Source organism: Barbus barbus (genome assembly GCF_936440315.1).
Source record: "Barbus barbus genome assembly, chromosome: 35".
In the NCBI taxonomy this organism is placed as follows: Eukaryota; Metazoa; Chordata; class Actinopteri; order Cypriniformes; family Cyprinidae; genus Barbus; species Barbus barbus.
In genome coordinates, this window is record NC_136763.1 from 13,076,334 (window position 1) to 13,220,512 (window position 144,179).

At 37.7% G+C, this 144,179-nt stretch overlaps 3 protein-coding genes across 8 annotated transcripts; all 3 read right to left on the reverse strand.

Moving 5' to 3' along the window:
• Positions 1 to 1,179: 1,179 nt before the first annotated feature.
• On the reverse strand, positions 1,180 to 3,945 carry LOC306854784 (acidic mammalian chitinase-like; the record flags this gene model as incomplete). The annotated part of the gene is made up of 10 exons (XM_079393015.1): positions 1,180 to 1,388; positions 1,481 to 1,607; positions 1,690 to 1,806; positions 2,288 to 2,470; positions 2,559 to 2,682; positions 2,768 to 2,892; positions 2,991 to 3,156; positions 3,366 to 3,422; positions 3,594 to 3,798; positions 3,942 to 3,945. The coding sequence occupies 10 exons, from the start codon at positions 3,943 to 3,945 to the stop codon at positions 1,180 to 1,182; spliced, it is 1,317 nt and encodes a 438-aa protein (XP_079249141.1).
• An 849-nt stretch (positions 3,946 to 4,794) lies between these two features.
• On the reverse strand, positions 4,795 to 35,800 carry LOC306854725 (contactin-2-like). Its single transcript, XM_079392964.1, has 23 exons — positions 35,589 to 35,800; positions 23,279 to 23,384; positions 20,928 to 21,069; positions 20,090 to 20,265; positions 19,885 to 19,980; positions 19,574 to 19,786; positions 19,367 to 19,469; positions 19,046 to 19,227; positions 18,370 to 18,506; positions 17,957 to 18,086; positions 17,595 to 17,745; positions 17,339 to 17,466; positions 16,759 to 16,934; positions 15,290 to 15,410; positions 14,740 to 14,898; positions 11,769 to 11,918; positions 11,486 to 11,556; positions 11,080 to 11,314; positions 10,185 to 10,300; positions 9,498 to 9,684; positions 8,287 to 8,399; positions 7,539 to 7,707; positions 4,795 to 7,429 (listed from the first exon to the last, which is right to left on the reverse strand). The coding sequence occupies exons 2-23, from the start codon at positions 23,334 to 23,336 to the stop codon at positions 7,335 to 7,337; spliced, it is 3,108 nt and encodes a 1,035-aa protein (XP_079249090.1). The 5' UTR covers positions 23,337 to 23,384; positions 35,589 to 35,800; the 3' UTR covers positions 4,795 to 7,334.
• Positions 35,801 to 52,377: 16,577 nt separating this feature from the next.
• LOC306854964 (neurofascin-like) lies at positions 52,378 to 120,943 on the reverse strand. Of its 6 annotated transcripts, XM_079393308.1 has the most exons (32): positions 120,673 to 120,943; positions 107,213 to 107,271; positions 102,443 to 102,616; positions 99,656 to 99,673; positions 97,717 to 97,822; positions 96,519 to 96,709; positions 95,883 to 96,005; positions 94,114 to 94,284; positions 93,732 to 93,779; positions 91,752 to 91,863; positions 90,722 to 90,906; positions 90,497 to 90,628; positions 90,248 to 90,391; positions 90,055 to 90,166; positions 89,347 to 89,513; positions 89,076 to 89,223; positions 88,522 to 88,652; positions 88,153 to 88,194; positions 87,913 to 88,014; positions 87,337 to 87,534; positions 87,173 to 87,243; positions 86,862 to 87,084; positions 86,647 to 86,762; positions 86,349 to 86,559; positions 86,102 to 86,221; positions 84,970 to 85,173; positions 76,455 to 76,691; positions 70,842 to 70,961; positions 65,878 to 66,027; positions 63,847 to 63,975; positions 63,656 to 63,725; positions 52,378 to 55,986 (listed from the first exon to the last, which is right to left on the reverse strand). In XM_079393308.1, exons 3-32 carry the CDS (start codon positions 102,534 to 102,536, stop codon positions 55,758 to 55,760), a joined length of 4,104 nt encoding a protein of 1,367 aa, XP_079249434.1. In that variant the 5' UTR covers positions 102,537 to 102,616; positions 107,213 to 107,271; positions 120,673 to 120,943; the 3' UTR covers positions 52,378 to 55,757. The 6 variants fall into 6 exon arrangements, with proteins under 6 accessions (XP_079249434.1, XP_079249432.1, XP_079249429.1 ...); XM_079393306.1 differs by lacking the exons at positions 65,878 to 66,027; positions 70,842 to 70,961; positions 76,455 to 76,691 and having other exon boundaries at positions 85,000 to 85,173; positions 90,248 to 90,334; XM_079393303.1 differs by lacking the exons at positions 65,878 to 66,027; positions 70,842 to 70,961; positions 76,455 to 76,691 and having other exon boundaries at positions 85,000 to 85,173.
• Positions 120,944 to 144,179: the final 23,236 nt, after the last annotated feature.

Genomic DNA, 144,179 nt, shown 5'->3' on the forward strand with positions numbered 1-144,179 from the left:
CAACAAGGAGTGAGACAGGTGAGTGGTGATCCTGGAGGTCTTCGTAATCTGGAGAAGTGTTAACTTGAGTATCTTCTTTTGACAGTAAACTTGGAACATGAACTGGACACACACCTCACCAAGATGGCAGACTGGGACAGAACACAGGAGCAGACTGACTGGGGATCGCCGGAGAACACACTCGGGAGGAGACACTGCAGGTAAGTAGACAAGGAGGTAAGTAGTAGGCATAGAGCTGTGATAGCTATGCCAGTCCTCTTCGCATGAACGAGACCGGACACTGGAGTGCTGTGAGGTGTATGTATTTATGGCATGGCTAATGAGTGGTTTAATGATGTGCAGGTGCGTGTGATCAGTACTCAGGTGAGGGAGTGGGCTGTGATTGGCTGGTGACAGAGTCTGGCAGATCTGTGACACTAATTTCTGTCACTAAGACCCATATACCTGAATAAAAGCCCAACACGCGAAACATGTAATCAACAGCTTCTATGGCAGAGAAAAAAGAAAAAAAAAGAAAGGTGAGAGCTGCCAGCAGCTGAATTTAAGATTGTCTTGACAAAATCGGACCAACAAGATCTTAAAGATCCAAAAGATCTTTGCTGCCGTGGCCAAGATTACAATTATTATTATTTTTAATTTTTTTTAGAATGACAGCTTTTGACAATTTTAGTACACATACACTTAAATGGTTCTGCGGACAGTGCCGTCTTTTATTTAGCAAAACCATTAATAATATAATAAAATAGCTAACAACTATTAGTCTAATAGACTGAGATGTGATGAACTATGAACTGTAAACAGCGATAAGGTAGAGCTAAGAGTGGTCTGGACCAACCTTACGAAAATATGACTTAAAGAAGGTATACTTAACTAAGAACGTTTCAGGAAACACGTATTATCGATAAGGTACAGCTCAAGGTATATCTTAAGAACGACGCAGCGTTAAGACGGTGTCGGGAAGCACAGCCCTGCACATTATGATTTTTGATTAACAAAATGTGAGGAAAAATATGACAAGACAACTCCATATTGTTATGCATAAAATAAAAATGACTGTGACTTCTTTATTATTTTTCTTTCAAATTATAAGATTGTGTAGTCGGAAGCAGAGATAATAAATCACAACAGCAGGAGACTGGACAGCTGTATTGAACAGGGGGAGTGGATTTGAACTTGCACTCAAGGCCAATCACAACATTTGCAAGCATCAATATAGACCAGACCAGGCTGGCATTTATGCAGGTATGTGTTTCCACGGAAGCACTGGAAGTAAGTGGTTTCATCGGCAGAGTTGGGGTACAGCCCATCTGGTTTGCCAACACAGAAAGAGGTGATGGGGTCAGCGGTCGTGGTTGGACGTGGTGTAGTGGTGGGCTTGGGTGGGAAACCTATGAATAGAGATTCAGCATCACAATCCATATAACAGAAGACAGAATACATTTTATGGTATTTTTCTGCATTAGAATTGCAAAGTGTTTACCTAGTGCATTGCGCAAATGGTTGACAAGAGGATAAGATCCACTGTAACAAAAACGGCCAGCAAAATCGTCGAAATCTAAGGTCCACACTGATGCTCCTCCCAAGTTTAAGGAGTTAAGCCACTGCACCTGTTAAAGCAAATATAAGGAAAGGTTTGTCGGAAGCTCATCAAACATCTTGTTGCGTTCTGGAAACCAGCAGTTGATTTACCTTAGCAGCAAAACTTTCACGGTTGTCAAATCCGACCCAAGCCCTTCCTTGAACTGCATAGGGCACCATCTGCTCATTGATCCATTCAATAGTGACACTTGATTCCATGGGGCAAATCTGAGAACCAAAAACAATAATCAGATTTCACCACCCAAAGTTTACATAGATTATTCCTGAATGAATCGGTTGTGCGAATGATCCAGTGACTCACTTGTTTTGTGCCAGAATGAATCAGTGTTTTTTAAACTAATCATTTGAATGAATGTTTCAATGATTCACTCATAAAGATGGTTACTTGTCGCCACCTAGTGGCTGAGTCATTAAAGAGTCACTAACTGTTGTATAATAAACATTGAACCTTGTTAGTAGTCATTTACTTAACGCAGTTTGAATTCAGTTTGAAACCCCTTGCATTTTGAAATGTACTATTACATGTAGTAAATTATAATTTATACATAAACGTAAAATATTATATATCAAATATTACACACTTTAGTATAAATTCCATGCCTTGAGGTCTAATGTGTGACCTAGTTTTTAAAGCAAAAACCAGTTGAGAACACTTGTTTTAGAACATATGTAAAAATAGTGTTAAAACCTCATAATAGGACCAGAAGCCTGCTTCGCGTGTGTAGGGGCCGGCGTCAGCAGGGCCATTGGCTGGGGCCCCGAGACCTGTTTGTGAAGTGGAGAGCAAGAATGTGCGTCCGTATGTGGGGAAGCCAAGAAGCAGCTTGTCAGCGTGGGCTCCATTGCCCAACCAGATATCCACAGATGAGTTCTGGAGAAGAGAGCCAAGGACGTGCTAAGAGATCTTACAAATGACACTCTGAATTGATGCATTTTCAATTTAAAGGTTTGGATCTTACGATATTGTGGTGAAAGATGTTTCCAGTGTCAAAGGAGCTGCGGAAAAGGGGGCTGTTGTGCCCTGTCACGGGGTCCCAGTGTCCATGGTAGTCAAAAGACAAAAGGTTCAAGAAATCCAACAGACTATATTGACAGAAAGAAGGAGAAAGTGAAAAACTTTCATAGGCACACATGTAACTGCAGCTTGATTAAAACACAGCAAACTTACCCTGAAATTTCAGCAACCTCATAAGCACGCTCAATAGTGGACTTGATGCTGGAAACTTTGCAGGAGACAATCAGAGGAGTTTTCTTTGTGTCTATGGCCTCCTGTTCAACAGCTTCTCTCAGTTCCTAAGAGAGAATTTTCATACCATAGAAACATAATCAGACCCAAAGTCATGTTTTAATGGAAATAAACATGCTTGATTTTAACCCTCTAGTCTGCTCACCTTCAGGAATGTAGTAAACCTCTTCTTGTCCTCTGGTGGGCTTCCATTGTGACCTGGGTACAGCCAGTCAATGTCCATACCATCAAATTCATGGAGACGCAGGTACTGCAATGCAGAACGGATGAAAGTCTTGCGGTTTTCTGGAGTTGACACCACATTGATGTATCTGCAAAGTTGCAAATTAAGACAAACAGTACATAAGATAGATGATTCAGTAAATCATGTTTAATGTGTTTGCAGCTAGGGTCTAATTTAACAGAGTTTATTAAAAAAATGTATTAGTATTAAAAATTATTTTGTGTGTGTTTTTCATATTATAGTGTAAAGTCATATATCATATATTTATGACTTTTACAGATACTGTGTTTCACTTACGGACTGACGCCATTGAGCATTCCTCCAACAGACAGCAAGGTCTTCAATGCAGGATTTCTATTAAAATAAATGAATAAATAAAATAAATGAAGTAATAAGAAAAAAATCAATGAGTCAAAATCAATGGAAAAAAAGTGCATTACCAAAAAGGTCTGACTTAAATTGTGTAATTAATCATGTTTATCACACTGTGATGATTGTATTGCTATAGATATAGCTTTTGCTTACACTTTTTTCAGGTCATTCAGAGACTTGTACAGCACATGATCATTCGATTCAACAGTAGTGATTTGATTATCATAGCTGATGGTTGCCAGAGCATAAACCACATGTGTGCAGAGGAACGGATCAATGTCTTCTGGCAGGAACTTGCCATTGCCAGGTCTGTACTGGGACCAGTTGGTCATGTAGCACACCAGCTTTGTAGAAGCCACTATATCAAGAAAAGAATATATATTGCACTTATTCTTTACTCATTATCTAGGAACATTTATTATGAATGTTGATGCATATATTATATAGACTATATATTTGACATATTATTTAGGGTAATGCAAAGTTATTGAAGGTACTTACCCATCTGCACTGTAAGCAAGATGCCCAGTGCTACGGAAAAGACAACATGGTTATGCATAAATATCAAAATATCATTTATAGTAGATAAATATATTTAAAAATTAAATGTATATGAAAAATACCTGCTAAAAGTGTTAATTTATTCATTTTGGTTTTGGTCTAAACCAGTATTCTTCAGAAACAGAGCTGGAAAACAAAGCAAATAATGCATTAGCAATTTCACCAGCACGTCTTTGCAAGTTTTGCCATAGTCAAATCCTTTCTATAATAGAAATGGATGAAAAATGAAAAGTAATGTGTGCATAGAAACATTAGTAACAAAGAAATGAATGAAACGGAAGCTGAGAAGCTGCTCTCTTTACCTGTCAGCAGCACTCAGAATGACCAGTTTGGTGAAAACATGTTCATGATCATGTACACTTATACATTATTAATAGTTCCAAAGTACAGGCAATACGTGCTAACTTCACAAGAATTGGGCAATAAAATTAATAAGGAGTTATATAACTAGCAAGTTACGGTAAAGTGGGATTATCTTTTAGATTCTTGTGACACGATCTAACCTCAACTTTAACAAGAAAATTCTCAAATGTGAGCAGTTTTGTTTCTTCTATTAAAAAACACATTTTATTTTTAATATTAGGCATGTAAGCATGATAGTGTATGCACAGACCTGTATCAATCTGTGCTTGCCAATATAAATACATGGAAGCTTTTGTTAACATCTCATGGCATTGCGCCACCTTATATATTCCATATGCATAAATACATGGTGCATCAAAGCCAGTTGTGCACATCTGTACGAATGTGTGCATTATGCTAATCGCTAAAAACTGAACATAGTATCTTCAAATACAGTCAAAATGTTTTTTATTGAAGACCATTTACAAGTGCTGCATTATTCACATTCAGTCCACAGTGGACAGGCTCAACCTTGACAACAACTGGGGTACATAGCAGTTCGAAGAGACAACTTGACATCACAACCTGAGTGACCTTCAGAGTAAAACTACTAGCGTGCCATTCGACTCCTGCAAGCGTAAATACAGCCACTTTGGAAAGTTGTTAGCTATGAATGTTTAATTGTGACTGACGAAGCCCTGATTGAACACAAGAGGGCAAACTACACAATGTGAAACACAGCAGAATGATTTCCGAATTAAATGATAACAGAAAAGAAAGCTGTGAAAATATACATAGTGCACTCATAATGCACTTAAAATCACTTGAAAGAGAAGTACAAAACAAGGACAAGAGGACACTATAGTTTTGGTTTTGTAGTCCTATAACATGACTTGAGTGCTTCTACATTTGAAAAGTGTAACATTTACTCAACTGCTACCAGGGTGTGGGCCTAGAGCTACTGATGATGCTGTTATGTGTTTTTGGCTAAAACTGTTTTAGATGATCATGATTTGTAATTTACAGTTAATGGGCAAAATATGAAATTGCTTCATATAAATGATCAACAAGGTGTTAGAGAAGATGTAAAAAGCTAAATGAAGGAGCTGAAACAATCAAGCACCCCGCGAAAGAAGAAATGACTACATTTACAGTAAGAACTTGATGAACACTGTGTTACATAAAAAATACATACATTAAATAGAAACATTAAATAGAAAAAATGAATAATTCTAAGGAAATCATCCCATTGAACAGGCACTAATTAAAATGAATACAGGGATAAGGAAAGAAATATATACAACATTCAAACAGTTTCATTGTACTTTTTGATCTGAAAGTACAAGCTTCAGACTGAAATTTGATGCATTGTGCACATCAAAATGATTTCATTACAGTTTCAGTTTGTACTTCAGTAGTTGATGCCATAGTTTTGAAAGACCTATCTAAAAAGTACAGCAGAGAAACTCTGAAATCTTTAGTTTTGTCCTCATTAATAAATAAAAAGATAAAATAAAAAGGAAAACAACAGTTTTTTTAAAAATCTATATAGGTTTTTAAACAACAAATGGCAGGTTTAGGTTGAGCTGGATTTTGGACCGGACAAGTGTCCTGGGACCTGTTAGGGGACTCCAAACTGGCAGAGTGACCAAAGAGCCCCAGAATCGTCACTAAGACCATCTCAATTAGTGTTGGCAAGTCTGTGGTTTCCTGCAGAATTAGGGTACTTTAATATTCAATTGCCGTGGGTTGTTTTTCATGTCCACAGGTTAAGGCGACCCAATAATGTGATGTTTAGCCCCTGCAATGTGCATTTTACCAGGGAAACCTCACCAAAACACATGTATTTTACACCCCGGAGGGGGGACCCCCTTCAAAACGCTATTGGGCTAGTTTTGAGTAGCAATTGGGCGGGTTTGTTATGAAAACCTGGCAACCCTGCTCACAATCTAATGTTAGCCAACCAAAACACATGTCTCCTAATTCTTTTAGCCAAATGGACGTTGTCACTTAAAGTATGGTAAGGTGTCCACCATTAGAGACAGTCTCCAAAGATTGAGCCATACAGTACCAGGACCTTGGAAGAAAGCAATACCATATAATAAATCGTATTATAGGATAATGTAACAATATTATAGGATAATAATTAACTTGCTTGTCCATGAATGTTATCTTCAGCATTGTTCAATGTTCAGTGTCTCGCTCTTGCAGTGTCCCAAGAAAGAAATGAACAACCCATGGACATAAATTTTATGTAATCCTTGAGGAAAAAGGCAAAGTAATAACAATGAGATAACAGAGTGATAACTTTGGCAAGCCAAGCCCACTTTAACAACCACGCGAGAATCAGGTTCTGTTGTACCATTGCTTTCGTGAGACCTTTCATCTTTAAAAACTAGAAATTGAGGGAGGCAGAATGCTACAATCATTCAACACAGATACAAAACCGTTAATAAAAATCCTGATCCACTCCTGCTTCTAATTACATTGACACACAAAAAAATAAAGATCAAATAAAAAAGGTAAACATTCATTTGGATCATTTTGCAGTCCACATGCTGCCATGATGTAGCAACAAAGTATTAAAAAAAGTTTTGTTTCATCCGTTATGGAAATGTCACCAATACATCCATGTGTATTTACACCTATGACGAAATCAACGAGTCAGAGCTGTTGTTGAATTTTAGAAACTACAACCAAATGCTGACATGATCACCGCTCAAGATTCCGAGCGTCTAAGGCAAGCATCTAAAATTATAACAATCAAAAAAGTCTCCCACAACGACTCTCTCTCTGTCCAGTCATCCTTGTAAAAAAGCCTTTTTATACAAAAGAACCTTCCACTCCTCACACTTCTAAAACTTTACACCCCACGCAACCATTCCAACATCCCTCTTCAACAAACCCCCAACCCACAGCCCTGCCCCTTCTGAGGAAAACCTGCTCAATTCTCTTTGATATTAATAAGAAATGCCTCATCACTGGCTAGCATCACAGTCCAGACGAGCCAATGAGAACGAGTGCAGTGAACAGCAGAACAGATGTGCAGAGGGACCCAGAACTGTTCTGGACCATCATTCCAGTGCCTGTGGATCAAACACACAGACTTTCAGAGACATCATTTAGAACTTAAACACTAGTTTTTCAGTGAGTTTACTAAAACCAGTACTCCTAGTTATTTTTAGTCTCACATACCTGAATCTTGAGACACTATTGCCTCATGGGCTGCTCCGTCTCCTCCATCTCCCCAAGAGCGGATTTCCAGAACCAAATAACCATTGTCCTTGGGTAACGGCAGAGTGATGGAGTTCTTGCTTTTCTCCAGTATCTTCAAGGACGACTGCCCTTCATGCTTGTACAGGACCTGAACAAATAATAGAGAATCAGTTTTGTGAATTCTCAAGATGTGTAGCATTTCAAGTCAATTTTATTTGTATAGCACCTTTCACAATACAAAGTTTCAAAGCAGCTTCAAAGAAAATCACAATGTTGATGTTTATACTATCTTAATATCTTCATGGCTTATATTCGCATTAAGTGGTTTTTGCGCTGTACAAAAATATACTTGACATTTTTTGACAATACAAGCAATCAAGCAGTTGAGATTTGTTATACAGTACACACCATCTTGTCAAAAGATGACCTTAATCCTATAGCAGATCAGGTATGACATACACAACTGGTTAACGTGTTTATTCACTGCTAACGGGCTCAATAGGGTCATTATAAGGGACGACACATGTTCTCTTCTCATGTGACATTAGGCCGCCCATTTATTAAATTCTTACCTCAGAGCTATGAAATGATACGACAGGAGCCTTTGACTGAAATGACTGAATCTGAACAAATATTCTGATGACATACAGATGGAGACAGATGACCCAACACAAACACGCATCCTAAGAGATAGCTGTAGTGTTGGGTGGCAGCTTGTGTCACTCACTTTGTAACCCAGAACGGCAGATTCATTGTCCATGGATTTAACATGATCCCACCTCACAGTAACCCAAGAACCAACAGCCTTCCATGAGACGTTACCTGGAGGACGGTTGGGGGCTAGAATTGAAGTTACAAGCAAAAGTAAGTCCACAAAGCTTTCACACCATTCTCAGTGACAAAGACAGGAATTGCAAATGTCAAGTTTGTATGAAGTGTATGAAGGACTGTTCGGGACATTTGAACTGTTACGGATGTAACATTGTTACATAAGATTGTTCTATCTTTAGTGGCAAAATTAAACTCATTACATTTCTATTATTGTAACAGTAATCTTCATAAGTAGGCTAACCTATTTCTACAGATCAAGCAACAGTTTATTTTCTCCATGAAGGAGAATGAAAATAAATATAGGTGGTTTTAAGTCAACAGCAAAGATGGTTGACCGATACTTTTTTGACAATCTTTACCAAAAGCAACTTACAGAAAGAAAGGTTCTGTAAGGAAAGCTCAAAATATCACGACAACGTGATGTGATGCAAGATCTTTTATTTTTCTCAACTCTAGCACCCTTAGGGTACCAGCTTACGCAAGCTGGACATGAATCAGCCTTTGTTGTTTCTTGGAACAATATTCTTATCAACCAAACACTGCCCTCTGATTTAAAGAGTACCCAGCTGACATTTCAACATTTTTTAACAGGTGTATCAATGTCATGGATCAAGGTTAAATCACTGTTGGATTTTGTTTTAATTTTGCAAATTGAATCAATGTAGATATTCATTGTACAGCATCCATTTATATGTTTTTTGTTAAACTTTTTACACTAAACATTCTTTCAACATGAATTCAACTGAAATTCTTTCAATCACCTTTTAACATTAAAGGAGACCTATTGTGCCTCTTATTACATTATGTAAAATAAGTCTCAGATGTCCCCAGAATGTGTCTGTAAAGTTTCAGCTCAAAATACCACACAGACCATTTATAATTATCATTTTGAAAATGCCAATTTTGAGTGGAAGCAGAAACACGCTGATTTTCATGATATGTCACCTTTAAAGTTTGGTCATGTGCCAGCTTGGTAGTTTGGAGTAGGAGTTTGGGTTAAGATTTGTAGAAAAAATATTTTAGAATCTCAGGAAGCTTGTTCCACTCATGTAAAGCACATTTTAGCTATGTTACCAGTGCTCCCTGAGCCCAAAAATGAGGTCTTACGAGGTTTCTTGGTGACGACAGTGGTTCTTGGGGAGGGTGGGCCAGTGCCTGCACTGTTGTAGGCCAATACAGTGACGTGATAGAGAGTGATAGGCCTCAGACCCGTGACTCGTGCCGTGTTCTCCAGCCCTGCTGTTCTCACTCGGTCCGCAGCTGCCTCACGTTCATGTTGTCGCCAATAACGAATCTGTAACCAGAGCAAGCGGACTGTCTCAAACCTGTGACAAGCTTGATCATACTGAAAACAACCTGAATGTGAAGTCCGTATTGAGAAATTAAAATTAAAGTGGGTAAAAAAATAATGAAGTCTTATTTTGCTTCTGAAAGACAATTATATTACCATATTTAATTAAATACAATCTGCAAAAAATACCCTTTGATACCAGTGGATTTCAAAGCATTGTTTTATCCAAAGGGAGGCACCTTATCTAAAAAATGTGTTTCATGTTCCTTGATCTGATCTAGATATGCTGTTCATAAAAAGGAGCTAATGAGATAACAGCACCTCTATTAGTCGATCACTCAATGGGGCAAAGCTCATATCCTGATGTGCCACCTCAATGGCCAACAATGACCCACAATGGTCAACAAAACAACCATCAACTCTGTCATGTCATTTATGTTTAACAATCCACATAGAAATTTAAAAAGAGATGCTACAGATATTAAAAGAAGAATGGGCCTGACCTCATAACCCCGAAGAACTCCATTAATGTTCAGATGTTGAATGGGGTCCCAGGACACCTGAATCTCAAAAGCTGTCAGAGCCGTGGCATTAATCCTTCTTGGGGATTCGGTAGGTTCTAAGGAAGGCCGGAAAACATCATGTTATACATGTATCAGTTATCATGCATTTGTTTATCATTTAATCTTTTTATTTCATTTTAAAAGGCTGGCAACATTAATGTCAAATAAAAAGTCATAAGTTTTTGTTTTATCTCTGACTCATCGAATTCTGTAAACACAATCTTCACGTGCACATTGCTGCGATTACACATGAGTTGCAAGTTTGATGTTAGTTATAATACAGTTTACACTCTCTTCATTCATTAACAGCCTCTTTTTAAAGCCAGCATTATACTCTGACACGTGCAACACAATTATCTGTCCTGAAATGTGCCGCACAGTTAAGCTGAGATGTGATTAAAGACCTTGTTAAAATAAACTTGGGGTCCTCGTAAAGGATATACAGAGCATTTTAGTTTATTTTCTCATTTTACAGTTATTATTGCTTCTTGTTCTGTTACTTCTACAGCTACTAACTGATCTCTAAATAGGGATCTTTGATATGTAAATGTGAGGGGTTTTGTCTCTTAATATAAACGGGATGAGATATTATTGCAGCTTTGTTTCAATATGATTTTTGGGAGGAAATTTTGACTTTTGAAAATTAGAATATGCTTTCATAGAACAACAAACTCACATAGTATAATAAGCTCTCTTGTCTCAAATGATAGAGGAAAATCAGTTTCTTTTCAATGAGGACTGTCTGCTGTTTTGGAGTTTCTCCACTGTCTCCATTGGTTAAGCAAAGTCTAATCAGAATATAATGAAAATGATTATCCTTCCTAATGTTTCTCACCCTCTTCTGCAGAATGTACCACAGCAATCTGGCTGAAGGGACCTTCTCCTTTCTTGTTGTAGGCCTTGATTCTGACCTCAAAAGGGCAGTAGGCTGACAGACTCTCATTACTGTAGACATATCGTGATGACTCCACGTGTGGCACCCTCACCACCATCCATGTTGGCATGCCTTGCTTTCTGAATGCCAGGATATAACCAAAGCCATCTCCATTCTGATACTCCCTGGCCATGGGCTGCAATTCATACCGGTAAATGTTTTTTTTTGCCTCGTTATGGAACAGAAGGTAAGGGTTGAGTAATAAAGACACATTGATTGACCATCTGTTGTTAACTCTACATACTGATTAAAAAGAATAAGGCAAATCTAATACGAAATTAGAGCAATAGAGGTCCATGGCACTTACAGTCCATGTAATTATAAGTTCATTACGGTTTCCTCCACCTCCACCAAGTCCACTGGGAGCCACAGTGGGTGCTGCAAGATAAATAACAAAATAATAACCAAAAATTACAAAACAATATCCCACTTATATAGTGGAAAAAATACCCTATCTACCAAACATTTCAATGTGGAACCAAACTTATATTGTATGTCAATTGTTTTTAATATGTATTATAATTATATTTATAATAATATTTCACATTTTAATTTTTGTTTAACACTGACAAATTTATAATTGTTCTGACCTGCTTGTTTGGTTCGGACAGGCTGGGAGGGCATGCTTGGTTCTCCACTACCCAAAATGTTGCTGGCAATGACCTGGAATTCATAATCCATCCAGGGTCGAAGATCTATCACACGTGCTGACTCAGCATTTCCTTCTATGTTTGCAGGGTCTGGTGGAACGATAAGCAAACAATCATAACATAAGAAAACAATCATAACATAATGCATGATGCTCTAATACAAATAGATTTCTCAAGCTACAACAAAACAATTTTCAATACTATTTAGGGCAGATAGGGTGTATAGTATGCACATTGGGACGCAGGGATTGTGTGATTATGAGGCACCGGGCTAGACAAAAGTGAAGCGAACGCGGGGAGAGAGAGAGAGAGAGAGAGAGAGAGAGAGAGAGAGAGAGAGAGAGAGAGAGTGCGCGAGAGATATGTATACTCATATGTGATAAGGGTACAGCGAACCAGTGTTGCGGTTTTCCCGCACAATTAGGCTATTTTGAAAATAGAGTTGCAGGAAAAATTACAGAGCTGTGGGTTGCGTTTTTTTTTGTCTACTTTTATAATGTACCGCGGCCGCCCAAATCGCAAAAGGAAGTTATTACAAACACTCAATGGTGGTTTAAAATGAGTTCTGAGTAAAAGTGTACTATTAATCTCATAAATTGGCGCATGACGCTAATGTTAGCTCTAATGCACCTGCAGAACATGCAGGTTCAATTCTTCTTCATAATACATTTTGTCATAATACTTCATGTAAGGTCGCAAGAAAATGTTTTGTTGTATTTATTTAGAAATACTTTTGATAATAGTTGGGTAAATGTATACTGGGATTGAAGCGATGTGGCTTGGTAAAGGTTTTATTGCCAGCATAAAGGCTGATAATGGCTGAAAAAAAAAAGAATAATAAGGATTATGTCTCATACTTTGCGGAGGTGTGAAAGGTTCTGTTTCCTTAAACTAGTTTGTCATGCTTTTCTTTATTTTAACACATTTACAGGTAAATCCTAGTATTTTAAATTTGCGATTAATCGTGATTAATCACAGTCCATGACTGTGATTAACACAATTCAATTTTTTAAATGATTGACAGCACCAATATATACAGTGGGTACGGAAAGTATTCAGACCCCCTTAAATTTTTCACTCTTTGTTATATTGCAGCCATTTGCTAAAATCATTTAAGTTCATTTTTTTCCCTCATTAATGTACACACAGCACCCCATATTAAAATATTTTATTCACAATAGAACATAGATAACATAAATGTTTAAACTGAGAAATTTGACACTTTTATCCACTAAATGAGCTCATTTCAAATTTGATGCCTGCTACAGGTCTCAAAACAGTTGGCAGGGGGGCAACAAAGGGCTAAAAAAGCAAGAACTTTTGAAAAGATTCAGCTGGGAGAACATCTAGCAACTAATTAAGTTAATTGACATCAGAACTGTAACATGATTAGCTATAAAAAGGGATGTCATAGACAGGCAGAGTCTCTCAGAAGTAAAGATGGGCAGACGCTCTCCAATCTGTGAAAGAGTGCGTAAAAAGATTGTGGAATACTTTAAAAACAATGTTCCTCAACATCAAATTGCAAAGGCTTTGCAAATCTCCTCATCTACAGTGTATAACATCATCAAAAGATTCATAGAAACTGGAGAAATCTGTGCGTAAGGGACAAGGCCGAATACCTTTGTTGGATGCCCGTGGTCTTCGGGCCCTCAGACGACACTGCATCACTCATCGGCATGATTCTGTCATTGACATTACTAAATAGCCAAGTAAAGCTCTATCATGCAAAAAGGAAGCCATATGTGAACATGTTCCAGAAGCGCCGTTGTGTCCTGTGGGCCAAGGCTCTTTTAAAATGGGCTGTTTCAAAGTGGAAAAGTGTTCTATGGTCAGACGAGTCCAAATTTGACATTCTTGTTGGAAATCACGGACGGGGTGTCCTCCAGGCTAAAGAGGAGGGAGACCATCCAGCGTGTTATCAGCGTTCAGTTCAAAAGCCAGCATCTCTGATGGTATGGGGGTGCATAAGTTAATACGGTATGGACAGCTTGCATGTTTTGGAAGGCACTATAAATGCTGAATGGTATATAAAGGTTTTAGAGCAACATATGCTCCCCTCCAGATGACTTCTATTTCAGGGAAAGCCTTGTGCATTTCAGCCGGACAATGCAAAACCACATACTGCTGCTTTTTTTCAACAGCATGGCTTCGTAGTAGAAGAGTCCAGGTGCTGAACTGGCCTGCCTGCAGTCCAGATCTTTCACCTATAGAGAACATTTGGCGGATCATTAAACGAAAAATACGTCAAAGATAACCACGAACTCTTCAGCAGCTGGAAACCTACATCAGGCAAGAATGGGACCAAATTTCAACACCAAAACTCCAGAAACTCATAACTTCGATGCCCAGACGTCTTCAAATTGTTTTGAAAAGAAGAGGAGATGCTACACCATGGTAAACATGCCCCCATCCCAACTATTTTGAGACCTGTAGCAGGCATCAAATTTGAAATGAGCTCATTTTGTGCAGACAATTGTACAATTTCTCAGTTTAAACATTTGTTAAGTTATCTATGTTCTATTGAGAATATTGGCTCATGTTATTTGAAATTATTTTAGTTTTCATTTTATTCAAATTTTAAAAAGTCCCAACATTTCGGGAATTTGGGTTGTACATATTAGACATTAAAAATAATATTTATTATAATATATAGTAAATAATCAAAAATATTCCAGTATATAAAAAGCTCATGCTGGTAGCGCAAGACTGCAAAGTTGATTGACAATGTGGGAAGGCTGATTTAAATGTTTCATTCACAATGCTTTGTGCAAATGGGGGACTGGTTCAGGGTTATGAACAGAAAAGTTCAAAAACATTAGAGAAACTATAATAATAATAATAAAAAAACACTTTCATTATAAGCATAATTAATTCTATCATTATGCAGTAGAATGACCCATAACCTCACCCGTTCTCATCCTCTTCCAGTCTTGAGTCTGTGAGGATCGGCCCAGGATGACATACTTGCCAATGGGACTGTGGTTGTCATATCCACGGCTCCATCTCATCTCAACAGATGTGTCATTGACACTAGTCACCACTAAACCTCCAGGAGGTCCTGGTGGGCCTGTAAAGAAAGAAACATTTAGCTTTACCAGAGAATGCTAACATTTTTATTTCTTAAATTCACATTTTTTGCATATATTTATATTAAATTTGTTATTTATCTTGCATATTTATATTTATATTCATGCACACACAGCAAAAAACAAAACAAACAAAAAAACATGTCATTAAAGCAGTTTAGTTGTGGCTGCTTTCTTTACAAAATCTGCACCAAACAGGCATATGGGAACCAAACCCCAAGGATGCAGATCTGCTAAATTTATGTTTCATGACTCTACATTTCATTCATTCTCACAGGGCTGAGAGCTGAGAGTTGTCTGGGCAAAAACGATCAAGCTGAGGTAAAACACAATAAGGTCTCTATCACTGCTCGGCCAACCGGAAGCCCTTACCCCTCACAACTAGCTTGGCCGAGGCCACTGCGCTGTCCACCACCGTCTGGGCTGTGCAGGTGTATGTGCCAGCATGACTGAGCTGTCCGTTCACTATCAACAGGTCACCAATCGTCTCTTTCTACATAAAATGACAGTGAAAAGAAAAGTAAACTGTGTTAGAAAGAAGTATTAGCCCACTTCAACTTCATTAGAGCATTATCATGCTTTTTATTACATGCTTAATCTAGAGAGGTTTTGAATTTGGGATTTTAAAATGGACTATATAATATGGCTAAAAGGCATTTACTTTGAAGTGAATCCTATTAAAGCTAATCTCAGCATGTGTGAGAAGTCTGCTGCTATTGGAATACAAATCCAAATGGTTTTACTAATCTTGCTAATTTTAAATATCAAGAACATAACTAGATTTTCACATTTTATTAAAGAAAGAGTAAGTGGTGGTATTTGCTAGGGTGTTGTGGGTTGTTGTCAGGGATCCTCTATGCTCTAAGTTGTTTTTTAAGCATGTTACTATGCTGATGCAATGGCATAGCAAAGTGTTGAATCTCTATGACCTTCCCTAGATATAGCTTTGGTCCTTGCAATGCAGGTTTATGGGATTTTTTGCCATTTTATCATCTGCCAGGCAAAACTCACGAGTCTAATTGCTTAGAAATGCCATGGCACATCTCTTAACAAGCTGTATAAATGAATATTGAATAAATCAGTACCTTGCGGTACAAAATCAAACTAACTTACACTACAGTCAAAAAGTTTTTACAAAAAAGTATATAAAACAAATGCTGTTCATTTAAACGTTCTATTCATCAACAATCAAATTCATCCAAAAAAAAAAACCCCAAATCCAATTGGAAATGTTTTTTGAGCACTAAATCAGAATATTAGAATGATTTCTGAAAGATCGTGTTAAGGTAATGACTTCTGAAAATTCAGTTTTTTTTCCATGACAATAATAAAAATACATTTTAAAATATATTACAATAAAAAACAATTATTCTAAATTGTAATAATACTTCACAATATTATTGTCAGGATTGTGGACTGTTTTGTGTGTGTTTTGCTCCCCATGTGTTCTGTGACCCAGTTTCTCCCTCATGTTGATTGCTTAATTTGATCCCAGGTGTGTCCTTAGTTCCCTCGTTATCCTGTCTTTAAAAGCCCCAGTCCTTTCAGTCAGTGTTTTGTCGGTCCTTGAATGTCTTCCCTGCCTGTACTCCTAGTAACCTTGTTGGAAATTAAAGACGTTAATTGTGAACTCTCCGTGTTTCCTCATCTCCTCATTCCATGCTCCGTGTTCCCAGAGCAGCGTGACAATTACCGTTTTTACTGTATTTTTGATCAAATTAAAACAGCCTTGGTGACTTTTTTAAACAACATTTTTTTAAAAAACCTTAATTAAGAGTTAGTTAAGAGTTAATGTACTGACGTTTACAGTTTATAAACACCCTTTCACGTCAAGTGCTCACCCCCTCCATACGCCGATAGTGTCCATTTGGTTCCTCTAGGTCCAGCAGAACTCCATTGAGGGACCAGGTGAAGGTGAGATCCATAGTAGGGTCATGTGACGTACGGCACTGCAGAGTGGCATTTTCACCCTGATTGATGTCAGCATTAGAGGGTGCTAATGTGATTTTTGTGGCATCTGTTTGAGAGAACAGGGTGAAAAACATAACTTTATACACTGACAGCATCTGCGCCCACATTAGTATTTTAGTTTACATGCAGATCAATAAGCTAAAAATACACTCAGACTTGAAATCGAGACATAACAGAAGATATGTGCACAATGAACATGCAAAATGGGAGCTGATAAAGGTGTTTACATCCGAAGCAAACTTGGCTAAAAAGTCTATAGGTGTGTTGAGAAAAGTCCAGATTTTGCTTAGCCGTTAGTGACATTTACCGATAAAGAAACAGTGTTTATCGGTTTTAAGTGATCTTAAAAAAAACTATCCATGTAAACACTCACAGCTGCAACAATATGTAGTGCCAAACAGATAACCTGAGACCTTTAAACTAGATAAACAAAAAAATTTATTTTGTTACCTCTGACAGACAGGTGTCCTGTGCTGTTAGCTTTGCCAAGGTAGTTTTCTGCAAAGCAGGTGTACTTTCCCTCATCGGCACGACTGATATTGTAGATCCACAGAACCCCATCTGGAGTGACTGTTATCCTGGAGAAAATTCATCTTTTCGAGATCATTGTACTCAAAGCATCTACAAACAGCTCACAAGGCCATTTTTTCTGTCAATAATCACATATATTTAGTTAAAGCCTTTGAAAACTTCATTATTGGATTACCTGGTACTATTGGTCAGTAGCTCTGTGCCACGGCTCCAGAAGAGAGTGGGTTTAGGAGCCGCCCGAGGTTTACACTCCAATTTCACCTGTCCGCCACGGGCAGCAGGAACAAGCTTGCGCACTGGATTTAACCTGAAGTCTGGAGCCTGGACTGAAATAGGGTGACAGGGCAGGGAGGAAGGGAGATGGGGAACCACACAGAGAGGATTTAAACACAGATCGTACTATAATCGGGGTTCAGGCATGACTGGGTGGGCAGAAGGGGATTTGAAGTGCATTAAGGTAGATAACAAGAGAAACATGTCAATTTTTATTCAGTTGTATTCTGATTTGCTTTCATGTTGATATTCACTTGTGCTCACCTTGAACTCTGAGCTCAGCGTTTGAGTAAACGGTGCCATGTTTGTTTTCGGCCACACACTGATACATCCCAGAATCCTCCAAGGCGAGGTTACTGATCCTCAGTCGCCCGTTATTCACTTCCACTCGGTCCTGCACACAGGTAAGTGTAAGAGACATGATACACATGCCCATTAACGCCAGCAGAGGGCCACACAACATTTCTCTTGTTAATCTACCTCCAGCTGAAAAATTAATGAGCAGGTTATTCACTGTCACATCTCACAGCCTCTAAGACATGAAGAGTTTTCTAAAAATGAGTTAGCATATATCAGTCTGAGTCTTGACAGCTAGAGGTCCTGTTCATTTCTGATAACACACACATTGTCAGATGACAATCCAGCTCCACTTGTGTGTGTGCGCGCATATAGCTGACCTGTGTGGTGAGGGGCTGTCCGTTACGGAGCCAGCGAATGGTGGGTCTTGGTTTGCCTGCAGCAGCACAGCTCCACTGCAGCTCCGAGCTGATTTCCACCTCAGAGTCACTCATGACCTGAAGCCACTCAGGCTGGGCTGGGAAGCGAGAACACAAACAAACCCACAGATTTTTACTTCTCTCTAATAAGTGGATTGATGTGTCTTAATTTAATTGTTTATACACCATTATTACTTCAGTATTATTTATATACTACTATAGTATTTATTAATATAACGACTCATCTTTTATTTTAATAAATTCAGTTTTGAATAAATTTTTTTTATTGATTTTCTTGTATTTTTGTCATTTTTATTAGTGTGTGTGTGTATATACACACATTCACACACAGTATATAACTTTAATTCATTTTTATTTCCGTTTTGTTTCACTATTTAAACTTATTTTAGTTAACATTTCTTTTTCATTAGAATTTTTAGATTTTTTGTCTATTTGTAATATTTATATTTATCTAAATTTTTAAATCTAATTTATATTTTATATTTTCTTTTCTTTTAATTATTCTAATTAATAATTTTAGTTAACAATAACAAGTAATATGTTACATTAAACTTCTACCAAAGGTAACAAGAGGAAAATCTTGTAGAAAATATTCTAGTGCTGAGGTTATGCCTACCTTGCACAGAGACACGTCCCTGATGTGTCTCACGGCCCTCTGAGTTGTAAACCACACACTCATACATGCCCTCATCATCAAAATTCAGTTCAGGAATAATCAGTGTGGGTCCCTCTGCACTTGCTCCGACCTTAGGTGGTAAAATCCCATCCACCTTCCTCCAGCGGATTTTAGGAATGGGACTTAGAGAGGAAAATAAAGAGCGAGCAAAAGGACGTTAGAGAAACATTTTCAATTTTTATAACTGACTGAGGTTTGGATTACGTTGAACTGATGTCGCAGTGATCTCTGAAGGGAAGTGAGGAGCTAAGGGGGACTTACTTGCCATAGGCAAAGAATTCCAGCTGTGCAGTTTGTCCCGATAATGCATACGTCTCAGCAGGAAAACGCACTCGGACATTTGGAGCGGCTTTCCTTGGGTTTGCTGTGTAAAAACAAAATATAAGATGTATTTTTTTGTATAAAATGTTATTTTGATAGCAGCATGTTCTTGAGCTTGTTTCTTGTTTTTGAGGGAAACTAACTAACCATCAGGGTAAACAGTGAGCTGGACAGCTTTACTGAAGATGCTCTTGGTGCTGACGTCCATGTTGATGGTGGTGAAGCAGAAATAGTTGCCCGTGTCATTGGCTCTTGCGTTAGCAAGGTATAAGTTACCCGTCACCTGAGAAACAAACCATCTGCCCCCCTCTGGCTGAATGAAGTTGGGAAACTCGTTGATGAACCAGCGGTAGGACAAAGCTTGGTGGTACAAAATGGATAGAAGATTAACCTTTGAGGAAATAAATAAACTGAATACAGAGTGAAATATTTTACTAGCTGATAGTGTGCAATCATACCTGGGTAATGAGCTGGTGGCTGACAGGCAAGAAAGGTTCCTGCACCTTCATGGACCGTCTGAGGGCTTCTACTCTCAGGGGGGAAATCATGGAGGTCTAGAATACACACAACATTAATCAGCTGCGGTAGAGTGCAACTGCTGCTTTTTTTCAGAAAGGCCTAATTTTCACACTTGGACAACAAAATCGTTTGGTTTGTACTCACAGCCAAATTTGAGGTTAGCCACTCGGCTAACAATAGTGCCACAGCGGTTGATGGCAAGACACTGGTACGACCCACCATCTCGCCCATTCTGAGGGTTATTGATCACAAGGTTTCCAGCGACCTGTGTGTAGTGCGAATCCTCGGCAAATGCTATTTCAGTGCCATTCACACGCCACCTGTGAGAAATCACATACAGGGTCTAACTTAAACAGATTCTAACTTCAAAAAATGCATAGTCAATGATTTATTAAATTCAGGCAAACATGTAGTATACTTTTTGTGGGGACAGCATGAATAATGTATTTAAAATATATATTTTTGCCTGGTTTTCCTGTAAAAATATTTTTAAACTCCTTTAAATAAGGAGATGTTTAATGCTTAAGAAGCAAAATTGCTTCATGTTTTCAGAGAATATATTTTGATGTTTATCTTTCAGACCACAGTGACAAATAGAGTTTTTCTAAGCATAAATACAACAACATTTAGTGAAGTTAATGTTTTTAACTAGAAACAAAAATCCAATAAACTTATTATTATTATTATCTTTATCAATCAAAAGTTTGGTTCAGGTCAGTAATATATATATATATATATATATATATATATATATATATATAATGACTACTTTTACTCAGCAAGGCTGCATCAAACTGATCAAAATTACAATAAAGACATTTACAATATTACAAAAGATTTTATTTCAAATATATAATATATTTGAAATTATTTATTTTGGTAAAAATATTTTTACAATGTTTGTTTTTAAAGTTAGGTCACAGTAAATAAAGGTTCTGTTTTGTTCGATAAGGTGTAAGTGCCAAAAACTTGATCTGAGTACCGGTAAATAGCAGCAGGGCTGGCGCGAGCTTGGCAGCTCAGGGTCACCTTGCCTTCTGGCATCCCCTCCGGGTAAATCAGACTAGACGGCTGCTCTTCAAACACAGGCCCACTGTCGTGGCCTGACACACACACATCCCCACCTACAAAAATACGCCCACCATTACTGCCTGTTTCAGCTATTTCAACAAAACTGTCACAAAATGCTTTTGAGTCAAAAACAGCATTCATGGCCTTTTAAACACATGTTGACCCCGTGGATTTGAACCAACAGCCTTCTGGTTACCAGATGATTAGCTAGGCAACAGCACACTAAATGAAATTCAAGGGTAAAGTACTCTGTGAGAGTAATCTAGCTCAAGTAGTCTTGTCATGCTCAGGTCTGTTGTACTGCCTCCATTGACAGCTAGTGTGCTGTGCCAAACAGACAGATACAGGGGGTCGAGCGTGCCTAACAACTCCAGCGTGTTTGCACTCATAGTGGGAGTGTACTCCACCCGGGGAAAGTCAGCAGGGGATACAAGCTGTCAGATATAATTGCACGCACTCAGATATTTTGACAGAACAGAGGGGAACAGGGGAGTTTGAATACAGTTAAGTCTCCAGGTAGCCGTGAACGCATATGATGCATTATGAATTGGGTCAAGAATGAGTTTGGATTATATAGGACTGTGTGTGTATTTGTTTCAGTGGTTGCAACTCGGATTTTGCTTTTATATTTTCAAATAAATTGGTGCTTCTTATAGACTTAAGACTGTGTATTTTAATGCAATTTGTGATGGATTAGAGAACTATAAAAAACAATAAGTATGAATAAAAATATCTAAACATTCCTAAAACAAGATACATTCATTTTCAAGTAAATTGCATACATTAATATTGTTTTCAGAGAATATACTGTACTGAATTAAGATGAATTTTTCTTCCCAACTGATATTTAGTGATTAAATAAGTAAATATAATTTTTTTTAAGAAAAATTAACTGAATTCAAGATATATGCATATTATCATCTTGTTTTCCAGTGAAAAATATAATTTGTAAACATTCTTAAACAAAGACAAAAATTCTGATGAATAATTAATTTTTTCAGTCACTATATCTGTACTGACTTTTTGTTTGATTTATGAATTAGTAATTTAGAATTCATTGGAGTTCTGTATATGTATGCATGTATGTGTGCAAATCAGTGTGTGTATGCAGTTCTGGTGAGACCCACAGGAATCTAGGCCAATAAGAGAGAGGCAGTGGAGGAGAGATGAGTTGAGAAGGGGAGCCGGCTCCCCGGGAGGTTTTCTGCTCTGAGATTAGTGAAATTCAGTGGTGTGATGGCTACTTCCAGTAATGGGGATAAACAGCTCAAAACTGCCACTTAAGATCTTTTCCACTGAAGTCTCTCAACAGCTCTTCACGGTCTCTATGTGTAGTTACTTCTGTGTACTATACTAGAAACAGTAATTGTTTTGTTAGCCAATTCAATCTGAATGTCTGTGATGATACATCAGAACCTAGACATTTTCCTCAGTACAGTGAATATGACAATTAGGTATATTCTCCAACCATTTGTTCCTTTCCATGTCCATGCCTGTCTGTTTACACATTACAGATTTACAGTCTGATTTAAAAGTAGGTAGAAAGTTGAAGAAGTGAGCAGATTTGCTGAAGAACAAATACCTGTAGTTGGTATTTCTGCATCGTCAATGTTTTTTGTGCAGGCAGTTGCATTCCAACACTGCTGAAGTGTTATTTAAATTTTAGATTTTTCAGTCTATTTTTTTTTTTTAATCAACAATTTTAAATAAATTTTCCTCTAAATAGCATGTAAAAATAAAACATATTTTGCTTGGCCTCTTATGTTGGTCAGATGGTGGCTCCTGACCAGAATTTGCTGCAAAGTGGAACAGATTTTATGCCTGTGAGACTAGTACAACTTTGACTAGAGTGCATTTGCCAAGTTAATAACATTATGAACAAAAGCACATTTTTATCAATGTTTAATGGGGCCTGGATTACTTCAGCCGTCAAAAACACCTCTCAAGTAAATCAAATCCCTTCTGCCCACTGAGCTAAGATAACACAATGAATAATTAATCTGAATTTGTGGCCCCCCACTGATGCACAAGCCTAAAACCACACGGCCCAGACACCATCAAAGTGACAACGTACATTTCAATGATGTTTCAACAAGGAAATGCTGGAGCAGAGGGAATATAGAAAAAACAAAAAACAAAGGATGAGTGGTAACGAAGTTTCACTAATGGGGGAAGGGCTGAGCGAGACCTCCTAAGTATATTTGCAAATGGGATCTTGAATGAGATGAGATGATGGGAGACATCAGATCAGATCATACTTACCCAATGCGTAGCTCAGAGCCAGAGAGCTGAGAGACAGCAGACACAACAGAATCCTCATCCTCCTACTGCAACCACACCCAAACAAGAGACAGAAGCCTTGCAGCTCCTGGGGAAAAACAAAAACCCAGATGACTCACAACAAATAGACAGATTCTGAGATGAGTCTCAACCTTATTTTTAAGTTAAGGTAACACGTCACTCAAAAATGAAAGTTTGTGGACCAATTCTCACTATTAACTATGACTTCTATTAATAGTTAGCAAGGTAAGGTACTTTAGGTATGGGGTAGGGTTGAAGGATCTAAAATATGGTCATGCAATATTATTAAGTATTAATAAACAGCCAATATGCTAGTAATATGCATGCTTTTAAATAGTTATGACTTTCTGTCTTCTGTAAAATACAAAAAGAATACATTTTGAAGAATGCTGGTGACCAAGGATTTTTGGTGCCCATTGTCTTCCACTGTATTGAAAACAAGAAAACACTCAGAAATATCCCAAAATATATTCTTTTATGTTCCACAGAAGAAAGAAGCTCATTCAATTTTAAAAAGACATGAGGGAGAGTGTAGGTACACCTATGGCTATAATTTGTTTTTCTGTGTCCATTTTACAACTGAGGAGAATCATAACAGCCCTGTCCAACCAATGTGAGGATGCATGGCTGTGTGTTTTCAATTGGCAACAAATTCTGATTTATTCTGACACTGTATTCCGGTGACAGCCTGAAAATCTACTCTACACCGGCATATTCACCACTCCCTCGCCCTGATGTGTCACCTGCTGATGCACGGCTCAGATTCGGGCCTAATAAAACAGGGATACGTGACTCAAATTGTCTAGCGGCTAAATTGACAAGAGTGCGCCAGGGAGCAGCTGTTTTGCACCATTCAGCATCCAGCCCTCACATCTGCTTTGAGTGTGCGGGATTGTTTCCTTCACTGTGCAGCATACCACCCCCAGCCCAGTAATTGGCAATTGCACATCTTTTTCCTGGCCCAAGTAATGGCAATCGCAGCAAGGGCCGCTGCTCTGCGGTTCCCTGCAGGTACGTCTGCAGGCATCAAGCGTCAGCACAGATGTGCTGTTTGTGATGAGAATGGCCCCCTAGAAGCATCCCAGCAGTCGTTGTAGAGGTTTAAAAAAAGAGCGAAAGGGGCATCATCAGAGAAATGTCTTAATTACACCAAACAAGACTCTGATTGCCACCTGACTGCACTCAAATGCTTGTTTCATCAGCACTGCTTCGGTGGTAAGCTTTGATTTACCATTTAAGGACTCAAACACATTTCTTTACATTCCATTCTCTATCAACAGGAATAGTCTGAGACAATAATTCCCCACTATCCCATGTCACATAATTCAAACTTGTTAAATATATTAATTTCACCAATATTATTTGATATGAATAGGATTATTAATACGATTATAAATATAATTATAATTATAATATATTAAAAAATATATATTATATAAATAGGCCTACTGATTTTAACTATATTATTGTAGAATATCAGAGACTGAATCAGACAAATTTAAGAAACCTAAGGAGCTGGAATTCAGAGAGGCCCCAAAGAAACAGGACAATGTCATAAATTAGAGTCTGGCACCACTAGTCTGAACTTAAGCAAGCAAACTAACCAACTTTTTCACAGAAACAGCTTTCTCTTTTGCCACCGCGTTTTGACGCTGCTCTTTGAGCGTGCTCTGGCCCATGTGCCAGCTGCTACCACAATGAGAAGAAAACCAACCTATAGTCTCTTTACATCCTTTTATTCTTTTACTTTAATTTCTTTTCTTTTCCGTTGTGAGTTTCGTGTACTCTGTTAAGTTTTGCCGTCACGTCTCCAAGTTCAACTGGAGTATGTGACCGCCTCAAAACTCCATTGGCTTCCCAAGACATCACTTCACAACTACTGAACTCTCAACCAATCAGACACTTCGGGGAACCCCCGTCTGCAATGACTACTAACAAAGCAAGCAAGTAGCACCTCCAGGTTCTAACTGAATCAGGTGCAGTTAATATAAATTTTAGCCTCATTGAGAAACTCAAAGCGAGGGTTAAATACGTGATTGATGGTTGTTAAGGTCTATGCATTTGAACATATTGCTATAAACTTGGGATATCACATTTCCATTCTCTTAAACTCATCCTTTCCTTACTTTCGCTCTTTCTGCAACGTGTGAATGTGTGAATGCTTGTGTTCATGTGTTAGATTAGTTTATGTCTTAGGATTTTGCCGTTGCTAGGAAACGCTTATTTTGTTTACTAGGATGAGAGTTGCTGAAATCGCGTTTGGTCTCGTACTGTATCGTGTATCTTGTCAGTGTGTGCACTTGCTTGGCCATTTGTAGTTGATAAACAGGAAAGTGGGTTCAAGCGCCAGCAGAAGGCAGTGTAATGGAAGTGGTCTTTAAGAGAAGCAGTCTATCAGCGGAAGTTTAAAATCAGCTCGTAAGTGTATTTACTTGACTCAGTGTTTAGCGCATTTGCCGTTGCTAGGAAACGCTTATTTTGTTTACTAGGATGAGAGTTGCTGAAATCGCGTTTGGTCTCGTACTGTATCGTGTATCTTGTCAGTGTGTGCACTTGCTTGGCCATTTGTAGTTGATAAACAGGAAAGTGGGTCCAGCTGAATTGAAATGATCATTTGTTAGATTGGTATAATGAAGGTTATTATACCGCGGCAGCGGTCGCGGCAGTCGTCGTGTGAAGCCCTCTTAGTGTGAAGACCAAAGAGTGTAAAGACCATCGACTCTACCGTGCGACTCCACCGGGCAGGGACACCGGCAAGGGATAGTAGTAGCTTTTTATTTAATTTTTTCATTGATATGTTTATTATTGAAATGTTGTTGTTATATGCATGTGTTAATTTTATTTAATTTCTTTATTTTCTTAAATATGTGGGTAGATAGTATTTATAGAGTTGTAACTTTTTAGTTTTAGTTACTTTTTCTTATTTGTAAGTCGCTTTGGACAAAAGCGTCTGCTAAATGACAAAAGTAAGTAAAGTAATAAAGTAATTTTGGAAGTTTCTTGTAGGACTCAAGGACTACCTAGGGCAATGACGCATTTACTGCCACCCTGACATCTTCTAATGAGACTAAGCCCCAAAATGGATCTTTCCCAGCAGGTGGCCTGTTGAAGTCAGGTGTCTGTGTAGAGACTCAACAAAAAAACATATCTAAGGAATTTTTATCAGTCTACTTCATATACATAACTTCAGGTTCTGTTGGACACCCACTGCATCCTCAAAAAATGCTTTGGTCTACAAACAGCCAAACTCCTATACATTACAGCTGATACAGCAAGAAACATCTTGCCGGTCTGAACATTCCTAAAGTAAATCAAATTGGTATTCACTGAACCAATCCAAGCCTGATCTAAAATGTATGGCTTAGTGTCCCCAAGTCATGGCCTTGTCACAGAATAAATATTCAGTGTTTACAATCTGAGTTTGCCGATGAAGTTAGCACTTGATAACCAGAGCTAAAACAGCAGCAGTGGGGAGGAATTATAATGATGATCCATGCAGAAAAGGCAAAAAACAGATCTCAAAGACACTTTAAAAACTACAAATAAGTTTCTGGTTTACTACTTCACATTTGTAGATGTCAGAATTGTCTTAGAAGTGACTCCACAGCAAATCTAAAAGGTCTGTGGATTCAACACCAAGTGCATCCTTTCATGATTGTTCATGCCATGATTAGCTGTTTGTTATTGTTTGATGTTCGACATGTTTTCTCAGAGCAGTGAGTCATCTCCCCAGTGTCTGAAGAGTGACACAAATCTGGAACTTACTGTTTTCAGACCGAAAGTCTTGGGTACATTAAACCAAATCATTATAATGATTATGCCATTAAGCCTGGAATCTATGAACCGTGACAATAAAGCAGAGCAGAGAGCATGATTAAACTGTAAACGCCAATGTGTAATTAACAGATACTACTGAAAGCTTTCCCGAGCTTAAAGTGGCATTATCTTTCTATCCAGCCATGTACTGAAATGAAACACAAGGGCAGCAGGTTGTTTATTGGGTCATGTTGAACCTCCTCAATGGGATACATGAAAGCTAATTTTGTCTTTACTATCTTTAAACATTCAAATGTATAATTCACAAATTGTTAACCATAACAAGCACTTAAGCACTTTCAGGTTTTAATTGTTGTTTTTTTCACAGCGGTTCCCAACGGTGATAACTTTGCGACTCAGGGGTCTACAAATCCACACAAGGGCTCATTGACTCTGCTGACGTACTGCCTCTTAGGCTGTGCCATGCATTATTGAAGTATTGCCTTTCTCGATATTTCACCTAGCTGTCACTCACTGAAGCAGCAATAATAAAATGAAATGTTGAATGAGGTTTGAGGGCTGCTATCCAAAAAGAAAAAAGCATGGGGCTTTATTATAAACTAAAGCCAAGCAATGAATGATGTTAATTAATAAGTGAAAGATTTGACTAATAGGAGTGTGGTACCTTTTCTTCAGGAAACTATATCAGCAATTTAATTTTGCTTGTAAAAAACATTGTGTGGTTGTCCATGGCCTATTTATCGAGCGGTCAAATACATGCTAGTATAATATACCTTAGGACAACTGTCACAGTAGCTCTAATTGGTGCCACTGCAACAAACAGGAAAGCACAGGCGCTGGGAAAAGTGCTGAGGCTGGGTACAGCATGGTCTTAGCAGCGTGGCAGCCGGTGGTGATAAAAATCGTCAGCTTAAAATGCTGTCTTTGCCTTGGCTTGTGTGGATATCTGAAACCAGATCTCTATTCAAATTGGAATGGCTCAGATTTCACAGATCCAAAGACCTGTGCTAAAATAGCTTAGTTTAAACAATTATATTTTCATTTGGGTCAAGCAATGCTTGAGTCCTCCAAATTGGGTTTAAGCTATGGTGGCTCTCAATTTGAATACATTGTGAAAAGTCATTCTAATGTTTACTGCAAATTTGCAATGCTAAAAGACAGGACACAAAAAAGATATTCATTCTAAAAGATATAGCTTTAAATATAAATATATAGAAATATAAATAATATTTCTGTCAATTAATACTATATACTTTGAGAACCATTGCATTTTGAAGACATATGCATATAATAATAAGAACAAAATATCTGAAAGTAGCTTTATTTAGTGTCATAACCAAAGTGGTCAGAATTTGATATCTTTTTAATTAAGTCAAGAATTCAAGTAAATGTGGCCAAAATGATGAATCACCCATAAACATTAAATATGCAGGATGCACACATTCAGCACATAAAACTAAAGCACCAGCTTGTGCACCACCTGTTTCAATTGTCCTTATATGCATCCACACATTAAACGACACCTCATTGCCTCCCCGTGCCCTGCAGATGGTACGTAAAGTGGTGCCAGTCTGGGCCCTGAAGGGCACAGCCATGTATCAAACTCACAAGAGAAAGTGTGTGAGGGCTAGAGACCTGAGAAGACAAACAGCCTCATGTGGACCCTCTAGCCCTCCTGTAACTGAAATATCAACATGATAGTCTGTGAGTGTTGACAACCCACCAAGATGAAGTGTCCTGTAATAGCTTGGCTCACTTCACAGAGGACGATGATATGCTTGTCCTTTTTGAAGAGGAAACAGACTGAAATTTAGTGACCTTCAAATGGATGACAAAAGGAGCATTCTTTGAACATTTTAATACAGGGAATACAATTTGAAACACTTATATATCAATCACGATTTTGATATGCACAGTATATTGGTACCATATTAATTATCAGCTGACATTACACATTAATTACAGACATTACATTTAATTGTGAACACTTATGTTTGCCTTCCCTTTGCCTTATCTAACACTCAATTAAAATTAATCTAAATGTAACCTTGAGTAAATACTAAAATAGTTTTAATACTGTACATTATAATTTTGTGATGCCTTAATTCATTGTAGCATTTAAAATGGCTGATTTGAGATTTTGTTAGTTTATTTAGATAGAATATAATATTTTGTCGGTTATCACAGGTAAATAAATTATCAGCTTATTTAATCATATGGAAATTATTATACTTCCAATGTTTGGGTTTGGTAAGATGTTTTTAAAAATTATTAGTTTGAAAAATAATAATAATAATAATAAAACTTCAATGTTTTAATGTTTCCTATTTTATATTTCCTAAACATTTATATTTTGATATATTTTAAAATGCAATTTATTTAGTTTATTTTTAGTAATTTATATACAAAGCTGAATTTTTAGGATCAATTAACTCCTACAAGAGTCACATGATCCTATAACAAACATTTCTTATTATCAGTGTTGATAAAAGTTGCCTAATGTTTTTGTGAAAACCTTGATACATTTTTCTTTGATGAATAGAAAGTTCAAAACAATTATTTTAACAGATCTTTTTTTTACATTATAAATGCCTTCACTGTCACTTTAAATCAGTTTTGTCCTCCCTGTGCTCTTGCTGGAGTATTAATTTATTTTTCAAAAAAATGGCATACAGTGGTGTGAAAAAAAGTGTTGGCCCCCTTCCTGATTTTTTATTTTATTGCATGTTTTTCACACTTTAATGTTTCAGATCATCAAACAAATTTAAATATTAATCAAAGATTACACAAGTAAACACAACATGCAGTTTTTAAATGAAGGGTTTTTTTTATGAAGGGAAAACAAAATCCAAACCCACATGGCCCTGTGTGAAAAAGTGTTTGCCCCCTAAACCTAATAACTGGTTGGGCCACCCTTTGCAGCAACAATCAATCTGGAAAAAGAAAAGTTATAAAGCCATTTCTAAAGCTTTGGGACTCCAGCAAACCACAGTGAGAGCCATTATCCACAAATGGCGAAAACATGGAACAGTGGTGAATCTTCCCAGGAGTGGCCGGCCGACCAAAATTACCCCAAGAGCGCAGCGACGACTCATCCAAGAGGTCACAAAAGACCCCACAACATCTAAAGAACTGCAGGCCTCACTTGCCTCAGTTAAGGTCAGTGTTCATGACTCCACCATAAGAAAGAGACTGGGCAAAAATGGCTTGCATGGCAGAGTTCCAAGACGAAAACCGCTGCTAAGCAAAAAGAACATAAAGGCTCATCTCAGTTTTGCCAGAAAACATCTTGATGATCCCCAAGACTTTTGGGAAAATACTCTGTGGACTGACAAGACAGAAATTGAACTTTTTGGAAGGTGTGTGTCCCATTACATCTGGCGTAAAAGTAACACAGCATTTCAGAAAAAGAACATCATACCAACAGTAAAATATGGTGGTGGTAGTGTGATGGTCTGGGGCTGTATTGCTGCTTCAGGACCTGGAAGACTTGCTGTGATAAATGGAACCATGAATTCAGCTGTCTACCAAAAAATCCTGAGGGACAATGTCCGACCATCTGTTTGTGACCTCAAGCTGAAGCGAACTTGGGTTCTGCAGCAGGACAATGATCCAAAACACACCAGCAAATCCACCTCTGAATGGCTGAAGGAAAACAAAATGAAGACTTTGGAGTGGCCTAGTCAAAGTCCTGACCTGAATCCTATTGAGATGCTGTGGCATGACCTTAAAAAGGCGGTTCATGCTCGAAAACCTCCAATGTGGCTGAATTACAACAATTCTGCCAAGATGAGTGGACCAAAATTCCTCCACAGTGCTGTAACAGACTCATTGCAAGTTATGGCAAACGCTTGATTGCAGTTGTTGCTGCTAAGGGTGGCCCAACCAGTTATTAGATTTAGGGGGCAAGCACTTTTTCACACAGGGCCATGTGGGTTTGGATTTTGTTTTTCCTTCATAATAAAAAACTTCATTCAAAAACTGCATGTTGTGTTTACTTGTGTTATATTTGATTAATATTTAAATTAGTTTGATGATCTGAAATATTAAAGTGTGACAAACATGCAAAAAAAGAAAAAAAATCAGGAAGGGGGCCAACACTTTTTCACACCACTGTGTATTCTTATGCATTTTCAATAAATTCACAGCCCATAATTTTAACCATAATATCATTTTAATAATATAGCTGACAGTTCTACAATCCTTTTGACCAAAACTGATCACATAGTGAAGAGACTGCATATAGAACTCTCTCTGTTACACATTTGCTGTGATAAGGCCCATTAAAACATAACAGGGGGCCGTGGATGGCCGTACCGAGGGAGAGACTGCAATTACAATGCCCAGTGACTTCAATTGGAGCATGACATGTTCTCACTGACAGATACAGCATCTGCAGCAGCAATGCCTAAAGAGAACAATGACCGCTCTATAGAGTCCCAGAAGTGCTCATTGCAGGACACAAAACAGAAGCTCATCTGTATTTGAGCACTTCAAAGTAGAGATCAGAGAACTGAGAAAGTCCCCACTCTTCCTCATTTGCCACCCCCTCCCTCAAACACAGGCCCATCCATTCTCTCTAATGGCCATATCTCAACAAGACCCCCATAACCCAACAGATGTGGAGGTCCTTGACCTTTATCACTTTCTGACAAAGACATCTGACCTTGTGGTCTCCTACCTTCCCAGTGAACTAACCCTCTCTGTTTAATAAGACATTTTTATTAGCACTCCCAGTGAATGGTTCAACTGCTAAAGGCACACTGACCTGGATGTGTGCAGATCAGGGTTAAGTAAGTACATGCTCTAATGGATGAACGAGTCTTTCAAATATATGTGACGCTTCAGTTCAGATACACTTGGATTCAGTTAAAACGCCCCTTCTGTAAGCACATCATCCTGACTGCCTGAGTTCATGGCTTCAATGCTCTCTACAAGATCATTTTTCAGCAACTGGACAGGAATGTACTTTCAGCTCCCATACTAATCTAATTTCATCTCACATTTACATAGATTCACACAGCGCTGTGAATGCATCTCATTCTCACTTTGTCCATGATCTATGAGAGGATTACTGGGTCATTTTAGCTTTCAAGAAGAGTCTTTCAGCTACCATCTATACTGAAATGTGAATATGGAAAGAAGCATTAAATAATGATATTGTAAAATGATATTTAAAGCAAAAGTGTGTAATTAATTAAATGTTAAAATGAAGGAGTGTTCTTAAAGCCTGTTTGAAAACAGTTTGTTACCTTACTGAGTAATTTTCTTCTAATTTTGCCATCTTAAAATTACTTTCACTGGTGTAACTAATATATTTATATATTAATTCTGTCATTCAAATCGTATACTCACTTCACAATATGAACAAATTAATCATGTGGACTAGTTACAAGTTTATCCACTGCCCAGATGCAGAAATAGGTTTATTGATCGGAGCTGAATCACGGGTCCTAACCTTGACATTCCAATAACAAAGCAGTGAAACCATAACGTTTTGAGGCACAGAATCTACCTCATTTACTTCAAGCTCTTGGGATTAAACAGCATGCTGTATAGCAACAGATATGATGGAGACCACTGTTTAAAGCCTACAAGCAGAGCCTGACTATTAAAGTGTAAACAGTAAGTGGTGGATTTATGGACCAATTACTTAGCTAAAGGACTGTGTCCAAATGCCCAAACCAGTTGGAAAGTGTTCTGCATTTATATAATAGCTAAGATTTTTATATTCATTTAAAATTTGAAGTATTTTTTTTTACCATGTCCTGCCTTAAAAATGGATGACTGATGAATTTGTATAGAAAATAATAATAATAAATACACAAAAAATGCCATATGGTTTAATTTTTTTATTAAATTGATCTTTCAATTAAAAGCCAAATGCTTGGGGGCAATAAGATTCTTCTTCTTTAAAAAAAAAAAAAAAAAAAAAAAACTTTATTATTTAGCAATGATCCACTGAATTGATCAAAAGTGACAGCAAAAACATAATTAAAACAGATTTTTATTTCAAATAAATGCTGGAGAATCCTGAAAAAAGGGTGTCATTTCCACAAATAATATTAAGGACTATTAAGCAGCACAACTGTTTTCAACAATGATAATAATAAAAAAAAATTCTTTAGCATCAAATCAGCATATTACAATGATTTCTGAAGGACCACGTCACACTAAAGACTGGAATAATGGATGCTAAAAATTCGGTTTTGTCATCACAAGAATAAATTACATTTTAAATTGTTTTCAAATATATTCAAATAGGAATTATATTAAATTGCATTAAAAAAAAAAAAGACAACAGGATAGTGAATATATTGCTTATCATGGTTACCTGTTTGGTAACTACATGTTTGGCATAAGTAAAGCACATGATAATCTGGGAAGTTGGGCTATTTTTGTTTCAATATGGAATGAATATATGCCCCACATGGACAACACCCATCAAAAAAGATCTGAACCGCTAGTCCTACCCAATCGCTCACCCTCATCTGCTTCTGAAAGCACGGGGATCTCGTGAATGTTTTACTAGGCTGGTGGATATAGCACATGCCCTCATTCTAGTAGATTGTGAAGCTATATTTGCATAAATTATTTTATAAAAAATTCTAGGTCATAAGTCTGCCAAAATCAGAGTTTGCCAGAATCAGCAGCATCATGTCCAAGAGCTGCGTGCGTACTACTGTTTTTTTCTTTTTCAGTCTCTCACTGTTTCACATTTTTGGTTCTAGCCGCACACCTGAGCACACTGATGGGGCTGCTGCAGGCCAGCATTAGCAGTCTGTGGTGTACTTTTCCACAGTGCTTCAATGAGCTTTAATTTGCTGCCGCTGCTTGGTCTATCACTATCAGGTTTAACCCTTGGCCATGGCTGTCCCCAGCCTCCAAAATGCCTCTGAAATGCTCTCTCTCACTACAGCTGTCACCAATAAACCTGAGTCACTGACCATTAATATACTACCTTTATTACTTTGCACAAATTACCTATCCAATTTTCAAAATGTGATTGGGCTAAATTCAATAATAATTTTTGATGTTTAAAAAGTGGTTAGGTTCAGTTTCTGGATCATTAGATCTAACTTCTAACGATACTTCTGATAATTCAGATTCAAAAGCAATAAGATTAAAGATCTCTATGCGCCTACAAAGAACGCAAGGAAAACTGACAGGAGACTGATCAGAATATTGAAAGGGAAACACTGAAATGCATGGTGTAAAACATTCAGTAACATTATTAATGGAGAAATGCCTAAAATGTCAGTTCTCAGTAACAAGACAGCTTTTCTTAAATCATACAGATTAATCTGATAATAACAGAATAAAACCCGTCAAATAAGGCGAGAATTTCATGCCACAGGGCTGTCACAGAACAAGGTGGTTGTATTGGGGCATACTGACCTTGGTGAGCTTTTTGTGTATGATCAGAATTTATGAACTGGTGCAGTTTGTTCAGACTCGGGTCTGCATTCTTTATAACATGTTGCTGAAGATGACTTAACTGAAAATGTTATGCTTTAATTTAATATTGTAACTTACTGAATAATATTTCAAGGTTAGTACATGTAGGCTACGTCTCTATTGAGAATATTTTTATTTAAACACTTATTGTTTATTTAAAGGGTTATTTTTAAAGTAAATAGACAGTTTCTTTTAAACTTTAGGTTACAACATTGTTAAGCAAGAAAAACAATTTATATTGAGTAAGTTGGCACTTTGGAACCTGCCATTAAACAGGATTTTTTTATCCAAATTAAACAATTAACAATTCATAAAATTAATATAAAAATGTTTTAGCCAACAAATATCGTAATAAATAAATGGCATACTTTATGGCATAAATTAAACTACGTGTGACATCTTGCATGAGGTCTTTGAAACCAACAAACAAATCAACTACTAGAGAAAATACACATTTGTCTAACTAAACCTTTGACTCTAAACTTCCTAGTGTGACAACTTGCCCCGGTCTCCTTTAGGTTATACTCTTTAATGCGATATAAAACGTTACAATGTTATGAACTGTTAACAGCCCCGGGTCTCTCCTATAACAGCACTTCTGGAATATAACAGACTTCTCAAAGAGTAATTTATGTTTGTCTTTGGCCTGTAGTTTGTACAGGTGTTTGAGGTAAGACTCGTGCTTATCTATCAGCCGCTATGATTTCAATGAGGGTCGTCACTCCCGTAAACAAAACGCCGTTACACCAGTCCGGGGTTATTTCATAATAGATGTGTTTATTTCATGTAGGCCTCATGATAACTACAGTGTGCCACAGTTAACCGAAATATTCCCAAATTATTATTCCGCTAGATTGTATTGCGCAATCCAGATTATTATGGGACGCTTCAGTTTTCAAAGCAGAATATAAAACAGCGGGTGTCGTCCTAAATACTGCTCCAAAACAGCCAAATAGCGAATTAAAGGCAATATGAATGGAACTGTTAAGTGAATCGTTACGTTTTGGATGATAAAGGTTTGAAAGCGCTTTCTTACCTTTGTAGAAAGCTTTGAATGAGGACGTGCTCGCGTCTCTCCAGTGACGCTGCTGGTGCCGCGCGCTGCGTCAATAAGCACCACTGGCCTTTTCTAATGTTACGAGATTTTTTCTCTCTCTTTAGGCAGCTGCAGCCCCCGTCGCAATAAGGATGTTGTCGTGTGCACGACACGATCTCTCTTCCTCTCTTCCTCTCGCTTCCTTTCATAATAGCCAAAATCATTTCCCTCCTCCCACTCCCTCTCTCTCTATCTTCCTCCCCTCCCTCTCACTCTACATTTGAGCCCACCATTAATGCAACACAAGTAAATGAACCTCTTTTTTTCTTTGATACACAGTGAATGTACACAAAACAGAAGGTTTCCTCAAAGGAGGTAAAATGTGTGCCCTTCCCCCACAAAAATACACTAACACACCCCTTCACACCTCTAATGAAACCCCAATGGCACATTATGCACACCCTCACATCTCAAGGAAACCACATCATCTGTGTTCAGATTGTTATTCCCGCCACCACCACTGATTCATAAAGACTAGGAAAATGTCTGAATAATATTACACAACGCTGCTGCATACAAATATGTTTCTCTCTGACAGTATGTATAGTAAACCTAAGAAAAGGCAGGCCTATTCATTTCAGTCCAAAGGACTGAAATTAATTTTGTTTCTTCCTGTAGGATTTTTAGAAAACAATGTAAGCATTAAAGTCCTAAATCTACCTGTCAGTGTGGGTGTAGGCTACGTAGGTCGAACAAAGAGATAGAATAAGAATTTATATGAATACAGTCACATAAGTGAAATTTTCCCAAAGTTTTGCAGACAAAAGAGGTTCATTATCCATTCTCTGTTGGTTAACATGACAAATTCAAATGACTAACTGAACCTGTTGCGAAATCTGTGGGGAAATCTTTCGCCCTATCAAATGGCAAATTGCGCAGATTCCATCAATTTACAAAAAAAACCCTCAAAAAACATAGGCTAAAATAGTTGGTCAAAACTGTTCAAATCAAGAACTAACGGGCACATGCTTCTTAGAAGTTTCCTCTGAAAAATGTCTCTCCTAAAGTCAGAAACAATCTCAACAGTAGCTTTGCAATAAAAATCAAGATATCTCCAAATTAAGAACAAATGATCTATTAATATTATAGCTCTAAAATTAAACCTCATTTGTGTCTATTTTTATTCATCTAGGAATTAAAGGAGCAACATTTGAAATTAATTTGATACTTTGATGAAACACAACTCAATTAAGCATCATAAGCAATAAAAGAGCAAGCAATAAAATTTACCTTTGGGTTTTTCTTAACCTTTTTATCGGTAATACTTGTAGTCAAGGGAGATCTATATAGGAAAAGATACATAATAGGTTGGAAAAGTTAGCAACATTTTTTAAAGAACTTTGTTTTGGCTATAAATCTGCTCAAAACCTAAAACTGAAAAGCCAAACTTCGACCATCACTCATTTTATTAAATGCCGAAGAATGTTTTCTTTAGAATAGAGAAATGAAACACAGCATAAAGATATGCCATACAATTTCTTATTTTTTAACAATTGGTTTTGAAAAATGATAATATGATTAAGAAAACTAGTTTCAGGCAAAAGTTGCTCAAGGGACTAATCCAGTAATAAACTCATCTTGAAATTGAAGTTCGTATGCCCATGTGAAGGAGAGGGAAAACACAAAATACAATGAGAGATGCTTGGCATGATGAAGACAAAGAGATTTGTTAATTGATTGTGCTGTCTCAGCATGAAGTCATGAAAGGAGAGATTAAATAGCTGTCAGGCCATGGCAAATGATGCTGGAACAGTATGGTTTTAATGAATTTATTCTACTAGATTCCAGGAAGTTCCAGACTCCTCATTCTCCCCTGGCTCTCTTGTGCACAGATAAGAGGATGTGATCATTTTTCAGTGCTCTTGTCCCCAGAGACTGACACTGCCCGTCTAAGCCGGACCTCACCAGGCCAATACTAAGAGCCTGGACCCTGATTGACTGTGTGCGCCAGTCCCTGCTGTCGTATTAATTTTCATTTTGACTGCAGGAGCCTCTACAAATCTCATCAATGCTGTCACAGACTATGGCAGCGCGCATGTGATTCAGGCACTCAGCCCATGTGTGTGTCCGCCTGCCTGATGTGATACGTATTCTGATTCTCTTTGTTCAGGCCATGTAATGAATAGCTATTGATGTCAGAGGAAAACCTGTCACTCAGTGTATGTTCACATGCTGGTGAAAGAACAAGGCAGAGACCTTTATGACCCTTTGCCAAAATAAAACTTGTGTAAAACACAAAGACTAAATATTGTCTCAAATATGCATACTAAAAAAATTAATATTTATAAAAATGTATACTTTTGATCAACATGGTTAAAACTGCATTTTATTATTAAATCATGAAAATTATATAGATTTTTTATTGATATCACATGATTGGCCAAATTGAATTCATATGTTTTTATTTATTTATTTTTTGGCTACTTTTGGTGCGCCCGTTTCCGCCACTGAATAAAAAGATTAAAATAAATATAAAAGATAGCACCTTTTTATCTCACAATTCTGACTTTTTTCACACAATTCTGACTTTACATCTCACAATTCAGAATTGCCTGATAAAACCTCGCAATTCTGAATTTTTTCTCAGAATTGTGATATAACTGGGCAATTCTGACCTTTTTTTTCCCTCAGAATTGTGTGATATAAACTCACAATTGTGAGATATAAATGCGCAATTCTGTCAACATATCAGTCTTTTTTTCTCCTCAGAACTGGACTTTAGAAATAGCAATTGCGAGTTTAAATCTCACAATTCTGAGAAAAAAGTCAGAATTGTGAAAAGTCGCAATTACCATTTAATTTTTTTTTTCAGTGGCAGAAACAAGCTTCCATTCATAACAGATTGAATGAATTCTGGTTGAAATAAATACCTGCAATTGCACTGAAAATTTCTGCTTTTCCATGATGCTTCATCCACGCCAAGAGTTGTATCCGTCTGCATCATAAACAAAAACTGACTTACAAAGCATGTCAACTACGTGAATTTAATATTATGCTGATAGTGTTTCTGTCTGGTCATTCCAGGCTTACTGTATCAGCTGGCTCCAAACCCTTGGTAGGCGATCTGAGCTCCATCTGTTGCTTTCAGAAGGATCAATAGTTGTGATTTCTAATGATGTCTAAAAGCTCTGGGTAACTTGAGCATTCTGCCCAAGGCCCCACTGCTTGCCTTCACCTGCCACTGAAGAACAACCCTTGTGCCCATGCAGAGGTCACCCAATATAGACTGATTAAATGCTCAGCTCAGGATTGTGTATTGCTAATATGGGAGATTAGAGAGTCATTCCTCATAGTAAATTTTCACATCCACATCATGTATTGTATGTCTTTATAAGTTATTAAATGTATTTTTAAAATATTTTTTCAGTATCACAATATGGTTGTCAGTTTTTAAATATTTTATTTTTATATAATTTCCCCAAGTATTACAAATTGACAATTTAAAATATATACAAAATTAAAATATATCTAAAATAAAATTTAAGATATTAAATAATCTTCAAATTACATGTTCAATTTGTACATGTTGCAGAGTTCTGCATAGCATTGTCTGAGAGCCTGAATGTTTGAATGGCTCAGATCTATAGCAATGAAAAACCATAATTCAACACACAGAATAGAAATTTCCAGATCTGCCTTTTCCTTTGTCAGTTCAAATTCATGAAAACAATAGGTATTGAAACAATGAAAAGATCACATCACACTGCCTATACTAAGCATGTATTGCCACAAATACACATATATACATGTATGAATGAATGAATAAATGCAGGATTGCAAAAACACTTTGATAACAAAGTTTTCCATCCTCCGTTATTCCTATGACCAATCAATGAAGCCCTTTTCATTTTGTTTCCCTTTCCTCATCTCCAGGCAAAAGGGACAATTAGCATTTAGATAGGAAGTACTCTCATACAACCCAGAGACTGGATGGCCTTTTCTCGAAAACTCTTCATACCCTGGGGACACAGAATCAGTGGCAAAGGCCCAAAGCAGCACTGCCACTCTTAACTGAAGGATGGCACCTGGACACGATCCCCTAGGGGCTCTCTGTCATATCTCATAAATGGGCTTCATGGCCCCCAGCTGTATACTGTATGTACATATGTGTGTGTGTGTGTGTGTGTGTGTGTGTGTGTGTGCATGTTTATGTGGTTTATGAGGACACTGCCTATGTCCCCGTAATTCAAAAGGCTTAAAAAACATACTAAATGGTGTTTTTTTGAAAATCTAAAACTGCACAAAGTCTCCTGTGAGGGCTAAGTTTAGGTGTAGGGCAATAGCACACACAGTTTGTTCAGTATAAAAACCATTACGCCTATGGAGAGTCCCCATAAACCACAAAAACCAACATATGTGTGTGTGTGTGTGACTTGAGCAGAGACAGACTGAGTTGATCAGAGGTCCTGCTGGGCTCTGCCTGTCAGCCTACAACAGTATGTAAACACATTGCCAGAGCAACTGGACATGTACACCAAAAAAATATGGTTCATTAGTCGTACTTAAAGTATCACTGGAGAGAGGCAAATTTGTTGTATTTATTTATTATTTTTTTATTTAGATAAAATATATTTATATATTTATTTATAATATATTATGTTATATATAACAAATTTGTATAAATAAATGTGTGTGTGTGTGTATACAGTATATATGTACACTCTTAAAAATAAAGGTGCTTCAAAAGGTTCTTCAAGCAATGCCATAGAAGAACCATTTAGCCAAAGGTTCTTTAAAGAACCATCTCTTCCTTCTTTCACCACAAAGAACCCTTTGTGAAACAGAAAGGTTCTTCAGATGTTAAAGGTTCTTTATGGAACCATTTAGACAAAAAAGGTTCCTCTATGGCATCGTGAAGCACCTTTATTTTTAAGAGTGTATGTATACACTCACCAGCCACTTTATTAGGTACACCAGTTCAATTGCTTGGTAACACAAATTGCTAATCAGCCAATCACATGGCAGCAACTCAATGCATTTAGGCATCTAGATGTGGTGAAGACGACTTGCTGAAGTTCAAACCGAGCATCAGAATGGGGAAGAAAGAGGATTTAAGTGACTTTGAACGTGGAATGGTTGTTGGTGCCAGACGGGCTGGTCTGAGTATTTCAAAAACTGCTGATCTACTGGGATTTTCACACACAACCATCTCTAGGGTTTACAGAGAATGGTCCGAAAAAGAGAAAATATCCAGTGAGCGGCAGTTGTGTGGACGAAAATGCCTTGTTGATGTCAGAGGTCAGAGGAGAATGGGCAGACTGGTTAGAGATGATAGCAAGGCAACAGTAACTCAAATAACCACTCGTTACAACCAAGGTATGCAGAATACCATCTCTGAACGCACAACACGTCGAACCCTGAAGCAGGTGGGCTACAGCAGCAGAAGACCCCACCGGGTGTCGCTCCTGTCAGCTGTTTTTTTTTTTTTTAAATTACGATGACTGATGGCTTCAACAGAATCATACACCATTGATTAATAATAACTTCGGAGCCCATGGCAGGTCTGTCTTTAAAGGTTTATAGCATAGTAAATTTCTGTGTTGAAATACAGCACGCAAAAGTGGCACAACTGTTTACTGTATTCAAAACATTAAGTTTAACTGTGTTGTTGAGATATTTCGGCTTCAGAATAAGGCATAAATATGTCTGACATGAATCCACCAGTGATCCCCAGTTGGGTTTTGTACCTCTTGCTCTTGAATTGTACACCGGGCTCTATTTCTTCAACACATCATTCTCACAGTCACAGCACACATCCGAGGGGAGTGGGCAAGCTTGCCAACGAAGAGCTGTTTATCCCTGCCACTCAGGGACAACAGGAAAACAAAAAACATAAAGCTCAGAGCAGTTTCAGCATCTTTATCTTTAGAAAGTGTCAGGCCAGGCTGCCTGCTATACAGCAGCAATTCCCTGGACTGGGAATTGAGGATGTGCGGCGGCAGTCGTAATGCCATCTGCCTGCGGGGCATATTGTGACGGCTCGCCGGGGTGCTGCCAGTGTGGAGCACGTGATGTGACGCGGACTCAGCACACACCTGCGTTACAACAGCTGGGACATACAGCAAAATTAAGACAAGACAAAAATGAAGTAGTTTGGGTTTTTGGCCTCCACTTCAGAGTACGTTAGCACAACAGACGCACATGCGCTAGTGCTTATTGCTCTAGAGCAGAGCTCTCCAACCCTGCTCCTGGAGAGCTACCATCCTGAAGATTTCAGCTCCAACCCCAATCAAACACACCTGAACCAGCTAATCAAAGTGTTCAGGGCTACTTGATAATTACAGACAGGTGTATTGCAGCAGGGTTGGAACTGAAGTCTGCAGGACAGTAGCTCTCCAGGAGCAGGGTGGGAGATCCCTGCTCTTGAGAGTGTCTTGCAAGGAGACAAGCTGTAGGATTTTGCGTTTAGGGCAATTAAAGGGATAGTTCCACCAAAAATTAAAATTTGCTGGTAATTTATTCACCCTCAGAACATCGAAGTTGTAGGTGACTTTTTTCCTCAGTAGAACAGTAAAGAAGGTTTAATATGTCCCAGTAAAAAAAGATTTGTGGGTGAACTATCCCTTTAAGGTGAATATTCCTTGAGTGGAATTAATTTTTTTTGGGGAAAATTTTTAAAAATCATAATAGTTGAATTTAAATCAAATAAACTATTTTAAGAAACCAAAGTTAGATCAAAAAATTATTTAACTTGCTCATTCATTTTATTGACATGGCTGTGAATTTTCAACTAATACTAAGATCTAACATAAGATCTAAAATGATTTAACATATACATTATATATTAACACACATATATATATATATATATATATATATATATATATATATATATATATATATGCGCATGTATATATCAATATACATTTATACACACACACAAACAAAATGAACAATTTTATATATAAATGAACATTTTCAACTCTGCTTCAACACATTAAACTCCAACACTTCATTTTAACACTGGCTCCAGGAAGCACAATGGCCTGTAATCAAAATCTTTTGTAGAGAAATGTGTATTCATACTGAGCTCTAGATGGATTACAAAATTAGCCATGCAAATAGAATTAATCTTTGTCATTTGAAGCAGCATGTGCAGATGGTTGCATGTGTAATTGGAGTCTGATTAATTCTTCAGTCCTGTTGTGTGTATTGAAAATGTAATAAAATTCTGACATGAAAAGGACTACAGTTCAGTGACGGCCACAAGAGGAGCGGACCCACAATAGTTGAGCCACCCGGACCCTAAACAGACCACACCCGTCGGCTCTTATCACAGTGGATGAATACCATGGGACATGACCCATTAAACCCCATTATCTAGATAGAGAGAATATGAGAGAGCAGGACCATTGATCCGTCAAAGGAGGGGGAGGAAAGATGGCCATCGTCTCTTGTCTGCTAGCTGATCTTCCTGGGGAGGCTGACATTTTTGGAGGTCCTCAGAAGTCTGGAGGTGACACCGCTTTGTAATAAGGCAGTGCTTTGTGTCCATCTGACGTCAGGCTTGGCCAAAACCTTGGCGCATCGGCCATTTCCCAAATGAACATCGACCTTAACTGGGCCAGATGCCCTTTTTCTGATCTCAACCACTAAAGAGATGACTTTTAATTGTAGAATGAGATGAAGTTCCTTTCAGCATGATACCATGCGAGAAGCTCTCCGGATGAAAGTGATGCGCAAGCTCTATGAACTGTGTATCCGGAGGAGAGACGTGGCTCAGATGGCGAGATAAAAGAATCCCTCTGTGTGACGATTAGTGAGATTGACAGAACTGCAGAATGCACTTGCTTGCCATGCACATTACTTTAAATCACTTGTCTTGACAGCTATATGTTAGGAAGCATAAAACTGAAGAACTGAAATTTTTGTACTTTAATATTGTACTTTGGTATGATAATAAAGGTAAGATTCTTTGAGAGAAATTAATACTAAATTGATCAAAAGTGTCAGTAAAGACAGTTATAATGTTACAAAAGATTTCTATTTCAAATAAATGCTGTTCTTTTCAACTTTGTGTTTATCAAAGAATCCTGACAAAAATCACCAAAATATTCCACCAAAATTGATCATAATGATAAATATTACTTGAGCACCAAAATCTTTCAAAACCATTAGAATGATTTCTGATGGACATTGAAGACTGGAGTATCAGCAAAATTCATATATATATATATATATATATATATATATATACACACATATACATATACATACATACATACATATACATATATATATAAATATATAAAACGTGCCTTACTATCTTGAGATACTTCCTGTTAAAGCAGTGCTTTATTGTTTCAGACCCACTGTGCATCAGTGCTCTCTTAAAATTGTTCAAGTGACAGATTACCCAATTTGTATCGCCTACATTTTGTTACTGTCGATAAAAATAATTTACTGATAATAATTAAAAGAATTTAATGAACCCAATTATCTGCTGACTTAGAAAACAGCAGATGACAGCAGAAGTAACGAAATGCGTATTTGAAAGATTAATATCTCTGACTTTGAGGACCTTAAATGAATTATTCATAGCATATGTATTTATTTTAGACCCCCTTCCCTTCAGTGGGGTGATTATACCCTTGATTTCTTCATGCTCAGTGGCGATGGCACCCATACTGTCAAAAATGGAAAGAGTGAAGAACGGGGGAGGGAGGTGTGTCTCGGTGACATGTGAGCTAATTGACTTCCAGTGGCATCCACCCATTGTGCCAGCTGGGGCTGTTCAGTCTGATCTGCTTTCATTTGGCCTCAGGGAGCAGAACCCCCCTCTCCCTCCCATCCTCCTTTGGATGGACTGACAGAAGGATGGAAAACATCTTTCCGTTGCACCTTTCCACCACACATAGCATTAGCTTTATATTGGTCTGCTGCTCCGGTCAGATGCCATAAGTGACATTAATTATTGAGAGCTTGATGAGTGATGGAAGCTGCAGCTTTTAAGCACAGAGTGCTGTCTGACGTTCAGACCAGGCCTGTTTGAAAAATGAATGGTAATAAGATGATGGTAACACTCACGGCTGATTTTTGTTTTTCCTCCTTGATTAATGATCAGTGGGTGACAAATGTCACATGTCCCTGATAAATGTTGAAAGGTAGAAAGATGCATTTGTCACACCACTGGCATCTCTGGCAGCTTATTAATTTCTTTATTTATTCTTCTTTGTTTGTATACATGAAGGTGGAAAGTATGATTCAGTGGTGTACTGGATAGAAGTAGAAGGTAGAAAATTATTAGAAATGCAATCTTTGTTCACGTTGTATTTTTGTAAATATTGAAAAACACCATCAAATTGAAAGAATTTCCTTTACACATTTAATACACTTGAATGCACATAATAGTTTTCAGTCATGTCTTTCAAGATGTGAATCTTTGTTTGTTTGAATCATGCATTTTAATGATTATGATAAATATGCATTAGAGCTACTATATTTTACCTGAACTATCGTGCTTTTTCAAAGAAGGGTAAGTATATAAATTATATCTATATATCTATATATATATCTATATATATATCTATATACATATACACACAGTGCCTTGCGAAAGTATTCATGTTTTATGTTGCTGCCTTATGTTAAACTGCTTTAAATTATTTTTCCCCATATCAATCTACACTCCATACACAATGGTAAAGGAAAAAGAAACAGGAAAAAGAAAAAGGTTTTTAACATCTTTGCAAATTTATTAAAAATAAAAAAACTTAAATAATTCCATTGCATAAGTACTCATACCCTTCTCTGGGACCGTTGGAATTTAGCTCAGGAGCATTCATATTGCTTGTAGGTGTTATTAGACTTTGAGTGAAGGTAACTTGTGGCAAATTCAATTGAATGGTATGATTTGGAAAGGGACACACATCTTAATAAAATGTCCAACAGCTGATAATGCCTATCAGAGCAAAAATCAAGCCCTGTGGTCAAAAGAACAGTCTGTAGAGCTCAGAAACAGGTTTGCGTCAAGCCACACATCTGGGGAAGAATTCAGAAAAACATTCTGCTTCATGGAAGGTTCAAAGAAACATGTAGTCTCTGTTAGCCTTAATGTAAGAAGTTTGAAACAACCAGGATTCTTCTCAGAGCTGGCCTCCTGGCCAAACTGAGCAACTGATGGAGAAGGGCTTTGGTTAGAGTGGTGACGAAGAACATGATGGTCACTCTAGTTGAGCTCCATAATCGTATATGCAGATAGGAGAAATCTACAGAAGAGCAACACTCCACCGATCTGGGCTTTATGGCAAGACTCAATCCTCTCTCCAGTGTAGACACATGAAAACACACTTAGAATTTGCAAAAAAAAAAAGCACCTAAAGAACCCTCAGACTGTGAGAAATAATATTATCTGGTCTGAAGAACCTCAATTCCAAGCATCATGTTTGAAGGAAAGCAGGTACTGTTCATCACATGCAGAGTACCATCCCAAAAGTAAAGTGTGCTGGCAGCAGCCTCATGCTATGGGGCTGTTTTTCAGTGGCATGGACTGAGGGACTCGTCAGAGTAGAAGAAAAGCTCAATGCACCAAAATATAGAGATAGCCTTAATGAAAACCCAGTCCAGAGCATTCAGAACCTCAGACAGGCAGAATGTTTACCTTCCAACAGGACAATGACCCTAAACACAAAGAAAGAGTGGCTTATAGACAACTCTGTGAATGTCCTTTAGTGGCCCAGCCACAGCCTGAGCTTGAACCCAATCAAATATTTCTGGAGAAACCTGAAAATGTGAAAAACCTGAAAATTTCTGGAAAAGAGCTTGAGAGGTGAAGAGGTGAGGAGAAGAATAGCAGATAATTGGCAAATGCTGATGAGCAAAGCTTGTCGCATCAAACAAAAAAGACTTGAGGCTGTAAAGGTGCTTCAGCTAAATATTTAGTTAAGGGTATGAATACTTATGGAATGTACTTATTTCAGTTTTTTTTATTTGTAATTAATTTAAAAAATTGTGACAATTCTGTTTTTGCTTTGTCAATATGGTGTATGGAGTGTAGACTGATGTAAAAAAAAAACAACCTAATTTAAAGCAGTTAACATAAGGCAGCAACATAAAACTTGAAAAGAAAATGAATGGGTATGAATACTTTCGCAAGGCACTCTATATAGTAGGCTATACTTGTTTTTTTTTTTTTTTTATTCAGACACCAGATAATTTGTATATATATATATATATATATATATATATATATATATATATATATATATATATATATTTATAAATGGGTGCAGTATACTATAGCAAATAAAATGACATATTATACTTAAAAATACCCTACAGTGGACTACCAGTAAATTTCCTAAAAATTTGGGACCAAAAATTATTCAGACACTTTGACCTGACCATGTTTTGCTTAAGTGTTTTTTCTTTAATTGCTAATTGCTAAGATAATGTGAGAACTTTTGAAGGTGTCTGAATAAATTTTGGGTTGACCGTATGTTTAATAATATAATATAATATATTTAAGTCTGTGAAAACTGCATTTTACTGTATTTTTAGATCTGAAAAAAAAAAAAAAAAAGACTGATGTCATTGACCCATATATATATTGGATATTTCTAAAGTGACACTGTGTTTGATGTATGCCATACAAACACAAACTCACACATAAAAGCAGGCTTTTCATTTAGTGCACAGAGAATGACTGATTGCATATGGTGCACTCAGAGAGATTGAGTCTGGAACAGATGTCACCTGACAGACAACTGTATGTCCATCAGCCAGGATCAATACTGGGCATGTATTTGAGAGGGACAGAAGGAAACGCTTGGAGAACAAGGCATGATCTAGTATAGACAACACGAACTAGACACAGCAACTTCCACCGACAGGCCTATTTGTTTTTGTGCAATACTGAAAAAAACTATTAGTTCCACAGAGTGGCTCATTTCTGTGATCTTATTAGAAGAGATGGCACTATTTTTCCATATGCATTTAAGTCAGTCACTTGGACAGTTAAGCTGAACTGCAGTGATGTCATCAGAGTGGGAGGGGTGTTGAATGATGACCAGCACTCAGGATGTGTTGTTTGGAGTGTACAGTGTGTGTCGTCAGCTGTTTCAGATTCTGAAAACATGGCAAGCAGCTTGTGAATGTTGTAATGATGGGATTAATCTGTAGGCTACTGAAGGATTGATGAAATTTCAAATAAAACAAAAAAAAAATCAAAAGGCAAAATTGTGTAAATAAATGGTTCATTATTTTGATACAACATATGGGTGAATTCTGAAAATATGACTACTTTGTGACAGTAAAAAGTAGCCCCAAGTCACCCTATTCATTTAAAAATAAATGAATTTTCAAAGCTGAATTTTCAGCTGCTGTTACTCCAATCTTCAGTGTCACGTGATCCTTCAGAAATAATTCTATATGCTGATTTGGTGATCAAGAAATATTATTATTATTATTATTATTAATGTAAAAACAGTTGTTCTGCTTAACATTTTTATGAAAACCGTGATAATATTTTTTCCATATCTTTTTATGAAAAGAAAGTTTAAAAGACCAGCATTTATTTGAAATACTAATATTTTGTAACATTATAAATGTCTTTACTGTCCCTTTTAATAAATTCAATGCATCCTTACTAAATAAAAGTATTAATGTCTTATAATAAACAAATAAATAAACCTTCTGACCCCAAATGTTTGAAGAGTCGTGAACATATATATATACATATATATATATATATATATATGCTTTCCGGTAGCTCAAATAGTAGAGCATGGTGCTAGCAATGCCAAAGTCATGGGTTCGATTCCCAGGGAAAGTAAGAGCTGATAAAATGTAAAAACTGTAACTTCAATGCAATGTAAGTCGCATCTGCTAAATGCATAAATGTAAGTATATTTTTTATTGCTTAAATATTTACATTTTTCAAATGCAAATTATGAAGATAAAACAAGCAGTACCACTCTTTTTGCCTGCATCTGACATCAAAACTCAACTTTTATTAAAACCCCAGAATGATAAGCTAAAAGCACAATTGCCAAATCATGATGTGCGACTTTGATGAAGGACGTCACGCGGCTCAGCTGTCAAGTAAAATTGACACTGACTCTTGGCCAGAGAGCAAAGAGCTGGGTAAAAAATGGCAGTCTCAGATAAGAACGGACCATCTTTCTGTCTTTACCTTTGAAGTCGCAAGTGGCTGTGAAACATGGCTAGACACTGACTAACATCAGCCCACACTCCTCAGCACAACTCAAAGCGGTTACAAACACATAGCAGTTCCAGCCAAACCTACAGAACAATGATGTTCATTCTTTGATAACATAATTACAAGTAGATTTAACAACTGTCATCTATAAAGTGGTTGATTTTGCAGAACAGTTATTGGTGATTTTATTGCCCATATAAAGAAGCAAAGAGCTAATGTTTGCAGTTTACAAAGCGGACAGTTAGCCTGATGTTATGTGAAATATGGTTCTCTAACAGAATAATCAATAAACACAAATGGATTCACTAAAGCATCATGAACACGGATGAGCTCAAAGCTAAGTGTCAGGTCTGTTTCATACCGCACATGTAAGCAGATTTTAAGATGCGCATATTTTTATTTTGATGCCATGTTAACAGTATTCACGCTGCTGGAGGAAATGTACAGAAGTCAACACAGAATATAAATGAATATGTATATTCCTTATATATGTATATGCCATTATTTTTATTTCAGTATTTAAATATTTCATTGTTTGTCATTATCACTTTGTGTTAACGAGCTTCTTGTGCTTGTCTGTGGTAAACTTTCTAAAATACTGCACACTATGCAACGACAAGACTTTGCAAAATTGATCAATCAGGTTTTTGGCCATGCTGTCTGATGTCTAGCCCCTTGATGGAGGGAAACCTACTGGAAGAAGATCAGACTGAATGATTCAGCCAGGCTGGAAGATCAGTACAGGTTAAAATGTGACGACTGGTATGAGTTTGTATTACAGGAGCATGTGCCTGCGTTTATCCTAATTATCTCAGAGACGATCGCTATCTCTCTCAGAGCTCTAGGACTAAAGATTTTTAGCATCTTTAGTTCATCATTTTAGGTTTTCTGAAATTATGAAATGGGCTACATTGTACATTGCTTAAAATGTTGTCAGTTTAAAGAAATAAGTTCACCCTAAAATGAAAATTTGCTGAACATTTTCTTACCTTCAGAACATCCAAGATGTAGATGAGTGTTTCTTCATCAGAACAGATTTAAAGATATTAAGCATCACTTGCTCACCAATGGATCCTCTGTAATGAATGGGTGCCGTCAGAATGAGAGTCCAAACAGCTGAGAAAAACACAATAATCTACAAGTAATCCATACACTGTAAAAAATGACCATGAATTTAATGGTAAAAGACTGTAAAAATGCTACAGTAAAAACCTGTTAAATGATTAACGGTAAGTTCCCCTACTATTTACGGTGAAAAACTGTACTGGATATTTTATAGTAGTATACCATTTTTGGAAGTGGAAAAAGAATGTATAATTTACAGTGAATAACCGTAAATTGATATTCCCAGAATTCCCTGCGTTACATTTCAAATTTGATGTTTCTTTGTTGAAATAACTATGTTTCTATGTTTTATCTCATCAGTTTTGTAGGGTGGTATGTCACATCAAATGTTGTTAAATTAATGTTTATTGCATTATTTAAGTTCCATGTGTTACCATGATGGTGTTTAGTGTTTGTGTGAATGACACCGTGCACCTTGAATGAATGAATGAATGAATGAATGAATGATGCATTTATATAGCGCTTTTGTTGTGTATTGCTGTACACCCAAAGCGCTTTACAATCATGTGGGGGGGGGTCTCTCCTCAACCACCACCAGTGTGCAGCATCCACTTGAATGATGCGACGGCAGCCACAGGACAACGGCACCAGTGCGCTCACCACACACCAGCTACAAGTGGAGAGGAGAGAGAGTCATAGAGCCAATCAAGTGTATGGGGATTATTAGGAGGCCATGATAGACAAGGGCCAGTAGAGGGAATTTGGCCAGGACACCGGGGTTACACCCCTACTCTTTACGAGAAGTGCCATGGGATTTTTAATGACCACAGAGAGTCAGGACCTCGGTTTAACGTCTCATCCGAAAGACGGTGCTTTTTGACAGTATAGTGTCCCCGTCACTATACCGGGGCATTAGGACCCACACAGACCGCAGGGTGAGCACCCTCTGCTGGCCTCACTAACACCTCTATATATGGCCTCACCTTCTATATGTTAATATTTAAAAGCTGCGCGTGATGGGATTTGGTTCATCATTTGACTCTCTCATCACCACCTGCTTTTGGTGGTTATCAGTGTATTACAAAGGTACAAAATAGATTTCAGTACCTCAATAGGTTGGTACATTACCATTATATCAGTTAATGAAATTGTGGTATTTAAATGTAAATTTAAGTTAAAACCTTAAAACCTAAAATGTTGCTACCATATTTTTTACGGTAAAATTCTGGCAACCACAGCTTCCGTTTTTTTTACTGTAAATTTTAAGGATTTTTATTTAAGTGTACGACTCCAGTCCATCAATAATGTCTGAAAGAAAAAGCTTGATGTTTGTAAACAAATCCATCATATAATGTGTTTTAACTATTGCTTCCAGCAAAAATACCTCTATTGCTCTATTCACAACCTCACTTTCTGACGGCACCCACTCACTGCAAAGGATCCAATGGTGAGCATGTGATGTACTGCTAAATTTCTCCAAATCTGTTCTGATGAAGAAACAAATTTATCTACATCTTGGATGACAGCTAATTATTTAAGTTGACTATTTCGTAAGCTGCATAAACTTTGAACTCTGTTTTCATTAGCAAACAACCCATATAATTAAAACCAATGTCAGGTTAATGATGCACCACGCTTTCACATGAATCATTCGACCACATTTTGTCAATGTACCTGCATTTAGAGAGTAATTTAACCCCATTTATTTAAAGAAGTAATTACAGAATCCTATCTGCTACTGAAAGGGGCTTGAAGCTCTGGCCATGGATATTTTAGTTAATGGTGTCCGTGAGAGATATATGTGACAGGTGTTTAAAAGGTCTGGCTTTTCTCTCAGATGGCGGAAGGCAGAGGGCATTAATATTTACCAGTCTCAGGGGGGTTAAGGCAAAATGTATTCATCTCTCCTAAATAAAATATGTCTATGGTACACTCTTTCAGGGTCCACAACAGATTTATCATCACAGGCTTATTTATTTCACCACTCTTTTTTTTTGTGCCTCTTGCCATCTGAGTAAAAGAAAGAAGTCGGCTACATTAAGCTGTGCAAGTCATTATAGTCATCCGGATATGGGCAAAATCAATGGGGAGAGCTGTGGCTCACTCAAATGTAGTGTGGATGATGAGTTGGCCTGTGCAGCTAAAGAGAATGATGAAAAGAGATCTGCATCATGTGGGTTTTAAACTAAGGTTAACCCACCTTGAATGACACAAATTAGAATGTATACATATTGAAACAAATTATACATAAAAATTATAATAAATTACATATTTAATAGCATTAACATTAAATATTAAAGTATTATTTTATATAATTATAAAAGTTTCTTTCATACAATATAAAATAAATTAATATAAAACAATAGCCTCTTGTATATAAAAATGAATGAATCTGCCCGTTTTCTCTGTGTACACACACACGCACGCTTATGACCCAACCAAACCATTAAGTGTTTAAAAAGTGAAACTGTTATGTAATCAGAGGCAAGGACAGATCAGAAGGTTGAGAAAAGGACACAGCTTTACTATAAAGAAAGGCGTCTCGAGCAGATTAAGTTGCAGCATCTCGTCATACACGCATACATGTTGAACAATAATGATTGACCATTTCCTTGGCCAGATTTACAGAAAAAAAACAAAAAAAAAAACAGTTTACCTGCATGATCAACGATTTAAAAAGCTGCTCCGATGCACAAATGGCTAAAAATACAATAAGGATGATAATAATAATCAACATGTATGGTTTTGAAAAAAAACAAACGTGTCATGAGAATAGCTGTGGCAATTATTGTACTCTGTTTTATGGTAACTAATTTATGCCAACTAATTTATATTACCAGTTAATAAGTACACAGATGATCCGACATTGGGAGAAAGACAGAATAAGCAATATACCAACAAATATATAGTTGTATATATTTTTGAACATCGCCAGTCCACAACAACTCATGGACAGGGGAACAATCTGTGAGGACATTAAAAGTGGCTGCAGAAGTTCAAGGCAAGTTTGGACAAAATAGTTTTAAGCTGACTCTGAATTGCCTTGATGTTAAACCGTGTGACTCACAAAGCTACAACAACGTCATGTGTGATCTAAAGAGTTGTCTGTGCATGTAAGTCACTACAAAAGCTGGTAGACTAGGCCTACTGTGCAGAAAATAGAAGAGCGAAAGGCAAATGAGGACAGTATTGCTTTGAGGTACTGGAGAGGAAGCAGATCTGATGGATCCAAGGAATTTCATTAACACGTATTTCTTTACTGTGAAGGCATCGTATATGACAACGCATCCCTATCAGGGAGTTATGACCTGATATTCAGCCCTTTTAAAGAGCATGATCAACTGGGCTGTGTCACAGGTGAAAGGCATTATGGAGCCAGTGTTGAAGTAATACATGAACAGACAAACCATTTTCTCTTGCATAACACAATTCAAATGTTTACAAAAAAGTTATCATCCTCAGTGCAGAATGCTACAATGGTACAGCTCTACAGCATTTGCTATTTACATCATCGGTAATGGTGAAATTGGGACGTGAGTGAAGGAATGTGTCACGATTAGAATGACAGGACACAAAAACAAGTCTCATTCAAATTACCCAAGATCACTGGCTGAACCCGAATCCAAACCTGTGCATGGAGTCTTTCATTTTGGGATGCACCAAAATAATTTTTATTTTTTCCTTATTGTAACACAGTAAACCTAATCAAAAACAAAATAATATATATATATACACATCATGATCGAGGCCTTATTTGAGAAAAATAAATACACAATATTTCCATTTAATGTTATGTAGAAATCACATTAAATAAATTCTAAAATATTAACACAATAGCAGTATAAGACATTAATACTAAAAAGAGCAGCACAATTAACAAATAAGACATACTCCTTTTAACAGTGACATCACTTTTCACTATTTTACATCGCCACAAACATGGTCCTTGATTTCTGAAGTATGTTTTCATCTACATTACACAGAGAAGATTTTAACGTCACAGCTCAGATTCCAAATAGCTGTTGTGTAATCGTTAATAAATTATTAATATATTAGTCCCTATTATTTTTATAAATAAAATCAAGATAAATATGTAGAGGGGTCCAAAAGTTTGAGATCACTAGTAAAAATGTATAAATGTGGTTTGTCGCCGTTTTGCTTTAATGACAGCAGAAATTGAAGCTGCATAAACTCAACAAGTTTGTGTAAAACCAGGATGATTTTAAAGCATACAAAGACAGATGTTCTTAGAATGTGGAAGGAAAACATCTGACCATCAGACAGACTCAGTGTTTCAAATGATTCAGCTCCTTATTTAATTAAATCCTAAAGTTGGCATGAAACAGAATCTGCAATTGTGTTTTTCCCAATGTGTTCAGCTTCTGAGGACAGTATTGCTTTGAGGTACTGAGAACAAAAGAAAAGTGATTTTGTCTATTGAGAGCTGATTACAAAATGGCACATGATTTAATAATAATAAAAGTAATGAGCATGAATAAATCATTTGTATATATATCCATAACATTGTCAATTTTGATATCTTTTAAATATCTAAATTTTTAGTTTTCAATTTTTCAAAGTCATAAAATGTTGTTTATTTCCAGGTGCAAATTTAACCATAGTAGTGCAGAAGATGAAGTAATTGTAGTAGTATGACAGCGGCACTACAGTTACACTGGGATGTCCTCAGCTGCTCTCCCTACAAAGAGAATCAACACCGGATCAACCCCAAACAATATGTACACTTCTCTTTAACGACTCGGTATGTCTATGTTGAGTTATTCATGTCTAGAAATCCTCATATGACAACCCACTTATGTATTGATGCACCCCAAACTTTTTTAGACTCCTTGAAGAAACTTATTCTGACACTGAAATCTTCACCAAGCTGATAAAAAAAAAAAGAAAGAAAGAAAATCAAACATGAACATTTCATCATCATCATTCTCTTTTGAGGACTATTTAAATCAAGTCTTATATTAAAAAAAAGGAATATATCATTGTGTATTTAACTCTTCATATTTCAACCTCTCCATTGTCCTTTGCGCTAAAATACTACCATGCTTCAAAATATTGTCTGTTTTTTTCTTCATTTACAAGTGATGCCATCTAACCCCGGCTGATAAATATTGGTGGCGTTTTATAGTTGCAGCCAGTAAAAATATATTAACAGAGCAATGGCAAATGAAAGAATGATATCAGTCCTGTCACGTACTGTATACGGTCAGGACTGGATGGTACTTTTTTTGTTGCGAAAGTTAACATAAAAAAGAAAACATGAAATTTTAACGTCCAATTTTAACCCAAAAGCACGATAATAATAATACATAGTGCATAGTTTTATAAAGCACATCAAACCGTGCCAGCACTGTCTAGAGAATTCATGTTTTTGGATGCATCTATTTGCGGTGGAGGAAAGATAAGATCATTCACTGCGGAAATATCAATATGATAAACGTATTTGCCGACGTTCTGCAGTTGATTCGACCCACAGTTGATATGTCACAGGTCTGGTGCTTGTCTCTCTGTTTCTTTGATGCTAGCTACAGTTAGGAGGAGGAGGAAGGGGCAGATTAAAGATTTACAAAATAAAAAAAGAAGAGCATACGCCACATGAAAAGCTCGAAAGTCTGCCCCGTCACCCTAAAGGCACACCAAAGTCTGTGTGGGGCATGGGGATACCTTAAAGAAAGGTTTCTGAACACCGTTTTTGGCTCACCTGCCTTTCCCCATCCCTTGTTTAGAAGGATCATGCACTCCAGTGCATTGTATGTGAATACTTGTAATTCTTTCTGTGTGTGTGTGTGTGTGTATATATATAATTTTTTTTACGCGTGTAGTGACACCCTCCGGCCGGCTGGGGGTGCCGTGCTCAGGTCAGGGTGTTATGCCAGAGAGTAGATGGCATTAACGGGTGACGTGGCTTCTGAGCTCTCATTTCCTTCTGTCTCCTCTTTGTCCTTCTTAACTGTATACTGGCCTATGAAAGAGCCGTCCTCGTTGAACTGTCCGTCTCCTCCTTCACCATAATCCACCAGACTGTCGTCGCTCTCTTTTACGTTCCCGTCCAGGGATGTTTGGCTGCCTTGCAATGGCTTGTTGTCTTCGTCACTGCTGTTGGAAGAAAGAGAAAAATAGTTAGAACATGCTTCGACCGGATAGCATGGACCTGTTACAGTAGCACCCTTAATTTGGGGGTTGTTGTGACAACAACATCAGGCTCCAGAAGCATGTTAGACAACCATTCAAAACTAGGCATGTATTCTGAATACATAGTCAAGTCACCTTTATTCATATAGCACTTTTAACAATACAGATTGTGTCAAAGCACTTAACAGTATCAAATTGGAGGATAGCGTGTCAGTAATGTATAAAAATAAGATTAAACACTCAATTTTCATTATTGAGTTCAGAGATGTTATTGTCTAGATCAGTTCAGTTTAAATAGTATCTGCGAAAATTGACGATGATCACTAGAAATTAAGTGTCCCAAAAGCAACTTACAAATTACTTCATTAATGAAGATTTTTTTAAATTCACATGATCCTTCAGAAATCATTCTAATATGCTGATTTGCCACTAAAGAAAATCATAATTTCTTTATATTATCAAGTTTGAAAACAGTTTTTTTGTTCTTTATGGAAATTTTTTTTAAGGACATTTTGATTGCATAGAAAGTTTAAAAGATAATTTTTTTACAGGAATCTATTCTAACATTATAAATACTTAATACTTAGAAGTATTAATTTTTATTTATTTATTTATTTTACTGACACCAAACATTTAAACAGTAGTGTATCTACTCATCTCTCTGTCAATGTATTTTATTATCATAGACATAGACATATTTATATAATTCATCCATTCAGCCTTGCCAAGGTGACTTTTTTCGTGACTCCAAAGTTATCAGTCACATGGCATTTACTGCTTAGATGATTGGTTTAAAAAATGTTTGCGGAACTGATTACAATAAAAATAGAGATTAATGGGAAAGTTAACAAATAATTTTACAGTAATTAAATTAACTGTAATTCTTAACCCTTGGAAAATAACAAGCTAGGATAAGGGGGGCTGTGAATCAAGAATTTTTTAAAATTCCCTCAAGGTATTCAATGCTTTTGGCCATCTGAATAATGATGAACCCTGGCAAAGAATATTAAAACACCAAAAATATGTGGCATCTGAATTTAATGAGATTTTCAAAATTTTTGACAGTTTTTCTTTTTATTCCATGTAAAAACTATCATAAAGCTGAGAAAAACATTTAAAATCTTAGTTTTGAGAAACGCCAAGAAGAAAAGAAAACTCCCAAGGTGAAAGAACAACAAATTTATTACTAAAGACAAAGACAAACTCTTCGCTCTCTGTGTTCTATAAATGATGTCATGGCTATAAATGATTCATTGCACTATATTATCACAGATAGATCTTTCATCCCCTGTCCTGTCCATGCCCATACATGCGAGTCGCATTAAAACGGACCTCTGCTGGGGGGGTAAGAGTGTCATGCATGAGGAACTGGAACCTACATTACATCAACCGAGAAGTGCTAAGAGAACAGAAAACTATAAAGCAACACCTATCGGATCATAAATATTGTTGACTTAGCACAGAGGTCCATTTTAAATTTCATGTAATATCCATGGACCTTGTTGTAAATTGTATTATGGATGGGCTGTTAAATTGAAATGTTGTAAATAAACTACTTTGTCCCCTCACAAAACAAGGTTTACAACCAGGCTCCATGATATTATCCATTGCTACAGGTCATAAAAATGCTTTTACCAACTGCATATATCCTCTCTATAAACAAGGAGCCATTCTGCATCAAATGTGTACATTAAATATAAATAGTAGGTTATTACCAGATGACACGGTTCTGTGCATGCACCATGACACCTGGAAAATCATGGCCGTTTAGTTATTTATGTTTAGATTCAATAAGGGACATCAAGGAAATGCTTTTTCCCCACCAAACACACTCTCTGCACCAGCAAGAGCTCAGGGAATAAAGAGAATGGGTTTTTGATTTAATCGATCAGTCCTCACACTCACAGTATCACCTGCATTTCACCTCAAATAATGAAAAAAATTATTTTCAATGAGGGAAAGCAATCTGTATTTCGTATTGTACATCATTTTTGACAGGATATATGAAAACTGTGATGACATGATACAAAATTTAGCATGAATTACGGCTTGTTGTATACACCTATTTGCAACCTGTTCTTATGATGAAAACGTACAATTATAAGTGCTCGCTGTTTAACCCAGTTTAGTGTTAATTTCTGTTGGAAACTGGAGTGAATGTCCAGCGCTCTCTCCACCCTCAATACCACGACTGAGGTGCCCTTGAGCAAGGCACCGAACCCCCAACTGCTCCCCGGGCGCCGCAGCATAAATGGCTGCCCACTGCTCCGGGTGTGTGTTCACGGTGTGTGTGTGTTCACTGCTGTGTGTGTGCACGTTGGATGGGTTAAATGCAGAGCACAAATTCCAAGTATGGGTCACCATACTTGGCCGTATGTCACTTCACTTCACTTTAAAACTGCAGTGATATGTACTTATTGGTACGTACAGTCATGGCCAAAAATATCGGCACCCTTGCAATTCTGTCAGAAAATGCAACCATTCTCTCAGAAAATTGTTGCAGTCGCAAATGTTTTGGTACTCATGTACCATGTTTATTTTTTTTGCATTGGAACAACAAAAAAACAGAAGAAAAGTCAAACTTTTTTATGCCTTTGTGTCAGTAGTGGTATCCTCCTGGGTCTCCTAACATAGTGTTCCTTTTCATTCAGATGGTGACGGATAGATGCGATGCGAGCTGACACTGTTGTACCCAGTGTCTGCAGATCAGCTTGAATTTGTTTGGAAGTTAATCGAGGTTCTTTATCCATCATTCAAACAATCCGTTGTAATTTTTCATTAATTTTGCTCTTCCGCCCATGTCCAGGGAGGTTAGCTACAGTGCCATGGGCTGTAAACTTCTTGAATGAATGAATGAATGAATGAATGATGCATTTATATAGCGCATTTATTGTGTATTGCCGTACACCCAAAGCGCTTTACAATCATGTGGGGGTCTCTCCTCAACCACCACCAGTGTGCAGCATCCACTTGGATGATCTTGATGATATTGCGAACAGTGGACACAAGTGCATTAAGATCTCTGGAGATGGACTTGTAGCCTTGAGATTGTCCATGATTTTCCACAATTTTCTCTCTCAAATCCAAAGACAACTTTCTTTTCTCCATGCTCAGTGTGACACACAACACAAAGGTTGTGTCAACTTTTCTCCATTTTAACTGGTTGCAAGTGTGATTGCCACAGGTGTGTCTAATTACAAATTATAGGAGCATCACATGCTTGAAAAGCAATTATTTCTTACAATTTTGACAAGGTACCAATAATTTTGTCCAGTCCATTTTTGAGTTCTGTGTGAAATTGGTTCAAGTCTGACTTTTCTTCTCTGTTTTTTTGTGTTGTTGCAGTGCAAACAAAACCAATAAGCACGCGAATACCAAAACATTTGCAATTGGAACAATTTTCTGAGAGAAGTGTTGCATTTTCTGACAGAATTGCAAGGGTGCCGATATTTTTGGCCATGACTATTTCATGCCTTGTGAAAAACATTCCCACAGGTACGTTTTCATCATGAGATTAGGTAGCCTAATTTTTAAAGAATATTTTAAAAGCAAGTGAATGAATGAATGAATGAATGAATAGGGCTGTCAAATAAAAATGTAAAATTAAATTAAATGACATGCCGATCAGTGAATCCTCTGCAGTGAATGGGTGCCATCAGAATGCGAGCCAAAACAACTGATAAACATCACAATAATCCACAAGTAATTCATACGATTAATGCGATGATATGCGGGAGAGTACATTTTCAGCAAACATTTATTTTTGGGTAAACTAATTTCTTTAAATTGACAGCCCTATAAATAAAGTTATTAAATTCACAGATTTGGTAAATAGCTATATTGTAACATCAAATTTGAAACATGAATTATGAGTCATGTTAGAATGTCAGGAAAAAATGTGTGATGCAATAATATGTTAGTTACAAATGTTATGTATCCTTATGTTATGTAATGCTTTCAGTCATTTATCAATCCTAAAGGAGAAGGACATGTATGAATCGATTAAAGTCAAAAATGCAAGGCAAAAAATGCTTTAGTTTTTGATTAATAGTCCAAAGGCAGGTGAAATTAATGCCGCTCTTTTCATACCTTTCCCTTTCAAGAGACCTTCATTGGACCAACAGGAATGGAAAACACCCAAGAATAAAAAATTATTAGGGGAGAAAGAGTGAGAAAAAATGGATAAAACAAAACATTTGTGTCATCAAAGAGGCACTTAAAAGAAAAATAAGAGGAAAAGGAAAATGATGCAGTGAACATCATAATTATAAAGAGCCCTCAGCAAATAATCTGTCGTTAGGTTGTTGTTTATTTTCTAGATGTGGCATTCTATTGAATACAGATCACTGACAAAATCCAAGGGCTCTGATTTCCAGCACACTCTCCTCCCAGATTGTAGGAAATGCATTATAAATTATGAAAGCCAAAGGCTATCATAGACTCAATGAATTGAAAAACCATACATTTTCCTAGCAAACTCCTTGCATGCAAATATACATTCAACTGAGTTTCCTCTGAACAAAGCAGAATCATTTTCACGTTTTATGCTATCATTGAATGTAGTGTACTGTACTTTCCATTGAACAACATTTAAAGGGTGTTGAACGTGGGAGGAAGATCCTTGGTTCCTTTTTTTATAAATAAACCTTAACATTACAGTACCAGCTTTTAAAATATTAACCTTACAAAGAAAACTAATGAATCATGAGAGTAAAAATATTTTAAGAGGGAATAAAATGCTTCAGTACTTGACATTTTATTTCAGGTTAAAGCTTTTAATACCTATTCCAATTCACTCTCGGAGATGAACAGCTTTTTATGAACCATGCGATAAGTGTTTTAAGTGGTGCTGTAAGTGTTTACAGTATCGTGTCCTAAATTGGCAAGTTTCAAGTGACAAGCAGTTTGCTCTTCTTAAAAAGCACATCTATGTTTTATGTTACATTATGTTTAGGGTGACCATATGTTCTCTTTTTATCCCGGACATGTTTTAGCTGGGATTTCTAAATTGCATAAAATGTCTGGGTTTTGTCTGTGTTTTCTTATTGTTATCATACTTGAAGTTAATGACTGAAAAGTAATTTGACCAATAACGTACATAATCAACCGATGGTGGCGTGCGAGACGGTGGGATCTACACAGAACAATCAAACCAATACAAATATACGTACATTTAATGTATGAGAACTGTAAAGAGCACATCAATAGGAAAACAAACCATAAACCTGGACATTATAGGTAATTTAGAGATCCCAGCCAGGACATAGTTGGGGAAAAAACAGGACATATGGTCATGTTTTACGTAAAACCCTGAAAACATCCTGTCACTATCCACACCTGAGCTGCTAGTAGCTAGCTTTTCACCCTAGCTGCTATATTGCATCGTGTTTGATTAGGACACGGTGTGTTTACTTTCATAAAATTGCTGGATTGCATCTAAAATAAAGGGACCAAGAAGTTTAACACCTTTGAAGAGCTCAAACACTGATTAGACAGCAGCTTTAGTCCCCGTCCTGTCATCCACATATAGGCTAACCAATGACATGCTCAGGCTGAGATGATGTGCTGAAACCAAATACCTGTTCTCGTTCCTTAACAACCCAGCCGCCAATTTGAAAGAGGAGGGGGAAGAAAGGGGTTCATGAAGATGGAGTTGACCGCAACATTCACATGTTAGATGGAGAGAGACATTAGGAAGTAGAAAGGGAGGGCTTAAGCATAACTTGCATCTTAGTATTCCTAAGCTAATCAGTTACTGAAGATCGGTGATGTCGATCTCCTTAAAGTGAATTAGCTATGACAAAAGGTGAACCATTTAATATTATATAACTGTTAATAATGTGGCACATGAGTGGTTTTATTAAAAATGCTGTAGTCCAAATGGCTAGAGCATGTTTTTCAATTAGTGGTTAAGAGGATTACACCAAATCAAACTACAAATGCATGTTACATTTCTACTGAAATGTCAAATATAGCTTAGGTGCAGTGTTGGAGAAGCTATTAGTGTATCTGATACCGCTCCCTGTAGCCTATATAGTGCACTTTTGTAATTGCAAGTGAACAACTTCAGTCATTTATACCTACAATGCACTATTTGAGCTCAAATACACTGGCTAGAGCACTATTTCACAAAATCCACCATGGATTCACTCAATTTTGTCACTCCTTGCTAATATAGTGCATTCAATTGCCATACACTATATAGGAGTTAGTGAATGAGAGCAATTTTGGACCGCTTGTGTTTAGCTTGCTATGCTAATCAAGCTACATTTCTGAAAAGTTAACAAATGTTAAAATTTACAAGCTAACTAAAATATTATTAAATTATTTATATTATCATCCAACTGAAAAATGTTAAGTTTGAAGAGTTGCTATAGTTTATTCTCAACATTGCATAAGTAACATGACAATTACTAGCTTATCAAGCTAGAGATACTGGTTCAGATGTATAATGTCTGCCCTCGCTGACACTTTCCTTTACTCTTTGTACCCAGGTTGTAATATCCACACCATATTGAATGATGTGGGCTTATACAACAAAACCTTAAAAATAGGTGAATTAAAAATGTTTGTTTGTTAAGGTTCACACCGCCCTAACAAATGCCAACAGGTTAACACACTGTCCCCGAACAAAAGCCATCAAGGGCCAGTGCTAGTTAACGAAAACTGAAATGATTCAAAATAGTTTTCTTTAATTGCAAAACAGCTGAAATATAATAAATAAATGATAGAATAAAAACGTCAAAAATACGCCCACTTCACTTCCTGCCCGCTCTCCAGTGTTGTATCATAATAAAGAAATCATTAAACCAGAAATGTTGCAATGGTAACTAACTGAAATAAGTTTAAGTACTAATATTATTGAACCTTAAATAAAATCATATGAAATAACTGATCAATTAAAATGAAAACTTAAAGTATAAACATTTCAGTTCATATTATTATTCAAAATATTAATAAAGACTATAATAGTGTATTAATAATACTAAAGTAAGATTGTCAAGCACTGGAAGTTGGTGTTTGTTGGGGCAGTGTGAACTCCTCTTCAGAGTTACACACTAATTTCTTCCTGCCACTATAGGACTTCAGGGTGTGAAGTTATGAGATCTGTCTGGTTTAGAGAGCAGAGGTAGAACTGTTCAGGGAGGACTCATTTACAGAAGCTGATGTTGGTGAGGATGGTGATCAGGATGCCCAATGGAGAGTTTTTAACTCCATGGCAACCACAGTTTCCTGAGAAATTGGTGCATTGTTTTCCAGCTGAACTGAGATCTATAAACCGCAGCAGGCTTATTTTGTGTTTAAGTAATATAAAAGCCTCATCAACAAATGTTTTTGGGGGCGTTTATATAATTTGTTAATTAAAATGGTTTGGTTTACATGGTTAGTTGTTATTTTTGATTAAAATGAGAAAGACTTTCCCCTCTGCAGGGTGAGACCTAAGTTCAGGACCTGTAAAGGTTAAACAAAGTTATTCATCAACAAGTTCAATATCATAAATAGCAGAAAGTGCATATAAACAGTTCTAAAGTAAGGGTATTGAAAGCCTTTTCCCTTTATATGAACCCAAACAGCTGTTTCTGGAAAAAACAGCTTACTTTTATGGTAGAAGTGATCAAAAGTGCAAACTTACTGATAGTCAAATGAACCATCTTGATCTTTATGGTCAACAGCATCTAAGGTGAGGTCTTTCTTGTCTCTCACTAGTAAAAAGAAAAAGAAAAAAAAAAGCCATACGTAAAACAGTTGATAAAAAAAGGATCATTTACATATCATAAATAAATAACCCTGGGTTAATGTGGCTGTGCATTTGCTGCATTTTACCTGGATATTTTCCTCCACGACTCCTCTTGATGAAACAAACAATGAGCAGGATGAGAACCAATAGAGCGACGGCACACATCAGCCCAATGAACCAGCCCTGAGTAGCAATGTCTTCCTGCTCCTTGTAGGCTGTTAACAACCAAACACACACACAGAGAGGGGGGAGGAGAAAAAGAGAGGTAAAAAATAAAATGTTTAAGTTTTGTAACGATATACCCATAAGCAAGAATGGCAGAAATCAACTCCCACAGATCATTTTACACATTAAGAAGCTTGTTCTCTTCCTGCTTGATTTATCAAGTCTGGAGAACAGCTGAACACAGTAACACCAAAATGGAGATCCTAATAAATCTCACTGACTTTCAGCAACATGGTAGGAGTCATTTGACAGCCATCCTTTATCAAAAACACATTAGTGGTGAGAACTGCGGATCTGGATTTGAATTACCCATCCTGATAATAACATCAGAGAACAGGGCGCTCTCTCCATGAAGAGTTATCTGATGAAAACGGAACCTGAGTAAAGCTCGGTTTAACCTAGTAATCAAATACTCCCGTTTTTAAAAAAAAACAACAACAAAACACACTCTTTTTAATAGATGCATCTTGCGAAACATTTTAGTCTCTCCTAATATTATAAAGTGATTAGAAAAAAGACAAGAATTTTTTTTTCCAGTTCTCTATTGAAAGGTATTTGGATATATACTACATTACAAAAGTTTGGGCTCAGTATTTTTAAATAATTATTTAAAAAATATATTTAAACATGTTTTAATATATTGTAAAATGTAATTTATTTCCGTGATGGCAACGCTAAATTTTTAGAAGCCATTACTACAGTCTTCAGTGTCACAAGATCTTTCAGACATCAGGATCATATGCTTATTTGGTGCTCAAGAAATTCTATAATTATCATCAGCTAACTGTTGTAAACGGTTGTGCTGCTTAATTTTGTGGAAACCATGATAGATATTTTTCATGATTTTTTTGATAAATAGAAATGCATTTAAAAGTAGAAGTCTTTTGAAAATTAAATTAAATTTACATTTAGAATTTAAGTTATAAATATATATTTAAATGTCTTTACTGCCACAATTGAACAATTTATTGCATCCTTGGTAAATAAAACTAACCATTTCTTGGTAACAGTTTAATTTAAGGGCCAATTCTCACTATTAACTATAGCTGCTTATTAGCATGCATATTACTAGCATACTGGCTGTTTATTAGTATTCATAAAGAACATATGTTTTATTCTGCATCACTGCATGGCCGTATTTTTGATCCCTTAATCATACCCCATACCTAAACTTATCATCTACATCTAACTATTAATAAGCAGCAAATTAGTTGTTTATTGAGGGAAAACTCTTAATTAATAATGAATATGTGTTCCCTATTCTAAAGTGATACCAATTTCTTTAAACTTTTTCTACTGAACCCAAACTTTTGAACATTGCATCTTATGTGCTTGTCGAACACTTAATTTCAAAACCACAGGCATTAGAGTCTACTCTGATATAATATAATATAATATATAAGGCCTAATAATAGTGGCATTTTCATGTGGAAAATCACAGAGGGATCTATCAGCGAGAGGAACAAACAATAAAGCCGATGATTTGGATTATGTTATGAGCTCGATCTTCTATACCGAAAAACAGAGCAAACATCCCACCTAAAATGGCATTTACACGGCTCAGGGATCCTTATCATCATGGGGATCAATATCTTATTGAGCGTGCTCTTACACAAAATGCTGTGAGATTTCATCTTGCTTGCACCACCTGAGGCACATACATCCTGCTGGAAAAAGAAGTTTGCTAATGCATCTGAAGCTTTGAACAAATGATCTTCAATGACAAATTCAAAAACACAAAATACTTTTTGTTCCCTACTATGAACCCATGCCCTTGGCATTGCTAGCACCATTCTTTACCAGTTACAGTACCAGTGACCGTTACCCATCAGTAAATATGACAAAATACAGTTTGCCCTTTCTTTCTCCCTTGTGTCTTAGCCAACCCTCACCTCTGCCTGTCTCGAACGTGACATAGTCGCTGCTGATGGAGTTGTGCTCATGGGAATACACCCGCAACCGATACTTGGCCCCGGCCACCAGCCCAGCCAGCTTAATGGGAGGCTGGTGGTTTACTTGTATGCTTTTCATCGACCCATTACCTTCAGGAGGAGACACAAGAGAGGTGCCCATCAAACCGAGCCCAAACTAAACTGACCAAAATGAAGATAGCAGGTCATGTTGGTCAATTGAGGAAACGTGCTGCATCCTAATCCACTCTATAGTCAAGATTCTTCTCTGTTCGGTGTGATATTTCTTAAGTGAGATTGTATATAAAAAGCAGACTGGGAGCAAAAATACTGGAATATCTTCACTCAGCACACATCAAAGTCTGGCGTTGGTGTATTAGGGGCATCATTTGCTTCAGTGACGCCTCTTAAAAGCTTTGATGTGAAGTTGCCGCTTAATATCTCACACTGGATTTGCTATAATGAACTCTGGTCTAGAGTGGAGGGAGGTGCACCTTGTCTCAATTATCCATAGACCGCATCTCAGCTCTGAGGAAGCCGAGAAGTGGAGAGACAAATTCCAATGGCATTGTCAAAAGGTGGGCATGATGACTCCGTGAGGTTCTATGATGTTCATAAGAAACCTAAATGAATTCATCATGCACTGTGTAACTCATGGGTTGACATGAGTTTGATGCAGATCCCTGCATATCAAAATGTGATCATATACAACATCCTTTGAAGCAAGCAGCCATTGGATTATATAACATGCATATCAAAATTCAATTACAGCACCTTAAAGTGCTACAAGATCTACAAGCTGAAGCTACGAGCAGGAAAGTACTTATCCCTTTTATTCATTCCCATTTATTAATGCTTTCAAAAAGCTTTAATTCCAGTGCTTACAAGGCACAGATATTCCACAAACATTCTGGCTAGGGTATGTTCCGAGTATTACACTTCTGGAACTGATAAATGTTTTTTCATATAAACAATTTACACAATTATGACAGGTCTTCTTGCATCTGTTTAACGCTCTATAGTCGTCTTTACAACAGCAAAACAGCGCTGATAGAGCATTTAAATACTCTAAATAAAGGCCTAAACAATTCTGACTGATAACAATAAGACAAGTATTATTTTTGTTATGGCCAATAAGCAATAAGTGACCGTTATTGTAAAAAGATACTATTTTGTCTAAAAATAAACTAAAACATTTTAGGCATTACAACTTATATAGCACTGATATTTTCCTTCAGGATTTATTTAAGTCTTTTAAGGAATTGGTCACCATATGGGAATAGTTGTCATCATTTACTCACCCTCCTGTTGTTCTAAACCTGTACAGGTACATCTAAAAAAATTAGAATATCTTGAAAAACTGATTTTTTTTTTTGTACCTTATTTAAAAAAGTTAAACTTTCATATACATTTTAGATTCATTACATGTAAAGACATTTCAAAAGTTTTTGTGTTTTAACTTTGATGATTAGAGCATACAGCTCATGAAAGTCAAAATCTAGTATCTCAAAATATTAGAATATTTCCTAAGATCAATCAAAAAAAGGATTTGCAAAGCAGAAAAGTTCAAGTTCCTTAAAGTATGTTAATTTCTGCACTCAATACTTGGTCGGGGCTCCTTTAGCACAAATTCCAGCATCAGTGAGGTGTGGCATGGAAGCGATCAGCCTGTGGCACTGCTGAGGCACTATTGAGCCTTCAGCTCGTCTGGATTGTTTGATCGACTGTCTCATCTTTCTCTTGAAAATATACAATAGATTCCATATGGGGTTCAGGTCAGGCATGTTGGCTGGCCAATCAAGCACAGTAATATCATGGTCAGCAAACCACTTGGAAGTGGTTTTGGCACGGTGGGCAGGTGCTAAAGTCATGCTGGAAAATGAAATCAGCATCTCCATAAAGCTTGTCAGCAGATGTAAGCATAAAGTGCTCCAAAGTCTCCTGGTAGACGGCTGCATTGACTTTGGACTTGATAATCGTCACTGACTGTGGAAACTTCAAACTGGACTTCAAGCTGCTTGGGTTCTGTGCCTCTCCAGTCTTCCTCCAGACATTGATTTCCAAATGAAATGCAAAATTTAAATTTATCTGAAAAGAGGACTTTGGACCACTGAGAAACAGTCCAGTTCTTTTTCTCCACAGCCCAGGTAAGATGCTTCTGACATTGTTTCTGGTTCAGAAGTGGCTTGGTAGCCCTTTTCCTGAAGACGTCTGAGCGTGGTGACTCTTGATGCACTGACTCCAGCTTCAGTACACTCCTTGTGAAACTCTCCCAAGTGTTTGAATCAGCTTTGCTTGACAATATTCTCAAGCTTGTGGTCATCCCTGTTGCTTGTGCACCTTTTCCTACCCAATTTCTTCCTTCCAGTCAACTTTGCATTTAATATGCTTTGATAAAGCACTCTGTGTACAGCCACTCCTTTCAGTAATGACTTTCTGTGACTTACCCTCTTTGTGGAGGGTGTCAATGATTGTCTTCTGGACCATTGCCAAGTCAGCAGTCTTCCCCATTATTGTGGTTTCAAAGAACAAGAGATACCCTGAATTTATACTGTAGAGATGGTCGTTTAATGAAACTCAAATATAAATATTCTAATATATGGAATTTGAGCTGTAAGCTCTAATCATCAAAATTCAAATAAAAAACTTTTGAAATGTTTTACTTTACATGTAATGAATGTAAAATATATATATGAAAGTTTCACTTTTTGAAATAAGTTACAAAAAAATGATGTTTTTCACAATAATCTAATTTTTTGAGATGTACCTGTATATACGTAGTCAACTGTTTGATTACCAGCATTCTTCAAAGTATCTTCCTTTTTGTTCAACATAAGAAAGAAACTCAAAGGTTCGGAACGACATGAAGGTGAGTAAATGATGATGATTTTAATTTTTTGGTGAACTACTGCTTTAATACTTTACTAAAGCCAAGTTATTCCCTACCTCTGCATCGGAAGCAATGTGCATTTAAATTATGTTTACTCCCATATTACATGCACAAAATGGGCTGATAACTTTTTAAATGTCACAATGTCCTGCTAAGATCAACAAAACATCTCATTCTACATATAATAAGACATTGTCACACACCATGCCTCACACGATGCATGCAGCTGCCACAATCTTGACAGGACATGGTGACAGGACGAGGAAGAGGGAGTGTATAATATATATATATATATATATATATATATATATATATATATATATATATATATATATATATATATATATATATATATATATATATATATATAATTAAATAGTGAGTCTACATGGGAAGTACTTTTGGAGAATGTGTACATATTCCTGATGTAATTTGATCCTATAATAATGCAGTACTACTTAATGAAAACCATTGATGCACCTCTTGGATGAAACCCAGATCCCTACAGCTACAGTACATTTTTCACCGGCTTGGTGGGATATTGCGTCAGGATGTACTGTACAACATGTTTCAAGGTTAAATGTGTTACACTGACTCTCCCCTTTGGTAAGTCCTTTCGTAGGAAACATTCACCTCATCATTATCTTTCTCTGAAATGTTTCCACCAAAGGAAAAAAACAAAGCCCAAGAGGCATCAATCAAATGTGGCAGGCTTGCTGGCATAATCTTATCAAGGAATGGGACAATGGTGGCCAATATGAACAATAAGCCAAGCAGCTGTGGGCAGCCAGAAAACGAGTGCAGCTGGGAAGCCAATGGCTGAGGTAAGGGTGGAGTTAGCAAATCACATCTGATGAGCTGGACAGATAGCTCAAGGGCAAAGGAGCAAGCGAGAGAGCAAAAAAGTGAATGAGAGAGAGAGACTTTGGTAGAGAAGTATACACTAGTTAAACACTAGTTACGTATTGCATGTATCTTTTCCATGCTGTGACCATCTTAAACATGCACAGGTACACCAGAACACTGACAGAGGATGAAGAATGGTTTTTGATTTACATTCATCTGTGTAATCAAAAAGAATTAAGGGCACTGGAAAAATAAATAAATAAAATCAGTATTTTGTCTTGGTTTCCAGTTTAAAAAAAAAAGTACAAAAAAAACTAACAAGATAAATTCTCCAAGAAATCAATGTTATATTATATTATATGAGCTTAATAATATAATGTGCCTTTTAGTTTTAAGCATAAATCTAACAATATTTAGTAAGGTTCAAGCTTAAAACAAGAAAAAATATTTCCATTATTGAATTAATATCTAACATAATATTTAAAAAGCTAAACAAATTATATATATATTTTTGCAGCATGTTTTCTGAGGACAACTCTTATACATAAATACACACCTAAAAATGTTTATATATTTTTTAATGGTAAAAAAAAAAAAAAAAGGACAGAACTGTCAAAAAACCGAAGTGAATGCAGTACTTTAAATAATAAGTGTGGACTGCTGGGTGCCTCAAAGTCACTGCTTTACGGACCAAAATCCTCTGTGGCTCAATTAGACCAGGTCTCTGTCATTTCTTTTTTTCAGTCTCAAGGCGTCTCTCCCCCTCATAGATTTAGTCAAATCTCTCCCTGTTCTTAGCCACCAGTGAGAACTAGAGCTTTCTAAAGGGGACATGCATGACTGCTGATGACACAAAGCACAACGCAGTATTGCAGTTAGATATGATATTATTGAGTAACATGCTGGAGCAATGCTTCAGTTTGGTGTTAAAACACAAGTTAACAAGCTAAACAAATACTGTGGACAAAAAACATTACAGAGAATCACAACAGGGAGATATCATAAATGCTAGACAATTCAAACAACATTTACAATACCTCCCTTTCAAATAAACCTGAGCTCCCTGTAATGTTTATGACGATGTTCTTCAAATTTGCCATATAAGTGAGGCCCAATTAAACATTACGAGAGGAAGATTTGGGTCTCCAGCAGGCCCAGTAAAATCTAGCGTTCCCTTTATAAGCTCTCAATAGGTGCATCTGGCTCTTACTGTCCAGTGTGAACTCTAGCACAAACTCGCTGCTGTCAACGGAGAAGTTGTGCTTCCAGCTGACGTTAGCATAGTCATTGTTAGCATCCACGGTCAGATTCCAGATCTTTACATTCGGGGCTATGCAGAACAGGTGGGAGAGGAGTACACTTCAATATTTTCTGATACAAACACTGGTACATATGGTGAAACTTAAAGACCCCATGAAACCTAAATTTGACTTTTGTATCTTTTAGATAATATAGATTACCTAGCTTTGAGGTCATCTATATGCTAGTATAGTTGACAAAATAATATATGATCCGCTGGGAAAAATGCTTCGGGGCACATCTAAATTTGTCGATAAAATGCTCTCTAGAATGAAAATATTCCCTTAAATGGTCACATAAACTTAACTTTCTGTCCATTATCAATAATATAGTGATGCATAAAGCACCACTTCAATATAGCTCAATATACCTCAAGCAAAATCGAAGAGTGAACTGGTGTGACATCTATTCAAACTAAATCTGGTCAAAATTAAGTTTGTTTGAAATTTGTTTCGGTAGTTCAAAACTCAAAAAGTTCACCAAAGTGAACTTTCTGGAAAAGTTTGCGCTAACTGGTAAACACTTTTATAAATAAAGTTATATTATTGAGATTATAGCACGCAGCATATATTTGAATATTCATCTAAACACCACTCTAGAAAGAGTATATTGGGGCCTCTATACCAACTGCTAGCAATAGTAAGTAGTACATCATAGTTACATGGTTCACAGCAGATATTAGTTTCAGATTATTAGCTATTAAAAACATTACAGTGCTACAGTGCCATGAAAAGGTTTTTGCCCCATTCCTGTTTTTTTTGTTTTTGGCATACAGTGGAAAAAAATAAAAAAAATAATTTGATCCCCTGCTGACTTTGATCATTTCTTTGTCAGTGGGAAACATACAGTCTATAATTTTAATGGTAGGTTTATTTGAACAGTGAGAGACAGAAAAACAAAAAAATCCAGAAAAACGCATTTTAATGAGTCCAATAAGTATTAGATCCCCTATCAATCAGCAAGATTTCTGGCTCCTAGGTGTCTTTTATACAGGTAAGGAGCTGAGATTAGGAGCACTCTCTTAAAGGGAGTGCTCCTAATCTCATCTTGTTACCTGTATAAAAGACACCTGTTCACAGAAGCAATCAATCCGATTCCAAACTCTCCACCATGGCCAAGACCAAAGAGCTTTCCAAGAATGTCAGGGATAAGATTGGGATAAGAAGACCTACACAAGACTGGAATGGGCTACAAGACCATCGCCAAGCAGCTTGGTGAGAAGGTGACGACAGTTGGAGTGATTTTCGCAAATCGAAGAAATGCAAAATAACTGTCAATGATCTCAAGGCAGCTGGGACCATAGTCACCAAGAAAACAATTGGTAACACACTACGCAGTGAAGGACTGAAATCCTGTAGCGCCCGCATGGTCCCCCTGCTCAAGAAAGCACATGTACAGGCCCAAAAATCAGCAGGAATCAAATAACTTTTTCCCCCACTGTATTTGTCACACTTAAAAGATTCTGATCCTCAAACTAATTTTAATATTACTCAAAGATAATACAAGTAAATACAAAATGCAGTTTTTAAATTTTGATTTTATTTATTAAGGGAAAAAAAGCTGTCCAAACCTACCTGGGCCTACATGAAAAATTAATTGCACCCTCCTGTTAAATCATGAAAGAACTGTGATTAACCACATTATTTTAGAAATCTGAGTTAAATTTAACTAGCCACACCCAGGTCCGATTACTGCCAGACCTGTTGAATCAAGAAATCACTTAAATGGAAACTGTCTGACAAAGTGAAGCATGCTTAAAGAGCAACACATCATGCCACAATCTAAAGTTATTCAAGAACAGATGAGAAGCAAAATAGCTGACATGTATCAGTCTGGAAAGGGTTATAAAGCCATTTCTAAGCCTTTGGGACTCCAGCGGACCAAGGTCAGAGCCATTATCCAAAAATGGAGAAAACTTGGAACGGTGGTGAACCTTCCCAGGAGTGGCTGGCCTACCAAAATTACTCCAAGAGCGCAATGATGACTCATCCAGGAGGTCATAAAAGAACCCAGAACAACATCTAAAGAATGGAAGGCCTCACTTGCCTCAATTAAGGTCAGTGTTTATGATTCAACAATAAGAGAGAGACTGGGTAAAAATGGCATCCATGGGAGAGTTCCAAGGCAAAAGCCATCGCGGACCAACACAAAGGCTTGTCTCAAATTTGCCAAAAAAACATCTTGATTATCCCCAAGACTTTTGGGCAAATATTCTGTGGACTGATGTGACAAAAGTTGATCTTTTTGGAAGGTGTGTGTCCCGTTTAATCTGGCGTAAAACCAACACAGCATTTCATAAAGACCATCATATCAACAGCCAAACATGGTGGTGGTAGTGTGATAGTCTGGGGCTGCTTTGCAGCTTCAGCACCTGGACGACTTGCCATAATTGATGGAACCATGAATTATGCACTCTATCAGAAAATCTTGAAGGAGAATGTCCGTCCATCAGTTTGTGACCTCAAGCTCAAGCGCACTTGGGTTATGCAGCAGGACAATGATCCCAAACACACCAGCAAGTCCACCTCTGAATGGCTCAAGAAAAACAAAATCAAGGTTTTGGAGTGGCCAAATCAAAGTCCGATTGAGATGCTGTGGCATGACCTTAAACATTCCATTCATGCTCAAAATGTCACGTATCCTGTGGGTGTGCCCTGGTTGGCCACCAGATGTCACTGTCTTGTCTGAGCACATGGGGTTGTGTTGTGATTGTTCCATGTGTTCCCCGGTTGATTGTTTGACCCCGCCCTCCTTGTTATTCCCTAATTGTCTCAGTGTGTACACCTGGTTCCTCCTTGTTTGTCTCCTTTAAATGATCCTGGTGTTTGCAGTCCTGTTCGGCCACGTTGTCTAATGTGATGTGCAGTAAGTCCTGTGTGTTTCTAGATCCTGATCGTTGTATTGCTTAGTCTGCCTGTTTTTCCCCTCGGGGGAATTTATGTTGTGTTTTTGTTTCTTTTATAATTAAACCACCATTTCCCTGCACTTGAGTTCTCGCTTCATTTCACTGCACGTATCATGACAGAACGTGGCCGACACTGAGAACTCAGCGGGGAATGGATCCACACCATCCTCCAGCCGCTAACGTGAGGAACCCTCGCTACTCACGGATCCTCCAGGTCAGGACGCTGCGATCCCTCCGTCAGAGGGGCACTGACGTGAGGAGATTTGCCCTGACGTTCTGTGAGGCAGCAGAGGGTTTGGGCTACAACGATGCGGCTCTCAAGGACTTTTTTAACCTGGCCCTGGAGGAGCCACTCGATGAGGAGTGGATGAGGGGGCTGGGCCACTTGACTTTTGGGGAGTTTGTGGAGTTTTTGGCGCATCTCCAAGCGGCGGTGCCCACTCACAGCGCTCCCGAGGCGGCGGTGCCCGCTCACAGCGCTCCCGAGGCGGCGGTGCCCGCTCACAGCGCTCCCGAGGCGGCCGTGCCCGCTCACAGCGCTCCCGAGGCGGCCGTGCCCGCTCACAGCGCTCCCGAGGCGGCCGTGCCCGCTCACAGCGCTCCCGAGGCGGCCGTGCCCGCTCACAGCGCTCCCGAGGCGGCGGTGCCCGCTCACAGCGCTCCCGAGGCGGCGGTGCCCGCTCTCAATCCCCTAGTGGTGGCCGAAGATGCCGCAGCGGCGCCCCGCTCCCGGAGACGGAGGAAGAGGCGGAGGAAGGCCTTCTCCGTCCCACAAGGCCAGGAGGCTACCCAGGAGCTCACTGCTGGCCAGGAGGTCGTGCCAGAGCCACCCAAGCTCCTCGCCCTGCCGGCGCCACCCAAGCTCCTCGCCCTGCCGGCGCCACCCAAGCTCCTCGCCCTGCCGGCGCCACCCAGACTCCTCGGCCTGCCGGCGCCACCCAAGCGCCTTGCCCTGCCGGCGCCACCCAGACTCCTTGCCCTGCCGGCGCCACCCGAGCGCCTTGCCCTGCCGGCGCCACACGAGCTCCTCGCCTTGCCGGCTCTACCCGAACTTCTCGCCCTGCAGGCTCCACTCGAGCTCCCTACCCTGCCAGAGGCCGTTCCTGAGCTCACTGTCTGCCCTGTCACGGCCACAGAGGCCGTTTCTGAACTGACTGTCTGCCCTGTCACGGCCACAGAGGCCGTTCGTAAACTCACTGCCTGGCTTGTCCCTCCGGCCCCACCCTGGCCGTGCGCTGGGGTTCCTGTTGGGCCGGAAACCCCCTGGTCCGTCCCTCCGGATCTGTTCTGGTCTCCTGCTCTGCCTTGGTCTGCGGGCCCCCTGCCTCTGCACGGGCCTGGCCCACCATCCCTCCCCCTGATCCGTCTCTTGCCCACCTCCCTTCTTGACATTTTGTATTTTCATTTTTCATGTTTTTGTGTCGTCTTAGTGTTGCAGATGGAGCATCTGGGAGCTGCTCCTTTGTTGGGGGGTAGTGTCACGTATCCTGTGGGTGTGCCCTGGTTGGCCACCAGATGTCACTGTCTTGTCTGAGCACATGGGGTTGTGTTGTGATTGTTCCATGTGTTCCCCGGTTGATTGTTTGACCCCGCCCTCCTTGTTATTCCCTAATTGTCTCAGTGTGTACACCTGGTTCCTCCTTGTTTGTCTCCTTTAAATGATCCTGGTGTTTGCAGTCCTGTTCGGCCACGTTGTCTAATGTGATGTGCAGTAAGTCCTGTGTGTTTCTAGATCCTGATCGTTGTATTGCTTAGTCTGCCTGTTTTTCCCCTCGGGGGAATTTATGTTGTGTTTTTGTTTCTTTTATAATTAAACCACCATTTCCCTGCACTTGAGTTCTCGCTTCATTTCACTGCACGTATCATGACACAAAAACCCTCCAACGTGGCTGAATTAAAACAATTCTGCAAAGAAGAGTGGGCCAAAATTCCTCTACAGCGATGCGAAAGACTCGCAAAAATCGCAAAAGCTTGATTGCAGTTGTTGCTGCAAAGGGTAGCACAACCAGTTATTAGATTTAGGGAGCAATTACTTTTTAACGTAGTGCCAGGCAGGTTTGGACACCTTTTTTCCCTTAATAAATGAAGTCATTTCAAAACTGCATTTTGTATTTACTCGGGTTATCTTTGTGTAATATTAAAATTTGTTTGATGATTTGAATCTTTTAAGTGTGACAAATATGCAAAAAAAAAAAAAGGAAGGGGGCAAAAACCTTTTCACAGCACTGTATGTCCCACCTATAAATACTGTCACTTTAAATACGTCAACAAGAAAGAAAACTTTCATGGGGCCTTTAAAACTAGAAAATGTTAGCAATATTACTGATTTCGTTTCTAACTTGTTCTTCTAAATATCTCATAGTTTACAGAGCATGCATTTAATTTTCTAATGCAACAAGACTATTTGTAAAGCAAATGTCAATACTCATTCTGCATAATCTGAGTGTTGTGTGTCCATGAGGGAACAGGGAGAACATCAGTCATGCCCTGTCCTAAATGGTCCACTAACCGAGTCAGTCATACATAATAAATGTCATCTAAACAAGAGGACACACTGATTTGATTGAATTAATCTATACTGTGGGCGTTTCCAATGCACACTGCATCACTATCAGATACCCAGCATTTTCCAATCCACTGTTTTAGGAGACATGGGCCGAACAGGAAGAACCGTGGTGGAAGCTGTGGTAGTAGTTGTAGTAGTAGTAGTAGTAGTAGTAGTGGTAGTAGGTTTGGGCGGAGCAGCAGTTGTAGGGGTTGGTGTGGGTGGTTCTGGGGTAAGTATTGTTGGGATTGGGTCAGTGGACAGGGGAGGTGGAGGAGTTTCGAACATCAAGGCATCCGTAAAGTTAACGGCTGAGAGGAAGAACACAGAGAAGTTTAGGTGGAGGTTCCAGGGTTAAGCACAAGAGAGACAAAGAGAAGCGAGAAAACAGAAAAAGAATGGGTTAATTAAATGGAATTCCCACAGTTCCCTTTTTCCAAAACGTATTCAGTGAAAGAGCGGCTATGTTCCAAATGGAATACTACTGTAATCTACACACTGCGAATTAACAATATGAAAACAACTTTTCTTTGCTTTTGTAGTCTTGTATTTGTGTGTGTTTGTATATATGTACAGTATGCATGTATATATATATACACATATATACACACACACGTGTGTGTGTGTGTATATATATATAAAAATACACACTACCAGTCAAAGATTCAAAGAGTAAGATTTATTTTTAAAGCTTTTATGCATTAAGCATGGATGCATTAAATTCAATTAAATTGACAGTAACAACATCTATATGTTAAGATTTATAATAGTAAGTACCAAATCAGCATATTAGTATGATTTTGGCAATAATTCTATATTTTAATTCGATATAATTTTAAATATTTTAATAAAAAAAGAAAACAGATATTTTAAATTGTAATAACATTTCACTATTTTACTGTTTTTACTGTACTTGGCTAAAATAATCGTAGCCTTTGCAAGCATAAGAGACTTTTCAAAAAATGTAAAAAACAAAAATCATACCAAGACCTTTCACTGGTAGTGTATATAGAATATGCATTTATAAGAATTCAATTTCCTGGGTCATGAGTCATGACAGACATCTAAATACCATGGTTGTATGTCATGCCTTGAACATTATTTGCATTTTTAGGATACAAATATTTTGTAATGCTTGCATTGTTTGTTTAGCTTGTATTACTTCACAAATATCTTTTGAAATATTCATCATCACAACTTTGTGATATTTATAAACATGAATGTTGGCACGTCATCCCATTGAAAAGGTTGCATAGAGGTTCTCTAAAAATTGATTGTTGTGCACCACCAAGGGGAAAAACAGGGTCACTACAAACCACTGTGCTAAAGCTGTGCAAAATGCTACAATATTCTCAGATCTTGCTGACATTTTGAAACAACTAGTAAATCATATCTAATGGGATTTAACAAACAAAATTTGCAGAGCTGTCAATACAAAAAGATAAAATGTGTGGAAATCCATTAGAACACACAGTGGATAGAATCATTATCCAAGATAGAGATTCATAATGAAATATATAATTGTACATCTTTGCTTGCTTTTTACCTTGGAAACAACACTGCTTTGAGTACCATTAACTGACTCCATAACAAAAACTATATAAGCAGTTTCCAAACTCAACTTGAGAGGCAAAACTAAAAAGTGAGAGCAATCCATAAATATGCTGGCAAAGGGAAGTCAGACAGAGTGTGTCAGAGACCCGGAGCGCTTGGTGACTCGCTTTGCCAGACCAAGACATGCTAATGGATGCGAGTCTTTTTCAACACAGCCAATCAGCCATAATTTAGTGCACTCTTACCTTTATGTCTCCATCTGACATAAAATGTAAAAAAAAAAAAAAAAGGCTTTGACAAAAGAGAAATGAAGGTAGCACAAGCAGAAGCAGAGGCGTGCATTGCCAAAGCAACAGTTTGTGAATAATGGCCAGTTGATTCACTCTTTTTTTAATAATTAAGCAGCACAATACTTACTATTTGCAGCTTTGCCTTATCTAATACTAACTTTCATGCTTGGCATTTGACCTGCATATGTACAAGCTACACAAAGTTTGAAGGAGTTACTGGAGACACATTAGAAAACAGCTCATAATTACTTTACTAATACACTACCTTACTATTATGTCATTTTTGTCATGGATGGATTAACAGCCAAACATCACTCCATTAGTACTGTTCCATAAGCAGCTCATCCATACATTAGCATAAAAAATGAATTTCCCCTCAACACAGGCTGTTTTTTGTTGTAAGCTTTGCACAGCATAATTTTCATGATTGAAAACAAAAAACTTCTGCCACTTTTGTAAAGCTTACTCTTGCATGTTAACAGCATTAATTAACTATGAAAATACTGATAGATTTAACATTCTGGGGGTATTAATCATAATTTTGCATCATTTGCATCCACTTTGAAAGAGGTGACGGAAAAGTAGTAATTTACACAAATAACGCTCCGGTTACTCGCGTGACCTCGGTTCCCTGAGATAAGGGAACGAGCGTTGTGTCGTAATTTTTTATTGTCGACTGCTAATGGGGAAACTCCTGTTTACTCTGTTACTGAAGCCTGAATTGTTAACGTTTGTGTAGCTGCACAAACCAATGGCACTCGAGCCTGCCAGAAGGGGCGGAGCAGACTGCTACAGGAGTCGACCCAGCGTGCCATTTCATCAGAATCAACGACTGAAGCGACAGCCATCGATTCGCGTGCAGTTATAGCAAGGCCAGTTACGCAACGCTCGTTCCCTTATCTCGTTCCCTTGGGGAAGTCGTGGCCTAATGGTTAGAGAGTCGGACTCGTAATCGAAAGGTTGCGGGTTCGAGTCCCCGGCCGGCAGGGATTGTAGGTGGGGGGAGTGAATGTACAGCGCTCTCTCCACCCTCAATACCACGACTGAGGTGCCCTTGAGCAAGGCACCGAACCCCCAATTGCTCCCCGGGCGCCGCAGCATGGCTGCCCACTGCTCCGGGTGTGTGTTCACGGTGTGTGTGTGTGTGTGTGTGCATTTGTTCACTACTCACTGCTGTGTGTGTGTGCACTTGGATGGGTTAAACGCAGAGCACCAATTTCGAGTATGGGTCACCATACTTGACAATACGTCATGACTTTACTTTTTACTTCAGGGAACTGAGGTTACGTGAGTAACTGGAGCGTTCCCTATCGAAAGGGAACTCCCGTTGCGTCAATTTTTTATTGACGACTGCTAATGGGGAACTCATCCAGGAACGCTGTGCTATAAGCAGAACTAGGCCTGCTCCGCAAGCTCAGCTCAGGCACGCTCAGAGTGGGCCTCGTGAGTCCAAGCTATAAAGAGACCCGAGAAGTATCTGGAGTCTGCTTGTCATAAGCCTTACCCGCCCGAATGGAGAAAGTAGCACTAAGCAGATAGCACCCGTGCCTGCAGGGCAGGGACTTCCAAACTGTAGAATCTGATAAAGGTAGACGGCAACGACCAGCCGGTGGCCAGGCAAATCTCCCCAATAGAGATTCCACTGGATCAGGCCCAGGAGGAGACCATTCCTCTGGTGGACTGGGCACAACAAGTTAGGTCCCTGTTTACCATCCACAACGGGGAGGGCTAGAAGGGAGATAACCTCGGCTCTAAACGGAGTTGAGAGCACCTTCGGTACATAGCCGCTGCACGGCCGAAGAACGACTACAGTCATTGCGTCAAAACTCAAGACAGGAAGCACTGACAAACAGGGCTTGCAAGTCACCTATTCGCTTGACGGACGCTATGGCCAAAAGCAGAGTGGTTTTGAGAGTCATGACTCTGAAATGCTTTGAGGGGACGCAAAGCCCCCAGCTTGAAAGACGCTGCCGCTCGTTGGATAGTCAGGGAGCATTCCTGTGTTATCCAAGCTAGGTAAAAAACAGCCTCTAGGTGGTTGAGCAACAACGACCTGTGAGCGATTAATTGCCGTTCTGAGTCAGCTAGCATTAGCCAGTCATCGAGGTAGTTCAGTATGCGGATTCCCATCTGTCTCAGAGGGGAAAGAGCCGCGTCTACGCACTTCTTAAAAGTGCGTGGGCCAGAGACAGTCCAATGGAAGGACCATATATTGATAGGCCACTCCCTCGAAAGCAAATCTCAAAAACGGTCTGTGACGGGGGATTATTCGGATATGAAAGTAAGCGTCTTTCAGGTCCACGGACAGAAACCAGTCCTCGGGCTGAATTTGCGTGAGGATCTGTTTCAAAGTTAACATTCTGAACGTCCGTCACATGAGAGCCCGATTCAGACGTCTGAGATCGAGAACTGGTCTGCCGTCGTTTTTCTTGGGAACAAGGAAGTATCGGCTGTAAAAGCCCGACTCTCTGTTCACTAAGGGGACCGTTCCCACGGCACCTTTGCAAGCAGTGCATGTACTCCGGACCGAAGAACATGTGTTGTCCGGTACCGAAGTGTGAATAATACCTCTGAAGCGAGGTGACCTGCAGGCAAACTGGAGCGAGTAACCTCGTTCCATGGATTTTTTAGAATCCAGTTTGACACGCCGGGGATGGCTTTCCAAGCCAAAAGCCAGGCAGCAAGCGGGTACTTTCGTACTAATGGCAGTTCACGGCACGGGGCGGGGAACTGGCATTCACAGTGTGAAGAGAGCGAGCGTGAAACTTCGATGAAGTTCCGGCCTCAGCGAGAACTTATCCTTTCCCCTCAAAAGTTTGCTTCGCTAGACTCAGTGCTCTCTCAGTGTGAGCAGCCAGCCTCCGTGTGCGCAGCGTCAGAGTGGGCGTGGTGTAGATGCGTCTAATCTGAAGCCGTCAGTATTCTCTTTTAATCCAAAAGATCAAACCTCTCAAAAATGAGGGGTGTTGATGATCCTCACGTGTAAACAAACCAGCAGATCAAAGTGCTGTGCGCATCCACCTTTAAGGATAAAACCACTCATGCAACAAGGGGGTTAATCCTCACGTGTAAAACACACTGGTGGATCAAAGCGCTCAGGGGAGTGTGCGTTGCGCGGGAGCTATGCCGGCGCGAGACGTACACACTCGCGATCTGTCTCAGTGAGCGCAGCCTCAGTGTGGGGGTCACCCAGGCGAGTGGAGCACTCAAATCCAAGGCTGTCAGCGATGTGAAATAACTAGTGACAGCCCTTACTCCGATCCGACTAGAAGAACAGAGCTGCTCGATGAAGCGAGGGGTGCTGATCCTCATGTATAAAATATACTGGCAGATCAAAGTGCTGCGGTAAGAGTGAAACACGAGGGAACTGTACCGACATAAATCACTCATGCCTGATCGCTCAAAACTCACAAGTTTGCCATTTTTTTTCTCCGAGGTACGCGCGAGAGTTGTGGGGCCATCTTCATTGAAGAAAGGGATCCGTGAGCGATGCAGGGACAAGCTCACGCTTTTTCTGTGAAAGCGCCCTGTCTCCGTGAGCGCAGCCTCAGCGACGCACACACAAATGCAAAGCTGTCAGCGATCTGATATTGGTGACAGCATTCTTACTCTGATCCGTCTAGAGAAATTGAGCCGCTCGAAGAGGGGCGCTAATTTCACTTGTAAAGCACACACCGGTGGATAAAGGTGTTGGGGGAGAATAAGCACGCGGGCTCTTGCCGGCATGGGATCAATCAAACCCGGTTGTTCAGCTCCGTGACTGCACCGTTCCTTTCTCCAAGCTCGCTGAGAGAGGAGCAACGGGAGAACGGGACTGTTTTTTTTTTTATGTGATTCGCGAGTGGAGAAGAGCGAGACTCATGCCCTCTGTGAGAGCATTCTGTCTCAATGAGCATACAGTCTCTGCATGGGGGCTGTCCAGACAGGTGAAAGACTCATGTAGCAGAGAATTGCACAGTAATTGCTCTTACCAGCCGGATAGCCACAGTGGAAGGCTTCTCACTTCTTCCGCTGCCGGGGGCTTTTTCTACGGCGCGAGCTGCAGGCTGTACTTCTGCTTCGGCTTCTTAATTGCAGAGGCAGCGAAGAGATGGTCTTGTCGCTGAAGAAGACTCTGATGAAATGGCGCGCTGGGCCGACTGCTGTAACCGACCTTCTGGCGGGCTCGAGCGCCATTGGTTTGTGCAGCTACACAAACGTTAACAATTCAGGCTTCAGTAACAGAATAAACAGGAGTTTCTCCATTAGCAGTCGAAAATAAAAAAATGACGACGCAACGGGAGTTCGCTTTCGATAGGGAACACACAGACTACTCCTCTCTGACTATTGCAACTTCTAAATCTAAAACAGGTAATGCACAATTCAATATTCAATGAGATAATGATATAACTGCTATCCTCCAATACAAAATTATAACCGTTTTTGAGAAATTGGTATCAACAACATAAATTGCTTGCCATAGTGATTCGCTTCCATAACAGCATTCTCTTCACAAATGTCGATACAGTATTTGATTTTTTCTTCTATCATCTGAACATTAACTTCCCTTCCCCTTAAAGGAATAGTTCACCCAAAAATGAAAATTCTGTCATTAATTACTCACCCTTGTGTTGTTCCAAACCCATAAGACCTCCGTTCATCTTCAGAACACAAATTAAGATATTTCTGATAGAATCTGAGAGCTCTCAGACCCTCCCATAGACAGCAAGGGTCCTTACACGATCAAGGTCCAGAAAAGTACCAAGATGATCGACAACGTAGTCCATGTGACATCAGTCTGTCAACTGTAATTTTACGAATCCACGAGAATACTTTTTGAGCAAAGAAAACAAAAATAACGATTTTATTCAACATTTTCGTCTCTACGGTTTCTCTTGTGGACGCGCGTTCACGACAGTACATGACGCAAGCACATGTGCGTCACGTATTGTCGTGAACATGTGTCCACAAGAGAAAATCATTTATTTTTGTTTTCTTTGTGCAAAAAGTATTCTCGTGGCTTCGTAAAATTACAGTTGACAGACTGATGTCACATGGACTACTTTGTCGATCATCTTGGTACTTTTCTGGACCTTGATCATGTAAGGACCCTTGATGTCTACGGGTGAGTCTGAGAGCTCTCAGATTCCATCAAAAATATCTTAATTCGTGTTCCGAAGAAGTCTTATGGGTTTGGAATGACATGAGGGTGAGTAATTAATGACAGAATTTTCATTTTTGGGTGAACTATCCCTTTAACACAAACAACTGTATCAAGCATTACCACTAGAGGTCTCCGTTTTCTGAACTCTAATAACAAGTGGTTCAGTCTGGCTCCTGGCTAGATTTTAAACTAAAATGATGATAGGAGCATGCTAGGATATGCCAAACAAGGCATGTGGTAGGAAGGGATTCAGGGCAAAGGGTAAAGTAGCAAGGTGCCATCAGGGATTAGGTGTCAATCAATAAATCACAAATAACATCAGAGCCACACGACTTTATCTTATTTGTGTTGCGCTTCAGGCACAATAGCATCTTACCAGCATCTTAAAGAGGTAAAACTCTAATCATCTACACTGAGAGCAGATTCAGTGACTTCACAAAAGAGCCCATCCCTGAAAGCACACAGCAACATGGATGACAGCAGGCCGACAAAGAGATGGATAGGGACAGGCATTTTTAGTGACAGTGCAGCTGAGCAATGTTTTTCATCAAGGAAAATAGAGAGTTAAAGGTGAAGTGTGTAATTCCTAAAGGGAACCAAAAAATTTAAAATTCAAATTTAAACATCTTTCAGATACTCCCCTCAGTATTTTTTCCAGTAAAATAATAATAAAAATTATAAATTGACTTGAGAAGCAAATGTATACATGTATACAACTTTTGACCAAAATTTTGCCATTATTTACTGAATTATTACAGATACAAAATAATTATTTAATAAATTATTAAATCAATTATAATAAATATAAAATAAACTAATTGTTTTCAATTAAATATAATTCATTAAACTTCTGAAAACAAGTTGTAGTATTTTAAAATTCCAGTTGGGCCAATAAAAAAAAAAAAAATAAATACCATGACTTTTGGTTAAACTATCCATTTCACCTTTAATTAAACAAACGCACGCACACACACACACACACAGTTTAAATGAGTACAGTATGTGTTTTTTGTGTGTTTGGCTACAGTGTTCGAAATTGTAAACAAAAATATTGAGTACATTATACAAGAAGTACCGTTTCAGTCAGTGTGCTTCAAAATGTTTACAATTTTAAAATTGACCTTAGAACTTTCTAAGTCAAAATTGTTTCTGCACCTTTTTTTTTTTTCCAGTGTAGGAATCTTGAGTGACATTGACTAAGTACTCAGCTGCACTATTTAAAAAGCAGACAGGCAGAATTTGAGAGAAAGACAGACAGAGGCTGAAGCAGAGACAGAGCAGGGCAAGAGTTACACAGGCAGGCAGTCTGGCAGGCAGTCCATTCCCCCATTACCTACAACTGTAGAGTCAGTATCTGGGGTGCCTTCAGTCAACACCACAGGAAAGACAGGAGGAGAAGAGGGGAGACAGGTGAGAGCAAGTCAAAGAAGACAAAGAAGAAATCAAGCAGTTACGAGAGAAACAGACTGAGTTACCACAAAGCATCGAGAAACAACAGTGTGAAGGAGACAGAAAAGTATTATTAGAAAGAAAGAGAACGACAGGGTGGAGCACAGACAGGAACTTCCAATGATTCTGCTCTCAGATTCACTAATAGCTTACATAACAGAGTAAGACGACTCGCTTGCTGACCTTCATTAGTGAAATGTGGTGACTCCATGGCGTACACTTCTCCTGCTCCGACCTGTGTGCGAGCTGCAAGGTAGAACTTGAACCGTGTGAAGCGGTTAGGCAGATTCATGGTGTACTCCGTCACGTTGGGTGGAAAACTCTGGACCTTCCTCTCTCCCACCTGTGTCCCGTTCACTGGAATCGCACAAGCAGAACGGAATGAATAGTGTGCTAGATTTTTACACTTCATGAAGAACATTTGGTATTTCAGCAGTGCTTGCACTGTGCAAAATTCAAGTCATGCTGGAAAGATTGCATTTGTGAGTTGATTGCACATGAACAAAGTCATAATTATGAGTGGAAAACTTGATTTTTGTTGTTTTCAAGTGCATCTGGTAAACTCGTAACTCCAAGTCAGGCATATGTTATTACAAAGTGTCAAGCATTTAAAATGGAATCATAACACTTCCTATCAATATTTATACATTGCATTTTTCCAGTATATAAGATAAAACATTAAAGTTGAGTGATTAACTTTGAAGCATTCACTATAGACTTGCTTTCCTCTCTCCGATTGCAACAGTAAATAGAGATACAGACATCCATACATAACATAATATAATCTATATTATAGATCTGTGTTTCTGCCATGTTTCAAATGAGCATAAACAACATGTGCATGATCTAGAATTATGAGTTTTCCACTCGTAAATACAACTTTTCTCAGTCATTTATGTGCTTGGAACTCGTAATTACTATATTTGTGGAAAAGTTGTGGCCGTTTCAGTCAGAAAAGTTGGATGCAGCATCTGCATTGATGGTAAATGTCAAAATGTATGATTTTTTTAAATTTACGATAAAACAAGCCAAGTTGCAGGTATAACAAAATGATAGCACTGTATTTTTATAAACTGAATAAAAATAAAGCAAAAACACACCTGATGCACATTCCTTATTTTTTGAAAAAGCAGTAAAAAAAATTTGTAAAAAATGTATCTTGCTCCGATCAAAGTGATTTAAATGATTCAGTGATTCGTAAATACGAACTTCACACGAGGACTTGAAGTTTCTATATGTTTACAGACTCATTTTGGAGGTTTCTCTTTGTGTATGGTGAGCTCACCTGTGTGGTATTGAAGTGTGTATCCTATCAGGACACCGTTCGGCTCTAGGGGCTTGTCCCACTTCAGGTGAACCACGTCTGTGTGCCTCAGAATCCTAAAGTACTTTGGAGCCCCTGGCTCTATGAAAGGATTATGAAAGCTGTTCATATTCTGATTTTGGATACAAACGTCACATATTTGACATCTCATTGTAGCTAATTGTAGCATTGTAGCTACACCACTAAAGCACAGTATGGTGAATCCTACCTCCCTCCTTGGTGTAGAACTCCACAGTGTTGCTTTGTGGTCCCTCATATTCTCTATTAGCCACCACCATGTACATCTTGTATTTGCTATATGGAAAAAGCTCTGTCAGGATGCCAGAGGGCTGTTCTGCCGTGGTGAAGAAGCCTTTATGCAACTTTGTCTTGTTCACTTTCAGGCCCTTAATGAGGCTGGCCTCCCGCCAGTAGTACAACTGATAATATGATATATGAATACTGAATTAGCAATGGTAGCAAATAAGTAAAATGTTTTTGTGTCAGGCAGATGTTTTGTCACTCACCTTGTACTCTTTAAACTCTCCGTTCACAGTGCTGGGATCCACAGGCACCCAGTGAACGTTTACTTTGGTGCTGTTGATCTTCAACACCCTGAGTTCTGCTGGTGCAATGGATGGTTCTGATGGGGGAAAAAAAAAAAACTGTATAAGTATAAAAGACCAGAAAAAAACAGAAAAGACTATAAAAGTGTCATTAAATATGCAATGTTAGTACTCACTGTCTTCCCCAGAGTAACCAATGACTATGTTTGACTCAGGGCTGTGTCCAAAGTCATTGATGGCCTGTATTTTGATCTCATACGGGACATAGGTGTCTGTATTATGAATAATGTGCTTTGTTCTGGTTGTGGTTATGTTATTCCACTGTTCCTCAGTGTCCTTCCTTCTCCATGAGACCACGTATCGCAGGTTTGGCCCATTCCTTTCTGTGTTCTTAAGTGCCTTTGAAATGTACAGATAGATTAGCTCACTGTCACATCAGTCTGTTTTTTTTTTTTTTAGGTATTTCAATAAACATGATTCATTTTACCTGCCATGTTATCTCCATGTTGTTCTTCTTGCTTCCCCAGCCTTTAAGGCCACTCGGCACAACATCAGGAGCTGAAACACATCATTATATGTTACTAAATGACTGTCTAAGAACACTCTCCAACACATTTCTGTCAGGGCTTATATATATTGCTGATCTCTTACAGGCTCCGCTGGTCTGATAGCGTGCAGAGGGAAGGCTGGGTTGACTCTGGCCCACAGCATTGATTGCAATCACTCTGAACTGGTAGTTGACAAAGGGTGACAGTTGCAGGTTAACGGAGTTTAGGTTACCATCAAATATAGACAGGTTCTGCCACTTCCCCGGCTCCCACCTGTCCTCTTCAAACTGGACAAGGAACTCTGTAGTAATGCAAGAAGACACAATGGGAAAAAAGTCTCTTTAAAATAAAGTTTAAAAGCATTAATTCCTGATGTTGGTCAATAAACCTACACAGAGAAGGAAACTCAAAGGTACATGATATTGAAGATAAAATTATCTTCAGGTAAAATGGCTGGGAGTCAATCAAAAAAAAAAATCAAATCATTCAATTAATTTGATTCTATTCACCAAAAAGACTTACTGACATTTCTTTTAAGGATAACGTTATTACACCGGTTGATGTAAGATGTGACAACTGGATGCTTTTTTTATAGACGCAAAAGAGCATCGACAAAGTAGTGAAGACAAAGTTCATTCACTGAACTTTGGCCTTTAAAGACATAAGACTCTAAACTTACGCGTAACAGGACTGTTGTTTTCATTCCCAGGCACCCAGGTGAGTCTAACACTACGTGCTGAAGGGTCCGAGAGTTCAAGATCCTGTGGGGGGTCGGGTCGACCTAGAAGAGAACAATATACTAATTAACCATGTTAACTTATACAATTATTCACAAAATGTTAGAGTAAGAATTAAAAGCAGAGATTGCTTGTTAGAGGCTTTATTTGGACATTAGAAATAACTGTCCTGGATGCGTTACCTGCAGAGGCACTATGATTTGAGGCAGATGAGAGGTCATCCTCTATGAGGTAAAGGTGAGAGGTCAATGGTTAGTGTGGCCATTAGTAGATAAATATAATCAGAGAAAAGCAGTATAGCTAAAAAGGAAGCACAACAGTAGCAATATTCAAGCAAACTATTAAGCTGTGGTAAGTGCTGTTAAGAGTGACAGATCTATAAGTTATAAAAGTGCAAAAGGCAATTTATTATCCTCTGGATATGACATGTGACTGTCCCACGTGTCCATACCTACTTAATTTCTAATATGAAATGTTACTAGCCATTAGCAACATGAGAAAGGTGCATAAAGGAGGACGATGTATTATAGGCTATATGAATGTGTGTGTACCTGTAACTGTAAGGCGAGCTGAGGCAGAGTCCTCATCTATCTCTGTTTTGGCAGTGCATGTGTAGGTTCCTGCATCTTCTGGATTGACATTGTGAATAGTCAAGGTCTCATCATCCTTTCTGAACCGACCACTAAAACATACAGGAATTAGACGTCAAGTACAGGACATACACTACCATTAAAAAAGCTTTTTTGAAAGAAATATATACTTTTATTTAGCAAGGGTGCATTCAATTGACAGTGACAGTAAAGACTTTTTGATTGTTATTAAAAAATAAACACTGTTCTTTTGAACTTTCTATTCATCAAGGAATTCTGAAAAAAAATCTTAGTTTCCCCAAAATATTAGGCATCAGATTGTTTTCATGTTGACGATAAATATTACTGTAAGACACTTGTTTAAAAAAAAAAAAAAAAAGATAATGCATAAATTTGAACTTATTCAGAAGTTGAACTCGGAAGTAGTAATGCTGAAAGTAAATTTGGTATATAACAGTAAAAAATAGTGCATCTAATTATGATTATATTGTGTAGGTATTGTTATATGACATTACATCCAGCCAAAGCTTAGAGGCTTGTCATCTTTTAGCCATGTGACCGTAGCAGAAAGGGAAGGATCATGTTTAAGTCGACAATCAAATCGAACCGTGGTTCCTTTGGCCTGAGTGACATGTTCAGGTGCCCGCACTATTCTTGTGGGCTCTGAAATGAAGCACAACACACACAGAGTAAATGAAGGCATTCATGAACAATAAATGTAATGTGTTCTTCTCAAAAGATACAAAAAAACAAGAGAGATTTAGTGATTAATGTTTCTGGTCTCACCTTTAACCTCCAGGCGCACCTGATTCTCCATCTTGCCTAGAATGTTACTGGCAACACAAGTGTAGGTGCCTTGGTCTTCTGGCCGGGCTTGTTTAATCTCCAAAGTACCGTTGTGGTACAACTTGTAGTGACCACCATCCAGACCACTACCAAGGCCATTCTTAAACCTGAACACACATATACAATACTCATGTCATTTTTATTCTAATACACAAAAATTTTTGATCAGTATGATTTTTTAAAAGAAAGTAATATTGTGCAGTAAAGATGCATTAAATTAATCACAAGTGACAATGAAGACAATGAAAAATGTCACAGTTCCACAAAAATATAAAGCAGCAAATCTGTTTTCAGCACTGATAATAATAATAAAAAAAGTTTCTTGAGCAGCAAATTTAGCATATTAGAATGATTTCTGAAGAATCATGTGACACTGAAGACTGGAGTGATGCTGAAAATGTAGCTTTGCCTTCACAGCAATGAAATACATTTTAAAATATGTTCAAATGAAAAACAGCTATTTAAAACTGTAATAATTGTTCATAATATTACTAGGTATTACTAGGTAATTTTATTAAATAAATGCAGTCTTGGTAAGCATAGCATAAGAGACTTATTTCAAAACATTTAAAAAAAATCTTACAGACCCCAAATTTTTGAACATTTATCTTATCTTTTATCTTTTCAAACAATGGAACGTAAGCTCACCAGCGCAGTAAAGGGAATGGTGAGCCAAAGAAAGGGCAGTCAAGGAAGGTCCTGTTGTTTTCAATGACTTTGATCAGCTGGTTCTTTGGACCTAGCATCCGTGGTGCCATGTCTAAGAAGAAAACAACATTAATATGTCACAATCTTCTGACCTCTCTGAACTTTTTTTTAAATGATTGACATCGCTTCTTACCCAGGATGTTGACAAACGCATTGGCCAATAGATAACCATGTTCATTGGAGGCGTTACATTGGTAAACAGCACTGCTGCCTATCTGGACTGAATGGAACAGGATTATATCAACAAGAACTTGCCGGTTTGGGTTCGGAAATGAACCTGAAGTAACACAAAGAGCAGAAAAAAATAGATGCATAACTCCTTTGCGTTATGATTAAGACTGTTAAAGTCAGAAAAGCAACAGTTCTCGCTTTCAGTACTCACTTTCAATAGGTTCCCCATTAACCAGCCATTGAATAGTGGGTTTAGGGTTCCCTCTGGCACGACACACTAATCGTCCATTCTCATCAGGGGCAAGCACCAGATTGGTGGGCTTATCTAGCCAATAGGGAGCAGCTGTACAGGGCAATAAAGAAATCTTAAAATGAAAAAGAAACAGCATATATCTCATGAACAAGATCCAGCAAATGTCTTTACTTTATGGCTCACCTTTGACCTGGACTTCAACAGAATGGCGAATGCTGCCCATTTTGTTGCTGGCCATGCAGACATAGTCACCAGAGTCCTCCTCAGACACATTGAGGAGGCGTAAAGTTTTACCAAAATTCTCAATCTTGACTTTTTTGGATGGGAGTTCTGCCCCTTTTTTAACCCAGTTAATGTTAGGAGATGGGCTGGAAAAATTAAAAATACATCAGAACATCAAAAAAGAACAGAACAACACTTAATTGTAATTGAGCAATCTAATAACTAATACTTAAACTGATGTATACTGAGATTTTGGTAACTGAATATGCTGTATTTCCCAGTGTTGATATTGTTAAAGACCCCCTGTGGTGAAAATTAGGATTACCATGTGCAAATATATCAATTAACACCAATCCTGAGCATTTTCTCCTTAAAAGTGTGGCGTACTAAAAGGCAAAACGTGGTTTGAAATTGCCCAATTTCCAACCATCATAAACATTTAACCAATCCTGTCAATGTGCCGGGTGATGCTTTTCATAATATTATTGTATTATTATTATCAGTTAACTGAGTGAAAGTGGAGCAGGTCTGAGCTTGTGCGATTGAGTGGAGGACTAGTCAGCATATTCATGAGTCTGTGTATACTAAATGAGGTAAGGGTGTAAAGTTACATTCAAGCCATTACATGAAGAAATTATTTTCATGGGGAAAAAGACATTAAATATGTCATTTTTATTACCAAACATGAGTTTTAAGGGATGCAATTAGTGACTGCATTTCAAATGCAGTCAAACAAACATTTTAACTAAAACTATTAAAAATAATTTTCAGTAATTGAAACAAATTTGAAGCACTAAAATGACTAAAACTGAAAAATAAAGCTAAAAAGAAATGTTAAAAAAACTAATAAAATAGAAAAAGCACAAATTTAAAGTACTAAAACGTACAACTAAGTCAAAATGAAAGAAAATATAAAAAATATACAAATAAAAGCTAATTATATACTAATAAGTACTATAGCATTATATAAATAGCACTAATTAACACTTACACTCCAGCTGCTATACACTCCAGAAGAAGCTGTTCACCTCGGAGCACTATCTTGGAGCTGGACAAGCCCTTTGGAGACAGAAAGGTAGGCTGGGTTTCTGGTACATTACGTGCTGTGAAAAAAAAAAAAAAAGAGAAAATTGTTAACATGCACAGACAGAGAAACTGGTTTGAGGATTATTGTTATATTCAGCTTGCAAATTCTCTCTCTCTCTATATATATATATATATATATATATATATATATATATATATATATATATATATATATATATATATATATATATATATATATATATATATATATATATATATACACACACACACACACAATATACGTACATTCGTAAATGTAAGAGACAAAGTCAGAATTAGCTGATTTTATCTCCAAAGGAAATACTTCATTTGTAATATTTAACAAACAAACAAACAAACAAAAAAGGCACGTTAGCAGTGGTAAGGCTTAAAAACACTGGTTACATGTTACACATAACCAGTTTAGAAATAATATTAGAATTTCAAATAACCGTTTCTATTTTTATATATTACAATTTTTTATTTATTCCAGTGATGTCAAAGATTCATTCTCCAGTCTTCAGTGCCACATGATTCTTCAGAAATCATTCTAAAATACTGATTTGGTGCTCAATAAACATTTCTTATTATTCTCAATGTTAAAACAGTTGTTTGACTAAAATCATGATCAACTATTTTTTTTTTCAGGATTCTTGATGAATACAAAATTCAAAAGAATAACATTCATTTGAAATAGAAATACTTCGTAACACCAAACCCTAACTTAATAAATGTCTTTAGTCTCACATTTGATGCACCCTAATGAATAAAAACATTAGTTCTTTAAAAAATATTAGTGACTTCAAACTTTTTGAATGGTTATGTAAAATAAATTGAAATCTTTGCATAGATACATAAATGCATAAATAACATAAGAATCATAACTGTAATGACAGACAGATGGTTAGACAAAAAAATCCTGGTTATATGAAGACACAGACAATCTTCTCTCTGAGGAAGACTTGATGAGCATGGCAGTATTAGTCCCTATTGTAATGTATATCTAGCAGTAAGATTAGCTCTCAGCTATTAGCATCTCGAGCAGTGCTCTAGGAGAGGGAGTGACAACAGCCTTTGTTGGAGACATTAAGTGGGAGGACAACGTCTGGGAGATTAGACTATGAAGCTGCCAGGAACACATGTTTCACGCCACGGTCACGTGTGTCTGTGGTGACAGCAGTGCCAGTTCCCTGTCAGTGCTACCTCAGAAGCTTGTCAGCGAACCCTGATCCAGACAATACTGTCATATGGATATTTGGGTGAATCTCAGAAAGCCATCAATAACATGCCTGGGTCATATTAAACCCCCCAATCACTCTGCCTCTCTCTTTAAATAAATTAATTAATACAACTGCTGTTTTTTGGAACATTCAAGGAAACATCATATATATGACCCAAGCTTGTTTGTGACAAGGTTTGAAATTTACCTATTTTCTTCATACACTCAGTTCCACCCTTAGACCATATCCGTGGATACATATGTGAAGATTTGCACATGGTTATCATTGGATTAAAGTTGTTGAAATATTAATGAGCACCTCTTGCCTCTTGCCTAATCTCCTTACTACCATTTCCATATTTCCATAATGAGCAATGTGATTAGGATAATTAAAGCAATTACAATCGAAATTTGAATACTGTTTCTTCAAACCATGATATAATTTTTTTTTGCAGACCCCAAAACTGCTTAGAATTAAAAATCAATGTAAGTAACCAAAGCATTAAGTGGTACGTTTTACAGTCTATAAATACTATGTGGAATATTTTTCTTTACAATGTATATTATATAACAGACAAACTATCTCTACATTTCCTCTGCTGTATGTGGTTAGAAACGGCAGCGCTAATCCAGTTAGTGGTTTTACAGAAGCGTACAGATAAAAGGCTAGCTGTGTGTGGAACTCACCACCATACAGATCAGTGGAGTTGAGAAACGTGTCATTATACGGTTCCTCTGTGAATAAATGGCAGTTTAATTAACATCCCAAAACAGAAAAAAATCAAATACACTCAATTACAACTGGGAAGAACAAAACAATACTGGGTGAAAATGGAAGATGGACAGTCAAGCCTTCAAGCCTCTTACTGAAACTGTGATAGTAATCAATGAAGAGTTTCCAAATTAAAGTGCAAAAAGACAACTATCACAAATAAATGTCCCTAGCAATACTACCTCCTCACCACTAGATGGACCACAATATTCACATATACCTTGGGCAGCAGCACAGCAACATATCAGTTACATCACTTTAAAGATAACAAGTGATCCTGAAGAAATCACCACTCACTTGTTTGCACTTTAAGGGTGTATGGGTTCTTTTGTTGAATGGTGTGTGTGAACTCGAAGCGAGCATTGCAGCTGTAGTCAGTGTTGGCATCTTTAGCCAGAACATTGGAGAAGAACAAGTCACCATTCAAGCCCATTGACACCCTCTTGTCCTGTATTATGGGCATAATGGCTGTGAAGAAAAAAAGAGAATCCAGACTCATTTGTTCAACTTAATCTGACATGCAATAGCCAACAGGCAGCAGAAGAAATGATGATTATCATCTTCTGGCCTGAAACATCACATGATCAGTAAATGTGTCACTCAAGGGAAGGAGCGGTGAAGATGAGTGTGAGATGAAGATGAGATGTTCTGCACTAATCAACAATGAGATTTAATAAATTACATTCTAGTAATGGATATTACGTTGTGTGCAAAGCAGTAAGAAGTATATGAAAGGTGAAGCGAGTTGTCTTTGCAATATAGGGATGCGATTAGAAATATTTGAGACTTTTAAATGTATTGTATCAGTTGAAAATGTATATTTAGAGTACCTGTGCATGCTCATTTCCCATATTTTAATTATTTCTCTAATAATTAATATTTGAAAAAAGTACTAATGATTTAATTGCATTGTTAAATGTAAACTTTAGCAAATCCAAAGAATGAATATCCATTTTTACAATGTTGTAGCATGTTAAGCAATTCTTAGTGTTTTATTTTTTATATATTTAGACAAAATAGTATAGAATTTTAATCATTTTAATCATACTTTATTGGTTATTGGTCATAATATATGCCAAATAATTATCAACTAATTAATACTGGTTCATTATTACAAAACTTTATTAAAAGTGAATTGGTTTAAAAGCTTATTAAATTATTTCTCTTAACCCAGTTTAATATGCAAACTACACTATAAAATAAGTAGTGTAGTGCATAAGTTCATAGTGTAAACGCTGTGGTGCTATCAAAACTTTTCTTTCTTTGTTGCCAAACATTTATTAAAAGTGAACTTATTAGCTGGCTTAGAAATTATTAATTGGCTTTTTCTCTTAACATGGCTTATATAATAACTACAGTGTAAAATTGTCTGTTGCCTAACATTTATGGAAGGCAAAATTCTTAGATAAAAAGTCACTAGTCAAAACAATAAGTCCAAAATGTGGCAAAATAATGAAAATATGATAAAAAGTAAAAATTATGACATTCATAATCATTGCTTTTTATGTCTATTTTATGATTTATAAAACTATAAAATATTAATTTTCATACAACAATGTCCATTTCTGACCAATGAACATGGAAGGGAGTGTTCAAGTAAGTTCAAATGTGTTCTTCATCGAAATGTGTACATATTATAAAAGTAGTGGGAATTCAAGCTAGAAATCACTTCACCTTTAAGATCCATACTGTATATTTAAGCCTTCTCACAATCACTGACACATTACAAAAGAGCTGTTTGTGACTGTACTGATGACAAACAGAGTCAAGATGTTTGATCAGTGCTTTGTAGCGTGTCTATGCTGCGTGATTCCGGCTCTTTAGAAATGTCTCAGTGCTGTGCTTGTTTCTGCTCTCAGCTTTTTGTCAGGTAGGGCAGATTCGCATGCATGCACTAGCTCAGCACTAATGCAGTAACGGACACTGCTGTGCAGAGGACACAGACTGCATGACAGAGAGAGAGACAGAAAGTAAGGGGAAGTGAGAGGGGAGAGGTAAAAGAGGGTGAGGAGGGTTATAAGGTTATGAGATGCAATCAATCGCAGGAAGTGATGAGCAACACTCACAGCTGTCCATCCAGAAGGTTTCAGGAGGAGGGAGACCAGGAGGAGGGTTGCAGGGCAGGACGAGTGATTCCCCCTCACGCACACCCACCGGTTCCAGAACCTCCTTCGGCCACAGCGGAGACTCTGAGCAATGGGGACAAGTTTACCAGATTAGGGAATATAACAATTCAATCTATGAGAAATCATGTTGTTTTATAATGCTTTTTTGTCATGTGTTATGTTACTTTCAAAGGGATGGGTCACATAAATATGAGAGCTAAGGCTGAGACGAAGATTATCGGTCTGTTCCGAAGACTTGAAATATAGTGCAGGTTATATGGACAACAACTTATTTGGTGCACTATTGATTTTTATGTGGCACTAAAAAACCTAATATCGTATGACTTCAGAAGTCTTGAAATATTCGGTAGTGTAAGTCACGTGAACTTCTTTTATGATACTTTTGCCTGTTTTAATGATAAAATCATATCTCCACAGAAGAACGAAAGTTATATGGGTAACATAACATATGAGTAACATAACATGATGTTGAGTGAATGATGAAAGAATTTACATTTTGGGTAAACTATTTCTTTACAGACAATTAGCATGTTGGGTGTATGTTGTGCTTTGACATTTTAGTAAACCAGCCCTCACTTGACACTCGCAGTAGGATTTTGTTGGAAATCGCTGTGCCAAAGTCATTGGAGGCGAAGCACTGGTACTCTCCTTCATAATCTTCCGGTTTCCCGCTGCTTCTGATCTCCAGTGTTCCGGAACGACTCCGCATGGTCACCCGCGGGTCCTTCCCTACGTTAAAGAACTTCCCATTCCTCCGCCACTGAAACCTGCACAGACCAGTTACAAATAGGACATGAGCCAACTTGATGCTGTTTATGTAATAGGTCCATTGTTGGAGCTTTTTAATAAGCGGATTTACACACACATCAAACTGATAACAAAAAAGACATGAATACCAACCCAAAGATGGCATGAGATGGAAATCAATGAAATCTATTTTCTAAATGCATGTTACTGATCTGATTTTGAACAATTCATCAGTGTATACAAATATTTTTTTTTAAAAGCGTGTTGACTTTCGATCTTCCATTGAAATGACGTGTGGTCGACTTCTCCAAACATTTTGTGCTAATAAGCCTGTCCTTTCTCTTTAATAACCAAGTCCTCATCCTGATTTTTTTTTTCCAATAATCCACTTAATTTGGATGCATGTCAGAATTTAAAGAAAAGATCTGTCGCTACGTCTGTCTGGTTGCGACCAAAAACTTGTAGGATTGCATGCTTGGAGATGACCGGGTGTCATCTACTAACCTACTGAATATTCTGTGAGCGTGAACACTAAACTAAGCGTATTATTATACCACAATGGGTTTTGCGGACCGGCCTGAGTGGAAGGTTTTGTAAAGCCCAACAGACCACCAAACAAAAACAGGCACTCTGAATGGCCACACTGTGTTGAGCTGGTCAGGCCTGCTTTTCACAAACAAGAACAAGGGACCAGAGCCTGAGTGAGCGCCCCTGCATATCTGATGGCATGAGAAGGGTACAAGAGGGAGGGAGGGTGGACAAAGCTGGCAGTGCTACTGTCAGGTTGGGGCATTGGGTGTCACTCTCACAAAAATGTGCTGGTCTTTGTCATGCCGAGACTAATGGATGCCAGGTTTAATTAGACCGCGACAGAAGAGGAAGAATGAGAGACAGAGAAGTGACGTGAAAGTAGACGTATACAGTAGGAGGTTGCTGACAAACTGGAAATGTAAAAGTGGTGAGAAATTACAAAAAGGATGAGCAGGACGAGATGGCACAAAGACAAAAAGGTTTCATCCATTCTCACGTTGGCACTGGAGTCCCCTTGGCCTCGCATTCAATGATGATGTTATCTCTGGGGTCCACAATGTAGTCCTTTAGTGACTGCTTCACAATGGTGGGGGGCTGTTTGACTGTGGAGGGAGGGACAAAGAGAGTTTTATCTCACCAGCACTGAGAAGGAACACTGAACTCAATGCTATGTATACATATGCAAGCTCAGCATTTCTTGAAAAATGGTTGTTCAATTCACTTTCGTCGCAACAAAAAAATATGGACACAATTAGCACAGACAAAGTTTTGACTGACAGACATACAACAAATCACTTATTCTTTGTTAATTGCATATGTACATGATACATTTTAATTGCTCCTCATGTCTTTGTTTACTAAATATAAATTAGCAATAAGTTTGTTGTGTCCTTAGCGTCATTCATTCCATTGTTACTGTGTTTAAACCAATTTCCCCCAATATACATGAAAAAGTACTAAGAATTGTGCATATTCAGTCTGGGCCTGCCAGAAAGGTATGAGAGATTGGAGGATGTACAGGTAGCTACAAACAAACATTCAATGGACACAAAAAAGCTATATAGCTATTATTGCTTAAAGTTCAGCAGGCAAGCTAAAATAGCGTCCAGGACCATCCATTATATAATATAAATTTTGCACAAGAGTCAGGTTCTGGAAGAAAAGATACCAATAATTTTCTCCATGACTGAATTGATTTTTAAGAATAAGTTATATACCTTTAAAGAGAGTTTGGTAGCACTTTATTTTACAGCCCTGTTCCTCATGTACATACTATGTACTTATTATAGTAACTGCAATAATAACTAGGTACTAACCTTGAACCTACCCCTAAACCTAACCCTACCCCATGCTTATATTGCCATTACTTTCTTAGGTAGGTACACTAAGTACATGTAAGTGCACGTACTGTAAAATAAAGTGCAACTGAGAGTTTTACTTATACTGTGAGCTACATTGCTGGTATATGCTTTTGTTGAAGCATCATATCAATTTTTTAAATAATCATGTTAAACAGTGGAATTTCTGTTGAAAACTACTTTACCCGTGATTCTGTAGAGAAATGTCCACTAATCAGAAAATTGTGACTAGCAAAGCACAACAAAATAATTGTATTGCTCACCCACTCCCATGAAGCACTGTGAATGTCAGTTTCCCTAGATTCTCAAACAACTTACATTTCTGTGATATGCATATTTTGCAATAAATATAAAACATTGTTTCTGTACACAAAATGTCTCTCTTTTTCGGCTGCTCCTGTTAGGGGTCGCTGCAGAGCCACAGGTTTTACATTGGAAGCCTTTCTATATACATAATCAATAATTGTATTATTTATTTATTCATTCATTAATATGTTTTAAATCAATTGTGTCATTCATAGTGCTTCATGAGATTTTAGGTATTTCTCTAAACAAAGCAGTTAAGTACAGTCTGGGAACTTTCTATATATTTTCTTGGCTGAGTTCCAAGTATTTTTTATTTTATTTTATTTTTTACTTTAAATCAAAGTTTGTAGTGCTGTGCTTCACCTTGTAGCTGCTTGGTCTGGTGCATGGCTTTTTAGCCACAAGATTCCTGACTGCTCTACTCTACTTCTAGCTGGCTCAGAATTGTATTCTGGCATGGCTAACAAACCCCTGCAGTAATCCTTCCCTTCAAAGACATGGCCTGCCAAAAAGACATGCTATTGGGCTTACATTAGAATATTAATCAGCTTTAATAAATGATAGACACAGTGAACTTCTGTGAGCTCTCTTGAGACTGTGTTTGAGGGTCTTTTCAATGGGTTTTCTGGCCTGTATTGGTCCTAATTGTAACATCAATGCAGTAATAACTCTGTTCTTTAGATTTCAGATGTGATAAGTTTTGTTGTAAGCTCTATTAAAACCAGCCGCTGATTTAATGAACAAGTTAATCCATGTTAATGAAGAACTTACGTTCTTGCTGGATCTTTGCTGTTAGTTCCAAGAGGGGTTGATGAAGAGAAAAAGAGTTAAATTGTGTGAATAGTTAACAGAGAGTGAGGAAACATGGCTATGATGACAATAATTAAAACATTTACATTAATATATTAAAATTGCTACTAAACTACTGTTATAAGACAAGACAAAAAATTATTTTAGTTAATGGCTGCCAAACTCTAAAATATGATTGCTGCAATTATTAAAAACACAACACTAAGTCTACTTTAACATATTAACACCAAATAGAGCAACCAAACATATACACTTACCTGTTAATGGGACACCAGATGAATGAAGCAGAGAGAAAATTACAAAAAAAAGAGGAAAGGGAGATAAATTTTAAAACAATCACTGTCACATGCAAATCCTAATCGGTGCATTTATCTTCCCCATATGGCAGCATATTTAATCTTCGACAGTCTTTGTCAGTTTGTTAAAGTGACAGGCCTTGCGGGGGGTTTCTCGCATTCAATAATAACCGCAATCAATGTGATGTATGCTCTCACAAGAGTCAAAAATGGCTTTTGTGATTGTGCTTTGCTAATTAAAGGAATATGACCTTCATCTTCACGTTTTAGTAGAAAGCACCCATGTGTCTGTTGTGCTTTTCATTGGATAGTGACAGGTGCATCTCTGGCTCTATGCCATTCATCATCTGACAACAATCATAGCACATAAGCAAGGTCACATGGGGATGGGACGTCATGAGTAACATGTGTAAGGTCAGCTGGGAGCCGATGACAACCCTCGTCAATAGAAATCACATTTGGGGAGGGGGTGATATTGGGAGTGAAGGATCATTAGGGAGATAATGGAGAGATGCTAAGAGTCACATCTCTAGTTCAATTCATCTTTTATATCAAGGGTCTTCTGCAGGGGGTCTGACGATTATTGTTCATACACGATCACATTTTTTTCATATTAGCTTAAACCAAATCTAAAGTTAAGTTACTGTAAATGCTTAATTGTCCCACCTACATACAGAAAATACTGTTAAAAAGTATATATATATATATATATATATATATATATATTATGCGCGCACACACACACAATTCAGCTTTGAAATAAATCATATTTAAAAAAATACAAATATATTAAATTGACATACTACATTGTAAAAATATTTCACAATGTTACCATTTTACAGCATTTTTGATCATAATAATAAATAAATGCAGGCTTTGGGACTTTCAAAAAGATACTTTTACTGACCCCAAACATTTGAACTGTAGCGTATATGTACTGTATTTTAAACATCATAAAAAAGAAATCAATCATTTATTAATCATAATATTTTAATCAGTAAATAAATAAAAAATCTGTTATTATGAACTCAATTTTACACTATATGTATATAAAATGTATGTAACTGCTCTGTCTCTCTTTTGATGGTGCATGTAACATGGAGTATAAGCGTACAAAAGAAGACACAACACAGTTGCTAATAGTGTGATCACATGCTTGTCATTTCCCAGTAGCCCCTGCTGCTGAATACATTCAGAGAGGTCAAGAGGTCAGAGGGGTATTATGAAGTGCTCAGGGACAGGATCAGTGCTCCACTCTTCTCTATCTACACAGATCAATAGAGATTCACACAGACAGGCCTATAGTGAAAGCTGGAGAAAAAGGGGGGAGAGATGATGCAAAAGACGGAATGCCAGAATAAGGGAAAATGAGAAAAAGAGAAAGGAAAACTGAACGATGGCGTCTTGGGAATACAGGCGGAGAAGGGGAGTTGGGGAGGTGCTGACAGCCCCTGGTCAGGCTGAATCTCTTTCTATTGTTGAAGCTCTGTATGAGCTTTCAAATCATTTTTCATAAGAGTGTAAGCCAAACCTGGATGGCTATTATTAGAAGGAAACTGAAAAAATGGAGGAGTAAAACAAATACAGTTAGACAGCAGAAGGCGGAGTGGATTTTTTTGTGGTTTCTTTGTTTAAGTTGCAGTTCGTATAGAATGGATTTTCCTCATTTATGACGTTGTATACATAGTAAGACCGTAATATAGAGCACAGCTTACAGCAGGACAGTAGGAATGTGCAAAACTACATATTTTTTAATTTTCTTAGCTGACTAATCGCTCTAATGTGGAATTATTGACTGCCAAGTGATCATGAGACCACTGAGATTATATTTTGTGCAATCAATTATTTTGGCACAACACTGATGGACAATCTGATGCCCATTTATGAAAGCTTGTTTGAAAACTTCATACTCGCATGAAAATATATGTCAAAGTTGTATATTGATATCACACCTATGATTTAATGCAAAAAGGCAGAACAATAACCCTATTACAGCCTCAAAGAGTGGTTTAAAAAAACCTCATCAAAAACACGCATTAGTGCAGTTTATCATTTATGTTGCGAGTTGAAGTGGCACACTATGGAGGTCTGAATATGTGTGTGTTTCTGTGTGATGAGATTGTAATTCTCTGTCCCCTTGTATATACTATAAAAGACATTTTCCTTTCAACACAAATTTAATATTTTAATAATATTTTTAATATATATTTATATTTTAATACTACAATTGATTGCTTCTGTTGTCCTCATTTGTAAGTCGCTTTGGATATATACACATATATACACACACACACACATACACATATATATATGAACTTTAAATATTGCAAATAAAATTATATATATATATATATATATATATATATATATATATATATATATATATATATATATATATAAATATAAATAAATAAAATGACATATTACAATTTATAATTCAATGATGACTTACGGTCCAGTGGGACTTCGATTGGAGCCACCACCTTTGATAGCAGCAAGATTATTGACAACACTGCCAGTGCCGCCCACCGTTCCTGTGTCCACATCTCTCTCCTCTAATTGGCTGACCCCTCCTGTCCCAGGTCCCTACGGATTTACTTACACACTTTTTGATGTGCTGTATGACCTGTGAAAAGAAAAAAAATGCTTAAGGAACTTACTCTACATTACTGTGACTTTTAGGAAGCGGCACTCATCCACAATTTGTAGGGAGACTCTTTATTGCTAAAATACACAGTTTTGAGTTTGTACTATGTGCCTGCTGTGTTCACGAGTAATGCAGGCGTGGGCTGTGCATGCGTGGAGGTTTTCAGCTGGCCTACATTTGCAGTTGACACTAGCATTCCCTGGAGCCAATGGCCCTCTTTCAGATGAATGCGGCATCAGCGTATCACCACACCTACACAACACCATGCAAACCTCCAAACCAGAAAGAAAAGGACAATCTGCTCCCTTGACGGGGCACCGAACCCCAAAATGGAGGACAGGGCTGCTATACAAACCACTGAGGTCTAATAGCAGACGTTAACTGGTACATCTGTCAAATCCTGCCTTCATGAAACTGACAGTCTCTCCACACTGACTGGAGGTCAGTGACAAACTCTTCCCTACAGATACCATCTAGTTGGAATAGTTGACCTTAGAGTCATTATGTAAATGAGCAGCTGTGGCACTGTAATTCACATGCCTCAGGTGATCTGAGTAGCAGGATCCTTTATTATATGGAAAAATTTAAATTTTAGAATCATTGGTTGGAACCTTGCTCTCTCCGCTCTACTGAACACAATGAGTCTGAAATAATGGTTTTCGCCAACTTCCGCAAATGTGACCACACCTTATGTTTTTTAACTATAGTCAAGTTAGCAACAACCTACTGTACTAAAAAGGTAGCTATAATTGCATTACAACTATTGACATACACAACAATAAACAGCATTTAGCTCCATTCAGAATAGTATTTTCTGACAACAATTCAAAGCATTTAACAGCATTTGAACAAATGTATACTAAATACCACCAATAAAGCTTGAAAACCCAATAACAGATATATCTGAGGTGAAAAAGCAATGCACTGACTATATTACTTAATGAACTTATTATAATAAAAAAAACTTGCTATATAATGCTTGCTATATGAATACGGCAAAAAGCAATTTAACAAATAGCTACACTGCTACTTGTCGGATAAAACAGATTATTATAGGAAAAGCTACTCTGTATTGAAAACCGCTGAACTACTAGAGCATTATTTAAAATCGCAGTAAAGTAAATAGTTATTCAACACTTACTGTATGTGAATGCAAAGACAAAAAGGAGGAGAGTACACAAAAACAAGAGAGATGCAGCGAACTCATATAAAAAAAAAAAAACGCCCTTCAACCTGACCATCATACTTGTCATAACAGAGTCCAGGTGGTTAGAAAGAGACACAGTCTGAGGCCTGGAGAGAAGATGGGCTTAAGCCAGAAACAATCTGCCAGAGAGGTCACTGTCAGCCCAGGAACCCCGGCATCCTTTTATTTCTTATTCAAACTCTTTCAAAGAGCCAGAATCTCTTTAGGCTCCCAGGAATGCCATAAGCACAATTACAGGATCCTGTTAAATTCTTTTACCACTTTGGTATCAAGGTTGACAAACTTGCCATATTAAGTCTGATACATATGCGTATGAGCAAATCCACACATTTATATAGCATGCATGCCTCCAGGATGAATCTCCTCCGGCAGGAGTTCTCTGGCAGGCTCAGCTGTCTGAGAAACTCACAATATGTTCAATATCAGTACAGCAATGATCTAACCCAAATTCTGAGAAAGACTTGAGGAAACCAACAGCATTGCCAGTCTCATCCCCCATCGTCCTGAGGCTTTTCAGTTTGAGCGAACTTAAGTTTAGACACATCTGATGAAGTGCTTTGTGCTCAGTGAGCTGTAGTATATTGAGATTAAAGAGAAGCATGTGGGCTAATAGCATGCGTCAAAGTCTCCTTCTGTGACCCCAGCAATGTGAAGACAGGATTCATGGCACACATCCTAGACAGGGTGGAACAGGGTTCACTTCCTGCCAAAGACCAGACAGGCAGTGGGTTCGTCACTCACTGAGTAGCAACATTTCATTAGTGTCTACAATATATAATATAAAAAATATGAACAACGCAAGAATAATAGCTTATTAATTAACCAGGAGCATTGACTGGTTGCTGACCAATGACTAAAGCAAAAAAAAAACAAAAAAACATATTACATATTGCACATACATTTGACGTGTTGTATACACAGTAAAGCCATTTGTGCCTTTAACCTAAAAATAAGGTAATTGTCAAATTATAAATTAATATTTATTTTTTGCAGTTGCAGATTTATATCTAGTTATCTGACTTTATTTCTTAAAACAAAAACTATAAAAAAATCTTATGTTAATTGAAATAAAATTTTAAAATATAAACATTAAATGAAAAGCTACATATAAATATTCTTTAAAAAGTAATAAATGGCAAAAGCGCAAAACAAAATTACTAATACTTCAACTAAAATTTTAATTGAAAACATCTATTAGATAATATATAAAAGCTTATAAATATTAAGTCTGTAATAGAAGTGGTGACACATTAAGCTAAAGAAAGATGGAACAAATCACGTTGAGTCTTTTTGGTGTGTCTCGTAATCCAAAGGTTGCATAAATCATAAACGCTAAAATAGAAGCATAAATGGCTGCCCACTGCTCCAGGTGTGTGTTCACGGTGTGTGTTCACTGTTGCGTGTGCACCAAGGATGGGTTAAATGCAGAGCACAAATTCCGAGTATATGTAACCATACTTGGCCACGTCACTTTCACTTAATTTTGGACCTTGCTATGCAAATCAGAAAAAGCATCTTCCAATCACAGGTAGACCCTATTTAACTCCAGCCCTAGTTAAATTATTTTTAAATTAGACCTCACATTATGTTGACACCAGATAATAAACTGCATTCTGGATTCATTAATGCCATATAATTAAACAGCCTGTGTGCTCTTATTTGCATGGATGTCTACATGCATCCATATTTCAAGTTAGTATCCTTTCATCAACAACCAGGAAACAGTTACTGCAGAAAAACAGAAACCTTCTGTTTTTACCCAAATGGCTTGTTAGACCTGAGCTGAAGGGAGTGAGGAGGGCTTCAGCGTGCAACTAAAACAGTTGTTTCCAACATAATAGTCCCGAAACCCACTTGAGCTCCATCAGAGCAGGTGAGTGGGCATAGTGTCGCGCTCTTCAATCGTTAATGGTCACCGCTAACACAGCTTATTAATGCATGATGACAGCAGCACCCACTGGAAGACCTTATTCTGTGACAAAAGTGACACATTTTGAAAATTTTGATACACTTAATGGGTGCAGTAAAATTTTACAAAGACATCTAGTATTCTGAAAAAGAGAATGGACTCTGGAGAAATCAATACCAACATATATTGTACAGAAATATATACATACTGTATATGTGTGTGTGTGTGTTTTGTGACAAATGAGGACATAAATTTGTATAAATGACATGGGTGTAACATAGGTATTACAAGGAGAAGGTGACTTTATGAGGACATTCAAAATGCTTATAAATCAGTTTTTTTTTTTTTTTTTTTTTGAGTAAGTATAAATCCTGTAAGGGGTAGGTTTAGATGTAGGGCACAGCACATACAGTTTGTACAGTATAAAAACCATTAAGCCTATGGGATGTCCCCACTTTTCACAAAAACAAACGTGTGTGTGTATACTGTATATACACACACACACACAAATTTTCCCAGAACAAAAAATGGAAATTTAATGTGTACATCTACACCACATCCAAGCCTTTCAGTGTAAATTCTGCCTAAATGACCATTAAAATTTAATGATGCAGATCTCTAAAATAAATTGAACTAAATAGCATTGTGAGGTCAAATGTCCTTGGTGCCACTGTAGGTTGAAGGTCTAGTAGTCTGGGGTTTCATCTCTCTGTCTGTCTCTCTCCATGTCCTATTGTGCTGATGGTAGTACAGCCCCAGGCAGTCAACACACGCACACACATTACCCATACTCCCACTCTATAAATACTCACATGGCCATCACAGCCAATTACCCTCAGTGGAGCCGTGCGTCTCTGCCCCAGACGCCCAACTCACTCCTCCTCGGGCCCCCTTCATCACCGTTCTTCACTGAGACAGATTCTGAGGATGCTGGACTAGATGGCCCCTACAGCTGTCACTTACACACACCATATGCATGTTTTAACACTCCATTTTTAATAGACTTGAAAAACATTACACCCGTTTTACCTGAGGGCACGAGAGAGATTTTCTGTAGTTTCCCACAGACAGTGTTGACTCTAGAGTAGGTATTTATATATGATAACATACATCGATCACAGTGACATAAGAAGGCCATCTGATACCAAAAAAAATGAATAAATGTAGTAGACAATATATTATAAAACGGCATTCTAGAATTGATTATGACTGGTCAATGACAGCAATCAGTGGTTAGATATTTCTGTATAGTGACCAATGAATGTCAAATGGTGCTTGACTAATAAAATAAAATAAATTAAAATTAAATAAAAAAAATAATTTAATTTAATAAATGTTGTAATGAATTAGCTTATAATATTACTCCCTGGAATACCTGATTGATAATTCTGCAATCAAAATAAAATTAAAATATGACAGCTGCAGGGCAATCAAGATTCGTATTATAATATGTACTTACACAAAATGGTTGGAAATTTGGCCAATTTGAAGGTTGATGATGGCAGGGACTTCTAAGAACTGTAAAGACAAAAAAAAAAAAAAAAAAGGGTTTTATGATCATTTCCAGACATGTGTTGATTCACCAGTATCCATTTATTATTATTGCTCTAATTTTAGCTTGCACCTACATACGGCTGTTTTTTAATAGAGAATGTCACATAGAAGGAAAACTTATAAACTCTCTCTTTTAGTTTTCTGTCCTCTACCTGCAGACATGAGAGGCTTTAATATACACCCTATTTTTCAAAGTAAGCCATTTTCTGTGAATGTGCGAGACTTCCAGGTTCATTAGCCCCTGTAGGGAAATAACGAGAAGAATAACCAAGTGCAGTAAATGGTAAAACTGTTTGCACTGCAAACCAGTGTGTTCATAAGATAAACAGTAAAATAATATGGTAAGACAAGTTTGCAATATCAAACAGCAAAACGAGCTGTTTTGTACAGCTACAATTAGCTGCAAGTGAAGGACACCGGAAGCCAGACACATTAAATTTTACATTACAAATGGCCGTGCCCACTCTTATGGGAAAAATAAGGTGGATAGCATGAGGCATTACACTTCACATCAAAATCTGTGGCCCTGAAGACAGATGAGATTACGGAGTAGGCTAGAACAGGAGCTGTGTAATCTTGACCTCTGAGATATGGGAGCTTGACCTCTGTTAAATAAAGGGACTACAAGGCCTTGCCTGACTTGACATTACATTGAGAAAGGAAGTGAAGGAGAAAGAACAGTGAAAAAGAAATCAGGGAGTGAGAGAGATGTGACTAATATAGAGCGATGGATGAAGTGCTGATAGATGAGTAGAGTGAATCCTGCTGACATCTTGTTCTCCTGTGGCACACAGCAGACTGATCTCTATGGACATGAAAGATGCAGAGTAGGAGAACATACAGGAAATACCTTCCGCCTATACACTGTGTGGATGCGAGCATGCTCAAGACATGCTAGAGATGTGCAACTTGTGGACAGCTTATCTGTGACCATTACAATTCCCAGTTGCACAATTCTGAAATGTCCAGAACACTTAGGTTCATAACATTTGACCTTACACCATTTATGCTATGAACATATATGACATATCATATGGCTTGCTTAGGAGGTGTGCTTTCCTTTTTCTTTTGCCTGGTAGACAATAAAATGGGTGGAATAATCCCATAGATTTAGGCCACATATACAGAGCATCAGAATATAGCTGTCAGCCCTGTATTTGAGTCCTTAAAATGGTTACGTTCAAACACAGTAGAGTCATATTATGGATATTGGTAAGGAATACAGGCTTGAGTCCCATTGCATATTCATACAGACAATATTTGAGATGCTACTGTAAATTACTATGTGAACAGGACATTGAGACTTACACCTATAAGTAAATGCAATTGTCAGTCCCAAAAACTGACAGTTTGTGAACATACAGTAGCCTTATACTGAGGGAAGAATTCAAGCCATTCCAAATGGCCAAAATATTGAGCTAACAAGCAACCCATCCAGAACACTGTAGTAACAAAGCAACATGCTCAGAAACAGTGACCAACTATAAACCACCTAGAACATTATATCAACCACCTACTGTAGTAATTCATGCGTAACAGCATGCTCATAAATCCTTGCAACCTCCTAACACACTACTAACTGTATACTAAAACACTGAAAACCCTCCTAGCAAACACCTAGTAAACCCCCAGATCACACAACCAACTACAAAGTAAAAGAACAGCAACACTGCAGTGCACCCTAGGTACCGAATGAATAGCAACCACACAGAGGTAGGGCCCTATGATTTCAGCGATGTGGAAAACGCGAGCGGAATCCAGTCATAAAAACTGAATTTACTGCATAACGCAGAATGTCACTAAATTTGCCAAATTTTGGATGCGTAAATCAAAAGTAGGTCAGTACACATAAATCAAAATGTGATATGGACTAGTGTCTGTCGATATTAAGGTGCAAAAATACCATTTAAATATGAATCCTTCATGTCCATGCTTGTGGTGTTTTCAAGCTCTGCTGCCTCAATCTATTAGTACATGAACACATAAACAATCTCTAGAACTGCTCTGAGAGTCAGTTCATGAGCATTTTACCGTTTCTTTTGAGTAAAACTATCATCATAGAACATACAAACCGAAATCTAAAAGGTCTTCACAGCAACCCATCAAAATAAAAGTTCGGTTTAACTTGAAGAAACTGTGACCGAAATATTACTTAACGTAATGATTGTACTACTATTACTAATAAAATTATTATTAAAACAATTTTAAAAAGGATATTTAGGAATAAATAAAAAATTAATTAATTAAATAAAAGGAAAAAAATAAAAAAACAACAATAAATTAGTATTTTTTTCCACTAAAAACAGTTAATTAGCTATGTTTTTGATTATTAATATTTAATGACACTATTAAAATGAAATCTAGAATATTAATGGAAAACAGAACTTGGTAAAAATAAAACTGAATTTGAGGGAAAAATAATAGGGCCCTAACATAGGGACTACAAAAAACACTGCAGCAACCACCAAGCAGCCTCGATAATACCCTAGCAACTGCTTAACAATCAAAAACACTCAGAACACCTTAGCAACCATGCAAAACATCATACAACTATATTGCAACATGATCAAAACACTCAGAACACCCTAGTAATCACCTAGATGCCACAGAAAACACCCTAGCAACCACCAAACAGCTCCCATAATTCCCTAACAACTGCATAACAACCAAAAACACTTGAACACTTTAGTAACCATCTCTATCAGTCCCCAGAACACCCTAGCAACTGCATAGATACTCTGCAAAACATTGTAGCAACTGCACAGCAATCAAAAACACCCTAGCAACCACTAAAAATACCATACATGATAAAGCAATCACACTGTGCATTCAGAGCCGGCACCAGGGCACCTCCATCGGGGGGGCATTTAAATTTCTACGGGGGCACAAATCACATTGTGTGTGTGGGGGGGGGGGGGGGGGGGGGGTGATTGCACGCTCTGTGTCTCATTGTCTCCTCGGGCGATCTGTGATCGCATGCAGTTGCTGACGCTCGCTAAAGCGTGCAATCGCTTTCTTATGTGCGCTGTGTTATCGGTACTTTCGCTTACAAAATCGATCACGTTCAGCAAGGAGGGGAGAGGATGGAAAGTGGGGCCGGCCCCGTGTGCATTGCAAGGAAAATCTTGAACTGGTATTTCAGGATGAATAGATCTGAAATGATGAAGATAACAGATGCGTAGTTTTGTGTAGGGTTGTCACTAAAGATTTTAGTAATTGGTCAGTTATTCTGATGATTAATCAAGTAATCGCAAAATTATGGTTCATTTTTTGTAGTAATAAAAATAGACCTAATTGAACAACAGACTTTAAAATGACTAAAAATACATATAGCAACGAGGCAATAATATTTATTTCAAATAAAGTATCAAAAGCAAATAATCATATAGTTTTATTATAAACAAAATATAACAAAATTCTTAAAATACATAATTATTATAAACAACAGAACTAATGTACATTACGCATTGTAAAATGCCTGCAGAGGGCACAAATGGCCTAACGATTGTTTTTAAACTTTACTGCATGATCTATCCTATCCTTTTATTGAGATAGGACAGCACAGAGATGACAGGAAAGCATGGGGTGGAGAAAGGGGAGCGGGATCGACAAAGAACCTCGAGACAGGAATCGAACTCGGGTCACCATGAGCGCAGTTGCACTGTATGTCAACACACTTGGCGCCAACAGCATTATGCTTTATCTTTTTTAAATGGGTTTAATATAGGGCTGTGCAATTAATCGAAATTCAGTTTCGATTTCGGCCTCTAACGATTATGAAAATATAATAATCGAGATAAAATGATTATTGCACCCCATTCCGCCCCCTTTCAATCAGTGCACTTTCATTGTAAATCAATAAAATCATGTAATGTGACTTTTGCAAAATGAGATTGCTTGAGTTATTAAGGTTGATTAGATTTATTAATGTTTTTAAAAGCGCGAGAGAGAACTTGCGCTCAGAGACGGAACAGACCACGGACATGTGAAGTCATTTTTTAGCTGTATGCGCCTAAAAGATCAAACACAAGCAAAAGTGTCAAAATGCGGCGCTTAGTGATTATTTACGCAAACCCTCGTAAATAAATGTAAACAAATGAGAATAAAAATGTGTGTAATGGTAAATTGGATCCGGGTGGATCTTAAAGTGACAGCGGGCTATATTCCTGCTGCCGACTGTGTGCTTAATATTAATCAAACAAATGACAAAGACAAAATCACACACTGCTCTTCACAGAAGGTCTTTTAAAAGGTCTTTACCTTTAATAAGAAACAAAAGGAAGTTTAATTCTTACAGTGAAGACTGCAGTTTTATTTTACATTTGATTATTCAATTACTATTGGCTGTTAACTGAATACTTTAGACTTTTTTTTTTAGTTTGTTATATGGTCCACGAATGATCGTGTCAAATAATCGTGATTACAATATTGACCAAAATAATCGTGATTATGATTTTTGTCATAATCGAGCAGCCCTAGTTTAATATACCACGCAGCCTTGGAAACGGTCTCGAATTGAATAGAGGAATCATGACAGCCCTATTTTTGTGTAACAAATGTGGACAGTTCTGAGGGAAAGGACAGACATGAGGACACGTCAAACCAAAAACATCCACGAAAGCCAGGAGGAAGGTGGTCTGAACCTCTGTTCTCGTTGACAACCAGACAACCCATCAGTCACGCAATCATACACACAGCCTCTTGCTCACACTTCACCAGAACTCTTCCCAGGAGCTCACAAAAGGTTCTTCCTGCCTCCCTCGAAGCGCAATGTTTACATGCTCCTTTAGTTTTACACCTATTGTATGTTTGTCACCCAAATATCTCATATTGTCCAGTAACATCTGCTCCTCACAGAATACACTTCCTGTGTGACCTTTGACACTGTCTATTACCGGATCTTATTAGCCTTTACAGGTCAGAAGGCCACAGTAATAACGGTCCACACAGATGGGCAAAACGGTCCAATATGCAATGTCATCCAACTAAAGCTTGGTTGGTGACATCTTTATGCTTTAACTTGCACTAAAGGCGCTGGACAAATAAACTAAGACTTCAGTGAAGGTAAGACAGACGAGTGTGCAGAGCTGTATGGATCACATGGTTGGCAGGAGCGATGGTTCAATGTTGCAGAATGACCTAGTTATACCAGGAGAGGATGGAGAGAATAGATGCGGGGAGGGGGCGGCAGGGAGAGGAAAGGGAGGGGACGCAGAAAAGGGGTACCTTGGAGGAGCAGAATGAAAAGTAGTTTGGTGGAAAGTGAGAGGAAGACGGGGGAGGGAGGAAGACGGTGGAAAAGCAATGGAGTGAAAGGTGTATCTCCAGCCCTAAGGGGAACGATAAATCAATCCCGTCTCTTCCTGATTAGAGCCGAAACTCTTCCTCCTTTTCCCACTCACTGCTGTCAAATATTACCTGATGTATAATAACACCTGCAAAAACCTGGAAAATGACACCGTTGAGACGTTTAAGCAGAAAAGTTAGTCTGAAGTTCTCTCTGGTGTGGATTCAAAGCAAATATAGTAATATGCAACGAGAAGAGGCAAGAGCTGTCTGGATGTTTTACTGGAAACTGCCAGATGCTGACCTACTCTACTGAAGGTGGGATGAGGGGGATCCTTGCGGCAAGGAGAAGATCTGGGTCATGATGCTCTAAAGGTCTTGTAGTGACAAATAAACAAATTTAAAACATATTTTTGACATCACTGGTTTTAAATGACCTGATAGTGAAGACTTCAAATGGTGGTTGATTATTTAGGTTGACATATTTAAAATAATGAATAAAAATGGATGAATGTACACATTTTTTTTTTTTTTGAAAGCTTTGAAGGGGGTGAATTATAAAAACACAGTATTGTTTTACCATGCTGAGAGTAGCATAGAATGAAATCCTGAATGTGTCAATTAGATGGTGAAATTAAGACATTTATTTAACGAGGATGCACAAGTTTGATCAAAAGTGACAGAAAAGACATCGTACAAAATGTTATTATATTATATAAGTTCAAAATCATTTGTTTGACATTTTAATATAATATAACAATTTCAAAAAAAATATTTTGAACTGTTAATTAAAGACTTCTGAAAAAATGCATCATGGTAAAAAAGTTTTCAGTTTTCAGCTCTGACAATAATATGTCTAGGAAATGTTTCTTTAACACCAAATTAGCATATTAGAATGATTTCTAAAGGATCACGTGACACTGAAAAGTCAGGTTTGCTATCACAGGAATAAATTATTATAATATATTAAAACAATATATTAAATTCTATTTTTTTTTTTATTGAAAACCACAAAATTAAATCCTGTATTTTTGATCACAAAAAAGCAGCCTTGCAGAGCATAAGAGACTTTGCTTAAAAAACATAAAAAAAAAAATCTTACCAACCTCAAACCTGAACGGTAGTGTATAAGTCAATATTATATTAATTTAAACATTGATAATTCAACAATTCAAGTGTTGCCAATACTGGATATTTAAAAGTAGATTTAAACCATCAAGTTGAAGGAACTACAGATTAATGCAAAGATTTAAAACAGCACATCTCGTGTCCCCCAAATGATCATTCAAATCCTTCTCAAATCTAATCATCATCCCAGAGATGTTACTAAAAAAAAACTATTTTCTATTTTTCCCCTTTTCAAATGCCCCCAAAGAAACATGTCTGATTGGGTTCAGTAGTAGTTTTATGCACCATTACATGTTCTGAATCAGATATCTGAACGGAGTTTGTTCACTATTCATCACATACTAACGTAGCAGTGGGTTTTATCGGTCTACTGCATGTCTAAAACATGCTGTGCCACAACTGAAATATTTAAGACCCCCTTCTTCTCTTATACCCTTAAAGACGACCACCCTCCTACATCCTTTCAGCACAGCTTTAGTCTCTACCATTCTAAAGTGAAATTGGATTCTGCCTAATCTCCGCCAGCACATTCGGTTTCCTCTCATTTCCTCCTGCACTGTTTAATTCAGTATGTAATCACAGAAAGGTCACACATTGGAGTAAACAGACCAATGGAAAACCTTCTTTGATGTGTTCTTGTATAGATTTTTTTTATTTTATCCTATTTATTCTGTTTAGTGGATTATAAAAATCTGTTTTGCCGTGTGGATATCCTGTAACTCAATAAGACGAGATGAGTTTGTGCCTCGGGAGAGACAGCGATAGGTGGGCAGACAACAGCAACCAATCCTACAGTGCACACACCCAAACCCAGCTCTCCTGCTAATGACCCAATTCATACATATATAACTAATATATGTTTTTAAGTCACTTCATTGTTTTTTTTATCTTCTTATTTTCTTCCTGACCACATCTGAACAGAAATGCAACTCAGCTGCTTATAATCCAAACTCTTCTCGCCTAAGTTGCCGCCATAGATGACCTGATCGCTAGGGCTCCATAGCAACAACATCGGGTGAGGGGTGTTTGTGTGTGTTTTTTTTTTTTTTTTTTTTTTTAGAATAACACTCATCCCAGAAGAGGCGTGTGCTTATCCGTTATGGTGTGGCAATGTGTTGTTTTTAAAGTCAAGAGAGAAGGTACAAAATGTACAACCTTTTTATTTACATTATCAGGTCTGTTAAGCACCACATTGTTAAATCAGACTCAAACGACAGGCTTTCAAAGTCATAAAAATGGCAGATAAAAATTAAAATGGTGTAAACCACATGTGTGTGCTGTTGCTTAGATACCAAGTAATAAGGGTTCATTAGAGGTGCAGCAGCTGTGTGTTACTGCACAAAACAGGATTCAACAACAAAAAACTCTGCTAAAAATATACCACACACTATATTTATTTTTAAGCATTTTAGGAACAGGTTTTAATGAAATCAAAATAAACTAGCTCAAACTAGCCTTAGCCTGTTTTCTGTATGTTTTATAGCCTACATATAGATTTAGGTCACATATAGGCCAGAATATTTAATGAATGCTGATTCCTGTGAAGCTCATGAAAACCCCTTCTGACAGGTTTAGAAATGTTGATTTTTTTCATATGATGAAGTGACTGATGTATCAAAAATCTGAAATCATAAAGTATCAAAAGATCTAACTTCCTCTGTTATATGTGTTATATATATAATCTAATATGTGTATTTATATGAAGAGTTTATTGTTTTTATTGTGTTCTATTGTGTTAGTTAACTTTTTTTTTTTTTTTACCTAATCAAAATAACCCAACTGCAGTTTGATTGAGATTAATTGGAATACACAATGAACACAAAGCCATTTTGCTTCTCAAGTAAACCGTTAAGACTGCTTGTTTTTTTTTACAGTGTGGTTAGCTGGAGTGATGGTTCCCAAATTAGCTGCTGGGACTCATTTCCTGGATGTGTGCATCTGCCTGGGGTTACCTTGGTGATTAAATACATTCTGGATCTCTTAATGGTCGTAGCTGTGCCATCCCACCTCCTGGGACACGGGTTCCCTGCTCCTCCCTGTGTTTTGCTCCTCCTTCATTCGCACTTATCATAAGGAGGGATTGGTGGATTGTGTGAAGGGTGTGAATATAGTCTCTAGAGATGGCTGCTCACTGCCGAATGATAAGAAACGTGCTTTAGAATGTTTGTGCATGCTTATGTGTGAGTTTGATTGAATTTGCATGTGTGTTTGAGTCTATGTTTGAATGAGTGTGTGATAGAGAAGGGGGGTCTGGAAGAGGAGCTGCTGACAAATCCATTAATTAAACCTCAGAAATCCATCCATTGCACAATAACAACTACAAGAAACGGCCCTGGAGCTAATTTAGGAGGGTGGGCTTTTCATTCTTTTGTGATTATTCTGGACACACGCTGCCATTAAAGCTCTCAGAATAGAGAAAGCCAATCAACGAATGAGATGGCTGAGAACAATGTTCCTTTTCTTACAGACAAAGAATAGACATGTATTAACCTCAATGATTAAATAAAAACGCAGCTAAAAGATATAAAACAATGATCCAAAATCAAAGCCTACGCAAACTCCATTTTAACAGTTTCCAGTTATATATAAAAGTCTACAAAAATAATTTTTCATGTACTAACATTAAATATAATAATTAAATGTAATATTACCATTTACTTTTTGTTTTTAAAATTAGGAATTTATTACAACTTTTTTGTAATATATGTTTAGTATGCAATATGTTTTGTAATAAACATAAGTCATAATTATAAAAACAAATGGTTTAAGAGATATATATATATATTTTTTTTTTTTTTTTTTTACACAATCCTAACCAATTTTAATAGTTTTTATTAATAAATTAACTGATTTTAACATCTGTATTTATATATAAAATATATTTAAGTATTAACGCTAGTTAATAAACATTAACATTTGTAAATAATTGGGGCTGTCAACGGATTAAAACAATCACAAATATTTCAATTAAACTATGTTAAACAATTTTTAAAATGAGCCCATTTCTGGTTTGGTGTCAATGGAGGGGTACTGGAAAAAAGATTGGGAAATTTGTGGTACAAACTTTTCAACAAAGGCTCCTCAAAGACAACACAGCTCCGAAACATGACAAGCATGCTGCTAAGAAACCCATAATCACACTTGAAACACGTTTCATACAAGCACAACCATATTCAAACAAAGAGAATCCCTAAAATCCCTAAGAAATACTGCTAATTACTTTGTGCTTCGCCTCAGAGGATCCAAAGGGTTCATGAGCTGTTTTTCAAGCCCCTGAAGCAGAGAGAGGACCAGCTTTGTGGGAGATCATCTCTGTCCTTAAACCATTCTGTTTGAACCTGTTCCAGATGCCATAGGGTCAATGCAGTTGGTGCATTCAGGCACTGAAGATAATATATGCGCATGCTATTAACAGTGCTTTCTTAATTCTGTAGTTTATGCTAAAACCTATAGTCTCAAGATTCACCCTTCTCTCAGATCTGAAGACACCAGCAAATCGCAGCAGACTGACGTCTGATGAATCAGACTCATGTGTATTCCACGCCAAGTTCTGTTGAACTTCATGTTTGCTTCAGTTCGTACATTTGCCCTCAGGCACTGTGATTGTGCGCATGAGGCAACACGAGGTCATAATTCAGGTCAATGCTTTTTAGAGACATACAAATCATACCTCTGAATTTATTTCTCACATTTTTTGGTGGATTTTAGGCATGTAATACAGCCTTTTAGTCACAGGAAATGTGTGTGGATTATTTCTGCATGCTACTAACATGTTTCTGTCATCGCCTGTCATGCAACATCCATAAAACATGCTCTGACAGCTTTGAGCTACAATAATAGCCACAAATGGATGAAAAATGCAGGAAAGAAGAAATGTACTCAAGCTTTTGATTGTGTGCTAATATTGTGGTTTCTTAATATTATAGCCTTTGTCTTCTGGTGATCTTGGCAATACAGGAACGTGTATAGCTTTTTTGTGATCCTCAATATGTTTCTGAATAAATGTGTGTAATATTAAATTACATCACATTACAGCACGTTACTCTTTCAGTCACACACTATCGGCAGGAAAAAAAATCACGCAATTCAAGCGCAATGCTCAAGGGTCCAACAACTGTTCCCCATCTGGGATTCGAGCATCTGGTTCCATGTTCTCCTCAAAATGTCAGTTCTTACAGTATGATCTTATTGTAGCCTACCTGTAAGACTATTACACTATAATAAAACAGAAGCATAGGTCTGGAAGTGCTGACTAACAGCTGTGAGTGCAATTATGCTGCATATGAGGGTAATTTTGCTGAGTTTGCCACAACAGACTATGTAGATTCACTCAGCACCACATAGATGGAAGAAGAGCTTAGCTAGTCTTGACACGAACACAAGGGACACGATTAATACTCCAAAAGAGCATTGCCAGTGTCACCAGTGCTAAATCTCTCATTATGGAAAGCAGAAGGCTTTTTAAACCACACAGACCTGGACTAATTGGAGACGTTCTGGAACAATCCATCCACGTCTGGCCCGTTCTCAGGACGTAAATTATATGAAAGTATATTACTGAATCCAGACAGGGATTTTACAAAGTAATTCATCCTTTTTGTGCAATCAGTGCACATAATAAATCATCAGGCATGATGAGAAGTGAGAAGGAATCGCATAAGCTTACTATTTTTGTGGTATACAGCACATATACACATACACAAACATACATATATGTTTATATTTAAAATATATACTGTATGTGTGTCTTTATATATGCATAAATATAGACTGTACACTTATTTTGGATGCGATTAATCATGATTCATGGTTTGACAGCACTTTACAGTGAAAGAGCATCTCTGTGCATTATCTTTGAGTACATTAACCTCCTACTGTTCAGCCTGCAAAAAGGGATGGGCTTTCCAGCTCCCCATACACAGAAACGCATAGATCTACACAATCAGCCCCTTGTATTGCATGTCCGATTGTATGGCTGATTCAACAGCGCTGATATTACGCAACCTCATGTCGTCATTGTCAAAAGTCTAAGATGTTTTTGCCTTTTTTCAGGTGCATTCATCCACAACTTCACTCTACATGGTTCCGGTCTAGGCCACTAACAGTATTTACATTAAGGAGCGACAGAAGCTCTTTTATAAAATGACACTAGTCATTTATTCCCATGTGTTTTGCAGAGATACACATGGCAGAACAAATACTGACATGTTGCCATGAGCCACATGTGAATGCTGCATATCAGTTCCAGGAGTTTCCTAGAAAACATCAAAGTCTGGACAGCAAACAGCCTTTTTCTGACTACGCATGACTGCTATGTTGTAAATATGAAACAGCTGCTTTCACCACTGCGCGCATTTCAATTCTTCAAAGGAGAATGTGTAATTATTTCAGAATTAATGAGAACAGACAACTATAAGTAAGACATTTGACTTATCTAAACACTGTGACGCTTTTAAAATATTAAAAATACAGTATCTGAAAGGTCCAACATCTGGCAAATACTGGCTTAACTAGGGACTACCTGTCTATACAAACAATGCAGAACTATTTTCTCTTTCTTTGCCATCGCTATACTTACATAAATAGCTATTTTTATATAAACTGTTGCACTGAATGGAAAGAACTGTTCAATCTTATCTTTTATGAAGGATGTGCATGGATCTGTTTTAAAATTATATCACAATAAACTGATCTCTTTATAGTAAACACTAAATCCAGTAATAGATCACTATACTTTAAGCTGTGTTAAAATGCAAAACTGACAAATAACTAAGCAGAGATGAAGAGAAAGGGGGGAAATAAGAAAGATGTTGAGAATGAGAACAAATAAAAGAAAAACACTTTCATTAGTGTAGTCTAATTGCTGTTTAATTGTGTATTGAAATAAATAGCAAGATTTCTAATCAGATCTGGTTGAAGAGTTACAACCATACATTTAGACCTTTACCACACTGAGACAAAGACAGAAACGCAACACTGCAGAGTATAAATCTACGCAGATGACAGCTCAGGTTGTGCTTGAGGTTGTCAAGCGAAGCTGGCTTGTGTTGGTGTATGTTCTTCAGTAAATGACCGCTTTCTTCTGAACGCAAGTCACATGCTAGCTAGACACTTAATGCATCTGACTGACAGCTCTGGTAGTTGTTTTTCTTATACAGTAAAACAAAGACTACTCCTTGGTCTGACAGAAGATAACATTCAGTGATGTGGTGGCAGCGAGATATGCAAACAGACAGAAGACTTTAGAACGAGTGCGAAAGGGCAATGCAACAGAGTTCACAAAGGTCACAGCCGTAACACGTATCCCAGCGTCCAACTCAGACATCAATATGTACTCATCCACAGCCAACCACTCATCAATAAATGTCTGACTAATTTAGAAAATAACTCAAAATTCCCTTTTCACGTTATTTGGCAATTAATAAATTACTCATCATACCGACTACAAGTGGAAGCCCATTAAAAACAAAGTCTCAAAGGCCCTTTATTAGAACAGTGAGCAGCCACCATGACGAAAATCACAGCTCAAAGGCAAACAATTATTGTCAGAGACAATAACACCAAATACAATTTGCCAATCTCTCAAATATTGAATGTAGCCTGTAACCTTTCATGCCAAATTTAAAAGTATTCAGTTTCTTTATAAAGGTTATACATTTCATATTTATGTTTATTTAAATTTTTAATGTTTATTAAAAGCTTAACATAGCTATCTAAAATAACAGAATAAGATCCACAAGTCTAAACATGTCAGATCAACAAAGCCCGGTGTAACACGGTCAGCATGTGGGATGAAACACACATAAGAATGAATGAAAGAAAAAAGACACATGCTAGCAAGCCCTCTCTCTCCTTCCAGAAACAAAAAAGGCAATTATCAGCCCTCTGTAGTCTGCTTTTGAATCCAGGCAGACACACACCAATGGAATACATAAAACAAATCCAATTTACCTCTTAGGCAAGAAGGTCTCCGTAACTGGTAAGAGTGAGCTGGCCTGTCATCACTATTAGAGTATATTCTTCATTCATTTGTGCTGGCTGTTTGCGTGCTTTAAAATCCTTTGACTAGAGGAGTAGGTCACTGTGGCTTACAGCCTGTGCCATCAAGAAGCAAAGCATGCATGTATTTCCTTAATGACGTGTCTTCTGGGGGCTGTTATGCCTCTGTGCATCCTTACCTCAAGCCCTTACTAACTGTCTCTGATGTTCCCTCTCTCTTTCTGCCTTCCTCACACACAGCAAATACAGATTCCCCCGTCTGCCACCTCCTACTTTGACTTCTCCCCGCCCACCTTATGATTAATTAATCACCATGTGGGCAGACCCCTCCCCCCTTTGAAAATGATCTACACATACACACGTGCTCCACAGAACAAAAAACGCATACACACATCAAGGAAAAACACAAATGCATGATATATGTAAAACTGAGGCAGTCGGGTGTGCTGTCCTCCCCCTCTCTGAGCAGGGGAGGGATTTAGTGTTTCTCAGGCTGGGCTGGAAGACTCTCCCCTCCTCCAGGCTTTCCCTCTGAGCTTGACCTCTCCATTTCGACCCGCATCTCAATCTCGTGTACGTCTGCATCCCTTTTCGCTCCCTGCTCGCCCTCATGTCACCTACTGACAAATCAATACGATGTCAACAACATGCAAATGCTCACTATACATGATTAGAGAAGCCTAATAGAGACCGATAGATGCCAGTGCCAGAGAGTTAGAGTTAAATGATAAAGATATTTAACCTTGCTTCTGGTCAAAACAAACAAAAAAAGGATCATTAAAGAAGTAGTACTTAATTCCACATTCATTTAAGATAGCAATTGCTCAGCGCATGTTGATATATAGCAGAATGTGACATACTAGCAAGGTCAAACACTTTCATAGCAACATCAGTAGGAGTAATCTAATAATGTAAACACCTTCTGATATGATTCTAATTAAAATGAGCTGTTAGACAGTCTGACAATATGCAGCAATAATTGCAAATATGTCATGCATGTTATTCTGATGTAGTGGCTTATCATTTTAATCAACAATGATTGCTGTATAATTAATGGACTAAAAAAAGAATACTAAAAAAGTACTATGGAATTATATATTGGAGTTATTTTTTATATAATCACGGCAAACAATTTTTTTTTTTTGTGGGGTGGCATACATTTTTTGTTGTCAGTAAGATTTTTTGGTAAAAAATACAGAAAAAGCAGTAAAATGATTATAATTTATACAGCTTTTCTATTTTAATACATTTTATTTATATAATAAAGTCTTCAGTGTCACATGATCCTTCTGAAATCATTCTAATATGAAGATTTGGTGCTCAAGAAAGATTTCTAATTATTGTCAGTGTTGAAAATACTTGTACTGCTTAATATTTTCTGTGACAACCTTGATATATTTTTCCAGGATTTTCTTTAATGAATAAAAAAAAATTCAAAAAGAGCAGCATTTAATTGAAATATTTCTGTAACATTAATGTCTTTACTCTCACTTTTAATCAATTTGATGCAACCTTGCTGAAAGTATTAATTCAAAACCATGGCATATGACTATGGTAATTGTGCAGTACCATCTTATGTGTGTCAAAGCACCAGCTTCGTACCATCTAGTACACTCATACAGGACCAATGCTTAGATTTACGGTACCCGGGACATAAATTAAGCATAAAACCTTATTAAGCTTCACTTGTCAGTGTCTGGGGTAACATTCCCATGACATTTTTTGTGATCATTTTGCACATATGTATGGAATAAATTAAAATCAGAATGTTTTCAAGAAACTCACATCTCAATGTCTAAATGAAGTGCACAGGTCAAGCCAAATTACTATAGCTTACCTTAAATCATCTAAAAGCCAAGGACTGCAGGTGATTGACATCTTAACTAAGCAGGACCCTTGATCCTGTGTCTCCAAGGTGGCTTTGCAATTTGAAGGTATTTAGTTTCCAAATGTAAGCACATTACATTATGATAAGGGGCCTCTCTGTGACTGCATATCTATCTTCAGGAGTTTAACAGCAAGCATGAATACAAAAAAAAGATAATAGCTCGAAACCTAATTTCAATGCAAAGGGAGATTAAACACTGCAGCAACTTCTCTATTCCCCAGTTTGCAACACAGATCAAGGAATGTGGAGATTAAACAGTGTTTGTTGCTGTAGTGTATTTGCTCAAACATGTACAGTCCAAGCAAGGGCAGAATGGGTTTCCCTTATTATGAGAAATGTTTCACATTTTTTCCTTTCCACTGAGGTCTTTTGTGGGGGCTCCTGTGTTGGCAGATGCAAAACAGAGGGAGTAAACCCAAATAAAAGGTTTGTTTCAGTTCTTCATGATTGGCACAGAAATTACAAGGAGCTGGAAGATCTAAATCACTCTGGGGAAGCAGTGAGAAACAGAAAAGACATTAGAAACAGGACTGAAACTCCCTGACACAACTTTATGCATCTGATAGGGATGGGAATAATAAAGAATTGAATGATTCTGGTTCTACTTCCAACTACTATTAATGATTTGGTTCCTTAATGGTTCGGTTAATGATTCTTTTAGTACTTTTAATGAAGAAATATGAAATAAATGCATAAATGCTTTTCACATACTTTAGAAATTGTGGTGCCGCTAGTGATAAATGCATGTTTGAGAACCATTCACACAATGCAAATCATTTGGTTATGGCATTTAACCAGTACTGAATAAACTTTGTTTTTATTTTTATTTTATTTTAAATAAGGATATTTTCTTACATAAATGCATCATACACTTCAAAGGGCCATTATTAACTCCCCAGAGCTGTGTGGAGCACTTTTTATGATGTATGGATGCAGATTTTTGGGCTTCAAAATCTTAAAACCCAATCACTGCCATTATAAAGCTTGGAAGAGCCAGGATATTTTTTTAATGTAACTTCCATTGTATTCGCCTGAAAGAAGAAAGTCACATACACCTAGGATGGCTTGAGGGTTAGTAAATCATGGGGTAATTTCCAATTTTGGGTGAACTATCCCTTTAATTTCGGGTTTCTTGTTTGAAAAAAAATTTCAGTGCATCATTAAATCATCATTGCATCATTGATCTATTCTATTCTATCACAGATTAAACTGGGTGATAAAAAAAAAACAAACACAACATAAACAGATTTTCATTAAAGTGACATTCACAGATTTGTGTGTTGAAATAAATAGCAAGTATTCTTAATGTCATGCAGACATTAAAAGGCTATGAGCAAAGACATTCCTCCTGTGTTGACATGCCATAGCATATTGTCACAGAGGGCCCGTCTTTCAATTGCATCAGGTGTAACGCTAATTGCATTGTTTAAATATTTAAACCAGCTTGAGGGACACAAAGGCAGAGGGATAGGGAGGGGCATGGGTTAAAAAGAGCAAGAGCGGGAGAGGGGCGGAAGAAGAGAAAGAGATGACAGGAGAAGAAAGGATAGAGGAATATGAATGTATTTGAGAAAGATAGAAAGGCTCTTGTTGTTTGTGGAACTCCAGGACAGGACATGAGTAAAACAAAGAGACACAACAGTGGAGCATCATGGCTGTTTGAGCAAAGTAAGGCCTCCTTTGTCTGTGTCAGGGGGAATGAAAGATGGAATGAGACAAACTGGATGTTCTTGTTTTTTTGTTTTGTGTTGTCTTCTTTTTCAGCAATCAACGGGGTGGCTCATTAGAGACTAACGAGAGGTCTGAAGAGCACACTTGGGAAGGCTGGAAGCTGCCAGGTTTATGAGAGAGGCTATGTACAAAAGCTGTCAGTAATGAGCAATGAGTTGAAACGGGTCCATGAGAGTCCCACTGGAGTGCATCCCACTCTGACATGTTCGGTCTTCTAACCCAGCGGCTTTTGAACACTTGTTTGTGTATAAAAGGACAAGAGATGAAACATTGTGTATAGCCAGATCAACATTATTGCAGGGTTACTGGCATTACCAGTTATTGGAATGGTTTATGCTATAGACATAAGCTACCCTTTGAGGTCAGTAAGAAAAAAAACTCACCAAGGCTGCATTTATTTGCTTAAAAATACTGCAAAAAAACGTTTAATTATTTTTTACAATTTAATATAAATCAAAAGAACAGTATTCATTTGAAATCTAAATATTTTGTAAATGTATTTATTTTCACTCGATCAATTTACAACATCCTTGCTGAATAAAATACTTATTTTCTTTTTTTTTTTTTAAATCAAGTTATTAATTTTTAGATGAACAATTCCTTTAAAAGACAGCTTTAGTCTTGTTTTTAAAGACAGCACGTGTAAGGAAGATGCATGCTGCATGTTAGCTAATAGCACTTGGCAACGATCCTATTCTCAATGGTTGGTCAGGTCAACAAAGTGTTAAAGTCATCTAGATGAAGCAGTATCCAGGTGCACATGCTAGTTCCCATGCCTCCCATCTTTTTATGTGATACATCGCTTCCTTAGTCAATAAGAGGCATTATACATCAAAAATACATCGGTTTTTCCTACATTAACACCACAGAAATCAAATTTGACACATTCGATATCTACTAAACCCATAATAGATGTTAACTATTCTGGGGTGCGTTTCTAAAAGACCTGTAAAGAGTACAAAAACAGTTGAAAAGATCTCTCTGATGCTGCTGATGAGGTCTGGCAGCTCTTGGGAACAGCTGGTCTTTCGTTTATCAGGTCTACACCTCTCCATACACATTCTGTCCTGGTCTGTCCCACCCTCCATTGACCAAAGACCCCTCTCCACTTATCCTGCTGTTTATAGGGCCGGTCAGAGGGTCAGATTAATGGCAGCCCTTCAGAACAGCTGCTGCCGAAGGCCAAGCCGATACATCCACATTAGTTGTGCGACTCTTCAGACAGTTCTTCCTTTCATCCATGATCCAATTCACTCTCTTCTTACATAGATTTAACAGCCACATAAAGAGGAAAAAAAAAAAAAAAAAAAAGGAGTTTTTATGACCCGAAACAACATAAATTCTATCCGGATCAATGATATTGATTCACTTTCATATATATCCTGAAGCTCTTCTTTTGGGCACTTTAAAGTGAAAATCACTGCCTCAGTTCCTTGTTTCTAGCTTAAGCTCATATTCACATATTATTAACACAAAATGTAAAGATTAAAACACTTACGATACAAATGGATTCAGTAGCTTCATAAATAGAAAGTGTCTCATGAACATGGGTCATGACATCATCAGTTATGTAAACCATGAAATAGTTGAAGTGTCATAGGTTAAGCTCATGTCCCTTGTCCAACCACAGAGCAGATGTCAAGTAGGCCACAGTCTTGACACAAAACGCAATAACTCTAACAGCAGGGCACGTGGCTGTCTGAGTTTCCCCCCAATAAGCCACTGGCTCGCGGGTTATCTTAAGCAGGAACATGGGTAGACTGTAATTCAATGAAAACCCTGAACAGCAGGGCTATTAGAGCTGTAAAATGTCAGAGTGTTTGGATCAGAGTGTTCTAGGTGATGTAAACATTTTCTCTGAACTACTACTTAACAGATCGCATAAAGACAGAGAATTACAGAGAATGAGAGAGGAAACAACTAAGGAAGCAGCTGGTCAAAAAAGGAAATGAAATCAATATAAATGATGCTACATCTATATCCATATTTATGAAAACGGTCCTGAATACTGATTAGCCAATGCACCATCCCTGTCAGGGTCATAAACAACAAAGACCAAATGAATCAAAGGAATGCATGATTTTTATATTCAATTCAATATATTTTCTCTAGAATTAATGAAAAAATCTCTGTAAAAACAAAAAACTCTTTGGCCAATCTGATCTTTTAGCCAATTTAAATGTATATAAAAAACACTACTACTACTACTACTACTACTACTAAGAATAATAAAATTGTAATTTTAATCTCACAAAAACCCTAAGAAGATGCCCAGATCATATTTAATCTCAAAATCAAATAATTTTGACATGATACACAATTCAACATATTTTGCCAGGACTCTCTTTACCATTATGCAAAAAAAAAAAAAAAAAGGAAATCATTTATGCTGATGATTTAATTAAAAAAAAATAATTAAAAACTATTAAACAATTATTTTTATTTGGGTTTTTTTCATGTGCAGGAAAATTTCACCCAATTTAATCATTTGAAAATCAAAAGATGCTGGCAGTGAGCAAAGCTACATCTAATAACAATAAATGAGTGCTTTCAGTTTTCAGGTAGGTCTAACGCTAATAGGCCTTATTCCGGTACAAAAATATTACAGAATTTGAATTAAGTAGTCAAAATAACACTGGATAGTCTTCACTGTATAAATGCATCGAAATGAAAATCCTAGGCCAAAACTGAAACTAAAAAAATTTGGAATCACTTGGGCAAAAATCAAAACCGAAAACTCTTTTTAATAATTATTTATTATTTCATTAAATAATATAAAATTATTTTATAAGACTTTTTTATTATTTAACTCAGAATTTACCAACATTTTACCAAATTTAAAAAATACAACCAATTAAAAAAAAAAAACTCACTTTTATTTAAAGTAAAACAATAAAATTGGACTAAAAATATATTAATATTAAATAGTGCTGTCAAATGATTAATCGTGATTAATCACGTTTACATAATATGTGTGTGTATATTGTGTATATTTATCATGTATATATAAATACACACACATACAGCATATATTTTGAAAATACTTACATGTATATATTTATATTCATATAATTTATTATATATAAATATATTTAATATATAAATGTAAAATTTTTCTTAAATATACATGCATGTATATGTACATATAACACAGCACTAATATTAAATATCAATAGATTATTTTTATTCAGTTCTATGCAACAGAATTAAATTTAACAGAATATTGTGTTTGATTATCCAAATAATGCATAGTTTTACAAAGCTATTATTATCAGAGCACTTAAGCAGAGCATAGCATCACGAGAGGGTAGCATCATTTTACCAGTGTTGCCCACTTGCCCAGTACACCTGTACTACACCACATTACAGCACAGTAGCGCGATTGCACACAGGAACAAGTATACTACATACAAATGACCTGTCAGACCTTTTGAACAGACTTTTCTTTTCCGGTGAGCATGAGCGGTACCACAAGTGGAGCATTTGCATGGGTTGTGCACAACTCAACAGAACACACAATCGTAGAACAGAATAATGAGCGGAGCTTCACACCGCGCAGTGACAACAGCTAGAGGGAGCGAAAACTGCTCGCTGAACACTTTTTTCTCTTTCGGCCAAAAACCGAAAATGCCATTTTTGGACAATAATTTTCAGCGGCCGAAATTCCATTGCATCCCTAATAAATACAGATGAAACCTTACAATTACATTTACAAAAGTCAGTCAAGAGCAGTGAGTGATTTTCTCGTTTGTCTTTTGTTGTTTGATTAATATCAACGACACATAGCAATCAGTTTAATAGACTGCTGTCTCTTTAAGACTGACTGCACGGATCTAATATACTGTACACATGCGCTTTCTTTCTCAGTTGTTTATGTCAACTGAAGATATAACTGACTGTGTTTATGTGAATACTCGCCAAGACAGTATTATATTATATTAAATTAATGAATGAAATAATATTTCAAAGTACTTTCCATTTGTTCAGCTAGACACACTTCACACATTAAATCCATTCCATCATTTTTAATGATTTTTAATGCTTGTAATATCTCTCACACTATGCAAGCCAGCTGTATGATTATCATGTGGGGGTTTTTTTTCCAATGGGAAAAAAAACTCTAAATGACACCACAATAATCAGAACAAACTCAATAAATGACATTATGATAAATATAGTAATTCTCACACGATACAAGCGAACCATACAAATATCAATGATTTCCACAAAATTTCTCCTGTTGGTGAAAATAAAATGCTAAATTTGCCACATATAGATTCCTCTTAAACACAAGACTTAGATGATGACTACAGTGTAAACTGATGTGAGGTTCCTGATCGGTGTCAATCAAGCAAAACATTTTGAGAGACACACACACACACGTGACCTATAAAGCAAACTTTTGTGGGCCAGACATCGAAAACATATGGATTAGGATGAAAAGCGCCACAGATCAGGGCTCTGAGCATTTAACTGTCAGTTGAAGAGTCAACCGTGGGTCTGACATCCAGTGTGTTAAGCCCTGGGGTCGCGGTTCAGTTTAGTCTCCAGACGTACTTTACATCTACACTGACAGAAGGCTGAATCAGAGTGAGTGTTAACAAAAAGCCCTTCCCTACACGTCGGTCAAGCAGCGGCTGTTGTGCGCAGGCCCACTGAACCCTCCCCCTCGGCTCTTCAGGAGCCTCTATCAACAGGAGGTGTTGTCATTTCTTCAGTTAATTGCTGGCAGAGCCCCGATCTGCCCTCAAGAAGCCTGGACAAGGGAGGGAAAGCTTTGGTCTCCCGCCAGACCATGTGTGCATACCCCCAAACACGCACACACACACACCAATGTCTAAGAATACAATGGGAAAAGCAGCTGGACTGCAGAACGACAAGACAGTCCTGCATATATAATTATGAAACCAAGACAAGCCATCTGTGCCATGGAGATCATAACATCTGCTTCAGATCAATAACATTCACAAATAGTGTTTTTTTTTTTTTTATATATACAAAAAGATCATCAATTCAAAGCTTCCCTTTTACAGTATGACATAGCATGCAGTTTAAGCCTAGAAACTAAAATGAGGGACCTTTGATAATGATGTAACCTCCCATTGGGACTCAATAGACACCTGTTCTGTATGAAAACACTGATAGCGACTTGTAACCCTATACAGGTCTCAGAGGGGCTGCTAAGCGCATGGGTTTATTCAGACTTGCAAAACAAAGACTAGTATCTATGAGTATATATGAAGAATGAATAAAGGATAATACAAATGCAAGGCCATGTGTGTCTCTGGATATTATACAGACCCATGCCACTAATTATAGGAAATTAACTTACTGCATTATCTTTCAGACTAAGAATAAGAAAAAACAAGTTCAAATTATCTAATATAAATTTTATTTTTATAATATTTTTTTAGCATTCATTTTCATGCATCTATATAGCTTTAAATGCCTTTAAATATTTAAAAAAAATATTCCCAGACTACAAAAGAGACAGAAAGAGTGTCATTGCGACTGCACTGCAGTCTCATCCTCTTGAGATCCGTGGGAAAAGACAAGGATAAAAGTGTCACTGCTTACCATAAGGATATTTTAGATGCGTCAAATTACAGACACCCCCCTCTGAGAAACACCTGCAGGCATGGTTATTATTTCTAGGGACAAAACGCTTGTGTCAAACCAAGGTTATCATATCTCAGCTAATTAAACGGAACAAATATGGCCAAAAATACCCACAAATCTTAAAAATATCAGCATAACACTTTTAAGCAGACATTTTGGGTTAATTTAAAGCAGCAGGAATTAAATTAAATGATTAAATGTGATAAAGGGAGTTGTTACCTACACCCGAATTCCAGAAATGTTGGGACGTTTTTTTAAAATGTGAATAAAATGAAAACTAAAACAATTTAAAATCACATGATCCACTATTTATTCACAATAGAACATAGATAAAATAACAAATGTTTAAACTGAGAAATTTTAATTTTATGCACAAAATTAGCTCATTTCAAATATGATGCCTGCTACAGGTCTCAAAATAGTTATAGTAAATAGCCTAAATATAAATAGCAGTTTTAGCAATGTGGTCTGAGAAATTCAGCTTATCAATCAATCACAACTCTAAGGTTTCTGGCTGTTTTTGAAGGAGTTATGGTAGATGAGCCTAACTGGAAGGTGAGATTGTGATGAAGTGATGGGTTAGCTGAAACTACAAGCAGTTCTGTCTTAGCTAGATTGAGTTGAAGGTGATGGTCCATCATCCAGCAAGAAATGTCTGTTAGACACGCTGAGATGCGAGCAGCTATCGTCGGATCATTAGGATGGAATGAGAGGTAGAGTTGAGTGTCATCAGCATAGCAGTGATATGAAAAGCCATGTTTCTGAAATGACAGAACCTAGTGATGCCATGTAGACAGAAAACAGAAGTGGTCCATGAACTGAGCCCTGAGGCACTCCAGTAGCTAGATGTTGCGACTTAGATACCTCAACTCTCCAAGATACTTTGAAGGACCTATCAGAGAGGTAAGACTCAAACCACTGGAGTGCGGTTCCTGAGATGCCCTTTCTCAATAGGGTTGACAAGAGGATCTGATGGTTGAGCAGCAGACAGATGGAGCAAGATAAGTAATGAAGATTTGGAAGCCGCTCTTGCAAGTCTTCGGGCTTCAACAACCGAAAGCAAGGCAGTTTCGGTCAAATGTCCACTTCTGAAGCCAGATTGGTTACGGTCCAGGAGGTTGTTCTGTGTGAGAAAGACAGAGACTTGGTTGAACACAACTCGTTCAAGTGTTTTTGCAATGAAAGGAAGAAGGGAAACCGGTCTATAGTTCCCGAAAAGAGTTGGGTTAAGATTGGGTTTTTTAAGAAGTGGAGTTATACGAGCCTGTTTAAATGCTGAGGGAAAAATTCCAGTGTGAAGGGATGTGCTAACGATGTGAGTGAGTGCAGGTACAACTGCAGGAGAAATGGCTTGATGGAGATGAGATGGAATAGGATCAAGCGGACAGGTAGTAGGATGACTGGAAAGGATGAGTTTAGAGACGTCTGCCTCAGAGAGTGGAGAGAAGGATGTGAACGAGTGTATGTTTGCTGGTAAGATGTGTTTGATAGGTTGTGGTGTGGAAAATTGTGCAGTGAGGTTTATAATTTTATTAATGAAGAATGTGGCAAAGTCGTCAGCTGTTAGAGATGATGAAGGAGGGGGAGGACAAAGGAGGGAGGAAAATGTTTTAAAGAGCATGCGAGTGTTAGGCAAATTGTTAATTTTGTCATGATAGTATGTCCTTGTAGCAGTGGAAACATTAGCAGAGAAGTCAGAGAGGAGTGATCGATATACATTAAGGTCAGTATGATTTCGTGATTTGCGCCATACCCTTTCCGCAGCCCTGAGTTTAGAACAATGTTTTTGGAGAACATCAGCCAAGGGGCAGAAGGGGTGGTACGGGCTTGGAAGATAAGGGGCAGAAAGTATCTAAACAAGACGTCAGAGTGGAACAGAAAGTATCAGTAGCACTGTTAGCATCAAGAGAGGATAACCGTTTAGGGGGAGGAAGCGAAGATGATTTATAATTTGATTTATGATCAAAATTTATGATTATGATTTATTTAAGATTTATAGCATATACCATTTAGCTGTACATTTTTTATTTAGACTATTCATTCACAAAATTCACAAATAACTTCAAACGCCATACATGGCATTTCCTTTACACTGTGTCTACACCAGACGCGAGAGGCGTTGCGCGGCAAGACAAAATACAATAGTCAATAGAACACAATACATTATAATCAGTGATGCTGTCTACACTGGATGCGGTGCGGCACAACAAATCCCTGACAGTAAACTGATGCCTCGTTTTATTTATGCCATGCTGACACAAAGCTCAAATGATTTTTAACAGTGGCTTTGTCGCGTACAATGTAGACAGACTTTGGCTGTTGCGGTGCGGTGCGGTGCTGCACGTTAAGTGTTAAATGGTCGAGCACTTCATATCTCAAGAGCCGTTTCCAGTTGCTATTTGCGAGAGGAGGCCAGCGAAGACCCGCTTGTTTGGTGGTGGAATATTGAGGCAAGATACCTGGCCATGGCCACAAGCACACCATCTGAATGCGTGTTCAGGGCGGCTGGAAACATCGTAACACCAATGAGGTCCTCCCTTAACCCGGACAATATCAACATGTTTGTTTGTCGTCAAAGAATTTTAAATCTAACATTATAATCTAACAGAGTATTCTGACCAAGATGGCGGCGCGTACACATCGCGAGGCTCAGCGTCTCTCCAGTTTTTGCAATTTTGCAGTATTTTTCCTGCTCATCTCGGCCCTGTTCGCACTGAACAGCTTTGCCTTAACATCATACACCCGACAGGAGCTTTTGGATATCAGTGTAACCCGCGGACTTTTCCTGAATGCAGGGATGACCACAAAAAAACAAACTAATATCACGCACATAAATTTATTAATACAAATCAATTTATAACAATTAATATAAATCAAAATACATCAGAAAGCAAACAAGATTCATTCCCTCTCCAAAAAAGATGATATTAATGGCCAGCCAACCCTTTATAAACTCCGATACACTTACAGCCTTTCCACACAAAGTAATTACACCCTCCACTTTCTATACATGTAAAACACCTCACTCAAAATAACCACACTCCAAATCAACCATTAATTTCACTGCAAACATAACCCTCATGCAAATGAATACTTGAGGTGTTTAAAGCATCACATGTATAAAAGACTACAAAGGTTGGCTGGTAACACGAGGCTGGTAACACGAGGCTGGGAAGTGATATAACAAAACAAACAAACAAACAAACGAAGAAAAAAACACTCAGCTAGCCAGTCTGATTCACAACATTCATCACATCTTAATTGCGCTGGAGGCATACAGCGCACACATGTCGAGACCAGCTAGCTGAGAAAAATGTAACGTAACAAACACTGGAGGAACAGCGATCAACTACACCTAATAAAAAACAAAACACAATCAACAGTATTCAAAAGGAAATTGCAACAATTCATTTTTATTTTAATCCCATTAAAATAATAAAAACACTAATAAATCCCGTATTAAAAACCTCTGCAATTACCTGCAAAACAGCAAGCAATCCTAAACTATTTTCCACAGGTATTCCAGATCAAGGAAGAATGAGCGTGACCGTCGACCAACAAAGCCACGATGTTTACATCTACCTTAAAAACATAACACTCTTATTTAATAAAACCCATCTTTGTTAGCAAAACAACCAATGTTTATTTAGCATACCTGCTCACCCAGACCACATACATAATTAGACACGGAGGTACTACCAGACAGCACGATGTTTACATCTGCATTAAAAACAAAATACCCTAGGTTAATAAAAAACCTTGTGAACGTGAAGCTAAACAATCAATATTTACTTAGCCTACCTGCTAACCCAGACCATGTTCGTGCACAGCCAAACAAGGACGTGCCGCCCGACAGCACGCGTCCACACAACAGATCGGACCCCGTCTGCAGGCCTACTTTTAAATGCCTGCTTAAAAGATGTACACTACCTGCATAGCCACACCCCCCATTATTAGCCACGACCCCGGCTACATCAGTCTGCACTTTTCCAACAGTTTTATAACCAATCATCGACTCATCCCTGAGATCTCCAGAACACCCGAGGCTACGCACTCGGCCGGGCGGAAGTGCTCACAGGCAGCGCCAAGATCGTAAACAAAGGCAGGGGAAGCGTGGAGGACTAAGAGCTAAGCTAAAGCTAACACCGCACCGGCTCTCTTTACCCAGTATTTTCCTCGCTAATGTGCGGTCATTGGTGAACAAAATGGATAAGATACGACTTCACATCACCCATAGTAAGAAACTTTTGGACTGCAATGTCATGGTTTTCACTGAAACATGGCTACATAGCGACATACCCAATAATAACCGGACGCTACACGCTACGAGCAGATAGAACGGCTGATGACTCCGGCAAGACCAGAGGCGGAGGATTGTGCATTTATGTAAGCAAAGCTTGGTGTACGAACTCTGACATTGTTGGAAGACATTGCTCACCTAACCTAGAGTTTCTCATGGATAAGTGTAGATAAGAATGACTGCCTACAGGGAGGAGGTACAGCACCTGGCTGCATGGTGCACTGACAATAGCCTGCTCCTCAACACCAGTAAGACAAAAGAGCTTATTGTGGACTTCAGGAAGAAGAAAAGTGGCACGCATGACCCCATCCACATTAACAGGATGGTTGTTGAACGTGTCTCCAGCTTCAAGTTCCCGGGAACCCACATCTCGGAGGACCTGACCTGGACCACCAACACATCCAACCTAGTCAAGAAGGCTCACCAACACCTCTTCTTCCTTAGGACACTGAAGAAGAACCACTTGTCTCCAGCCATCCTGGTGAACTTCTACCGGTGTGTGATTGAAAGCATCCTGACCAACTGTATCACAGTCTGGTATGGGAACTGCTCAGTTGCTGACAGCAAAGCACTGCAGAGGGTGGTGAAAACCGCCCAACGCATCACAGGGACACCACTTCCTGCCATTGAGGACATCCAGAGAAAACGCTGTTTACGTCGAGCTCGCGGCATTCTTAAGGACTCCTTTCACCCTGACCATAGACTGTTTAACTTACTGCCCACTGGGAGGTGCTTCAGGAGCCTCCGAACAAAGACCAGCAGACTCCGGAACAGCTTTTTCCCTACAGCTGTCTCCCTACTGAACTCTACCCGATGATACCCCCTCACACACCACTACAAACTCTCCACCCCTCCCCATCACTAAATCGGTAAAAAAAAAAAAAAAGAAAAAAAAAAAATCCATCTACACACTGAGTACCATGTAATGGAAATTTTTATTTTCTATGTACTTTCAATGTTCATTGCACTAGTGTTTATATATCTTAATGTATAGCTTATTCATATCCATTTGTAATTATGTCTCTCTCTTTCGGCTGTACTTGACTTCATCCTAAACTAGAAAAAAAAAAAACTCACTCTTACTCTCTATCTTTCTCTCCCTCCCTTACTAGCTTGTACTTATTTGAACAATGACTGAGACTTGGTGTTACGAGCACTTCCTCTGTCTGATTGCCTCTTCAAGATGAATCGCTTTTTATATTCCCCAATTGTAAGTCGCTTTGGATAAAAGCGTCTGCCAAATGACTAAATGTAAATGTATGTTCATAGTTTTTGCTCATAGTGTGCATACATTTACTGCATAATCCATCTGTATAGTATGTTCATATCACCCATCTGTATATCATACTGATAGTATTTAAAATTAGTAAATTATGCCCATAGTACTGCCTTATCTGTATATTTCTGTACATATGTAACATATTGTAGGCACTGTATATTCTGTACCTCTGCTTATTGCACTTCTGGTTAGATGCTAACTGCATTTCGTTGCCTTGTTGACCTTACATGTGCAATGACAAAGTTGAATCTAATCTAATCTAATATAAAAGCCAAGGTAGCCTTAAGTAGTGTTTAAGTTATAATTGTTATCAGGCCAACACAGATTTTATAAATAAACAAACAAACACACATATATAAAAACACCACGTCACTGCCGGTAGTTGGTCCATTACCTAAAAATCTGCCACGGTCACAGTCCTACATACCGTAAGCACTTATGCACCCCCATACCATCAGAGATGCTGGCTTTTGAACTGAACGCTGATAGCACGCTGGAAGGTCTCCCTCCTTTTTAGCCAGGAGGACACAGAGTCTGTGATTTCCAATAAGAGTGTCAAATTTGGACTTGTCTGACCATAGAACACTTTTCCACTTTGAAACGGTCCATTTTAAATGAGCATTGGCCCACAGGACACGATGGCGCTTCTGGACCATGTTCACAAATGGCTTGCTTTTTGCATGATAGCGCTTTAGTTGGCATCTGCAGATGGCATATCGGATAGTGTTTACCGACAGTGGTTTCTGGAAGTATTCCTGGGCCCATTTAGTAATGTCAATTACAGAATCATGCCGATGAGTGATGCAGTGTCATCTGAGGGCCCAAGACCACGAGCATCCAACAAAGGTCTTCGGCCTTGTCCCTTACGCACAGAGATTTCTCACGTTTCTCTGAATCTTTTGATGATGTTATGCACTGTAGATGAAAAAGCCTTTGTAATTTGACATTGAGCTACGTTGTTTTTAAAAGTATTCCACAATATTTTTACGCACTCTTTCACAGATTGGAGAGCCTCTGCCCATCTTTACTTCTGAGTGACTCTGCCTCTCTGAGACATCCTTTTTATAGCTAATCATGTTACAGACCTTAAGTCAATTAACTTAATTAGTTGCTAAATGTTCTCCCAGCCGAATCTTTTCAAAATGTCTTGCTTTTTTCAGCCCTTTGTTGCCCCCGTGACAACTTTTTTGAGACCTGTAGCAGGCATCAAATTTGAAATGAGCTCATTTAGTGGATAAGTGTAAAATTTCTCCTTTTAAACATTTATGTTCTCCATTTTCTATTGTGAATAAAATTTTGGCTCATGTGATTTGAAAGTCTTTTCTTTTTCATTTTATTAAAATTTAAAAAACGTCCCAACATTTCCGGAATTCGGGTTGTAACACAACAAGCAGGTCATGTGTTTCTGTGAACATCAGGTGAAGCCCTGAATCTAACCTACTGTACATGTAGCAGGCAGAGAGGATTCTTTCTAGAATCAGCGCTTAAATGGATAGTTAAAAAATAAAAAATTGGCGTTTAAAGTGATTTTACTCAAGAGAACATGCCATTTTCTCTTACAGAGTCACATTCAGCATCAGATACAGTCAGAGTTATTATATTTGACTAAAACTAAAAACATTTTTGGTATTTGAAATAAAAATGAATGTTAACTCAAATAAATATTTAAAAATTTACATTTTATATTCAAGTCAATATTTCTCATTTACATTTAATTTAACTTTATGTACTAAAATAACAAACTAAAATAAGATTAATAATTAATTTATAATAAACAATTAATAATATAAAGATAAATAATTCATTCATTCATTAATAAAAAGTTAAATTAAAAACAAAATCAAATAAAATTAAATTAACAATAAAAATGAATTAAAATATTATTAGGAACTACATCTCAATGAGATTATAAGCTTGATGGAGAGTGACATGCAGAAATGAGATATTAAATACAGTAGATCCCTATAAAAACACCATTAATGAGAAATTACTCTCCATTTGACACACATAAATTAAATGTCAACATAAATGTTTTTATGGCGTCCCCTTCCCCCATGTTAGTTCGCCCTCACCCACAACCTTCATCTTTGGTTATTATATCCCAGCAAGCAACTGTGTTATTGAAACTAATCTTAATTTAATGTTCTCAAATCTAAATGAAACCCTGACATTTCAAGCTGACCTGCGACGGTGGTTATAAACACAATCACCTTCTGGGTGACTCACCCACATGAAAACCAAGAGGCAAAACGGTGCGACACTTCTGAACATAATGACCTTCAAAACAGCCATGGTGACATTGACCTTTGGGTTATGGCCCTGGAGAAGGAAAAATAAACATCACCAAGATGAAGAGCAATCCGTGTCCTCTGAAAGCCATCACAATGACAAACAGATCGATGCAAATGCTTTAAAAGGATAGTCTAATTAACAGCGACGCAAGGAGATGAGCAAGAGTGATACAATGGAGAAGAAACTGAGACTGATGGTTGATAGACATCCCGACATTAACAAATCCTCATTTCCTGACCTTTGCGGAGATTAGCCATTTAGCATTCCGCACAGGATAGGACTGTCTGAACACATTAGCCACTAGCCCATGGTGACCAATTTAAAACATCATAAATGAGAAGCTGCAGCATGTAACGAAGTCTAAACAACTTAAATGACAGGATTAAAGAGCCCTTATTCGACCCGAGGTCAAAATTACCTGTATTTTATTATAACAGTTAGCGCTACGCTAACAACAAAACAAGCTATCCTTTCCAATGTGGCATGAATACTGAAATATTTGAATCATTGCCAAAACCTAAAGTAGTAAATTCCTGAGCACTTCTTCATTCGTTCAAACAATCATTCTTATTTTTGAGCTGCAATATACAGCTGAATATCTTTTTTATAAATATTATAAATTAAAAACATATAGTAGTCTATAGCAACAAATAAAATTGTGTAAATTATATTTTTACAAATATATATTCTACATTATACCACTGCTCCGGGTGTGTGTTCACGGTGTATGTGTGTTCACTGCTGTGTGTGTGCACTTTGGATGGGTTAAATGCAGAGCACAAATTCCAAGTATGGGTCACCATACTTGGCCGTATGTCACTTCACTTCACTTCACTTCATATCTATATACACACACATTCATTTTAATTACAATATATTCATCTGGTAATGTCAGGTATTATTTTGAGGCCAAATTCTAAGACAATCAGCTACTCATTGTAAGCTAACGGGTCCATTATTTATTTCAGCAAATGTATGAATGAATAATTAAAGACTTGCTGTTTTCATTTAGCTCAGTTCATGCCAATGCAGGTTACATGCTAATGGTTTATTAAGTGGCATGTTTAAATGTGTATGGCAACAAATCCCTGGTTGATTAAAAATTAAAAGCAAAAAAAAAAAAAAAGCAGGTTCCTCTAAATCCTGGGATATAATTCATAAATAAATGAATATTTAGCCTACATTTCTTTGTTGCTCCATTCTTGTCCTCAATATCTCATAAAACCCAGAGGCCTATATATTATAATTTCATAAAGCGCTGATTCATTTTCAGATAAGATTTTCCATTTATCATAATCTCATTTTGACTCTTTCAAACAAAAAAAATGGGGTTTTCAATTTATTAATTTCCTAAATACACACTCCGCATATTTATTGGGCCTTTAGAGTCCAATTTAGTAGGAGCCGTTGTCTCAGAGGCTAATATCATACTTGATACTCCTTTGTGTGGCCTGTGTTCTCAGTTTGCATGCAGCAAGAGGTACAGATGGGAGCGTGTGCAATTTGGCTGGTCTTTCCCTAAAAACCCCACAGCATACATCTGGCACAGAAAATCGTTCTCTCTCCCATGCATCTGCGCTGTCTGTTCATGTCACGGAGCACTGAGGTGAGGTGAGACACGAAATGATTTGCACAAACTCAGCATTTATAAACTCGAAACTGTAAACGCAAATTAAGAGTGCTGAGAAATTAATGTTCTTTTATATATAATAAAGGTTTCTTTCGAAGTATATTTATTTATTGTCTAGCAGCTTGTCTTCTGTAGTTGCTTGTTATTTCAGTACCTGACAGCCCCCTCACCATACACACACACATTTTTTTTTCCATCATCTTTATTTGCTGGCATCAATAATAATAATAAAAAAGCCTCTCACGATGGGGGAAAATTCCCTTGCTGTGGTCTCTCTGTGCTCCTGTCCATCACACTCATATTTGGTGCACTCCACAAAACACACTTCGGTACAAATCTGGTCGAACCAGTAAAAACTGTCAGTCAAAGATTGTTTTCTTCTGGTTTTTTAATCTTACCAATCATACATTACCCTCCCCTTTTATGTCAATCTGATCCCCCCTCTTTATTTCTCATTTCTTGGCCCACTTTTATTGAACAATGGAGACAATCAGGCATCCCTTGAGGGTAGATGAGGGCGAGTTTAAATATCAAAAGCCCACAATGGACACCACGTCAGACTCCAAGGAGCTCCTTTTCCTGGCCCCCACTGTCCATCTGCTTATAACGGGAGAAATGAGGGAAGAAGGATAGTGAGAAAGGAGCCACAGTGACAGACTTTCGTCTCTCGCTCCTTTCTCGTCTTTTTCTCATTGTTTTGAACAACTCAGTCGTGATTCTCCCTGTCAGCTGTCAAATGATGCTATTTTTGTCCCTCATATGCGGAAAAAAATGACTGAAGAATAGCTGATGCGCGATTTTACAATGTGTTAATATGAAAAAACTGTTCATTTAAATAGTATTTAAAAAAAGCCTTTGTTAGCATAACACTAACTATTGAATGGTAGTGTATAATTAAAATATCAATATCAAAATATATTAAAATGCATTTATTTACTGTAGTTTGAGATGGCACAATGCATTCCTTAAAGGGGTCATCGGATGCCCATTTTCCACACATTGATATGATTCTTTAGGGTCTTAATGAAAAGTGTACTTTGGTTGAAATTTCTCAATGGTAATGTAAAAAACACCTTCTATATCCTGTCAAAATCAGCTCTGTTTTCATCAAGCCGTTTTTTTTAGTCCATGTTCCTTTAAATGCTAATGATTCTGCTGACCCCGCCCTTCTCTTCCGTGGGGTGACGAGCAGTACTGTTTATTTCAGCAGTAGTGGTGGAAATTTTGATTCTTTCCAGAGACTCGTTCATTTTTCGTTCGTTCACCAAAATGATTCATTCAGATTCGTTCACTAATTCGTTCAGTGACCATTTTTCCATATTACACAAATACGTCAGCATGTGCGGCAAAATGTGTTGTTCAACTAACGTATTTACTTGTTACAAAATAAAAACCGATTTGGCTTCATTAAAAAGTGTGCCCTTCTCATTAAATGAATAAAATAAGTCTAAATAAGTGATCAAAGTCATTACTCTTTTTATCTTTTAAATTACACTCTTTTCGGATGACCAATGCACAAGTGTTTTTTTATTTGTTTGCATACTAGGCTAGTTAACATTTAATTGTTTAGGCAGAGATTTACACGTTCAAATCTGAGATTATGTTAAACGAGGAGTTATTCTGTATGTAAAATATGAATATAAACAAGCGTGCATGCACAGTACGGATACCTGTGCTTTGCATCCGCTTTCTGCTGATTGATGAACTAGATTGACAGAATGGCCGACCTACCCGGTCAACGAACTGGGTATAGCTACCAGTTCGTTCAATTCGTTCACGAACGGGAGATCTCTCTCTCGTTCAGACTCAAAACAGAGCCATCTCGGTCAATGATGCTATTATATTCGTTCGCTCGATCGAACCAATTACATGCCCCTTCTAAACCCGAGCTGAAATGCTATTTGCTGACGTGAGTCACGTGACGCAAATGAGATGGGATGACGTGACGCAAATAATCAATACTGCCATATTTTTTTATGTTTCACAGTTTGTAAACAAACAAAAGTGCATGACATGACTAACATAATGAAATATTTTTTTATTTAAAAGTATGTAACTGTTCAAACATAAAACAACAATAATATAAATAAATAAAACAAAATGATAAATAAAAAAAAATAAAAAAATAAAATAAAACAATAATATAAAAAAATAAAACAAAGAACCAGTTGTTCGAACGACGAACGTAATAATGAGACGAGATGTATGTATGTAACAGTTCATTTGACTCTTTCAAACTCAAAGCAACTCAATGAAGGGCGTATTCGTTCACTAGATTCATCAAATCACATGCTCCGTCCTCGTATCATACTCGAAGGCTATTGGCTCGAGGTTTAGTCATTCTTTGACAGATGAAACGGTCCAGAGCTACGCATGCGCGCAATAGCGGCGCGCTGCGGTGGAGGGAGGAATTTCAGTGAACGAGAAATATGAGTCAATGGATTACGTGAACGAGAATGATTCGTTCACCTAAAAGATTCGTTCAAAAAGAACGATTCGTTCACGAACGTAACATCACTATTCAGCAGCGAAACTGGCTAACTAGCACATTATTAGTTCTGGTTAGATGCTAACTGCATTTCATTAGCTCTGTACTTGTACTCTGCATAAATGACAATAAAGTTGAATCTAATCTAATTAGGAAAGGCGATTTGCAAAGATTCATAAAAAAACATTATACTCACTTCTTCTGTAGATGAAGCTGGATCACGAATGATTCGCGCGAACATAGGTGCATTTAGGCAGATTGGGGATCGGTGCATTCCTTTCAAAGCGAAACTAACTTTAATCCTTCAGTGGCTCAGATGTCGGGAGTTAACGACGACTGCTTTATGCATTATTACATCCAACAACAAAACACTTCAATTGCTTAATCGGAGACATCTTGTCTTCCCCTGCACTGGAGGCGGACAGCTCTCAGCTAACTCAGGGCGGGACTAAGGTAAGAGTGTCATGTCAATCAACTACTGTGGGGGGGCTGTACAGAACTACGTCATTCTGACAGGGCTCTCAGAACAGCCTGATTAGAGAAAGGGATTTAAAAAAAAAGAAAAAAAAAAAAACACTGGGCGGATTTTTAGCATTATAGGATGGATGTGTACACACACTTCCAACACACATTTATGTTCAAACAACTTGGAAAAAAGAATTTTGCATTCGATGACCTCTTTAAACACATTATTTGTCTGTTAGAAATCTTACAGAAACGACATACGAGGACACAAACAGTCCTCTCTTCTCTTTCTCGAAAACTCCCTCCCCTCAAGCCCCGAGGCTCAGGTTTCCCAACAGGAATGAGTATTAATTCTCTCACATCATCCTGTTCTGACTGCATGACACAAATACAGAAAGCAGAATCTCACAGTAATTGCATGGTACAAGAACGCTGACATAAAGAATCTTCTGTAATATCCCTGAGCTATATGTCCCAACTGACTCAACGTCAGTCTTAACTCGTGAAACCACACTAATAAGAACAAAGAGGCCAATTTGAAGCTGTCAGGCAGTTCTATGGCAGGCTAAATGTGGTTTTCCAACATCAAGTGCACCTGGAAGCAACAACAAAACCACACACTTTGACCTCCAATCCATTTGTCATCCATAAAAATGGCTCATAATTGTCCATTTATTTCCATTCACACAAGAGAACAAGACAAGACATGCGTCATGTTTTCCTCATTGTTTACGGCGACAGGTGTTTCCACCTGAGCAGATTTTGATGGGGAAATTCCAGGGCTTGCTGGCCTTCTGTGATCCCGAGAGATACACAGATCTAATCAAGACCCCCAACACATTTTCACATTGTAGCTTGTTTAAGGGTGGGGGGCATCCTTAAACAAACTACAATGTGAAAATGTGTCATATCAGATGACTCCATTGCTAATTTGATCAGAAGGTTATTGATTTTCTAGGCTAACTACACTAATTGTAATCTAGTGAAAAATTATTCAACCATATGGCTTTAAATTGAATATGGAAACTTTTTTCTCCCAAATCAATTATACAAAATATGCAGCATTCAGTTTAAACATGGACTTATTACTCATAATGCAAGCAGTCCTGCTGAAATATTGTGCTGAAATTTTCCCAGTTATGAAATTTTACTCGAGCGGTTTTGTTGATGAATAGTCCACCCGAAAATTAACATGTAGCCTACTCATCCCTCAGACTATCCAGATGAGTTCTTGTTGAATCTAGATGATTTTGTTTCTCATCAGAACAGATTTGGAAAAATTGATGGAGTGGAGCCGTGTGGATTACTGTAATGTTTTTATCAGCTGTTTGAACTCTGATTCTGACGGCACCCATTCACTGCAATAGATTCACTGGTTAGCAAGTGATGTAATGCTAAATTTTGCCAAATCTGTTCTGATGAAGAAACAAGCCCATCTACATATTGGATGCCTTGAGGGCATGTTCATTTTCAGCAAATGTTCATTTTTGGATGAACTATAATTTTAATTAATCTCGTTATGCTTTTTTTTTTAAACATATCAAGCATAACAATTCAGACATCATATACTAAAAATAAACATACTGACTAAAATATCAAAGAGAAACGTAAAAGCACCTGACTATTATTAACCATTTCTTTTTTACAGTTTCTTTATATAGTCAAATTAACTAACCTATCATAAAAACCAGCCACAATACAGGCACAATACAACTTTACTTCATTGTGAGTGTGCCTTCAACAAAGGTTCGCAAATACTCCTACTGC

Excerpts from the sequence above, each read along its gene's own strand:
- LOC306854725 (XM_079392964.1), bottom strand. The coding sequence starts at position 23,336 with ATGAGGATTCTGTTGTGTCTGCTGTCTCTCAGCTCTCTGGCTCTGAGC. Across the intron at positions 20,266-20,927 it reads AGCCCTGCTGCTATTTACCG|GTGGCGTGTGAATGGCACTG; the intron begins GTACTCAGATCA and ends GATTTCTCACAG. Across the intron at positions 11,919-14,739 it reads CTGGAAGAGGATGAGAACGG|ACCCTGCAAACATAGAAGGA; the intron begins GTGAGGTTATGG and ends TCGTTCCACCAG.
- LOC306854964 (XM_079393308.1), bottom strand. The coding sequence starts at position 102,536 with ATGTGGACACAGGAACGGTGGGCGGCACTGGCAGTGTTGTCAATAATC. Across the intron at positions 91,864-93,731 it reads CTCCACTGATCTGTATGGTG|CACGTAATGTACCAGAAACC; the intron begins GTGAGTTCCACA and ends TTTTTTTCACAG. Across the intron at positions 87,085-87,172 it reads ACATGGAGATAACATGGCAG|GCACTTAAGAACACAGAAAG; the intron begins GTAAAATGAATC and ends TACATTTCAAAG.